The sequence below is a fragment of the Melospiza melodia genome, chromosome 14, assembly GCF_035770615.1.
Source record: "Melospiza melodia melodia isolate bMelMel2 chromosome 14, bMelMel2.pri, whole genome shotgun sequence".
NCBI classification, from domain to species: domain Eukaryota; kingdom Metazoa; phylum Chordata; class Aves; order Passeriformes; family Passerellidae; genus Melospiza; species Melospiza melodia.
In genome coordinates, this window is record NC_086207.1 from 18,583,828 (window position 1) to 18,725,757 (window position 141,930).

The 141,930-nt window shown below is 48.2% G+C and overlaps 4 protein-coding genes across 6 annotated transcripts; 1 reads left to right on the forward strand and 3 right to left on the reverse strand.

Annotated features, from left to right (window-relative positions):
* Positions 1-1,815: 1,815 nt before the first annotated feature.
* On the reverse strand, positions 1,816-11,677 carry ATP6V0E1 (ATPase H+ transporting V0 subunit e1). The gene is made up of 4 exons (XM_063169042.1): positions 11,539-11,677; positions 9,875-9,922; positions 4,859-4,985; positions 1,816-2,315 (listed from the first exon to the last, which is right to left on the reverse strand). The coding sequence occupies exons 1-3, from the start codon at positions 11,640-11,642 to the stop codon at positions 4,892-4,894; spliced, it is 246 nt and encodes an 81-aa protein (XP_063025112.1). The 5' UTR covers positions 11,643-11,677; the 3' UTR covers positions 1,816-2,315; positions 4,859-4,891.
* Positions 11,678-13,056: 1,379 nt separating this feature from the next.
* On the reverse strand, positions 13,057-17,087 carry RPL26L1 (ribosomal protein L26 like 1). Its single transcript, XM_063169043.1, has 4 exons — positions 17,019-17,087; positions 16,034-16,206; positions 15,122-15,262; positions 13,057-13,228 (listed from the first exon to the last, which is right to left on the reverse strand). Exons 2-4 carry the CDS (start codon positions 16,199-16,201, stop codon positions 13,100-13,102), a joined length of 438 nt encoding a protein of 145 aa, XP_063025113.1. The 5' UTR covers positions 16,202-16,206; positions 17,019-17,087; the 3' UTR covers positions 13,057-13,099.
* Positions 17,088-18,589: 1,502 nt separating this feature from the next.
* ERGIC1 (endoplasmic reticulum-golgi intermediate compartment 1) lies at positions 18,590-73,444 on the reverse strand. Of its 2 annotated transcripts, none has more exons than XM_063169045.1 (10): positions 73,349-73,444; positions 51,720-51,781; positions 45,229-45,301; positions 35,916-36,010; positions 35,149-35,273; positions 32,768-32,872; positions 30,264-30,324; positions 29,128-29,228; positions 26,408-26,530; positions 18,590-22,267 (listed from the first exon to the last, which is right to left on the reverse strand). In XM_063169045.1, exons 1-10 carry the CDS (start codon positions 73,366-73,368, stop codon positions 22,160-22,162), a joined length of 873 nt encoding a protein of 290 aa, XP_063025115.1. In that variant the 5' UTR covers positions 73,369-73,444; the 3' UTR covers positions 18,590-22,159. The 2 variants fall into 2 exon arrangements, with proteins under 2 accessions (XP_063025115.1, XP_063025114.1); XM_063169044.1 differs by lacking the exon at positions 73,349-73,444 and adding an exon at positions 65,330-65,499.
* A 31,377-nt stretch (positions 73,445-104,821) lies between these two features.
* Positions 104,822-107,469, forward strand: DUSP1 (dual specificity phosphatase 1). Of its 2 annotated transcripts, XM_063169048.1 has the most exons (4): positions 104,823-105,305; positions 105,420-105,568; positions 105,686-105,905; positions 106,410-107,469. In XM_063169048.1, exons 1-4 carry the CDS (start codon positions 104,936-104,938, stop codon positions 106,778-106,780), a joined length of 1,110 nt encoding a protein of 369 aa, XP_063025118.1. In that variant the 5' UTR covers positions 104,823-104,935; the 3' UTR covers positions 106,781-107,469. The 2 variants fall into 2 exon arrangements, with proteins under 2 accessions (XP_063025117.1, XP_063025118.1); XM_063169047.1 differs by having other exon boundaries at positions 104,822-105,568.
* Positions 107,470-141,930: the final 34,461 nt, after the last annotated feature.

The following is a 141,930-nucleotide window of genomic DNA, read 5'->3' on the forward strand; positions in this document are numbered from 1 at the left end:
CTCTGTACATTGCAGAGTTTATGACTTAAAAGCCTTCACAACTTGACTGTGGAGTAGCTTCCTTAACCCTCCTCATTTTTTACCCAAATATCTTTCAACGCAGGCACAGGTTTTCCATTTCAAGCACAAACTTCTTTCTTTTACACTTGAACATTCTGTGTTCTCTTCTGCTGTCAGACAGCAGAGGGATGTGTGATAAATGCTCTGGTACCTGCATTGTTTGTTCAACATCAGCGGCTGAATCCCTCTGTTCTCATTTCCTGCAGTCATGCAAAAAAATAAAGGAAATTATCCCAAGCAATGTTAATTCCTGGCACACAAGGAGCAGACCATTCCCCAACCACCATGCAACACCCAGCAGAACACACACAAAACATTATTCTTTAGCTTCTTCATCTGCTTCACTTCTTCATCTGCCTTCACCTGGCACCTGCTTCAGAGGAAACGTTAACCACTCTGGAAAAGGGAAATGTCTTTCTGGGAAGCATCTAGGTGAAAATTGCTCTATGGCTTCTTTGTCCTGGCTTAGAATAGCTCTTCCCATTCAATTCAGCACCAGTGAGACACCCATGGGAACTCTTCTCTCTTCTAGAGCAAGTGATAGCTTAGAACCTAAAATAGAAAGCTTGTTAAAGACAGTGGTAACACAATAAACAGCACTGTTTGTCACGGAGTGTTTCTCTTGGGATATTTCTCTTCAGGCTAAATATGACAAGCAGATCAACATATTTCAAAATCTCAAAACTGTCAACGATATCTTGGAGTATTTCTCTCTCTCCTCTCATACAATGTCAACATATTTTATTCTCCACACACTTCAAAAATCAAACAACAACTTTAAGTTTTTATATGATCATTTGGTTTCAATTTTCCTTGTAATTTTTGGTACAGACTGTGTAACATGACAGGGTACAACATCTTGCATGATGAAATACAGCTCTTTGAAGGTGACATGGCAAAAAAAAATCCACTATTGCAGTCCCAACAGCTGCTATGTTTATTTGTAATAATGGGCACGTTCTTCCTTCTTTTGCAATTCACACTGTCCAGTTTTGGATCAGTGCAAGTTACATGTCAGGATCTTGGAATTTCCTGTGTAGTAATGAGCGCTGTCCCACTGAACAGTTAATGGTGCTATCCAAGAGGGAAAAGCAAATGAAATATTAACCATTCCATTATGTCCTTGTGCACAACAATAAAGGGAATAACTGTAATTTATCTGCACATGAGGTAAGGAGGCACCCAGGGAGAAGCATTTATACCCTTGCAAGCTGCTCCTCAGAACCAACTGAGCAGATCCATCCCAGTCCCACGGACTCAGCTGACACTGAGGAGCCTCAGGAACCCCTTGCCCACATTGCCATGGGCTTTCCCAGCTCTGCAATCCACATGCAAGGGTCAGGTCAGTACAAAACAACTGGAATGTTTGCTGTTCAGTTCAGTCCATTTGCTCCTATAATATCCTCCAAATGTGCCAGGGATTAAATCAGCCTCCTGTCAAAATCACAGTGAAGGCTTCATCAAATTAACCACGTTACCTTTGCTACTCTGAGTCCCCCTCAGACAATGGGAAGTTCCTGGAAAAGAGGCTCTCAAGCCAAGCATTCACTTATTCCTGCACTTTTCAGCAATTTTAAATTGCAAGTTTAATCCTATTATAGATCTACCCCAGAGGTCTCAATACAGGCAACAATTCCCCATCTATTCCTGCTATTTAACTTCATTACAATTTATCCACATCATGTAAACATCCTCAGTTCAACTCCAAGTATCCAATTAAACCCACAGACAACAGTTAAACATGGCACGAGAACGTTTTGTATCAAGCAGAGGATTAGTTTTATTTCCAGGCATGAGAAATTTAAGGCCCGATTTCTCAAGAATACAATTAATTTGGAAAAAATAAAAACCACCATCAGCACATGGTACCACTGCTTGTCCTCTCCTCACAGTTTATTGCACACATTTTTGTCCAGTGCAAACAGAACAGGGGTGAACAGCACAATGACAGACAAGCTAAGACCTGCAAATATAAAGAGTTATTACAGATAAAGTGAACAGGAAATGTGATTCCATGACCCGTAAAAAGTAGAAATTTTCATCACATCTGGAGTTAACAGTCAAAAACCGACAGTACCAAAGAGGAGTATAAATTGCATTAGGCACTCTGTTAAATGGAATAGTAGAAAAACCACAAGACTTTGAAGAAGCCACTTGAAGAACGTTAGAAAGGTTAAGGCATTACTGCAGGCTTGGAATCCAACAGCTACAGAAAGGGCACCTTTGGGTCACTGCAGGTTTCATCTCTTCTGCACCTGCAAAGCAAGAGGCACCTTCATTATTCCTTCATGGAGACAGCTTCTAATTGTAGGCCTGGCTGCTAAGCACAGCACTCCACAAATGCACTGGGCAATGGTCAAGAACTGGAGATAATTCATCTGTGGGGATGTTTGCTTGGCAGTTTCATTTCTGAAGTTACTGCAAGCAGTTTTAGTTACATTATAAGCTGGTAGAACAACTCTTTCCCTCCAATGTTTTCATTGCTGTAACAGCACCCAGCGAGCTGGACGAGAGCCCTTCTCCACTTGCACAAAGGCAGTTCCTGCTCTGAGAACACAGGCTGTGAATTCACCAAGCTAAGGAGAAAAGGCACTGTTGGATCACAGTTTGGGAGAGTGCACAGCCTGGATTTACCATGGCTACAGAGCTCTGTGTGCTCCTGCACGCTGCCATCCAAGCCATTAACTTGGGGATGTACCAAGTGAATTGCCAGAAAATCATCCCTTGGATGGGAGGGAGGCTGCCTGAAAACACAGAGCAAACTTGTGGGATTTGGCACAGATCAATCGAGCCAGCACATGCAGAGTTCCTCAGCAGAACACGAGGAGCTCACTGGAGCATTTTCAGGCTGCTCAGTTAAGTAAAATGGGTTTGCTTTAATCATCTTTATTTTTAAGGATCTTTTCCACTTTGGGAGTTAGCACTTCATTTTCTTTGCATTTTCCATACTAATCCACCCAAACCTCAACTGAAAGGAACAGGAGGCAGAAACAAGTATAGTACATCTCTCCTGAATGCTGGAAAAGCACAGCTCAAAATCCAGAAATAACTGGTTGCTACACTGATGGGAATCCATGCAGTGTCAGAGAGATACCCCAGCTCTTATCAGATGGAATCTCACTCCCAGCTCCTGTCTAGGCACAAACTCCACGGGAGCAAGGACAGGACATGGAGCACCTCAGCCCTGCCACAGCACTCAAACAACACTGCAGTGCTGTGACCTGGGATAGCACATTTCAAACAACAAAGAACAGATATTTTAGGATTATTAAATGCTTTTACTTTTCTAAACCTTTCCTTTTCAGAGGCAACAATCTTAATTTTATTCCAAAATCAAGTCAATAAAATCAGATTAAAGGTTAAAGCAAACCCCTTCATGTAACAAAACAGCATGTGCTGTGCAGGGCTGAAATGCTCCATTAATAAGTTTTAAAATGACAGTTCCTCAGAAACTGCAGTCAGCTTCAAACACACAGGTTCCCTCTCTTCCTTGGTACAAATTTAATTCCAGTTCTCTGGAAAATCCTTCACTGGAATGGAGGGGAAGGGCCTGGTTCTGTTAGCAGGAATCCAGAGGTTGTGTCTCACCTCCTGCCTGTCCTTGCTGGTTTCAACACAGACCATGAAATCCAATTTTTCTGTCCAGATAACTCCAATTTCAGATCCCAGGCAACTGAATCATCCTATGGGATTCAGGGATCTTTGTGCCCATTACCAAAACACACTGTTCTCTGTTTTAGCTAACTAATTATATGTTAGCACCCAAGCAGTGAAAATGCTCCTAGGAAATTCTGCTTGACTGACTTGGCTAATTACAGGCCTGGCGTTGAAGCAGGGCCAAGTCTACCTTCAGCTTCTGCCTGGTGCTTCAAAGGAGCTGCAGACACACACGCAGGCCAGTCTGCCAACAGCCCAGCTCACAGGAAACCTTCTCTGAAACTGGGGAGCAAATGTGCAGGACACCTCACAGAAAGGATTTAACAGAGCTGTAACATCAGCTGTCACTGCCTGCTGCACTCAGCTGAGACTGTGTTGTACAAGGACGAACAAAAAATGTGTTTAATTATTCAGTTACCAGCTTAAAAACTATAATCATGGCTGCTTGTTTCCACATTTCCTTCATTTGAACCTTCAACTCCAAATGCTGCCCTCCTGAACAAGCCCAACAGCATCAGGGTACTCTTGTACAACACTTTATTTGTGCTGGCCCTGTCAAAAAGCCCAGGAACTGCAAGAACCACATTCCAGCAGCACTGCCCTGATAGCAAGCACCAGGCCCAGCTGGGATTAAAGCTGCACACAGGCTGTCATTAAAAACAAAATAAACCATCAAGCTGTGAGCTCAGGAGATAAAGAACATTCTAATGGCAGCTCCCATTCCAACTTCCCAGATGAATGAGGGCAATGCTGTGTTGCCTTGGAAATCAGGACAGGTCTTAGATGAAATGGTAGCAGGCTTGAGGAGAGCTTTAACAATTGGTAAAGATTAGGAAATCCACTTATGTTACCCCAGTTCAATTATATCTTTTTTTAGAAGTAATGTTTTGTTCTCCTTACAAACCCCTGAACACAGCACTACATAGCAGCATAGAAAGAAAAATGACTGTCAATAATTCAGTTCAAGCCTTTCATGTATCCAATCAAGAACTAACATCCAAAATGTTTTGTTGCAGCCTACAGAAAGACAGATTCCTCCTACCAAAGAGCTACACTGGGTTGACCACACTGCTCACATTACCATTCCATCTCTCTGAAGCTTTAACACAGCAAGTATATCAACAAATCTGCTCATACTCACCTGTCAATGAGCTGCAGCACAGCACAGACATCCTCAAGGCCAGTGGTATCTGAGGTACCAGATTGTTTCATTGCTTAACTGAGGCCCAAAGAGAGGGTTGAGTTGAGCCAGAATTGCAATCAGCCAACTGCAAGAGAACCCCCCGACCCAACAGAGACAAATCAGCCAAAGGACAGCTTGTGACAATGGAAGGTTGTCCAAACACGAGGACTATCAGCGAAGAAAAGGCTATTTTAGGAAGGTCTAGGTTCAAATAAAAATTCTACTCAAGGTCAAACACAAGGACCAGCCACCAGCAATGAAGTTATGGCACCAAATCTTTCTGCAGCTGAAATAGATTGTCCTGCTCAACTGAGAGCAACACAAAGCCACCTGCTAGCATTGCCCTCACACCTCTCTTTTGACAGAAAAGTGTTTTGAGACACATGAAACTCAGGTATTTGGGGGCTCAGAAGATGAAAACATAAAAGAGACAAGAGCTTTTTTCAGTGCCTTTGAAGCATCCTTTAAACAACAACCTCTGAGAAACATCCTCTCTCTCATTTGCTTCTCAGTGCACAACAACCTGCCCTTGCAGACGTAGTATATTTTTCAGAGGTTTAACAAAAGTGAATTTAAACCTGGCACAGAGGTCAAGAAACAGGGACCTGAAGCAAAAGGGGACAAAAGAACACAAAAAAAGAACCCCACAAAAACAACCCCAATATCACACAAACCCCACATGATCAGCACACAGCCTTGTCACTGGAGCACAGCACAAACTAACACTGCAGAAGCCATGGCCAGAACTGAGAACAAGAGGAATGTAGTTTGTGGAAAATATCCAGGAAAGCTAAACAGAAATAAATATTCCACTCTTAAAAGATATATTTGCTTTGTAAACGTTACAAGAATCAGAAAAAGCAATGGATGCTTCCACAGATTTAAATCTATGTTAAATACTAACTATATAAACACATTTAGTGAACACACTGGCTCATCTGTCTGCTATTTCTAGAATGCTTTGTAAGGAGGAGAAAAAGCAGAGCAGCTTTGTAATGGGAGCTGCCACAAATGTATCAGAGTGCTTAGGCAGTCATGGAAAATTCCACACAAACCTTGATGCTCTGACCAGCAAACCAAGTGCAGGTCGGCTGCCTGCAACAGCCACAGAGGCAAAGATGTGGCTCAGACTTCAGGAAAACACATCAATCCTCCTCAAATTTACCAAGATTTCTGTGCAATGCCCCTTTCAGTTTTGCAGGGGGTAGAACTGCAGCTAAAACAAGGAGCTGAGCCTGCAGCAGCCCATCAGTCGCACAGCCTTGGAGCACGTAGCAGGCTCTACAAAGGAATTAAAACATCAGCAAGACACCACTGAGAGCAGCCAAAAACCTTTAGGCTGACACGTTTCTACTCTGCTGTCCAAAGCAGTGACAACAATGCATTTTGAGACCATGGTGTTATACCCACTTAAGAGAATAGCAAATTAGCTGTTAAAATGATCAGGGGATTTCTTTGTGAGGGTTAATTTTTCAGATCCACCAGACGGATCCAAGGAGCACTGTGCCATCTGCCTCCAGCATCCTGAAGTAACACAAGTGGGAGGAGGGTAGAACACCAAAAGCCTGGTAAAGCACATTATTCCTTTTGTCACCGCGGAGCAGGAGGGAACCCCCTGCACGAATCCCTCACCTCCCGAGCTCAGGCCCAGCAGGGCTGTGAATTAAACGAGCTGCGAGCACATTGAGAAGCTCAGCCTGTGGGAGCAGGCTTGGGGAAAAGCAGCGTGGAGGTTTAAAAGGCATTTCTGTATTTGTTGGGGCCGTGCTGGATACCCGAGCCGGGAGCCGGGGCCATTAGGGCAGCAGCACTCTCCTCCCCCTGCCTGCGAGGGTGAGCAATTCAAAGCAGCTCTCAGGCTGCAACTGCCCGGCGATCAAGGCACGGCATGAAAAAGCTTTTCCCATGCTTTGGTTCAGTGATGCTGCTTTATACAACAATCCAGCAAAGCGGATTCAGAGTAAAACAAACCTCTGTATCCAAGGTACAATGTTCCAGAGCTGCTAAAAGCAGGTATGGCATTCGAGCCACCCACAGGTCCTCAAATTCTACCAGATCCCACTCTGAACAGCTACTGTTAATTATCCAGCTCAGACAAGGAAATTAAAGTCCCTTCTGTTGTAGCAGAGATTTTTTTAAAAGGTCTTCCCACCACAACTGCCATCTGTCTGTGCTCGTGTTACAAATTAAGGTCCTGCTATCTCTGTTTAAATGTCAATTTGGGCATCCATATTTTAATCCTGTTAGAATCAGGAGCAAATAATACAATTTTCCAAGCACCCTGTCCTCTGTTAGGACATGATGACACTGTTCAGGAACTGCTTTGTGCACAGCAAAATAGATTTAGTACCTCAGAATATGGTGTAACCTCTAATTTCTGCAGCAGTAACTCATTGGACTTTGCCTTAGACTTTATGAGGTCCCTGAGAATGGTTTACTCTTCAAAAGGCTGCTGGGTACAGGATCTGTACACAAATCAGATGCAAATATCTTCCACAGAACAACCAAATGAATCCCATGTAATTAACATGGCTATTCAAATTATCACTGCTAAATCTAAATACAGAAGGAACAGCTTTAAGTTGAAATGTATTGACTGCTAATTAATTTCAGTGAAAACCAATTTATTAATCAAGTGGTGTTTAATGAAGACAGGAAATTGTTTTTCCCTACTTTGAACTGGAAAGGTGACTCAAAGAGTATAAAAGCAGATCTAGCAGAGACTGAACTGCAGAGGAACAGAGAACAGCACCAGCCACTGCTCAGGACACACAAATACCTGGGGCAGCAGAAATTATTTTAATCCTAACAGAGCTAATGAAGAAATCTCAGGAACAATTCTTTGGGCTTCTTTCAAGGCTGAATGAAAAATTAATCTCTTTCTTTAACCACCCAAAATTAGGGTCTCAAATGCTTTCAGTGCCTCCTCCCCAAAAGGAAAAGAATGCAAAAACAATAAAGTTCCATATGTTTGAATAAAACAGAGGGAAAAGGTTGCACCAGATCTTTTGAGGTCCTTTCCAAAGAGGGCTCTTCTGCAATTTTATACAGAATAAATGAGCAAATAAAAAATGAAAGACTCTGTGATGAGGCAAGTTCTGTCTTGGAACACGATGAGAAAAATCTGCTTTTTGTTGCATTCTGGCAAGCAGACACCACAAAGGCAATTTCTGTGGTTGGGTACAACTACGGAGGGTTGCAAATATCCTAAGATTTTGCTGCCTTTTTTTTTCTCCCAAAGTATAACTGGAGAAATTTGGCTTTCAGAAAACAAATTAGAGCCCATAAAATTAGCAAAGAACCCCTGGACACACAAGAGCAGTTTATAAAACATGTTAATAACAGTAGGCTTTATAATGGGTCTGTTTAGATAAAATAATCAACTAAACCTACAAGTCACACACCACTGTACACTTGAAGAGTTCACAGAATTTAGCCCAAAGTTAAGAAATTGTACAACAAATACATTTCACATCATTATCTAGAGGATGCTGCAGATGCCACAGCCTCTACTTCAAGGAAAATTCTCCTTCAAACAATACAAACACCAAACCTCAAGGGTTTTACAAGAGTGGGACATAATTTCTGTAGAAAAACCCAAGTGAGAACTTTAAATAAAATCAAAAGAAAGCTCAACCCTTCTCCTAATTAAAATCCACCCAACTTACTGAAACATAAATGAAGCAACACAGTAAAAATCACCAAAAAATTGTCCTTTCTTAGCCAAACACTTGGGACCTGTTATGAGACTGGGCTGCCACAAAGTTCATGTGCAGGGCAAGGAGCCATTCACAGCACTGAGATTCCCAAATTTCAACCCCAAATTCAAGCTGCTTGCATAAATTCTCAAATTTCTACATTCACTCAGCAAAACTTAAATTTAAAAATTTCTGTGCATACAAAACAGAGCCAAGTTTGCTGGACTTTTGCAGTTAAGCAAGAGTGAATTCTTAGGAGTTCACATATCAAACCCTCTGAATAGAAATAAATCTTCTAAAGTGATACTAACCCTGAGTATCACACTATTAACCTAAACCAAACCTGTGTAACTTGTTAACCCAACAGGCCTCTCCTGGAACATGGAACACTGAGATGCATTTCTCTAAATATTCATATTCAATTCCTTTGAATAGCATAAATAATGCATAAATAGTTCAGGAAAGTACAAATACCATTCAGGTTCAAATGGAACTCCAAATAATAATTTTTATAACAAGTTAACCCTTAAGATAAAGCCAGATTTTTACCACTTTACTCTCCATAACAAATTCTTTCAAAATTATTTCTGCACAGCAGTTTTTTACAAGATCAGTCTCCACAGTCTTTAAAAAGGAGAGAAAAACACAAGCAAGCTTTGTCTTGCAGTCTCCAGCTGCAGCTGGCTTAAATCCTGGTTAAAAACATTATATGAGGAGCTCTCAACAAGTCACTTGGTAATTGCTACTAAATCTCCTACAGAAAGGAGGCAGCCTCAAAATACACTGTGCATTTAAAGAGAAATTGTCTTAATATATCAAAGTCTCACTAAAAACCCACCATGCAGCAGCTTTCCCACCCACCCCTCCACCAGATTTTGAGAATATATTCAAGGAATTTAAAAGAAAAGCTGTTCAGTGGGTTTGAGTTAGAATTAAATATAAAGTGGAAAGGGAAAAGGCAAAAAAAGCCTAAGAATCAGGAAAATCTTAGAACTGTCATTATACTTGTGAACAAGTGAGGCAGGGAACTGGAGAGGAGGAACAGCAAGTCCATGCAAGGACAGCTCACAGCCATGTGTCAGGGCAGGAATTCAGGTTTTCTAATTCAGCATTTCCAATGGGAAAATTTCTTCAGCACAGTGAAAGAATTCCAAGAGGTGTCAAAGAACAGGTCCAGATCTCTGTGACACATTCAAAAAGCTTCTAACTGCTCTGAGGCTGTAAAAAAGGAACTTGTGATTACAAGAGGAGTGGGCAGGGCAGTGTTTGTACTTACAATAGGTAGCAGCAGACAGCACAGGTCACCAGCATGGTGTTGATAACTCTGCCAAGAGGAAGGAGAAACGTGATCAGCTGTGGTGTTGTGATTGATCACAACACTCACAGAGAAAACCCCACAAACAAGGGCAAGTTCAACTTTGATCATATGAAAGATGACTCAACGTGAATGTTCTGGCTTCTTCCAGCTGAGTGAACTGCAGAGCTCAGATCTGCAGGACTGACACAGCTCTGCCAAACACTTCACAGCTGGATGGAACAAAATCACTGTGAGCAGCAGCAAAATCTGATGCAGTGTCCATGACATTAGTCTGGATGCACACTTTGTTCATTTGCAGAATTCTACTTAAAGAAAGTTTTAGTGTCAGATTGTCACTTTTAATTTTATATGATGAATGAGGGGTTTATAAACTGAATACAAAATAAAACCTCAAAGCTGAAGTGTAAAATTTTCTTTTCTTGGTGAAACACAGCTGCGTCAGACACCACTGGAAAGGGGAAAAGAAGGAAGAACCAAGCTCTTGAAATTGCAGCTACACACACACAGATGGGTTTGAAATGGGAGGAGAGGAAATGAGATATTCTGCAGCTCATAGAACTCGGTGGCAAAGTGTTTTATTTATTTTTTTTTTTTTTATTTTTAAATTATAAAAAGGCATTCCCATCTATGTGTTTCCTCCCCCAGCTGAGTAACAAAACCTGATGGGAGGTCAGTAACTTCTGTTGGTGAGGCACAGAATTCCCACACTCCCATGCCTGGAAGCCTTTTCTCCAAGGTGTTTCTGAGGACAGGCAGGTTTCCAGCCATGAAACACATATCAGCTTTGGAAGTGAGGCAAGAAATATCAGAGCCTGAGGAATATTGAGGGTTTAGGTAAAGAACTGAGAGAAAAGACAGCTGGTACCTGTGGAGTAGAGGGAGTGTCAGAGAGAGGAAGAGAGATTAAGAAGCCATTATCTCCTAGAGAAAAGAGAAAGACAAAAACTCGTCTGTCTTTTAATCTGAGCAGCCACAACCACTGCAGGAAAAACATCAGCTTAGAGGCCCAGCTGCTGTGCTCAGCTACAAGGGCACCAGCACACATTTCACCCAGAAATCCTCCTTTGCAGCCCTTCCAGTCTCACCCGGTGTGGAACCAGAGGACGGTGGAGTAAGTTAGGAAAGGTCAAGTAAGGAAAGAAAGAGGAAGTTGTTGCTCAAATATCGCCTGACAATGAGGCACCTTGACACAGGACGTTCTGCCTGCAGAGCTTTCACACAATGGTTTGGGTTGGAAAACACCTTAAAGCTCATCTCGTTCCACCCCCTGCCATGGCAGGGACACCTTTCATTACCCCAGGTGGCTCCAAGCCCCAATGTCCAATCTGGGATTCCAGGGATCCAGGGCAGCCCCAGCTGCTCTGGGCACCCTGTGCCAGGGCCTCAGGGGAAACCCAAACCTGCCAGGGGCCCCGGGGGCACCGCCCGGCTCTGGCAGCCCCAGGGGCGGCCGAGCCCGTCCGTGCTGCGCCAGCGCTGCGCCCGCGGGGATGCGGCGGCCTCAGGCCCGGCAACCTCGGGGCGCCTCAGGGCTCCGGGGCCGCCTCCGCCGGGGCCTCCCCCCACAGCCGCGGGGCACGGAAGGAAAGGTGCCCGGTGCCCGCCGCCCCCCGGTCACTCACCCGCGGTTCGGCCCCTTGGGTACGAGCCAGGGCAGGACGCCGCCGACCACCCCCCAGAACACGCTCATGACGATGATGGGCACCGCCAGGCCGCCGTACGCCATGGCCGCGCTCTGAGGGGAGCGGGGGCGGGGCCTCCCGCCAGGCCACGCCCGGCGCCCGCCAATCAGCGCCCGCCACGTCAGCGGGGCCGGCGGGAGCGCGCGGTGAGGGAGCCATGGGGCCGCGGGAGCGCGCGGGGCACGTGAGGGGGGATCGGAGCTGCTCTGGGATCCGCGATGGGATCGGGGCTGTCATGGGATCCGCGATGGGATCGGGATTGTCATTGGACAAGGGTCGCGATGGGATCGGAGCTGCCCTGGGATCGGGGCTGTCATGGGAACGGGGCTGCTCTGGGATCCGCGATGGGATCGGGGCTGTCATGGGATCCGCGATGGGATCGGGATTGTCATTGGACAAGGGTCGCGATGGGATCGGAGCTGCTCTGGGATCGGGGCTGTCATGGGAACGGGGCTGCTCTGGGATCCGCGATGGGATCGGGGCTGTCATTGGACAAGGGTCGCGATGGGATCGGGATCGCGGCGGGATCGGGGCTGCCATTGGACAAGGGTGGCGATGGGATCAGAGCTGCGGTGGGATCGGGACTGCCCTGGGATCCCCATCCCAAACGCGCTGCCGGGTAAGTGGACACGAAGCTCCTGCCGGCTCTGAGCTCCTCAGGCAATTGGGACACGATCCCACAGAGCAGCTCTGTACCTGGAAAGGTCCCGGTAATGAACAAACCTCACGGAATTTCTCACCCAGGCAACGTGAAGAAATTTCGTATTGAGCAGCACAAGCTGGAGGTACAAAACCCCTGAGCCTTCACGAAAGAAACGCACCCCCAGTCCACCCAACACAGCCTCACTGTCAGGCTATGAATGGATTCTGAAACAATTTTCCTCGATTGCCAGCATCCACTGTTGTTCAGGCAGATGAATTTCTGTCCCTCTGCAGCAGCAATTAGAGGGCCATTCACCGAGCCAGTCAATTCACGGAACTGCAGGGATGTTTTCAACAAGCAGCTCTCAATTATGGAGGTACAAAGTGCCAGGAAAAATCTCTCACAGAAAATTCATCCAAAACAGCACCACCAGCAGTGCTGAGACTGCTTCCCCCCATCCCTTCCAAACCTGTCAGCTCTGCCTCATCAGCACTGCTCATAAACCACTTTGTCCTCATTAATATATGACCCAAATTAATTACATATACAGTGCTCAAAATTAATATGTTAATATTAAAAAACCACGGGCACATCTAATGAAGAGACAGAAATACAATGACTGTTGAGATGGATGTTTCAGGATTGCACTGCTCTTTCAGGTTGGTTGAAGGATTTCTAAACTGTTTTTCTTAACAGTAAAAAAGGTACCAAGAGCTTTTAAATTTAGTATATTTTTTACAAAGTCAAAGAGAAGTATGAATATTTAAATGCTGAGCAGGACACATCAATATTTTTAAAAGAAGACACACAATAGGTTGAATTTTAGCAGTTTTTTAATGGTGTCAATCAGGAAGGCAGCTATTCTTGCATCTTCTCGATTGTCTCCTCCTTGTACTTGCCCTTCTCCTTGCCAACCTGGCGGGACTTGGCTTTGCGCTCCAGGATCTTCTTGCGGTCCTTGTCCAGCTTTAGCCTGGTGATCACCACCTGCAGAGGGAACAGCACTTCAGCCTCCCTGCCATCCCAAATCCACCTCAGCCCAGAGCTGATCCCACCAGCACAAAGGCAGCAGTCAAAGCTGGCCCTGGACACTTCCTTCTCCAGACACCTTTTGCCTCATCACCCTCCCAGGGAAGAAATTATCCAACCATTCCTGCTCCTGCCTCCTCAAACTGGCAAAGAAATTGTTGGTGTCACTGAAAGCACAACCTGGAAAATAGAACTAACTAAATCCTAGAAATGCCATATAGGCACATTTTCTCCTTAATTCCTTGTGTAATTTAGGTCTCAAATGTAATTCCCACCTCCTTGCCCAGGAGAGGTTCAAATTGTTCACACTGCAAGTCTGTAATAAAACACTGCTCTGCTCTCTGCATTAATAACCAGAATCTTTATGCAAAGCTTTATTGAGGTCTAGTTCCCAATTAATGAAAATTTTCCCAGAGTGAAGAAGCAGCAGAAAATTCTGTTTCTCTCACTGCTATTCAGCACTGGCTCCACCACAATGTCACCTTGTCACTCAGATGTTGTTGCTGCACACAGGTCGTGATGTTTTGGAATAATTCTGCCCTCTCTCTGCTGAACACACCAACCATTTACAGAAAACCTGTTACAACTGGATTTTTTCCACCAACACTTCCATCTTTGCCCACGTGGCAAGGCTGAAGCAGACTGAATTCATCTGCCTCAAACCAGGTTTTGGCAAGTTCTTGTGTTTAGTTTGAAATATTTCCTGTTATGATCTAAACAGGCTTTGCCTGGGTTTCACCAGCTCTAAATACCTCAGGCTAAAGCCAGGTTCAGAATTATTCAGTTCAAGTTGCCTGCAAGAACAATCACAATTCTGAGCATCTGTTTAAGCCTCTCCAATATGGTCTGAACTCACATCTCTCCTCATGACACGCTAACATTCCCTTGAGGCAACATCTCCATGTGTTGTTCACAGAACGCCACAATGGTTTGGGTGGGAAGGGACCTTAAAGCTCAGCCAGTGCCACCCCTGCCATGGCAGGGACACCTCCCACTGTCCCAGGCTGCTCCAAGCCCTGGCCTTGGGCACTGCCAGGGATCCAGGGGCATCCCCACCCTCACAGGGAAGGATTTTTTCCTGCTGCCCATGGGGATCAGCCCAGGGCACGGGGGGCTCTGGGGCCAGGGCAGCTCCAGCTCTTGGCCACAGCACCCCCAGATCCTCCTCCAGGGCTGCTCCAGCTGTGCATCCCCAGCCTGTGTTTATATCCCAGCCTGCACTGATATTGACCATCGTGCAAGAGGAGAAGCAAAACAAAGTGATAATTTTTATACTAACAAACATTCTGCATCCACAGATTTTGTAACAACTATGCCCAGATTAATATATTCCTGCTAGAAAACATTTCTGTATGTTCTGGAACAAAGACTGAGATTTTTATTCTTATTTTACTGCTAAGAATGGGATGTGCAGCATGTTAAATTTATTAGAACTATATTGACAGTTATTTTTTTTTAAATAGTTGAATTTAAAATACTCACAGTATAAACCTTAATAAAATCACACTGCAGAGCAAGGAGAGTTGTTTGCACGTGAGAATTAGTAGTAAAACTAACATTTAATTTTTTTTTTAGCTGTAGTTTTCCCCTGAATCACAGTGGGGTGAAAGCAAAGCCAAAAAACAAAATGAGAACTAAACAACGATTCAACTTCCACACACAGGCTGGGGATGCACAGATGGAGCAGCCTCCAGGTGCATTCCCCCCACCTGGTACCATGGCCCAGCCACCCCAGAGCAGCCCAGTGCCCGTACCTTGCTGGGGTGGATGCCCATGTGCACGGTGGTCCCGTTGGGATCCCCCCACTTGGCACCAGGTCCCACCCACCCCAGAGCAGCCCAGTGCCCGTACCTTGCTGGGGTGGATGCCCACGTGCACGGTGGTGCCGTTGGCCTTCTCGCGCTGCACGCGCTCGATGTAGATCACGTATTTCTTCCTGTACACCTGCACCACCTTCCCGATCTGCTGGCCCTTGTAGTGTCCCCTCACCACCTGCACACAGCACACACACAGCTCCAGGAGCAGCCCTGGACAGCCAGCCCATCCCACAAAGCAGCTGAGCTGCACAGGATCCCAGCCACAAACTCGTGAGTGACCCCACAATTTCAGCATGACTAACACAGAACGTTTAATGGATCAGGATTGTGCTTCTCCCCCATTTTCTTTGCAGCAAACCCTAATGGGAGAGCTCTGTTGTCACAGACATATTTTATGAAAAATCCTTCTGCTAGGATCTTTTCTCCTGAGAAGCTAACAGAAGCAAAATGTAAACAATGGTTATCTGCTGCTGTGGAATGCAACAGGTGCATCTGTGATTGGTCTCATGTGGTTCTTTCTAATTAATGGCCACTCACAGTCCACCTGTCTCGGACTCTCTGGTCAGTCACAATATTTTATTATCATTCCATTCCTTTCCTTGCTAGCCTTCTGATGAAATCCTTTCTTCTATTCTTTACTGTAGTTTTAATATATCATTTTCTTTTAATATATCATAAAATAAAAAATGAACCTTCTGAAACGTGGAGTCAAGATTCTCATCTCTTCCCTCGTCCTGGGAAACACCGTGGCCCAGCCTGAGGCCGTTCCCTCTCCTCCTGGATGCCTCCCCGGCTGTCCCCTCCTGTCAGGAGCTGTGCAGAGCCACAAGGGCCCCCCTGAGCCTCCTTTGCTCCAGGCTGAGCCCCTTCCCAGCTCCCTCAGTTGCTCCAGCCCCTTCCCAGCTCTGAACCCCCCCGACAAAGCTCAGTGGTGGCAGGGCCGTACCTGGACCTCGTCGTCCTTGCGGATGGGCATGGAGCGCACGTTGTACTTCTGCCGCAGCTCCTTGGACAGGGGCGAGGACATGATTTTCCTGCGGATGTGGGAGGGGGCATTGAAGTGCCGTTTGCGGTTCTTGCTGCGGTCCGAGGTCACAAAGGGGTTGAACTTCATTTTGGCTGCACAAAAAAAACCAAAAAACCCCAGCAGTTAGAGAGATGTTCACAGTATACACACTGCACTTCATCATGCACACCCACAGGGGCTGCCACGGCATAAAAAAGCAATTTCAACTGTTTTTAATCTCACCACGGATCAACAAACCCTGATATCCCGGATTTCGAGTAAATTGAAGCCTGTGCCCTGGGTGATAGTGAGCCTGTGACGGACACACGTGCACATCAGACCGTTCTTCCAAAGCTCCCTGTTCCAGGACACCTGGATCCTGCCCTGCAGTCACACCGCTTATCTTTCATAGACTGGTATAGATTTACACCAATCTATAAAAATGTGTATTTTGGGCTCGCACTGCTCCAGCAGCTCCAGTAACGCTCCTCAGCACAGCGTGCAGGTAACACATCTGCAAACCCATGATAATTCCGGCTTTTCCTAAACTTTAACAGCTGCGCTACAGCTGCGCTACAGTGGTGCCTGTCGGGGCACCACTGATCCGGATAGCAAAGGATAAACTAAATCGAGGATAAATTAAATTAAAGGCTGGTTTTGCTCAACTCCCCAATTTCTGAGTGTACACGTTAGCACTTCCCATGCGAGCTGGGCTGTGTTAAGTCAGTAATGCACCAGGGAAGCGCAGCCTGAGGAGGCCGAGCTTCCCCCGGGGCCCGAGCCCTCCCCGTCCCGCAGCCCCGGGCAGGCTCCCGGCCACCCGAGCCCCTTCCCGCTCCCCGCCGCTGCCCCGCGGAGGCCCCGCCGGCCGGAGATGGCGGCGGATGGCCCCGATGGCCGCGGATGGCGGCTCCCGGTGCCTCACCCGCTGCCGCCGCCGCGCCGCCCGCCCGGAAGAGGAACCAGAGGCGCTTCCGCTGCCGCTTCCGCCTGCGCCGCCGCGGGACGGAGCCGCACCCCCTGGCGGCCGGAGGGCAGCGCTGCAGCGGGGACAGAGCCGGGATAGAGCCGGGATAGACTCGGGACAGAGCTGAGACAGACACGGGATAGGGCCGGAACAGAGCTGGGATAGAGCCGGGATACAGCGGGAAACGAGCCGGGATAGACACGGGATAGAGCCAGGATAGAGCACGGATAGACACTGGATAGAGCGGGAATAGAGCGGGGATAGGCACGGGATAGAGCGGGGATACACTCGGGATAGACACAGGATAGAGCCGGGATAGAGCGGGGATGGATAGAGCCGGGATAGAGCGGGGATAGGGCAGGGATAGACTCGGGATAGAGCAGGGACAGACACGGGACAGAGCGGGGATAGAACCAGTATAGGGCCGGGATAGAGTGGGGATAGAGCTGGGAGAGACTCGGGACAGACCCGGGATAGACTCGGGATACAGCTGGGATAGACACGGGATAGGGCCGGGACAGAGCAGGGACAGAGCCAGGATAGACCCGGAGCACATGACGGTGGGACACCAGTGACACTGACCCCGTGTCCCTCAGCCCAGGGGACACCAGTGACACTGACCCCATGTCCTTCAGCCCAGGGGACACCAGTGACACTGATCCCATGTCCCTCAGCCCAGGGGACACCAGTGACACTGACCCCGTGTCCCTCAGCCCCAGCTCCTGTGTCACTGTCACCTCCATCCCAGCTCACCCGCACAAACCATTCCCCTTTCAGGTACATGTGGCCCTAGTACATATTTTCAGGACATAGATTTATTTATTCTCAATAAAAAATTGGTATAAATTAACCAATTGATTAGCTTGGTTGGGTTTGGGCTGGGTTTTTTATAAAGACAGGCTGGAAAGGTTTGGGACTGAGTTGCAGCAGGCTGGGATTTGGACAAACACCTTCCCCAGAGCCTTTATTTGTCATTTACAGAGTGAGGGGCTTCCAGCAGCACCCATCACTTGTGGAAATGTGAGTTCCAGTCATTGGAACAGGCAGGATCTGTTCCTCCACAAAGATCTTCCCAACATAAAGGGAATTGGTTTCTCAAGACGGTGCAGATACCCTGAGCCCAAACTCACTGTGCTGTAACCCGTTACTGTTCCATCTTTACAAATTGCCTCATTTATTTCTAAATAGTTATGAAGCAAGACTAAGTGGACATTAAAGGAGGGGAGGGGACAAAAATTGGGTTATTTCACACACCAAACCCAGCAAGCCCCAAGCACAGTCCATTCTTCACCTTTCCTTAAAAAAAGGGAGGTTGGGACACTTGGTACTGTACAAAACTGAGCACTGAATGTCCAGACATGACTCAGGGCTGATTACAAAAGAGCCTCGTGCTAACTTTCACCACAGTGACCTGGCCCCCAGTGATTTCATTGTGTGATAACGCTCAGCTCACTGAAATCATAATTAAAAACAAAAGAAAAAAAGTTCCTTTGGATTGATTTTGCAACAGGAGTGCGACAAGAAGCCAATCAAAACACGTAAGAGTTTTATTTTTAATTATGGAACTAAAAAGGCTAATAGTTTATTAACATAAGGTTGCAAATTAAAAAGACAAATGCCAGAACTCCTTAACAGTCTCCACGGTAGAAATGTAGAAGACTTGTGCTTTAAGCATTGCTGTACCAGACACGGCAGGGCTGCTCCTCCTCCCTGCCCCTCTCCCACACTGCAGGGACAAACCCCAGACTGACACCCCCAATCTGCAAATTCACACAGCTCCTGGAAAGCAGAGACATCACAGCCATTCCCAGCCCCAGCAGAGAAGGAACAATAAACGAGGAATATTCAGGAGCTGGCGGCACACGGGGCCACCTGCACTGCAGATCTCATTTTTTACAGCGCACACAAATGCAAGGATTTGAGAGATCAGATCAAACATTCACAGGCTCATCTCTCCTGGGTTTTTGTACCCCATTTCCGTTTTATTTTATTTTTAAAATACTCTTCAGCAGTCCAGATACTGCCTAGAATACACTAATACCTTTCCCTAGTGCTGGAAGTTTTTAACTCCACCATTGCAAAGCATCCTATGCCTCAAGTTCTCACCAAAGGGTGGAGTCTGCAGTTACAGGGAATAATTTAAAGTGGGAGTTTCAAATATTATCTACAGGGATGTCTTTTTTGGAAACCCAAATTCTTCTATGAAAACACTGACTGGAAAGGGCAAAATCAGAGCCCTGCAACTGAGGCCTTCCTTCTGCTCTGACTGGAAATTCTTATGTTTGTAAGGATGCTTAAAAGCACAACTAAGCTCATTTTCTCTTCAGAAAATTCAGAATAAAAGTGAGGCCTCCTGGGTGCAGAGGCAGTGACTGCCTTGCTTTCACACCGGGGGGGATGAGGAGCAGATTCTGCTGTGAACACACGGAGCAGTGCCACGGTGTGACCCTGCAGGACGAGCTCACCACAAACCCCAGCAGCCCCTGAAGCCCAAAGGCTCAGACCTGGTTAAGAACACCCAGGTACAGATGTTCCTCCTGCCAGAACTTCAGGACAATTTGGTTTCCACATTTTGCAAAAAAAACCAAAAACAAAAAAAAAAAAAAAAAAAAAAAAAAACAACAACAACAAAAAAAAGTGATTTATTACCTTATTGCAGGGGATGTTTTGGCAGAGAGAGCAGGCACGCTGAAGTGTGTTACTTCCAATAAAAAAAAAAAAAAAACCCAAACAAACAAATTTCACTGGTCTGGTTTAGAGAACTGGCCTGGACTGCACAGGAGGCAGTTTAAAACAGACAGGGAATGGGGAGAAGGATGGGAATAACGCACCAGGAGACACAAAGAATCTGCAACCACCTTTGTTTGTGACAAAGAAATTGTACCAGAGGAGAAATTCCAGAAAATGAACTGTACTGCAAAGATCTCCCCTTGCCCAGCTCAGGAGAAGGATATACTAATTAAATCTCAGTGTAAGGAAGATGCTAAAATATTAAAAATCTCATTGTTGTAATCCACTGTTCCCAAGCTGTCAGCAAAGACTGACCAAATCCAAAAGGAAAAATGAGGATATTTTAGCTGTGAGTTTCAGCTGGTCACAGTGGATTAGAGGAAATCCTTCAGCCAGCAGGAGAAGCAATTGCCATGGAAAATCCCACATCCAGGGGGTCCCACTCACAGGCACAGGGACACACACACCCCAAGTGAACACAAGCATCTCACCGAAAAAGTTCATTTTTGTAAACGGGGGAAAATAAAAAGTAAAAAAAAATCTACCCATACATGAACGGGTACAGGAAGTTCCACAATCCAGTTTGCACCTAAAGCAAGAGCAATCAGTCCAGAGAAGGACAGGGAAAAATTCCAATGCTGTCTGAAGTGACTGCAGGGCATGGCATGGCAGGGGGAGAGGAGCTGGCTGCTGCTTTTTGGTGGGTGGATAAAACTGGCTGCACCTTCCCTGCTCCAAAGCAAGGAGACAATTTCAACAATCAGGAACTCTTCTGAAATGCATCTGACTCTAACAATAACACTGAATATTCAACAATTCATACCATCACAGCATAAAGTTTGGATATTTTGCCTCCAGGAAAAGGCAATGGATATCATCCAAGAGAAACCCTGCACCCATCTTACAATTTACAGCACTGAGTTCAAGATTCTCATTTTATGATTATTATTGTTCAATCCATCCTGAAAGACTTAAAATTTGAGTATCCTCAGCTCAGACACTCACAAGGCATGCAGAGACTGTCACTACTCAAGGAACTCTGATGAGGCTCTGGAAAATGCACTGGTGGGCATCTGCTGTCGTTTTTGAGACCAAATGACATGCAAGACACCCCTGGCAGGAGTTTTCCCCTCACAGCTCTGTGTTTTGGAGGCCCCAGAAGACAAGGCTTGAAGGAAAGGACAGGGAAGCTCAGGAATCTTTTGAGGGGATCAAACAGAACTCCCAGCAAGGGTCAGCCTGTGGGAATGCTGCCCTGGGTACCTGTGGGAGAGCATCAGGAAAGATGCCTGGCTGAGTCTTAAAGGAAAAGGGAGGCACCTTAAATCCTGCAAAGTCAGAATTCCTGTGTTTGACAGGTGTATTGAATACACACACACAAAGCAAGAGAGGAAGCTGTGCTCATCCACCCAGAGGGCTGCACTGTTTTTCTGAGCACAGAGAATATAAAACCTCTTTTCAAAAAAAAAAAAAAAAAAAAAAAAACAACAACAATAATAAAGCAGAAGCGCACAGAATCCAGACTTTTGGGTTTGAAACAGAAGAAAGAGAAGAAAGAAAAGCTAACGCTGTAAAGACAACTATTCCCTTTCAAAGCAAAGGCCACATAAAACTGTGTTGCTCAGTTTGGTTTTTACTTCATGCCACCTGTAAACACAAGACTGGATATTCAGTTAGTGGGAAGGAATGAAACCACTTTTACATCCAGAGTAAAAGAAATGCCCTCCACTGCTGGGATCACAGATCACCTAGGAAAAGGTAGCTGGGGAAGGCTTCCTGTTCTTTTTTCACTTGGTTAGGAAGGTTGTATCTGAACAACTGAGCTTTCAACAGAAGCACAAAACATTTCTTGGTGTTATTTCTGCCCTCTGTCTCTTAGGTTTGCTGTGGGGACTAACACTTTCCACTCCTCACCAACAGATACATCACCTTTTTGGCACCACGGGTGGAATTTCTTCCTCATGTGTAATTTTGCCCTATACAAAAGTCGATTGTCTGATCATGCAAATCCAACAGAACTCCAAAAAGTGCCACAAGACAGTTCAGCTCTTTGCCATCTACTCCCTAGTTTGTACACTGCCATAGGAACCTCCCAGAGCACAGACTGCCATCTCACTTGGATCTCAAATGGCATTTCAACCTCTCTCTCTGGGGGGAGGGAATCCACACCCTGATTCCACTGATTTTTCCCTCTCAGAGCTCTGAAATGCATGGAGATTTCTTTGATTTGTTGAAGATGTCTTCGCTGACCAGCCCGATTAGAGAAAAACATACTGATTCAATCAAATAGAAAATAAAGACAAAAACAGGTAGTGGTAGATTTGTCAATCTTTGCTCCTGTCCTTGGAGTCGAGGGTAGAGTTTCACTGCTACTGCATTTTGCCCAGCTGGATCTTCTTCCAGGCCTCTGATGCTGTGAAAATGCAGGAGTCCAGGATCCCAGCTACAGTAAATGTTCCTCCAATGATGGCACATATCTGCAATTACAGACAGACAAACGCTTTTGTCAGCAACGAGGGGAACTTTCACACAGCTTGAGCAGGAGGGGTCCTGCTGCTGGGCTGTCTGCTGGAAGCACAGCAAGGAGTGGGTGACAGCTCTGGGGATGGAATTCCATGAGGATCATTCACAAAAACCATTCCCTGCAGTGGAATAAACGAGTGCTGAACTCCTCACAGCCTGACCACCACAAATCCCAGCTCCCACAGCACAAACAGTGTTCCTGTAAGGGCTGAACTCCACCTAACTCAGATTTCTAGAAATTCTGTGTTGCTCACATCTTCCTATACTGTTTTCTGTTATAAACACCACAGTCTTGTAGTCTTTTTTCCATTTCACAAGATAATTTGCAAACAGGCAGAAGGCTCTGAAACAGCACGTGAAGGGCAGTGAGTAACAGAGAAACCCAGCTGCCAGTGACACCACAGCCCTGCCTAACACTTTCCATGACAAGGGCTGCTCACAGCAGCCAGCTTAACTCTTTGTGTGACAGAGTTTTCCACACAAGACGTGGATCTTGGGTCAAATTAAAACACAGAATTACTTCCAAGAACAGAATGATGGAAAAAATTAATCTCCTGATTAGCATTAACAGCTTACTTCACTTCTCAAGTGCTACAAAAACACAGAAATATTCTGTGTATTCTGTCAAACCTGAGTCTTTGTGGAAACAGAATCACAGACATTTAGGCTGAAGAAGACCAACAATACAAAATATTTCCTTGCCACAACGGCTCACTGGTTTGGGATTGCTCTCTCCTTCAGCTCCTAGCTCATAGCAAATCCCCTTTTTCCCAGGCAGGCCCCTGTCAGGAGATAAGCTCCATATCTTGTTCCCCTTCTCAGAACCCCGTTGTTATTCTCAGAACTACCCCATCCTACACAACATAAAAACCAAGTTTTTTTTTTGCTCAGGCACTGGCACTGCCCAGGGAGGGTTGGATCCCCATCCCTGGAGGTGGCACTGAGTGCTGTGGGCTGGGGACAAGGTGGGGATTGGGCACAGCTGAGACTTGATGGCCATGGAAGTCTTTTCCAACTGAAATAATTTCATGATAAACGTTATAAAAGTGCAACACAGCAGGCCCAGGAGGGAACTGGTGCCACACTACACACAGCCTGCCACGTCTCTGCTCCCACACAGCTCCCCATGGGCAAAGTCAGAGACAAAAACCAACGCAGGAGCAGCAGCAGCAGCGCTGAGGGGAAGGAACAAACAGCTCATCAAGGGTGAGCAAAGGCACTGAGAGCTACAGCTCCTTGCCATGTGCATTTATTACCCAGATTTGAACATACAGTGAGCTCAGTGAAACAAGGAGCTGCAGAAATGGGGCTTTTGCAGGGCACTCAGCATTCCAGCAGATCCAGGCTGCTAAAACCAGAGCACCAGCCCGAGGCAAAGTCAGGGTTTTTAGGGGACAATCCAGCTCCCAGTGCTGTACCCCCTCCCTGCTGTGCCTCAGGTGTGGCACAGGGCAATGCCCACCATGGAGCTGGGTTATTTCATCAGAGCAGCTCAGCTGACAGGAGACGGCACAGCACAAACACAAACCCCGTCCAATGCGCAGATCCTGCATCACAGGCAGGAAAATCTGACTTCAGTGCAGCAGCACAAGGGGCTGGGGAATAGAAAAAAAATAAATAAAAATAAATTCATCTGCAGAGCTCTGTAGTGCTGAGTGGGGATGAGTCACACACACCTGGCACTGGGGCCTCCTGCACACACAGCTCTGAGAACTGGTGACGAAAAAAGGGCTTGGAGGGCTTGTGAGCAGCGCTGGGCTCCAGGTCAGCACGGGAGCTGCAGCAAATGTTCCTGCATCAGCACAGCTCTGACACGTACAGGCAGGGATCAGGAACTTCTCTGGGTTTAATGGGATGAGTTATTGGCAGGGATCTGCCCCCAGCTCCATGAGGTCTGTGGGGTCAGGCCCAGCCATGAAAGGGTGAAGGGAAGGATGTGAGGTGTTCACAGGGGTTCTTGGATGAGGAAGAGATGAGGATCTGACTCCGTGTTTCAGAAGGCTGATTTATTATTTTATGATATGTATTACATTAAAACTATACTAAAAGAATAGAAGAAAAGGTTTCATCAGAAGGCTAGCTAAGCTAAGAATAGAATCAGAAAGAATGATAACAAAAGCTTCTGTCCCAGACAGAGTCTGAGCCAGCTGACTGTGATTGGCCATTAATTACAAACAACCACATGAGACCAATCACAGACGCACCTGTTGCATTCCACAGCAGCAGATAATCAATGTTTGCATTTTGTCCCTGAGGCCTCTCAGCTTCTCAGGAGGAAAAATCCTAAGAAAAGGATTTTTCATAAAAGATGTCTGTGACAGAAGGAGACACAGAAGGGGAATAATCCCAGCAGCGAGAGCTCTCTGGACATGAGGAATGCACCCTGAGCCCCTTCCTGCACCCTGAACAGAAGGGATCCCAGCAGAGGGGGATGCAGGCTAAAGGAAAACACCAGTGGATGCACAGGAGGAGGCAGGGCTGCCAGCAAGGTGACACAAAGGCAATGTCAGACACATGACTGTGCTCCTCAGGCTTATCCTCAGGAGCAAGATACCATTCAAAAAAGATGCTTTTTATAGGCATACAATGGCAGATCAGCAGTGAATCAATGCTGACAATCAAATTAAAGAATAATCCCAGCTATCAAATCATTTCCCATGAAAACACCTCCACACCCTCACCCCCAACATGATGTGTAAGAAACTTCTGGGAGCACAATTTTAGGGAAAGAAGCAGAGGCAGAATGAGATGCCAAGTCATGAAATGCTGATGTTTGACCTTTTTTAGGATTATTTTTTGAAGCCAAGTGGATGTGCTAAGAAGAGAAAGTCTTTCACCATGACATTTAGGTTTTACTTCAAGCCCCCTTATCTGGTTATTTGTGTATTCCATTCACTGTCTAAAGTTCAGTGAAGGGAACTTGCTGTTTATCAAAAGTTGCAAAATCAAAATCTTGAAGTGCAACTCCACCACACTGTTTATGTGAATTCCAATTAAAACAGTCAAACAGTTTAAAAATCAGAATTTGAGGTCTTCACTGCAGCCAATTTATCAAGTGCTTCACATTCCACCATGCCTCACTGGCACAGCTCACTGCAGCTCCAATTTTAAGCCAACTCCCTGAAGACACTTTTTTTTTTTTTAAGTTCTGGAGGATCTTTAAATAGCTCTTTGCCTAATGAGCAGTTTGGCCAGCACAGCTTTGTTCTGGATGCTGAGATCAGGACTGCAGGATGCTCTCTGGACACATCCAAATGTAACTTGTCAGGAAAACACCTCTGGAATTTGATAATGCAGCTCTTTTCCACTTCTGCTCAGGAGTAAGTACCTGGAACTGGCACTCCTTATTAAGCCAAGCAGCAGCACTGAATAAAACTTAGTGTAAAAAAAAAATAAAAATCAATGTCTTGTAGGAGAGGAGAGAAGTGGCTGCTGATAAAATCTTCAGTGCCAGTTTTCTTCCTATTTACTGCAAAAATCACCCAAATACCAGCAGATAGCAAGGACAGGCAGCTCTGTGTCATCTAACAGTTGTCCTTCCCTCACTGGAACAAAGGAAAACCCTCTGGAGAGACCACGGTGACTTTGGGAGGAAAAGGGTGGGGGTGCCCAGAGCAGCTGTGGCTGCCCCTGGATCCCTCAAAGTGTCCCAGGCCACGTTGGACAGGGCTTGGAGCAGCCTGGGACAGAGGAAGGTGTCCCTGCCATGGCAGGGGGTGGGATGGCATGAGGTTTAAGGTTCTTTGAATTCAAACCACTCTAGATTCTCTGCACCTTTGATCTCATCATTACTGAGCAGTTTATTGCAGTTTTCAGCTTTACTTCCAAGCTTCTGACATGCTGCAAGAGAGCCCATGCTGCCTGGACAGAGCCTGGCCCTTCTGGAATGGGTTAATTTCCCTTCTTTTTGTGCCCAGCTATTAGACCAGAGCCCTGGACTGACCTCCCAGTCCAGCAGCACCCAGTGATGTGCTGCTGTATCCCCACATCACAACACCCTGAGGCAGAAACTCAATTCCTGTGGGCCAGAGAGGCTCAGGAGGGCCAGGAAAGGCCGGCAGAGGAAGGGAGAAGGAGAGGCTGGGGTGACTCACCGATGTGATAAACCTGTACAGAGGCTGTCTCCTCTCTGTGTACTTCACTGTGATGGGGCTCAGGTCGTAGCGGAACCAGATGGCCGGGATGATGCGGCCCGTGTGGCTGTAGGCCACGTATTCCTGGGGAAAAACAGGGCAAAAAAAAGGGGAAAATGGCACAAAATGTGAGTAAACCCATTCCAGAGAGTGTCTGTCAGAAAACTGCCCCCGTGGGTTTGGCCTTCACCCCAGTGTTTTATAGCAGTGACCAGATGGAAAGAAGCAAACAGTGAATTCCTGTGTGAGTGCTCACCTCCCATCCTTATCAGAAAGGAAAACAATCTCCTTCCAGGCTGATAATGAAAGAGCTGAGGGGACAGAGTGATGGTGATTACTCTCACCTTTATTGAGAGTTACAGGACTAAAGAGAAAGGCTGTCACTGATTCTCCATCCTAAATCTACTCTATTTCAATACAAACAGCCTGGTTGCAGGTGAAGTTTTAGTTCTGTATGTCTACATTTTGTACATAAATCATTCACCAAACAGATGGAATTTAGTTTGTAAGACCTGAAAACCCCTCCTTGTCCTTGCATTGCTCTGTCAGGCCCCCTCCCCAATGGGAATGCTTTGCCCTCTTAGTATCAATCATGTGGAACCAGGTTCAGGGCACATTTAAAACTCCTGCTGAAAGCCAGGATGAAACTGTACACAGAAAAATATTAGCAAAGGTTCAAAAAATATTGGCAAAGGTTCAAAAAATATCCCAGGCTGGTTTGGGAGAGACACCTTCCACATTTCCAGTGCCACTCTCCTTTAATCCATTTGTTTCCTAACAAGTCCAGTCACAGCCACAGGACAGCACCCAGCAGGACACACTGCCCAGTACCAGCACTAAATTGGTAACTAAAGCCACATCTTCCTGAGATAATATTTTGCCTGTGCTGTCAGTGGAGATAGGAATCAGTTTTCAGACATTCACAGGGTGAAGGAAAATCCCAGGAAAGCAGGCTGGGACCCAGAGTCCAAGGAGAGCCCAGGGTGGCACAGATTGCTCTTCCCTCCCTCAGCCCTGGGACAAGCTGCCAGCTCACATCTCCTCTCCTGTGCAATTCTCCTTCACAAACAGGCAAAGACAGCCTCAAGTACTACAGAAAAACAAAAAAAAAAAAAAAAAAAAAGAGCAAGCAACAGGATTCTTGTGAGCATGACACACACAAAAAAAAAATTAATTTTGCTCCCTGTGTGCTGGTGAGGCAGTATTTATCTTTAATCATCTTAAATAAATCCCAAATTCCCCTATTTTTAAGTGGTTTGTCCCATGATGACAGGAGAAGCAGAAGTCCCCAGTCATGACATTTTCAGGCTTTCACTGGAGTTCTGCAGCTCACTTTGGGACTGTGGGAAGGGAGGAAACAGTGGAGACAGAATCTGTACCCATCAGATTCTCCTCAGAGCAGCCACTCTGTGCCAGACTCTTCCAGGGGCTCCCCATTTCCCTTTCCCAGTGCTCAGTGTGGAGTGAAGGATGGAAGCACCACGAGCAGAAAGCACAGCTGTGCTTCTCAGCACCGCAGTTTTGACAGAACTGACCTCATTTTTTCCCTCCTGTCCCCTTCTCCCCACCAGCCCTCCTGCCCTAATGAGTCAGACTTGGCTCAACGCCCCAGTTTGCAGCCAAGCTCACAGAAGTGTCAAAAGCTCCTGCTATTTTCCAAATTACTCTCAGAACTCCTGTCACAGGAGTCTTATCAGAACAGCAGTTGTGACATTAAGCAGAACAAATACACTGTAATCTGAACAGAGGGAGATGTCCAAATCCCTGGGACACACCACACAAGCAAGCCCAAAAGTCACCAGTCAGGAACATTAACTGAGAACTAGTCCAGGAGAGTGTGTGCCTAATTATCACTTAGGGCAAACTAGAAGTAATTAGACATTACAAACAGATTTTGGACTTTCATTTAGCATCTGAATGGCAAATAATTTACAACTGGAAGATGTTTTCTATTGTAAAAAGTAAACAGGGTCCTTTTTTTCCTTAAAACAATTCAATACATTGAATTATTAAAATGCTGGATGTGGACTCATGCTCTGGGCTGGGTGGTAAGTGGGAATTGGTCACTGGAAGGATTTGGTGATCTTGGATCTTTTCTAAACTAAAGGATTCTGTGATAATTCACTATCATAATGCAGGGACTGTGAAATACTCAACCAGCACGTATTTGCTGCTTCAGTTCAGCGACTTAATATCTGAAATAAACATTTGTAAAAAGCTAAGAACTCTGCTGATTTTTTTTTGTCTCACCCATCCATCACAACTGAGACTGTTTAGTTGCTAAAACCAGGTGTGAATGATGTTTTATGTGCTCAGCTAGATTGAAGTTTCCATTCAGATACACCTTGCCAGGCACAACAGGAGACTATAAACACCCCCCCACACACACAATTTACAGAAATCCTCATCAGCCAAACTGACAGGTGAGCACGCCAGGAGGAAGAACAGGAATGAAGGCACCACCAGCACCTGCTCTGACAAACCCTCCCCAGCCTGGCCAAGCGCAGCAGCAGGAAAAGCCCCGCCGTGAGCAGCTTCAGTTCCTCCTTCCCCCAGCAGAGGCTACTGCTCACCTACAAACGCACAGGGCACGGGGAGAGCAGCAGGGCAGGCTCGGTGCTGAGCATCCCCCGGGTGCAGAGAGGAGCCCCTGGGTGCAGAGGCTGCTGCTGCTGCTTTACCTTGTTGGCCACCGTGTACTGGTAGGAGTATCGCTGCTTGCCGCCCATGTCCTCGTACACCGTGGGCACGATCTTCAGGATGTAGTCGTGAGAGGCGAGGGCTGTGCTCAGGGGAGGAAGGGAAGGACATGTCAGCACCGAGAGAAAGGAGCCAGCCCACAGAACAAGTCACAAAATAGGGGGACTCCCTCCTCCTCATCTCGGGGACAAAGCTTCACATGCCACGTTTGTGCCCTTTGCTCAGAGCTCTGCTTGGGTGACACCAGGAGCCGCCCACACCTTCTGTAGGACCACAACCCACCCAAGGTTTGGGTTACTCCAACCCTCCTAACTGCCTGCCACTATAAATGGTAACACTTTCATCACCACACAAACAGCCTGGTTAAAGCAGGAACTGGCTGAGGTTAGGGCTGCAGCCCACTGAGATAATTTTGACTAAAAACCCTGAGGTATATCACAACCTGTGTACTGCCATTTCTTTCTTGCTTTCACATCCTCCTTCTCCCACACCACAACCGCTTAACTTTTTTTTTTTTTTCATTATTTAAATGGCTCATTCTCATTTTCGTGTCTTCTAAAACAGTTCTGAAACAGAATTCTAAATGACATCTCTGAAGGATCCTCTAGCCAAGTGTAACACGATGACATTTGGCTCCTGGAGGTAAAAAAAACCCAAACCACAACTGTATAGCTTCAGGAACAGCCATAGAAATTTTGTTCCAAGGAATGGACAGGACTGATGTCCTGGAGGAGCCTGAACATTTGAGAGACAACTCTCCACACTGAACTGTAGCATGCATTGAATTTTCCTTTTTGTGCTGAAAATGTCCCTCTTGCCATGCACAGAGCAGAAATTTCAAGGCAATTTGCAACACAAGTACAAGGCAAAGTTCTGGTGGAAGTAACAGCAGCAGAGGGACACTATAGGAACAGGATATGGATAAAAAACTCCATAAGGACTGCAAAGGACCTTTTGGGCTAAGCACTGGAGGAAATGGAAATGTCAGCCAGCAATGTCTGGATGATTTTGGCTGAAGAGGCAAATGAAATAAACTGGATACAGCAGTGTTGCATGAATGGCCTGCCTTCCCTCCTGCAGAGGGTGGCTGAGAGCTGCAGTGCCCAGGAATACCCACGGTTTGAGCTCAGCTTGTCTGCTCCCTCCAAGGCATTGAATGCTCCATGGACGTTGTGGACCTGGAAAGCAAAAGGGAGGATGAAGAAACTCTGCTCCGACTTGATACTCCTGACCTTTGCTTCCCTACCCTGTAACCAGCCTGATTCAACCCTTCCAAAAAACAAAGCCTCAACCCAGTGAAAGATGACCCCAAATATTTTTCAGTGACCATCATCACAGTGGTTGGCTCCAAGTGAAAAAGCTGATTTCACAACATCTTACAAGATGAAACTCCAAAACCACTCCAAAGCTAAAGGAATTGCAGTTGGAAGAGGCCAGTTGTGAAATTTTCACCGTGAGCTATTTCCTAAGAGCTTTGCAGAGGTAACTGTGAAATTAATTTTATCAGGCTGAAAGGGAAAGAGATGGGAGTCACAGTGGGGTTAAAACTCAGCAGTTTTCTCCTCTAAAGGTGGCTGGTGTCAGGGCAGCTGGGTCTGTCCAACTCATCAGCCTTGGACATGGCTGATGGAAGGACACATCCCAACACTGACATCCTTCAGCTTTTCCTGCAGCTGGTTTCAGACCTGGAGTGGGCTACAGTATTGTGTTCCATTCTTGATACAGCTAACAAGTCTCTTACTGAATATCTGCACCAGAGACTTTAAGGTCCACTTCAAAATTTTGGTGGATTTTCCCCTCAAGACCAAAATTCAAACCAATGAGTTCCTACCTCCAGCCATCAGGTAACCCAGTAAAGAGAGAGATGTGGAAATAGGAGATGATGCATTTTAAATCATAATTTCTACTGAGTTCTACATTTTGGTGTTGAATAATACTGGCTTTAACCTTGTCAGGAGAGTTGTCCACCCCTGACAGTAAAAAGGCATCACCTCCTGCTCTCCTCATCTCTCTCCTTCCTGGGTTACCTGACATGCAGGAACTCACTGCATGAGTTTTAATTCTGCAGGTTTTTATTCTGATCTCATCTAAATGAGGATGAAAAATCTGCAGGAAGTCTGCCACTATTGTGCACAAAGTACTGGTGAAGACTCAAAGCTCATTCAATGCCACATGATATTTAAATCTCTGCTTCAGAGAGACTGGTTTTACAGGAGAACACAGCCTGTCCCCTCAGTGGATCACTGTGGCAGAGTCAGTGATCTCACAAAGAACAAACTCCCAGCACATGACACAAGTGAATGAGGAGCTCCTCACCCTCTGTAAGGAATATAAGCTTTTATTACATCAAAGCAGGTGGAGACAACCTGAAATATTCAAAGGTGCACCGAGGCAGACTGAAAGCTCCCCACACTTGCTGAGTCGTGGTAGCACCAGTTTGGTGAAGATATCCTTCTTTAATTTGTGCTGCTGAGCTGCTGCTTGCCTGCAGCACCTCAGACCACGAGCACTCATCCTCAGCTCTGAAAATACTCAACTTGCCCCAGCCAGGAGCCAGCTCCACGTTTGCCAGACGGGTTTCTCACCACAAGAACTGAAGGCACTTGCTGCTTGTCTCTCCAGGCTCCTCCTCCATGCTGATTCACACTCCAGCTGCTCCATGATAAAACAATGGGAATGCTCCCTCAGAGCACCCATTTCCCACGCAGGGTGCACAGCTCCCCATCACCACTCACCCCCTATTTTTCATAATCTCAGTGTGCTTCACAGACATTAAGCCAAGCTTATTTATACGCTAATATTTCCTGGTTCCCACACAAGATCATTCCTAAAAGGAGCCGGGAGCAGAACCAGAAGACTACAAAGCAACGCTTAGACTTGTTAGCATGAAAAAGGGCTTTGGAAGTGGGTGTACAAGGAGCAGACTAATGAGACGTCTGTGCTGAGGAAAGAAGATTACAGAGAGGCTAAGGGTAAGCAATGTTTAGGGTGAGTCTCAAGCTGGGTGTGCACATGTGGAACTCCCACCTGTGAGGGCAGCTCCTTGGAAGTAGGCTAGTGCTGTAATCTGTCCTTATTGAGAAATCAGGTAATATTACATAACTTGCAGCACCTGGTGAAATTCTATCCACTGGGCAAGTGCATGCATTCAGCTTCTTCCCAGCAGGGAATTGGCAGTGCTAAGTCTAACTTGTGTTTCACAGAGCAAATCTGACTAATAGGTGTCTGCTATACGAGCAGAGTGAAGTGAATGAAAAAGAGCTTGACTGCTGCTGTGGTGAGCACAGTAGCCAGCACACATCTTCCCTGAGCGCATCACTGCTGCTCCACAAAGGCAGAAAGGTTTGTTTGCTGTGCTCATGCTAAAACCAGGATTTTGCTGAGCCACAAGCCCTCATTTCTAACTCCCTCCACTGAGTTTTCCAGAAGCACTCTGAGTTTCAGAAGAACACAGCACAGTCGATCTGTGACTGCACACTGCTCCTGCCCCAGCTGGTGGCAGCTGTGAACTCCTCCAGCCTTGAGTTGCAGGGACACCCAGGCCTTCCATAAAACCAAAGTGTCTAACATTAAACCACTCTCACTGCATTCCCCTGGAGCCAGGGAAGTCTCAGGACTCACCTGCAGCTTGTCCCCAAATGAGAGCTTGTGGATGACGTGAGTCATGTCGGGGTTCTGCGGCTGCGCCGTCGCGCTGTGCGTCGACACGTGGAAGTTACCAGGCACCTAAAATTAGCCACGACAGGGAAGACAGGATTTCACATTTTACCCCTCAAGGCGTTGCCAGGCTCTGTGCTGTGACATGGGAATGCCTGGATCCATCCAGGAAGATGGAAGAATCTGTGATACCTTCCTGCAGCTGACCAACACCGCTGCACCCAAATCCTGCACCCCAGAGTCTGGCACCCCACACTGCTGATGGTCCTGACCAGGGGATGAGGAGTGGGTCACTCCCACCTCCAGGGATCCCCAGCACTTAAGGCTACGTCTTTCATCCCTATTAAAATAAAATTCCCGTCTCTCTTGCTCAATGTCTTACTCCCACATCTGGCATTTGCAAAGGGGCCCACTGCTGCAGAGCAGCCCAGGGAGCTGGGGATGTATTTCTCTTCTGGTACCAGTCATGAGCAACTTTACCTCTGAGATTGTGTGCAGGAATGAGTTTTATACAAGGAGAAAATCCACCACCAAACCCACGTGGGCATTCCATACAAACTAACCTAGATCTTCCCCTTGGCAGAAGCCAGCAAGGCCCCTTCCTTTAAATTTTTTTAATGGAGGGAAATACAAAGAACTGAAAAGCACAAGTTTCACCTAAAGGCTCAGTTCCAAGACAGAAAATGAGCCCTGGGGTCTCTCTGATGGCACCACTCTGCATGCACTCACTTTTCAGGTCACTAACCCTGAAGTCCTTCAGCAGATTCAGCTCAATCACTGACATGGAGGATGCAAGAATATTTTCCTATTGAGAAAAGGTTGTGAAATGCAGCAACCTGAGGAGCAATGTGGCACAGCCCAGGGCAGGAGTGGGAGGGTGGTTATACAACTGCTGCCCAGCTGCTCTCTGCACACACACCTCACCAGCAGGGCCATGGGAGGCCACATGCCCTTCCATGTGCTTTCAGGAAAGCTGATTTAATGACCTGAGGAACAGCAGTGCTCTCCTGGGAGCACTTTCAGGTGTGGGCACCAGCAGTGTCATAAACAAGCTGAGCAAACAGGGCATCAGGCCCTGCAGCAAGCAGCACAAACCATCATCTCACTGTCACCCTGTCCTCCCTCAGCAGCTGGGACAGCAACACCCAAATGCAAGCCTTGGTCAGTTCCCAGGGCTGGCCAGGTCCCACTGCAGCTCCCATTCCTGCCAAGGCACTGCAGACTGCCAGGTCACACACAGGAGATTTGGGCTTCCAGAGCCACAAGCCCTGGGACAGCTCCCCTCCCCTCCCAGGCACTAAATGAGACACAAATGAGCAGTGCAGGAAGCTCCTCAGTGCCACATTCTGCCCCCTTGGTGAGCAGGACACACCACACCCAGCACACAAACCCCCAGCTACCTCAGCTCTGTGCTCTGGCAATTGGCTGGGCAAGAACTTTCCAGAAGCCCTTTCCCAGTTTGGTGGACTACCAGCAGCCAGCCATCCTGGTGGCTTGGAGATGAGGAAAAAGTCCTCTTTTCAAATCCCCAATCCTTTCCATGCCACAGAATCAGCAAGAGGTGCTGTCTGTTATTTTTAGATGTGCTCTAACACGACCTGGGAGGAAAAGAGGGAAGGAGGATTGATTTTGTAGCCTGTGGTACACCAAGAGGAGTGAATAAAGGGTGTGCCCTTCTTAGGACATCTCTGGGTCCCACCAGTGCCTCCCCCACCCCAGCAAGTCATCTCCAGCATTACATAGCAAGATTATTCAATCTTGAACACACCCATCCCAAAGAGGAGCCTCCTCCAGGCCTGGATTTTCATTCCTTGAGCCAGAAGCAGAGCATCCCCAGCAAGCATGCGTGGGGCCACGTGCTGTATTCCAAACATCCCTGCAGGAGCCTGGCACCCTCCAGAATGCCAGGGAACATTCCTGCCATTCTGCAGCTCTCAGAACAAAGCAGAGCTGGCATGCAGCCACTGCCAGAGACCTCTCCACACTGAGTCAGGGTTTGGAGGTGCAGAAGTCGTGAGTAGTGAACACAGGAGCCCTTTGGCATCTGTGGGGTTTTCACACATCCCCTGGACATGGGGCTGCTGCACAGAGCTGCTCAGCACTTCTGTCTCCATTACCTGCACTGGAGAGTGAAGCAAACCCCTGATCTAACACATTCCCCGTGGGTCTGGCCATGCTGCCTCCTCTCCCCACACTGACTTAAATTTCTGACAGAGTCATAAACACACACAACACGGCAGGAGAGACAGATTTCCAAATTTTCATTTTCACAAATGGATCCTGCCATCATTTCTCCAGCCAGCACACGCTCACCCCCTGTCACTGTCACTGTCAGTGCCACTCACCTTGTTGATGCTGAAATGGCCCTCAAACCTGCAGCCATCCCCATTATTGAGAGGGATCTTCATCGAGTTGTCAATGTGACCCACTTCATGCCTTCCCATTTCATCCTGGATGTCCAGTCCAACCACTGCAGGGGTGGGAGTGAAAAGACAATTTTTAAGAAAAATCAAACAAAATAACTAACAAGAAGGTTGCATAGGAAAAGCATGTATTGCTTTTACTTGAAAAAAATCCACACCTTTTTTCCTGACATTTGACTAAACTGAGGTGATAATGTTCTTTGTCAAAAATTGTTATACCAGAAAAGCTTTGCAACCAAACTTTTCACACTGCCTATCTGACACAGATACACCTCCCATGTCCTGCCAGCTGCCTGCACTCCCCATCACACAAACAGAACAACTTCAGGCAGACAAGGCAGGTGACCTGGGAAGAGCCAACAACCAGCTGGTGCATTCACAGCTCCAAATGGAGCTTGGGAGGTTTCTTGCTCCCAGACACAAAAAGGTTGCTATTAAACAATAAATAAAATAAAAAAAAAAGAAAGGAAATGAGATTCAGAAAGAAGCCAGTGAAGGAGATCAGCCACTAACACATGGTCCAAGAAAACAGGTGCCCTGGCCTGGAACAGAAAGCAATGGGGTGTTGGCAGAGGCTGCAGCTACTTATTTCCATCCTGTTACAGAGGAAGGGCCACTGTACCAGCCTGGGCCCATTTCAAGTATTACTCAAAGCACAAAGAAAAGCTGCTAAGTGAAGGGGTACTCACATTCACAGTGCAGGTTTGGCAGACTGATGTTCAGGTTCACTTCTATTTTCCCTCCGCTGTCTTTGTCTGGGTCATCCACGTAGAGCTCATTAACTCTGGAGGGCAGAAACACAGGGGGGGCTCAGGCTCAGGGCTGCTTCCCACAGGGAAAACCCAAAATCTGGCATGGGGAGGGGGGAAAGGAGGCTGGAAAGAGGAGGTTTGATTGTGTGATGGCTACAGCAGAGTTACAGAAAGAAGGGAAAGCTCTCCAGGATGGAATGGGGGCAAACCATGGCTCAACTGGATTTCTTGGCAAGCGCACGAGGCTTTAAACAAATTCTGCACTCATAAAAAACCAAAACTTCTGTTCTATGCTCCCTGTACCCTTCTCCACCCTGAGGTTTCAGAGGTGCTACAAAACAAGAGCTAATGCTGAAGAGATGGCAGGTTATTGATCCACCCCTCCCTCCCTGGGCTGCTGCTCCTTTCAGGCAGGAGGGAAGCATGTGTTTTTCCATTTGTGCCACAAATAGTTCCAGAGAAAGGCTGCTCTCAGCTACCCCCAGGAAAGCTTATTTGTGTCACTAATTGCCTTTTGTTATTGCCACCCAGCTGACAGAGCAGCAGCAGGAGAAGGAAGGCAGCAGGACATATTTGTATTCTTCCCCTTAATATCACATTTCAGGCTATGAATGGTAACCAAAAGTGGCGACTAAAATTGAAGAGAAGGGGATTTGAGCCAGGAACAGATGGGAAGAAACATCCTGGACAGCAGGATCTCACACACTACAGCAGCCTCCCAAAGAGTAATGTTGTCTCATAGCACCCACAGGGCTGGCACGCATCTCGCAGGAGACAAAACACAGATAGAGAGGCAGAGGAATGCAGGAGTATAAATATTTATTGTTGGCACACACCATCCATCCGACACGTAAAAATAAACCAAAACAAGCCCAGTGCTGCATTTGCTGAATGGTCCTGGAGAATCCACTCTGGGGAGACACCCCATTGAACTGAGACGATGGTGACATTACCTAGAAGCTCTTTTCCCCGTTCAACAAGTAAGATTTGACACTTTATCTTCCAGCTGGGCAGATTATAAAGCTATGGGAGCTTAGATTCAGGCAAATTACATCAAATAAAACGAGTAAGTGCTCTGCAGCATTTTTATTTTACATTCAAAGTGCACTAAACTCTTTGACAAGGCCCACTGGAGAGTCCACATGCTAAGAGTCAAAGCAGAGCAAGGCAGCTACAGGACAGATTCAGATTTTGCTCTGGTGATACATCTCTGGGCCACGATGAACTGTTTGCCCTGTGGATGCAGAAGAAACAAACCTTCACACTGAGAAACACACATGCTGCCAGGGTTTTTGGAGGCAATTACTCACAGGTCAGTGGGGTTTACAGACACTCATTTAAAACCAGCACAGCATTTGTCTTCGGCTTCACAGCCCTACCTTTCTCTGGTTTTAATTGGCTTGACAAGTTGCTTGCAATCATTACTCAACCTATTTTTCAAGTGATTAATAAAAATGACACAGAGGGAGGGGAAAGATTGCTCATCAGTGACCTAGTTAGCAGCTTTTTGGCTGAGCCCTCTCCTCCTGGGTGGAATGCATTCTCTCCTCTACGTGTTCATTACTGCCAGATTGGGCAGATTGGATTAAGTCATGTATCCAAATAGGGCCTGGGGAGGAGCAGCCCCAGCCAGGATGGGCACTAATCCCCCAGAGCAAGGCACCTCTCAGTGCTGCCATCCATTTCCCAGCTCCAGCCCCTGTCAGAACCCCTGGCTCCTTCTCTGAGATGCCCAGGGATGCCCAGCAGTGCCACCTCGGTGCTCCTGGCTAAAGGAGCATCCACAGCAGGGCTGGCAGAGCACAGCCAGGTGCAGCAGCTCAGCCCAACATCCCAGCTCTCTGGAGAAAAGCCCTAGCACAGTAAGAGTTTGTATTTGCTGATTTCTAACCCTGAACCCTGAATCCTGCAGCTCTGACAGCGAAGGCACAGGAGCCGCTCGGTGATGAGTGAGTGAGAAGGGAATTTCTGATTTCGGTGGCAGAAATCAGAGCATGAACTGAGCACGGGGAGCTCTGACATAGGCAGGCAAGTGCTGAGCTCACCTGGCTGCTGGCTGATCACTGAGGCACAGGGAAATAGGGCAGCCTGTGCAGGTCACACAGCCCATGAGCTGCAGAAGGAAACTGGTTTCCTGTCCCACAGCCCGGTCACTGGACCAGTGGCTCCCAGCCTGTCCCTTGGGCAAGGCTCACCGCCACTTCCTCCTCCTCCTCCTCTTCACCCAGTAGCCCTCTGCCCCTCTGCAACTCATGTTCCAAATTTCACAACCCAATCTATCACTGCATAGACACCAGGAGCTCATAGAGTGATCCTTCCTTTCCTTCCCCTCATTTCAGCCACAGCCTCACCTTCCATGGAGCACCCATCCAGCTGGATCCTGTTCTCCCTCCCTGCCTCCTCATGGCATGATCAGCTCCTGCTGAGGGCCCAAACTGATAAATCCAGCTTCAAAGTGTATCCTTTGTGTGTCACTGATATTCCCTCTCACCACCAAGGGTGCAAGGAACCAAGGGGGTGATGACAACACACCACAGGCTGCACTCGCTGGGGCAAACCTCACAAAAATGTTGTTTTCAACAAATTGGCCATTTCTCTCCTCAACTATTTGGAGTATTGGAATTCTGGAAATCTCACAGGTAATGCAAATTTCCATGGTCAAGGCTATTCCTGGCAGTGAACCACTGGCACCCAGCTTTGGGGGGGCAAAGGGCTGGCACTCACATGTCCCTTGCCATCCTCCTAACCAGGGCCAGGAAGCCAAATTGCACACAGCCTTCCTACTATTCAATCACTCTCCTGGGATGTCAGGAAAAGCACTATTTACCCTCTTTAGCCACTCTCCCTGAAGGACTAACATCTCTGGTGGAAGAAAAGAAGTTGACTCTAATTTATAGCTGGAATACAAAGTGTCCCAGGAGGAACAGTGCCTTAACAGTAAATCTGGGATGATCACAAAGGAAATAACCCGAGGCCAGGCAGAGAGAGGCAGTGATATTGGTGACCCCAAAGGCAGGGTGTACCTTCTCCAAACATGGAGGAGTTGGTGTTTTCCTGGCTGCTACTAAGGAACGTTTGAATAAAAGCAGCAGAATGAAGGAGGGTGAGGGTGCAAAGCTCTGAAAGTACAACAAGGTGAGAGCTGGACCTCCCACCCCCACAGAGCCTCCCACCAGTGACCCGAGGAACAGCAGGGAAGTTTCTCCATGATCCACACACCAGGAATCTGCTTCACTTCTAGAAAGAGCCACTTGGAAATATTTCACATTCCTGAGTGATGCTGCTTACCCTGTCTGCTTACAAACTTCCAGCGTTCCACGCAAAAAGCTGCAGGGACCCTTTGGCCAGATCATGCCAATGGCACGTGAGGGCCAAGGCAAGGGGGCCACAGAGGGCAGAACATGGCTCCAGGGTTTTATCCAAAGAAAGCCAGACCTGTTCCCTGTGCTTTAGGTCTCAGATTTATGACACAACAGCTTCGTTTCCCCAGAAACAAAACTTCCACGGTGATTTCTTTCCACCCGGCAGCTCTGGCCACTAACTGCAGCACTTCAACAGCTGGAGAGGCTTTGGATCTGAGGGTGGGCACTGCATTCACCTTCCAGAGCTTCACACACTGCATGGGTGCTCTCTAAACACGTCTGCCTTGCTCTGTGTCCTCCTTGTCCCAAGGCCCTGCTTCAGGTTTGAGCCTTTTTTCTCCCCCTTTCACGGCAAACAATCAGCCAGCCTCCTCCTCAGCCATCAGCCACAGAGAAAATACAGCCACCTCCTCCAGAAAGCTGCACTTTACCTCATCCTGAAACTGCCAGGAGGCACCTTCTGATCTCCAGGACCCCATGCCTAAGAGGGAAAATAATTATTCTTTCCTGAGGAAGCTCAAAGCTTCTCAAAGGACTTTCTCAGGCGAGCCCTCTTGGCTCCACTTGCCCTTTCAGCTCTAACAAACACCTTCCAGAAACACAACCCTCCAATGCTGAGATTCCTGCATCACCACATTTTCAGTGGTGCCAGAGCAGAGAGCATTAGACAAATCTTCTTTTCCATTTGTGTGAAGAAACAACAACAAGAAGCAGGTCAGCAAACTCTCTCCTGCGTCATGTGTCTGCTGCTCTGCCATTTGTCATCTCCTGCATCCCAAGCAGCTCCTCAGTGTGAAGGTGCCTGTCCCAGATCAGCTGTGGAGCACAGCAAACACGCTGCCCTACAAAGGAAGGGATTACAGCTCTCCAGGAGACAGGAAGAAGGAGAAGGCTTGGAAAGACGTCAATGTAGACTTGAGTCAGGAATTGCAGGTGACATCACGCCACGACCTTCCGCTTCCTGCAAGCCCACACAGGGCACAGCAACCCTGCACAAAGCTCCAACACCTCCTCTTAGGTAATCCCCACCTTGCCTCACAAACATCAATTAAGCTTCTTACCTGCCTGCCTCTCTCAGGGCTGCTGAGGATTACATCCTTCTGCAGAAAAGTCTCTGCTCTCAAGGTCAGTGCGTGGCAGGAGCAGGATTACAGCTCCAGTCTCCTTTGCCTACAAAGCTCTGCTGGGCTGCTTGGCTCCAGCATTTCATCTGCCTCAAATGGATAAGCCAGCAGGGCCAGAGGTGCATCTCCAGCTCAGTGGCAGGACACAGGAACTGTGGCATCTCTGTGCACCCAGATTAGGGTTTGCAGCAGAAGGAACCCTTGCTGCAGCTGGATCACACTCTGCTGCTTGGTGCCATTTCCACGGGCTGAGAGCCACAAAACACACCCCACACACTCTGGAGAACCTCTGAAGACAGGTCTGGTGACAATCCTGCTGCTCTGCAGCATCAGTCCTGGCCATGCAGATGAATCCAGTGTGGTCAAGGAACACTGCTCCCTGAAACTCCTCGAGTTCTGCTTCCTCCCACTCTCCTGACAGCCTTCTTGGGGTTATCCTACTTCAGGCCAGGAATTGGGCTTTGATCACTCTGGTGGGTCCCTTCCATGATTCATGGTTTATGCCTTAATGAAAAGGCAGTAATTTTACTGCAGATATTCTGCTTAAGTAATTAATTGCCTTGCAGGGGGCTCAGCTTTCCAATTAGCAAACTTGTCACTTCAGATAGGTTTTTGTCTGTTATTACATTAAAAAAACAAAAGGCAAACACTGCCAGGAACAGTCTATTGCTTCCTACAGTGTGCTGTGGCAGATGAATTAGTGTTGAGCAGAAACATTCATACCACAAGCACCACATTCATACCCTCCTACCCCATCCCCTGGCTGCCAATGCAAGGCAGACTAGATTAGTTAATTACATCTTTAATCCTTAATGATGGAATACTTGGAAAACTATTATTGATCTTACAGGACATAATTCATGACCTAATTAGGGTGATAAAACAGTGAGATTATCATCTTGCCAGCTATTAACGTCTAGCACTGATCTGAGTTAATTAGAAAAGAGAGGGGTGATTTCTATGCTTCTGATTTGCAACACAGCAGCAGAGGAATGAGGAGGCTGCTAAAGGCAGAACAAGCCATTTCTAGCCCTCAGAGTACTCTCAACTCAACTAACTGTTGGTTTTTCCCAGGAAAAACAAGACACATTTAACCCTTCAGCTTAATTTCTTCAGCCATTTGAGTCATTGGCTCAGTGGGACAAGAGTGTTTGATGCTGTTCATCTTTCAGAGGTTCAAATGTGGAGCACAGACCTCCTTTTCTTGATCTTCTACAGATATGAGGAGATCCATCAATGTTCTTGGTATGGAATCACTGAGGTTGGAAAAGCCCTCCAAGATCATTGAGCCCAACCTGTGACCATCCCCACCCTGTCACCCAGCCCAGAGCACTGAGTGCCACATCCAGGTGTTCCCTGGACACCTCCAGGGATGGGGACATTCCAATGCCTGAAGTTTGCACTTAGTCTTCAGTCACTCTTCGTCTGGACTAAAAAAAAAAACCTAAAAATCAAGAGGATCCTTGACTTTCAGAGTTAAACTCACCCTCCCCTTAATGGCAATGATGGGTTGTGACTGAGAAAAGAAAAAAGCTCTTTTCCTTCACCAGCCCTTCACTGTGCTTTTCCTGGGAAGGATGCAGCCCCACCTAAGTGCCAAGCTTGGATTTCCTTCATGGCTGCTCACAGGCCTGTTGGGGTCACAGGATAAATCTGGAAGATGAGCAACTTGGGAGTTCTCTACCCTCCTCAGGGCTGGTCTCCCCAGGAAACCCGTCAGCAGCAGAAGAGGACGTGCCTTTGGAGTGTGTTACCTCTTCCATGAGCTTCCTGCAGTGTCTTGCTTTGACTTCCTAACTGGAGCCAGATCCTGAGCACAGCCCCAGCACTCATTAGAAATGCCCACACGAGTTATGACACAGCTGCCGTCCTCCCCACACAGGTAATGTTTGGGTTTAGGGCTATGACTGTGATCCTCGAGATGAGGGTGTCATTTCTTGGCTCTCTGCCACCCAGACAAGCCTTCAGCAGCTGAGACTGTAAATGCCACCACAACGGGCTGGTCAAGGAAAAACAGCTTTGAAGTTGGGCAAGAGCGGCCAAACCGAGATTTCGAGTAACGCCAGGCACTGCTGCACTCCTGAGAGCCTGCAGGAAAGTGCAGCACTGAGCAGGAGCAGCCTGGCAGTGTTTGGGGTCACCGTGGTGCACAGCAGATTCTTCTTTTCTCATGTTGCAGCACGAGCTGAACAAACCACACCAACCTCTTGCTTGAGGTGCAGCCACGGAGGGAATCGCAGTGCTGAGGGTGAGACAGGGAATCCTGTGGGCACCTCTGCCCTGCAGGAGCTGTTCCTGCACACACCCCACACACAATAACTGTGGAACAGGCTCTGAGTGCTCAGCAGGGCACCTGCCACGTCTCTGGTGTAAAACACCGGGCCAAGGGCTCACCTTGTCATCAGAATTGTGCAGCTCTCCCCACCCAGCTTGGCTCTCTCAAGTGCTTTGAGGGAAATATGACACAAAAGGAGAAAGAGTGATGCAGTCTCACAGCACAGCTGGCAGTGACAGAGCAGGAAAGTTCATCCCATGTAACTGCACACCTGTAATCTTCCAGGTCCTGGCTGGCATTGGGAAACTTCAGTCTGGGTGAGGTATCTGTTGTAGGAGACTCTCAATATTAAAAAAAACACCTTGAAGCTTGCAATAAAAGTTGATGAGAGCTGAACAGTTTGCACATAAGTAATCTTCCATATATGTGTAAGTATTTGGATCATGGGAAAACAAGGCTCAGGAACCTTTTTGAGACAGTATTTCCCCTGCTATTTGCTATTACCCAGTTTAATGGCAGCACAGAGCTCTCACAAGTTCCACACCACGCAGAGCTCCCAATTCTTATTCCCAGTGATGAGGCTCTGCTGCCTCACAACTCACTGCCAGTAATACCTGACTGAGAGGGAACCACAAGAGGCTCACAACAACTTGTACTGGGTTTCTCAGAAGAGAAACCAATGAGTAAGAAATGGAAAATAAAAGTTTACTCCTGCTTTCGAAGTCTCTGAACTGGGAAGGACTCGAAGTGACTTTCTGAAGCATTTCCGCTGTTCTGGGAGAGCCTTTTCACAACTGCTGGGGGTGAATGTTCCCAGCAAGAGTCTGGTGACTTGTAAATCACCAGGAGGAGGTTTCCCCACTCTTTTGTGTGAGCTTTTGTGCTGGACAGCCCATGACGAATCAGGTTCCTGCAGTCATTTGTCCCAGACACTTGTGTGACATCCCCTCTCCAACTTTACTGCTTTATTGCCTGCAAACACCTCCAGCCCACACAGCTCCTGCTGGGAAAGGCACTTCACCATCTCTCTGAGGTTTTAATGAGGAACTTGTCAGCTGAGCGTGCTTACAGCACTTCCCAATATTTCTGTGGAAAATGCATCATCTTCTTAAGGAAAAAGCAAGGAGATTCCTCAGAGTTATGTAATTGTGCTGTTCAAAAAGGAATTTCTAGTCAGGACACTGCCACTACATAAAGATGTGCTCTCCAGTAACTGGGTCAAAACTAGGTAAATATTACTAATTCCTCCTGTAAAGCATTAACTGGAAGAAAAAAGAAAACCAGGCAGGAGAATGGGATCTATGAGGAGAGAAAGAAAAAGCAGTGCTTTACTTGAAGCAGTCTGTCTGGCTTTTCTGTGTTTTGTAAAACAAGAAGCCCAAGGAAACTCAGCTCTGTGAAGTGGCTGATAAGGTGACCCCGGATTACACAAGCAAACACACGGAACTGAAGTCAAAGAAACTGTGAGCAAGCAAGAAATGTGAGATACCATCTCTGAAGTAAACGTGCAACAGGCACAAAAAACGATCTCGAGCTTGATTACACTCCTGCCTTCAGTTAAACATTAGTCAACCTCAACATTATTCCTGAAATCATACTCTTGATCCAAGTCAGAGCTGCACAAAAACAATGCAAGAGCCTCTCTTGGTTATCACAATGGCCAATCTGAGCAAGGTTTCAGAGCCTTTTAGCTCAGCACTGACATCTGTGGCTATCAGGACCATCATGTGAGCCTGACAGAGGTTCCACCCCTCCCAACTATCCAGGAACTGCGCCTCACACTCAGGGAGCTCACTGCCACATCAGCAGGGTGATGGAGAAGGTTTCCTAGAGCCCAAAACAAAGGTAGATGTGTTAAGAGTTACTAAAACTTTACTTTGAGGCAGGAAGGACATGAGAACAGGAGAGGAAAAATAAAATTCTGATTAACTCGGTGTTAATAAGTACTTCATACTTGTTCAATGAATGATTTTTAAAAGTAGAAATTATTTCCATTTTTCTCACAGCTGACACCACCTGGGGCAACTTGTCCTCAGACACAAAGCCTGTGAATAAGTTTCCTAGTAAGGCTTAACAAAAGAAGAAAAAATTCACACATTAATAAAACTACTTGCATGAATCAGAGATTTAGCTCTGACATAATAAAAAAAAGCAATTATTGATATTAAATTAATAATTCTTATTTGATGCAATCCATTTCTCCATGCAGCTAATTATGCAATCCAGCATGCAGCTAATAAAGGATCCTCTATCAAAAATAGTTCAGAACCAAGTTTGCCTATTAATTTTAGCAAATTAAAAAGCTGAATGATTGTCTGAGAATTTGGACTCAACCTAAAGGAATCCCAAGCCCATTAGGCAACTAAATGACCTAGTGAAATGACAGGAATATTTCTGTCAGATAACAGTAAAGCTGTAAAGATTCACACGCACACAAACAGGGGAAAACATGACTTTTACAAACAGGGGAAAATATGACTTTTACTTACATTTCAGTGGCTATGAATCCCGTGAGCTCAGACAGGAAGAGAAACAATATGAAGAGACAGCAGCAGACAGAGACTGGAACAGAGGCGAGGAGAGGAAAAGGTTAGTTTTGTATGTGTAACAAAGACAAAAACTGTTCTCACACAGCCATATCACTGCCCCTATGGATATGCCACCCATACACAACTGAGAATTAACAATTTTTAGACTCCATGACCAAGAGGAGCCCACCAGAGCAGTGACTTCAATGCCAGGCCAATATCCAAACATCCTGAGGAACCATTAAAAATTCAATATTTTATGAATGCATAAATATCAAACTTATTTCTTTCCCACTGAGCAAACACCAAAAGATTCTGCACACAAGAAAAAAAACTAAAAGCTCTCAAATTCACATAAAATCGTGACCACTGCATTCCCAACCTTGGGACTTAAAGGCATGTCTTAATTCTGCTCACAGGCAAGATTATCTAGAAAAGCCTCATCTTAATGTCTTTGCCTCTTGCAGTGAAAACATCAGCATCCCTTGGCTTAATAATTAATGACCCAGAACAGGGATATCTTCCACTTTTGGGCCACTTTTTCTGTCATGATTTCCATCTCCCCACAGCTCCTGCATTCTCCTTTTCCAGCACACAATGCTGGTGTGCCAGCACTCTCTCTTCTTGACAACATCTCTTCTTTAGAGCCTTGGCTCCTAATTTTATCACTATTAAAACCTCCAGAAGGCAAAAAGAAACCAGCACCTCCTTGCTTTGAAAGCACACAGTCTCCTCACACTATTTTGGGGACGAGGGGACGTTTTGGCTCTCAGTCAGGTTCCAAAGCTCTGTGTTCCAAAGGCACCTCAGAGCTGGACAGCAGAGAAATGGCAATACTGGAATTGTGCAGCCAGTGCCTGACTTCTCTCATTTCTCCATTTGCTGACTCTGCAGAGAGGGAAAATCCCCACTGAAGGAATTGTGAGGTAGCCAGACAACAATTCTGAGGAATTCCAACCCGGAATTGCATGGAGGGAACCCGAAGTTGCTGGAATTTTATTGTTTGCTCTTCACCGGGAAATTATTCCAACCCCTGAGCAGGGACACTGGAGCAGCAGTGACAGTGACCCACACAGGAGGGGCTGGAAGGAAGCAGAGCTGTAAATCCCATGGATCAGGGATGACTGGAGCAGGCAAGGATGTGCCAGCCCAAGGGGACAGGGCTGCAGTGTGTCCCTGTGTTAAATACAATACCAAATTCACCAGGAATCACTCACAGAAAGGCAAAGCAGGAACTGAGTGACAGCCAGAGCACAACCCCAGCACAACCCCTCCATCCCAGCACAGCCCTCTGTGAAATGACCACTAATCAGGGTTGAGAAATACATTTTTTTAAAAAAAGCCACGTTCCTCAACTTTATTCTACATGACCTGCACAGCCTGACTGCCCATTCCTTTGGGAAGCTCAAGTAAAAACAGGCTGGGAACAATTTTATCACTCCCTTGGTAAAGAATGTGAGAGGCAAGGGAAGGAAAGAGGTGCTGAGGGCAAGTACTGAGACAGAGCCTTGAGTGACCTAAAGCCTCGTGCCTCATTCTTCCAGCTCTGAGGAAAGAGAAATGCGTTGCTTCCCCTTCCTCATCAGGGTAATTTCAACTGTGGATTCATTTATTGACCCACTCTAAAGTGCAAGGGATTAACAGATGCCAAAAAATCCCAGAATAATGAGGTTGGAAGAGAGCTCTAAGATCATCCAGTCCAACCTGTGCCCCAACACCTCAACCAGACCATAGCACCCAGAGCCATGTCCAGTCTTTTTTAACACATCCAGAGATGGTGATTCCACCACCTCCCTGGGAAGAGCATTGCAGTGCTTTATTATTCACTAGTTAGGATGAGGAAAGAGAGGAAAAAAAAAAACCCAAATACCAGCAGGAAAACAGGAAGCAAGAAGGGATATAAATCCTGAAGAGAAACCTCAGATGGGCACACAGCTGCTCCCACCAGGACACAGAAGGTCACCAGGGCTGTGACCCAGCTGAGCCCTGGCACGGGGCACCAGGAGAAAGCTCTGCTTAAAGCACAGCAGCAAATTCTTGTCAGAACATCCACACCTACATAAGAGCCCAAAAAAAGAAACCAAGGCAGCACATGAGTGGATCCAGTGTTTGTAGTGCTGATCACTGACAGAGACACACGAGATCTCTGATCTCTGGCAGTTGCAGGGAGAGCGTTTGACGCAGACAACCCTTTTTTCTTTAATTGCTTCCCATATTCCTTGCTGCTTGTTATAATCCCATAAAGGCTTTCCACAGCATCAGCCAGACCTCTCTGCTCTCAAGCATTTCTAGGAAAGCCTGCTACTACTAACTCTCTTAACTAAATTCTCTCCCACAGCTTCCTCTCTCCTCCAATTTTTAAACTTCCTTCTCTGCCACTTATATAATCAAAATACCTTCTTCTTTTCCAGTACTTACTCCCTCAAGTCCATTTTCAGTTCAGCTCTTGCAGTGAAGGTTCGTGACAATACTTACCAAGCACAGCACAGTAAAATTCCACTAACTTATATCTAATAAACCCTGCAAGAATGCCCTCAAGTGCCTGGCAGGGACTGACTTTCAAAGCTCCTCCATGCTTTTCCCAGTCCTCAAACAACAGAGTCAGTTTTGAAGCTGTAAAAGAGAATGCTGAAGGTGGGCATGAGAGGGGGATATAAAATCATGAGCAGCCTGAAGGAGGTGAGTGGGGAACAATCACTCACTGTCTCTTCCAGTATGGGAACTACATGGAAAGGGGAGGTCAAAAACAAGGGAAGGTTTTCCTTTACACAACTAAATTCTGAGGATTCTTGACCACAGATGCTGAAATAAAACCTGTTAGATTACAAAAAGGAATCACACATGCCCTGAGGAAGAAATCCACCGAGGGATACTAAACACAAAGGAACCAACTCCAGTTTAGGAAGCTCAGGAGCCAACTGAGCAAAGCCTGGTGCAGTGTTTAACCTGCCCCTCCTGCTCTTTCTCAGGCATCTGCTGCAGCACCCTCTGGGAAACAGGACACTGCACTGCTAAACTCTTCTATACACACACATTTCCAGGGCAGGGGGAGCTTTTGGCATGAGGCTCATGTGCCAGCACTATCAGTTACTCTCTCCAGAGGCAGCATTTCCTCAGCTGCACAACAGGAGCTCCTCTCTCAGCTGGAGCTGCAGGCACAGACGTTCCCAGCACAGGAATTTATGCACGGGGTGCTTCAGCTGCTTCTTCCACAGTGAAGGCTTTTACCTGCTTCCATGCAAATGTGCAGTCCTACCACCCACATTTGACAAGCGTATTATATTTGGAAAAGTAGATTAAAGGCTGGGATCAGACAGAATCAAACAATTCATGCATAAAGCTTCGTTAGCTGCAAGAGCACGGCGACGTTCCCACAGAGCTCCAACAACATCTGAGACAGGTTTTCTAAAGCTCTAATATGATAACATGATCAATATATCAAAGGTTGCTGGTGTAGACACAGTGCTAATCTGCAATCCCAAAAGGATGGGAAACTCTGCCAAGGTTTGTATTCCTGCACTAACCTTTCTGTACTTATCCCTTCCACTCCAAACCCCGGCTGCGTACATTCCTGGCCCTGCCTCCCCATCCCAGGAGAAATGAGAGAAAGGCAAAGTGTTTAACACATCACACAGACTGAGAACATGGAGCCATGTCTATATTAAGGCATAAAATTAATAGTATTTATTATTCAGTGGAGCAAACTGTTATGAAGCACAAGGAACGGGTCCTGTTACAGGCGCCATGTGAATCATAACTCGGATATTTCCTGATGTGTATTTAAAACTCCAGCCCCCAAACAGCACAGAGTATTTCTGGATAACGTTTCCATGTGTGCATACAACATGTGCATGCAAACTATGCATCCACAGCGATGGCTGGGCAGCAGGAGGGTGCCAGCAGCTGCAGGCTCCTCTCCAGAGCCCCAGAGCTCCTGCCCAGCCAGATGCCAACTGTCAGGCAGCCAGGAGTGCTGCTGCTGCCGCCTCTCTACCCAAACATGGCCAGGTTGTCACCACGTCTGTCACACAGGCACCACAGACATGCTACACACGGTGGGAGCACCTGGAAAAACTGGTGGAAGAGGGACAGCAGCACGACAGGGATGCTGCTGCCTGAAAAATGGACTTTTATTGAGGGAAAGGAATGAGTGACTTCTACACACCTCCCAGAGAAGCCCACAGCAGTGGCCATGCTGTTCTGGACAAACCTCACTCCAAGTAAATTCTTGGTTCCTTCATTCCTAAAAAACTTGTTTGTAGCTGAGTGGCTGCCACACAGATCTGAAGTATCTTGTATAAAGCATTCACTGCAAATCTGGGAATTAAAAATCCATACCTAAGAAAGTCTCAATAATTCCAGTTGGCTTCTGAGCTTGCTCATGTTTGAGACCACCTGCTCTTCTCCCTCAAAATCCCCCAACACTTCCTCTCCCTTAGCTGCTCCTTCCCTTCAGCCCTGGCCCCTTCAGCCTGGTGAGGAGCAGAGCTGTTCTTTTCCATCTCTTTTCTTCTGTAATCTGAGCTGTGCCTTCTTCCCTAATAAACCTCAACCTTTGTTTTTGAAAATAGACCTTTATACAATCCAAAAGTGACTGCTGAAACCCTGCAGTAAGTCCATTCCTATCCCAGAAAAACTTCAGCAACAGAAGAGATATTGAACTAAGGTTTTAGCAGAAATCATATGGAAAAGGCCTGAATTAATAGTTGGATGTCATGGACTCCTTTATATCTGCTCTGTAAAACTTGGAGGATTTAAAGAAAGCCAAAATAAAGTTGCAGTCATAGAAATTCCACGTGATTACTAAAGCCTAAAAGCTTTTTTGAGAGGCAGAGCCTTCCCCTGCACTCAAGCTCCCAGTGTTAACTGACACAAGCTGACTTCCCTAAAGCAATTTTTCACCAGGTCATGCAACCTTCCCAGGCTCCCAACTGGCCTGGCAATGGGCTGGTCTCACCCATGGCCTCCTACAACACCTGACATTAGTGGCTTTCAAATTACAAGCCACAGGCTTGGTCAGACAGAAAAAAGCCCTTTAGAAAAGCTGCTCACAAGATCCTCTCAGGCAAAGGCACCAGTTTGTTGGCTGCCTGTGTGGTTCAGAAGCTTCTATCAGGCTGCCTAAAAACACTGTGAGAAAAAGAAGGAGAACCAGTTAGAGAAGAAAATCAAAGCCTGAGAAGCTGTAAATAACAATAGAGAGAAATAAGTCAGCTAATAATTGTAAGTAAGAGTCACAACCTTGAAGCCTTCCCACAACAGACTTATCACTTGAGCTGTTTACTGCAGATCTGAAAGCCTAAACTCTGGTGGCCTTTGATGGTTTTTTTTGCTTCTAAAATACTCTTTTGCAGGTGATTCATAACAAGACAAATTCTCAAAGGGAGCCCAGTGGCAGTGTGGGAACTCTGAGTTTCCAAAACAGCAGAGAAGGCAGGATCACTCACAAGTTCAAAGTGTTCCTTCAAAACACCAAATCTCATCCGCCCCTGAATTCCCAAACAGTTTGAGTCAAGCTCTTTGTTCCCAACTTCAGCAAACCCACATGGGAGTTGGGATACAAGGAATTCAGTGGCCAGGAGAGCTCAGGGGACAAGGACTCTGAGAGTAAATATTTAGGGAAATGTGTTATCTTCACAGAAGCACGGGATAGCTGAAGCTGGCAGGAACTCTCTGGAGCCCATCCCACCCAACTCCCCTGCTCTGAGCAGGTTGCTCAGGGCCAGCTCTGGTTGTTTGGAGCATCCCCAAGGACAGAGCCTCCACACCAACCTGTTCTTCAGCCATGCTCACAGGCAGGAGTTTCTCCAGCTCACAGAGGGCTTTCCTTTGTGTCCTGATTCACTGGCACTGACTCAGTCCTGCATGCTGTCACCAAGGGATGTGACATCACTCACGTCAGCAATGACACACAAGACTACTGACCCATCTCCCAGCACGGCCGAGTGGGGCACAGCTCCCTGATCAGAGGAAGTCCCTGCTCAGAGGGGCAGGAAAGCTGCATGAGCAGGGGAATGACAGGCCTGGCAGGATCAGCCTGATCAATGTTTACCAAGCCCTCTGCCCAGCCAGCTCGCTGCACATCACTGTGTGAAATGGCATTAGTCAGCCTCCAGCCTCCCTCAGGAGCAGGAAGGAAGGAAAAGGGGCCCAAGGCAAGAGATGTGTATCAGCCAGAGTCTGTGGATTGATCCATGGCAGTGAGAGTGGATCCCTATCAGTGGTTGGAGCTGGAGGCTCTTTGGGGCCCCTTCCAACCCCAACCATGCTTCAGTTCTGAATTCACACAAACCATTCCACTGTTTGATGGGCAGAACAAGCTGCCTCAGCAACAAAGGACACCCTTTCCAACGCTTACCATCCCTTTAAAAGAATTCCTGCAGACAGAGAGGCCAAACAATCTTTAATTTTAGACCAGGGCTATGCAAGGACATCAAAAAGAAGTTACTTACTAATGGCCCCTGTGTAGGTTGGCTGTGTAAGGTCTTTTGGCACCTTCCTGTAGATGTCAAACCTGAAAGAGGAAAAGCACCAGCCATAAAACAGGTGGAACATTTCAATACATTTCATGCCCTCACAAGGACGAACGATGCTGAAGTTTTTTCCATCCAGCCTTCCAACAACATTTTTTCAGTAGGCAGGAGGATATGGGAAGGAAAAACAAAACAAAAAAAACCTCTTTTCTTTTGTACAATTATGTAACTGTGCTCTGCCTTGGCTCCCATTTCCAAAGCATTTCCCTCCCCCTCCCTGCTGTGGATCTGTGCAATCTGAACTGTGAGAGCAGCCAGGCAAGAAGTCATGCTGGACAAGTTTATAGACCACTGTAAAAAGGAAAGGATACTCTACAGACTCCTGAATAAAAAACCCCAGTAAAATACAACCTGTATTACCCTTGCAAAGTCAAAAATAGATAACCCCTAAGTCAGAAATGCAGGTGTTGAGACCAAAAAACATCCCTTGGACATTGGATACAACAACAGAAATTAACCCAACAGGTTTGTTCCTCCCCCAGCTAAGTCCAGTTTAATATCAGATGGCTGTTTTGATTCAGTCATAGTTTTTAATATCCATAGGGCTCAGCTTGGCTATTTTAAACTGCCCATGGTTAAACTCTCCCTGCCCTCATGTGTTAGCTGTGTTATTTCCTACCACCTTGTGCTCCTGCACGCCCAACCGCAATGCAGCTCTGACATCAGCGTTTCCATCACTCAATAAAAATTAATTAATGCATTAAAAACACCCACCCACCCACCCTAAAGAAGGAAGTGACCGCTTCTCCCTAAAAATAGACTTTTTTGGATATGCCACAAGTGGGTGAGAGCTGATGCTTTTTCCAGCCCTGGAGAGGGCTTCCAAATTCCCAGTCTGCACTGCACCAAGATGAAACTGCCCTGTGTTTATTCAGGAGCTCCTACCACATCAAATGTTTTACTGGGAGTTTAAAAACTAGATAACTGTTCTTTTCTTTATCTTCATCTGCTGAGGTAACTCTGAAGAACTGCACGAACAAAACAGCATTTGCCTTGCAGGAGGTCAGAAGGACCCTGTGCTTCACTCAGGAGCTGAAGCTGGAGGAAGGAAGGGAAGAGAGGAATGGAGAGCAGGTAGGAAGATATTTCAGGTGCCCAGCTGGAGTCCTGAATAAGCTGTGCCATCACTTAACACCCCAACAACCCTCTGTGAGACACCTGAGAGCACAGGAGCTGTGTTTTCATCACCCTTCTCCCTGCTGAACCTAAACAGAGCAGCAATATTCCCCAAGCAAACAATCCATGTATGGTTTTCCAGCTGCCCTGAGAACATCTGGAAAGTGCAGTTTGCATTCTTTCCACATCCACCGAAGCATCAGGATGGTGAAAGAGCCCAAAGTAGCTGATGACATCATGGTCTCACAGGCAGAGGAAGCTGTTGCTCTCTCCCAGCCCATTAAATGCTGAAAGCTGGCGTCGTCTGGCCAAAGTCACAATAATAGATCAACAAGGCTAAAAAAGCTGAGAGAGAAACAGAGGGAGACAGAGCACGTGAACACCAGGAGCTGCTGAGTGTGAGCCAACGCTCAGAAATAGGAAACAGCTCCAGGCTGGATTCAGTAAAAACAGCAGCGTGTGGATACTATAAAAGGAAGTTTGTTCTCACCATCAGAAATATTTACTAGTATTGAAATGATGGCCCATCACAGCTTTACAAGAAAAAAATAATCCAGCTTTTTAAACAGCTCACTGGAAAGCTGATGTCATATGAGGCAGAGCTCTCTTCTCTGAGATTGTCATTTCATCACATAAGCAACACCCAACACCACAAATTAACTTTTCCATGGCCTAAGTAAGCTTGGATTAGGCAGAGACACCACAAAAAGTGCTTGATAAAGGTTTTATAGATGAAAGCAGAAGCTTGAAGGATGACATCCAGAACCTGACCCAAGGAGAAGGGAAGGGAAGGACAGAAGGTGGATTAAAGCTTGCACAACGATGCTGAAATGATCACAACAATCAAAAAAGACAAGTTTGGGATAAGAGGCAAACACTGCCAGTTAGATTTTGCTCACTGATGTGTGACACCAGTAAATCCGAATGATCACCAGCCCAAAGGAAAAAGGACTGGCTATGTGTAATCTCCTGGCAGAACGATCAATTGCTTGGAAAAGACACATTCTGAGCTAGGAGGGTTCACAGTCTGGCACAGAACAGCACTCCTCAGGGTTCCAGGCACCTTCTCATCTGATACTGGCCACAATTTATACAATTTCCTCAGTCTGATCCCTGTTAGTGGAAACTGCAATGGGGTTATGCACTCGGAGAAGGGCAAGGGAAAGCCCAAATGGCATAAAAGTTTCAGAATGATGGAGATGGCATGGCCAGGACAAAGAGCCACCTTCTTCACTCTATTTAAACCCCAGGTTAGAAGATCTGAAATGTAAAGGATTCAATGACAGCTTGAAAAGTCTGTTTGTGAGATACCAGAGAGATCAAATGCAACGACAGAAGCCCAAAGGGGCTGCATTAATTACATGTATTATAAAAATAAGTAAATCAAGCAAACATCGCAAACAAATCTGTGAAGTTGACAAGAGTTATTGTAACAGGAGACCCGAAACCCCAAGAAATGAGAGATTTGTGGCAGCTCCTATCAGACCTAAGGGTTAAAAATCTGCCTGCACTAGAAAAACCCTTCTCCTTTTGCCACTGGCTCCTTGCCTACCTCCCAGAACTGAAAGCAATCCCAGGAGAGCACTTACACTGTGCTGGGAAGAGAAAAGAATGAGGATTAGACAGCAGAGATGATTTGTAATGCACAGGGAGGAGCTGTGTGCATGGCAGAGGGGAACAGGTTTTACCTGCCCTCAGGTCAGACGTTCCTGCAAGCACCTGCAGTAAAAATTCCAACAAGCCTCCAGGTTCCCGAGGCATTGGTCACTTGGAGGAGTATTTGTAGCCTGGGAACAGAGAGGAACCTTGTGCTGTGTTGCAAGAGCTGCCTCCCTGCTGCAGCCCAAGCAGTGGGAGGTGTGAGCAGTGCTGCAGGGAGCCTGGGTGTGCAGAGGGGCTGTGGTGGTGTTCACAGGGGTCTCAGGTTGAGGGAAGAGATGAGGATCTGGCTCCATGTTTCAGAAAGCTGATTTATTATTTTATTATATATATTACATTAAACTATACCAAAAGAATAGAAGAAAGGATTTCATCAGAAGGCTGGCTAAGAATAGTGAAAGAAAGAATGATAACAAAGGTTTGTGTGCTCGGGCTCTGTCTGAGCCAGCTGGCTGTGATTGGCCATTAACTACAAACATCCAACATGGATCAATCCCAGATGCACCTGTTGCATTCCACAGCAGCAGATAATCAGTGTTTACATTTTATTCCTGAGGCCTCTCAGCTTCTCAGGAGGAAAAATCCCAAGGAAGGGATTTTTCATACAAGATGTCTGTGACAAGGGGCTGCACCTGCCAGCTCACAGGGCACCCTGTGCCACCCATGGCAGAGCCTGGGAGTCATCTTTCATGACCAGGAGGAACCAGGGTGTAGATTTACAACTGCTCACTGAACTCCCTTAACCTGCAGCTCGTGCTGCTTTAGGAAGGGAGGCATCACTTCACACCCCCACGGCAGGCACATGTGCATTTTCCACTGTACCTTGTTTATATTTAGCTTTTGGCAAGTTTCTTCCTCCCCTCACAAAGGCGAGACTTGTAAGGAGAAGTTGTATCTCTGAGCTGATCAATTAACATCGGTTCAGAGTGGAAACAACAAACTTGCTGCTAGGAAAGTTCTTCCTCCAGGTCATCCCTGTTCTCATAAAGGGAAGGCTGGGCCTTGCAATTCCAGAATTTGAAGCTAAAGATAGAATTAGGCTGTCATCAGTACAACAAAGGAATTTCCTGACACATCTAGAGTGTCTTTTCTTTCAATGGAGAGCAGGGTTGCAAACAAAGAAATAAAAAAAGCCCATTTGGCAATGTCAGAGGTTTGCAGGAACCAACATCCATAACTAACATCAAATAACTAACTAATAACTAACTAACTAATAACTAACACCAACTAACTAACTAATAACTAACTAACTAATAACTAACATCAAATAACTAACTAATAGCTAACATCGGCTACAATGGTTTTTTATCAATCCAAGAGTTGAAAGGACACAGCAAAAAAACTTTCTCACCTTCCTCATGGGAATGTCAACAAACTGGTAAAGCAGCCTCACAGAGATGAGCAGGGTCATTCCTAAGGAGGTTCAAACAGAGAATTCACAAATCTTGGTGGGATTAAGGCAGGTGTGGAGCAGAACTGCAGCTCTCTGATGGACAGGAGTGCCACATTCCTCTTGGAAAGAGTGAGGTGAGATTGAGGTGGTGACCTCAAAGGAGCCAAACAAAAGGGTGGCACATTTCAAGTGCCAGCAAGTGCCAGAAGGATTTCAAAAGCTGAACCTACACTAATATTAACAGAAGTATATCATAGAATGACACAATGGTTTGGGCTGGAAGGGAGCTTAAACAGCATCTCATCCAAACCCTGCCATGGGCAGGACACCTCCCACTATCCCAGCTGCCAACCCGGCCTTGGGCACTTCCAGGGATCCAGGGGCAGCCAAAAAGATTTCCAAGAGCAGCTGAAAGAATTCTGCTGGCCCTTAATGGAGCTTGTCTTAGAATCATGGAATGGTTTGGGTTGGAAGGGAGCTTAAACCTTATCCAGTGCCACCCCAGCCATGGCAGGGACACGTTCCACTGTCCCAGGTGGCTCCCAGCCCTGTCCAGCCTGGCCTTGGGCACTGCCAGGGATCCAGGGGCAGCCACAGCTGTTCTGGGCACCTGTGCCAGGGCCTGCCCACCCTCACAGTAAATTTTTTTTCCTAATATCCAATCTAACCCTTCTATCTGGCAATTTGAAGCCATTCCCCACTGTCCTGTCATTCCAGGCTCTTGTAAAGTCTCTCTCCATCTTCTTTGTAGCTTTTCTAGGCACTGTGAGGCCACAGTTGTGTTACCCCAAAGCTCCTCCCGTCCAGGTGAACAATCCCAGCTCTCCCAGCCTTGTCTCCCATCCTGGTGCCTCCTCTGGATCTCTCCATCAGCGCCAGGTCCTGGCTGGGCTGGGGCAGCTCTGCAGGTGGGGTCTCACCTGAGCTGTCACTGTCAGGGCTGGGTGAGGGGCAGGGAGGGCACAGCACCCAAACAATGCAGTTTTTTTCTAGATTTGATGCTTCAGCTGCCTCCCCAGAGCAGAGGATGAGCTCACTCCCTCAGCAGGAGCTGCCTGCCAGCACTTTATGTACACTTGAACAGTTTCAAGTTTGGACCCGAAACATTTCAGGAAATGAAGTAATAAATACATTATTTCACTGAAGATTTCCACACCTCCAAACAGAAGAATCCTCTCTGACATCTCTGGAATCTGAGAAGAGCTTTTTCAACAACTCTGTAAGGCGCTGTTAAGTTTTTCATGAACAAGAAGCAAAGAATGTGACGCAATTAAAAAACCCCAAGAACTTTTAAGGAGAACTAAACTAGACAATGGCTAAATTCAAATGTCCTGTAGCAAAGGGAAACTGATACCCAAAGGGGCTCGTATCAGAGAAGGAAAAACATTAATTCCTCCTTCAGTTTCCAGCATTTGCCCATCTCTCCCTGGCACAAAGACAGGATGAATGCACAGGCCATGGCACCTAGGCTGAATTCCTCCCAAAATCACTGATGTGGAGTCCCTGCAAAGACCCAGCAGAAGCTCTGAAGTGAGCAGAGCAGAATGTTCTCATGTACCATTCTCAAAGGTCTGGTTTCACTGATTTACCTGGGGGGTCAGGGAAAGGCTGTTTGGGAGCTCTTGGGGTGTATTTTGGATTCCAGTTAATCAAGCAGAACTGTAACACATTCCCATGTGGCACTTGGTCACAAAACAGAATTTGGGCACTGTACATCCGCAGCAAAAAGATTCATTTTTGTCCCTTCTCAGAAATTAATGCTCACAGGCATGGGAAAATTGGTTTTGTTCTTCAGGCAGATTATGTTTTTCCCCAGGAGAACCAAATATTTAAACATCAATCTTCTTTTTGAACCATACTGGCTCTATTGTAGGTACTTCAGCACGTCCTGACAGTCAGAGGCTGTGAGCATTCACTACAACAAATTACATTTTTCATGTCAAAGATGATTAAGAAAAACTAAAAACCCAACCAGTATCATGGCTGACATTCCACTTTTAGCAGGTCGGTGGTGGTGTAAATACACCATTGTCATCTTGGCTCAGCAGAAAGGGTCCATGGCTGTGATTCACCCACAAGAATGTGGGTGTTGAAACAACACTTGGTTCTCCACCTCCCATGCTCACCAGCTTGGAGAAGTGACATCTATTTTTCAGCAGATACCACATTTGGAGCTGAGGTCACTAATTCCTGGTGACATTACTCACTCTCAGTAACGAGTCCAGTGTGGAGTGAACAACCACCTTAATTTCATTACACATCAGCAGCTCTGAGATCTCTTTGAACAAATGAGGCAGCCTGGTGCTGCTGAACCAATTTGTTTCACTGACAAAAAACCTGAAGTGACTTGCATGGACAACACATTTTCCAGCAGACACAGAATTCACTATGAAGTTAATCAAACACCTGGCAATTCTACAGCAGAAGTGACTGAACTACACAAAGGGGGAATTATCAAATACAGAGAGAAAAAGTCAACTTTGAGGGTGTGGAGGATCCCTCACTGGGGATATTCCAGAACTGTCTGGATGTAAAAGGTTGGACCAGTGACCCACTGCGGTCCCCTCCAACCTGACCCATCCGGGTGACTCTGAAACAAGGGGTTTGGGGTCAGCAGAAATGCCATCCCTGGTTGTTTCCCTCTTGGTAAGAAACATGACTTCCCTGAGAAAGAGATGGGCTGCGGGCTGAAAAAGAGAGAAGCAAGACAACAATAACACATAGACATGGAGTGGAAATAAAGAATAATACACCTTTCCAGGCTGAGATGGTTCCTGATCAACAAAAACCCTCACTCAAGGGCTCCAGTTGAAAAGAGCACAAAGAAATAACAACTCCTCTCCTCAGCCCTTCAGTGGGAGGCTGATTTGGGCAGAGCCACTCAGATTTCTGTGGAGATGCCTCTTCTCACACAGAATTTATGTATCTGCAGTACAATTAATTCACTCCCAAGGCAGGAGGCAGGAATGAGTCTGTCTTTTCACAGCCCCTTTGAAACCATGGCTGTCACAGCAAAACCACTCTCCTTTTTTTGCTCTAAACCTTGCACAGCAGCTACTACTGCATCTTCAGGCAATTTTCTCTGCTCTCTAAAGTGAAAGAAGGCTAAGTTGGCCTTTGAGAAGCTATTTCATGCCAGAACTGTTTCCTTGCCACTGCACAGGGAATACAAGTGGGGTTAAAGCAGTTACCAGACCTTGTTTACCCTTTGCTTGTTTGCTGCCCCTCCCCATTGATCAGCAAGGAGCTGCAAACTGCAGATAAAGCCCAGTGAAATATTGCTGCTGGTTTCTCCCATTTGTCAAGTCCTCCTTGCAAAGGGGACCAGAGCATGGCTGCAAACCTCAAATCTCAAGAAGGCATGAGGTCACTGTTTCTCCACACACACCAATTCCTGACTAAACAAAGAGCTTGCCTGTTCCTGACAAAGTCCACTCATTACATACTCACCAGTAAACCCAGTTACAACGTGGAAGAGAGAATTTCTGCTGTTACACGCTGTACTTGTCATGTTCAAGAAATGACACACAGGCAGCCCATGAAGACATTAAGTTTTAAAAACTCAGTCTTGAAAAAAAAAAAAAAAAAAAAAAAAGGTGCTTTTTATCAAAAGAAGATAAAGTACTCTATTTGTTACATTTTTTTTTTTCTTCAGGTGGACAGGAAAACTGCTGCACTGTGCATTTCTGGGAACATTCATTCAAAACAACAATCCCAGATGGCTTTTGGTGAAAAAAAAACACCAAAAAAATTACAGCACTGTGGAAGATTCAGAGAGAGCAAGGCAGGTACCAAACTCAGCCCGGGACAGTCTAGCCTATGCCAGCTTACATTTGGTTTTTGATAAGAGTCACTTTGAGGCAGGTCTGTCTGATAACAGGCTTGAAAACATCCACTGCCTTCTCTTCGAGAGCATCTGTCATTCAAACATTCTAAACAAATTCATTTTTAGGCCACATCCCTCAGGATTACACAAGCCTCTCTAATTACTTCATGTAGATATCAGTGAATCCAGCCAACTCCAATTTCTATTTAAGTGCCTTTAAGGAGTCCAATCATCCTCAACTCTGAGGATTAATCTGCCCTGGAGACAAGGACATAACCTTGGGATTTGTCACTTGAAACACTTCTGTTCTTCCTTTTACCATTTCCTATCTGCCTCCTTGAACCTTGTTGTTGTTTTACTGAGCAGAGAGCAGACATGGATGGTTCCACCCCCTTTATCTGGGTTCCCCACAGACCTGGTGCAGAGACAACCAGCTCTTCCCACAAGATTTGTATATCTGGGTCTATTTTGAAGTTTGATTTCACGACAGAAGAGCTGCAGGGGCAATTCAGGAAACCAAGGCAGGTGTGAAGCAAGAAGAGAATGAGAAACCTCAGCCCCACTTGAGGAAACACGTCTGAGTGCACATGAAATGAGCTGGAACAATGGTTCTGGAGAGTCTCCCCCATCCCACCACACAGCTTTGTTCCCTCAGATTCCTGCTGCTCCCACCTCTGGAAGACCCTTTCCTAGAGACAGCACAAGAGTTTATGGACTATGATTCATTCAGTAGCTGCTACTATTAAGGCTCTTAGCAGAGACAGCAATTACAGCTGAGAATCCACTTTGCATAAAACACTTCATCATTTTGAAGGAGGACATGGGAGGCAGAGAGAAACTCAGTCATGGTAAATATAACTTGGATTAAGTCCATCTGACATTCAAAGATGACTGTGCACAAACAGCCTCCATGTTCTCTCTCCAGGAATGCTTCAGAGGAGGCTGGTGTTACAAAGGGGATGTCAGAGTTTAACCACCCTGTCTCAGCACCTTTCCTTCTCTTCTTCCCCAAATCAATGAACCTTGGAGGCAGAAGGGGAGGAAAAAACCCAGGCCATGTTGGTTATTTTCCATGTGAATTCATGGTACCAAAAGGAAGCTCTGCCTGCTGTCAGAGCAGGATCATTCAGGCTGGAGACACGAATGGAAACGCCCTGGCTTTAATCCCCAGTGGTATTTCTAGAGAAACCTTCCCAGCAGAGGCATGCTGCTGAGTGACAAGGAGCATTTCTAGCTGTGTGCTCTGCTGACTTCTCAGCAGCTTCTCTGCTCATCTCAGCAAAGCCTTAAAATTTGGAAGTGCCCAAGAGGAAACCTGGCTCCCTCCAGCTTGGGCACAGTAGAGTCTGTGACCAGCCCCTGGAACACCCAGGGATGGCATTCCCCATCCTCTCCCCAGCATCCAACATGTAAATATGAAATAAACCAGATTTTAAGGCTGTAGCTTCTAGATAGGAATGGACACTTGGAGCTCCTGGGACCAGAGGAGGCTGCGGAGCTGAGCAAGGGCCTGGAGCATCTCGGTGCCAAGGGAAGGCTGAGGGAGCTGGGGCTGTTCAGCCTGGAGAGGAGCAGGAGCCCTCAGCCCTGGGGTCCCTGTGTCCCCCAGTCTGTCCCCGTGTCCCCCTGTCTGTCCATCCCTGTGTGCAGAGGTCAGAGCAGGCCCATCTCTCCCATGCCCAGCCATGGCCCCAGAGCACCAGGCAGGGCCTGAGCCCAGCCCAGTCTGTCCCTGTCTGTCTGTCCCTGTGTCTCCCTGTCTGTCCATCCCTGTGTGCAGAGGTCAGAGCAGGGGGAGCCCCGGGCAGGGCTGATCCCAGCAATTCCCCCCACAGGAGGCAGAGCTGCTGCCCTGGGCAGGGCCCAGAGGGGCTCTGGGGGCTCCTGGCAGAGCAGGCTGGGCCCTGCTGTCCCTGAGCTCGGGGATGGAGCAGGAGGTGGCACCAGGGACCCTCTGCTGTGCCCTGAGCTCGGGGATGGAGCAGGAGGTGGCACCAGGGACACTCTGCTGTGCCCTGAGCTCGGGGATGGAGCAGGAGGTGGCACCAGGGACCCTCTGCTGTGCCCTGAGCTCGGGGATGGAGCAGGGAGGTGGCACCAGGGACACTCTGCTGTGCCCTGAGCTCGGGGATGGAGCAGGAGGTGGCACCAGGGACCCTCTGCTGTGCCCTGAGCTCGGGGATGGCCCTGCTGGAGCAGGAGGTGCCACCAGGGACCCTCTGTGGTCCCTCCAGCCTGAGCCATCCAGTGGAACTGCCGCCCCCAGACCTGATCTCTTGAGACAAAAAAAAACCCAAAATAGATGGGGCTAGAAGAAAATAAGAGAAACTAAGATGGCATAGATCATACTCCGGGGTTACTTAAAAAATAGATTTTAAATTAAAATTGAATATCTTAGCTAAGAGTTTCCAAGCTGTTTAACAGGCAGCAACTGCTCCTCTGTTTCCTTGGGTCACTGCTCCCAAACAATGACTTTGGGACAATCCATCCCTGCTTTGCCAACAAAGCTGCTGAGCATCAGGAGCCCAAGAACACCAGCTGAAGAGCACAAGCCATCAGGTCGCTTTTAAACTCTTCAGAGGCCATCTAGCTCTAAAAAAACCAAGCAGGCTTAGGCACAGTCTCACTGCACCAAAGGCAGCAGGTACTTCTATCAGAACACACTTTTCTGGCTTCATTCCCTCCTACAAAGCACATCAGACACTCGTGGTAAGATCTTGAAAAGCAAAGCTGTTACTACTGTAAAAAGGATAAATCTAAAGCCACCAATTTAGCTTTCAACATGACAGCTCAAGCTGAGGGGAAATACAGAGGTAGAACAAACAGCACAGCTGTGTCAGGTTTGCACACAAGGCGCTCTTTTGATTAGCAAAATACCATTTACTTAAAAAATAAAATCCCAGACGCCTGTCTGAAGTAGCTGGGGGGAGTTTTACTGCTCGCAGTTGTTGAAACCATCCCTAGAACTCCTGTGCCCAGGACCAGAGATAAAAAGATTAACCTCTTTACTTGTTAAATTGATTTTATTCACCAGTGTAACAGCTGGGGTGTTCAGAGATAGTCTGAAAGATCACTCACCCCATTCCCAAGGACAGAATATGTGAAATAAAACAGCAAAGATGGCCCTGGAGAACAGCTGGGGTCTGGGGCACAGAGAAGGCAGGAGCAGGACACAACTCTGCTTAGTAACCCTGCCAGGAGCTGGGCATCACCGGGAGAGGAGAGGAATAAAAAGAAGCCTGGCAAGGGACAAACACTGCTCAGCAATGCCCTGGGCTGGATTATGTTCCCCAGGTGCTTGAGAGCTGCTACAGGAAAAAAAAGTCAGATGTGACCAGAATTTTGGAGCAAGTCTGTGAGCTAGGAAAGGATGGGCTTTAATTGGGGAAGCATCAAGAAAAGCCTGTCCTTTTAAAGCAAAGCCTCTCTTATTTGACACAAAAAAAGGGGTGAGTTCCAACACCCTCTGCATTTTTAGTTCCTGTGCTCCTTGCTGTACCTGTGCTGGGCAAAAATCTCCAATTTTGCTCCACAAACCTAGCAAAGAAAGAAGAATTTCTACACATAGTAAATTCATTCTAAAACAGGTGAAGAAGTGGAGCTGCCTTATTCTTACACCTTACTCTACAAGTGTATAGAAAGCATTAATTTTTCTATTTTCATTGAGAAATACTAGCTCAAGATTTAATTCTGAAATCCTTTCTCTAGCTGTTTTCCTTCCCACCTAAAGTCTGACAAGTCTACAAGAACACTTAGCTCCTACAACCCAGCACAGACAATAAAATCAATCACTCTTCTCCCAGTCCAACCAAGTAGGTGAAATGTGTTTAAATGAATGGGAAAACAATGGCAGGAAGTCAGCAGCAGGGGCAGAAAATAGGAACTACTGACTTTTGAGCACTTCATTCTGCTAATTCTTTGTTTAGATGACATTTCTATGTTTCCTGTCTGCTGGCAGATGAGAACATGACGTGCAGGGAGCAGCTCAGGACAGCTCTGGCAGAGGCAGGCTGTGATCCCAGGATGAGCAATGGGAGCCAACAGACCTGAGTTTGTTCTGCTCACTGTGTAATTCCTGTTCCACTCAATTAAACCTTTCTTCTTCAGCTCGTTCACTCTGCACAGCAGCACCTGGCAACATCTGCCCACCTCTCCTCCAGCACGTGGCAATCTACAGATGGAAAAATGAAAATATCTGAAGCTAAACTAGCAGAGCTCCAAGTCCTACCTGAAGGAATGGTTGTGGGGATTTTTAGGTTGAATATTAGGAAAAGAGGATCGTGGGGCTTTGTCCAGAGGGCCGTGGGGCTCTGACCAAGGGTGCCAGAGCCCCAGGAGAGTTTGGACAGCACTGCCAGGGATGCACAGGATGGGATTGTTGGGGTGTCTGTGCAGGGCCAGGAGCTGGGTCAATGATCCTTGTGGGTCCCTTCCAGCTCAGAATATTTATGTTCTCTGATTCTTTGCAGGAAAGCAGCAGGAAGGTGGCTTTAGGAACACAAACTGGATGTGCTCTGCAAGAGCCCAGCTTGGTTCAGCACCAGGGCTGTGCCTGGAGAGCAGTTTGTGAGCAGTGCTGGTGGTTTTGGGAATTGGGACACAAACTCTGAAGCGTGTGCTAAGTAAGATAAGTGATCCTGCTAATCGCAGTTTCACACAGAAAATAAACACCAAATACACAACACCAAAGCCAGGCCCCGAGTGTGAGCTGGAGATGCAAATACAGATTCAAAGCCCGACCAAGAAGCCGATACTTGTAAATACCAAGAAGTTATTAACACATTTTATAAGATTACACCTCCGTAACAGCAGATAAATTACACAGCTCATTAAGCAATGGGCCAGTCCTCATTTACACACAATGGGACAATAACACACACACACTGCAGAACCTGGGCTTTACTGGACAAACTCTCAAGGCTTCAGAATTACAGTGGAACTGGTTAATCCTCAATTACTTTGAGCAAGCTCTGATATGAGAAGGACCAGACAGGGAGGTGGAGGGGCTGATGGAGTTTTAAACCAGTTTATCTGGACTGCAGGCAGGTGAAGACTGCAATTTTTCAAATGCTGTATGACTGACTTCTCACTCCCAACATCACAGCAGTTTTCAAAGCAAACAGGATTTTTTTCTGACCTGCTGGCTTCTCCACACTTACAAACCCAGGAGTGAAATGCAGGAATACATTTCCTTGCCAGCCAGCTCCTCCCTCTTAATTCCAGTTCCAAGAACATAATGAAACCAACAGAGGAAGTGTCTGAAACAAGGAGGAGTACTGAGAACAAGAAAACAAGGCTAGGCCAGCAGGACTGTCATTAATTATATAATCCAGCCTTTGGGTAAGTGGACATTTAGGGAAAGGGGCTGAGAGAACCTTGGAGGCACCAGCCTGAGCACATTATGTCATCTGGCCTGCTGGTTACTTAGCAGGTACAGGATCTGCACAGGGACAGAAAAACAAACCCATTTATTTCTAGGACAAAACCCTTGCAGTCCTCACAGCAGCTGCTGAAAAAAGGCACAAAAATTCATACATTCTGCTCTCACTTAGCTGGATTCGAGTTCTCCTTTTTCCTCCCTTCTGCCCGCTCTGTGGTTCTATTATGCTGCCCTGCAGAACACCTTTTGTCAACCACGTGCCAAGTTTCGTGGTTTTATTCTTCCAGTGCATATCAAGGAGTTCTCTCAGGAGTATACTCAGCAATTGTATTGCTGCAATATGCCAAAACTGCAGCTATTTTAGGTGACACTGAAGGATGGAAGACAGGAAGCAGTACATCACTTTTCTTTTTCCTGCAAAATAAAATGTAAGGCTCAAACACATTCCAAAGGCAATTAGGAGGAGGAGGAAAGTATAATCTCAAATACTCAAAGGTGGAGTCTTGCCAGCAAGCATTTTATTTCCTTTTAGGCAGCGAAGCAGGTGTCAAAATGAAGGATGGAAGAGAAATTTATTTTTAATAAAGTGAGCAAATTACACTTTGCTTCATCAAAACAGGAGAAAAGTGTCACGAAGAAAAAATGCTCAAGCAAGGGGACTGGTATTTAAAGGGATCCAGCCCTTTGCTGGACTGTAAGAGCCATTGTAGTCCTGAGTGGGAGCAGCATTTTCTGGAGAACAGAGAGAATGGGGAAGAGCATTAAACATGTATGGCTGCTCCCCGAGCCAAGCGGATTGTTCAGATACTTGAATGCCACAAACTGAATGGAACCTTCCTGGTACAGAGCCTTCAACTCAGAGATTCTGGTTCCTGCAGCTCCCCAGCACTTCCACCCTTCGTGATCCCCTTGGTGCTGAACATTTCTCCTTTTCCCAGTGGGACATCTGTCAGTTCAAGGGTCCTCAACCTCTTGCCACATTCCCTTCCCACAAACAGACAAAAGTCCTGATCTGCTGCAGACACTGAACAAAGTTCACATCTGGACAGTGATTTCCAAGAATTTACCTGCACACAACCAGAGAGCTTTGGAAAAAAAGAGCTGTACCATAGTCTTTGCCACAGCTTCCAGGAATCACAAAACACCAAGGCTCTGCTGCTGCCTTGCACTGCTCAAAGCCTTGAAACAAGATCTGGGAAGAACTATTTGACCATCGGAAATGTGCAGGTTTTATTTGGGGAAGCTCCTTTCTGGTTTAAGTCCCAGCTGTGCTTGCTCAGCACAAAAATCAGAGATTGGTACAAAAGAGCATGAACAAATATAACATCTGGGGAACCAAGAAAAAAAAAAGGGGAGAGAGGGATAGGTGAAGAAAACAACTCCATATTCAACAGGCTTCCCTCAAGAGCATACAGGCCAATCCACACCTACTGCAGAGAGAGATTTCTCCATATCAGTAAGAGAAACTCCTGTCCCATATAAGGGATTAAAATATATTGTACTCTTCCAGAATATCAGTAATTCTGCAGTGACGAGCTCAGGGTCTCCTATTCAGATTCCAATCCAAGAAGACAAGAATTTCTGTACAAGCTTCTACATCTCAGTCCTTGTTTTTATTTGCATCCAAGTGTGTTACCTACAAGCAAGTACAACTCTGCTGCATTGCCTGCCTTCCAAGTCTAGTCCCTGGTTTAATACAATTTCCAGGAAATATCTGTATGGATGCTTATTAAAAAAACAACTGATACAGACTCAAGAGCTGCTAGTCTGCAGGTTTACCACTGGTTTTCGGTCCAGATATAACCTGTTATAATGCAGCAGCCACATTCAGATTTCACATTTCATTTAGAATGACACAGAATCCAAGCAAGGCTCAAAAACTTCACCTTTATCAGAAAACAAGGTCACATTTACATTCCTGATGTTTTAGGGGGCACACAGTGGTCTGCAGAAAGGAGACAGTCTGGAAGCCAAGTGATCTGCTTTAGGATATAATTGTCAAATAAAGACTAAGGAATCATGACCTGAAATCCTGTTAGATGTAATACAGGCCTGCACATTTTAACACAGCATTTTGAAGGCTCCTCTATTACATGCCAATCTTTCTGGCTTCTCTGAATTAAACTAAACACATCTCATTTGGAAACATCCTTCAAAAAACCCAAACAGAAAAGCAAACATCCGAACACACACAATTCAGTGAGTTGCATTGGCCAACTTACATCTTGTGTGTGCCTGCTATGATTATTACTGAAATACTCGGACATTTCAGTAAAAAGAAAATTTACTACTAAAATACTCAGGCATTTCAGCATAAGGAAAATTTTGTAGATTGTGGCAAGGCTGTGGTTAATTTTTTGGCAGACCAAGTTTTCCATTTCGAGAGCAGCTGGCTCTGTACAGGAATACCTAGACATCACTTCAGGGCTTGTGCTTGGACAGAAGACAAGAAAAACAGATGATTCCCCCCTCCTTCCTTCATTGCAAGACTATTCTTTCCTCACCACCTCCACCATTTGAACTACATGCCTTAAAAATACACCAGCACACTTCAAAATACAAGCTGAACAAGGTGCCCAGTTCCCAGCCCAGGCTGGTGGCATTGCTTCAGCTCTGTTTACAGTGTGATTCAGTCATTTTCACAGCAATGAACTATGATGGCATGAAGGAAGCATCTGTGTCACCAAGGACTGAACAAAGGAGGACAGTTAAAGTTCAGAAGGAACAATGCAAAACTTTCCTACAGAGCCAGACTTTAATATTTCCCTACTTACTCAGGAAAAAAAATCTCCACTCTGATGATATTTTGAGAGAAATGATGCACTAGGGACACTTAGAAAGAAATATTTACATACATGCAGACCATGTATAATCAGTTATTTGTGGCACAAACATCAATAGACTCTGTCTGTACAGCTCTGCCTGCCCATCTGACTGCTGTGACTGCAGAATAATTTCTCAGGTGCCCTCAAAGGGCTATTGTTGAGCCAAAGTTAGTCATGGCACTGCTTGGCACCCAAATCCACGTTGGTCATTACGTAAGGTGGCAGCAATACCACTTGGCAGGGTTGTTTACCAGTGCCATTGCACAATGTGAACTGGAACAGGCTCCAGACGTGGCTGCAGGTGGGGATGGAAGTGCAGCCACTGCTGAAATGAGCTCAGTTTGTCAGAGCACGCTGCCAACAATGCCAAGGTCATGGGGCTGGACTCAATGATCCTTCCAACAGACAATATTCTGCCATTCTGTAATTCTGTAAACCTGGAACCACCCAAACCAGAGCTGTGCTACAGTCCCTAGACACTGATTTAGGAACTGATGGCCACCAGCTCGATCTCATAGAGAAATTAATATTTTGGACAAAATCATTGCAATCTTACTGCTCTTAGCACAGGGAGTATGTTTGGGTTTAAGTTAGACCTAAGAGTTGTGGTGGGGAATGGACAGACTGATGCTCAGACTTGTGGCCTGGCACAGTTGTGAAATCAATTCCTGCCCAGATTAATGAGCACAAACCAGGGCGTTCTGGGTGATTTTCAGTCTACAGAGAAAAATCTTTTCCAAATTAAGCATCCCTCAGACACCTCCTCATTTACTTGTTAAGGCAAATAACTTGATTTTAGTCTTCAGGTTTCAGAAAAGAAGGAACAAAACAGTCTTTCATGGTCCCCTCATTTTTCTTTTGGTCAGGAATCGATTTCACAGCTGTGCCTGCTCACAAGTGGGAGCATCAGTTTGCCATTAACCATCACAACCCTTAGGTCTAATTTAAAACCAAACAAACTCTCTTTGCTGAGAGCAGGAAGGTTGGAGTGTGCCAGCTTTGGTTAAGACTGAACAATTTGATTTAAAAGAAAACCTTCAGGAACTAAAGCAAAGACCTGCCTGTGTCCCAAAACAATAAAAATGATCCATAGGTCTGAATCAGCACACCCACACTGAAATACCATTTATCACAGACATGCCAAAGAACAGCTGACAGTGGGAGCCTGTCATACTGTGCAGATGGAATAAAAGTTTTTGCCTTCTACTCTAGATCAGCATTTAAATCTAAATCCTTTCTAAGCCTGGCTCCTTTCCCATGACCTCCAAAATCCGGGTATAGCACGTTGTTACTTTATACAGGTTAACACATTGTGGAAAAAAAAACCAACCAAGCCCCAAAACCAAACAAGGAACAAAAAAAACATCACAGTGATTAACTGTGGGAAATAAATTCTGAATCTCTCAGTTAAAAATAAAAGCAAGGATTTACAGACATTTGCTACTCTGTGCAAAACACCTGGCCAGGGCACAACTGTGAATTACCCAGGATTAGAACAAAAACTTGATTTCAGAGTGGTCTATTTAAGTTTTTCTCAGTGTAACCAACTAAAGTGCCAAGATGGTTCAGAAGTTTCAGTATTTCACAAACCCATCAGTAACCCTTCCGTGCAGACAGGCAGGTGCAAGGAAAAGCCACCAGCATAAAGAGAATTTGCAGCAATGCTGCTCCCCACCATGTCCTCCTCCGCTGCAGGGGAGCCGCTTCATTCTCACATCTGTAATTCTCATTTTTATTTGTGTCATTCCCAACACCTGAGCAGTCTGAAGTCTCAGCACCAGCTCAGCCTCCTGCTAACAGGATCACACAACGTGTGGGATCCCTCCTGGCTGTCTCTCAATCACCACTCAAGATGACCCAGGCTTAGAGTTTAATCTAATTATGATCTGACCAATCCTCAGAGGCTGCAAGTGTGCAGGGGACACCAGATCTTAAGGGCTCCAAGGGGAAATACCCTTTCAGCTCCAGTGAGAGAACTCAAAATCCCCCTTCCAACGCATCCAAAGCTGCTTTGCTGACACAAGTTCTAAAAACCAGGAGATGAGCAAGAAGGGAAAAATCTGTCTCTGTCTTTCAGCCAAATGGGTGTTAAAAAATAGGAAAAGAACCAGGCCTTCTGGAAATACAAACTGATTTAGTAGTTCTGGAGGAGGGCTGGGTTCTTGTGACATGCACTGAACAGACCTGTACTGAAGGCTCCAGTCTGGAAGCTGAAAATTTGGTTCTGTACCAACATCACAACAGGACTGGGGGGATTAGTCTGAATTAAATGCTTGGAAAAATGAAAAGCATTAGGTAAATACTGAGTACTATTAAAACCCTGAAGATACTTGACACAGAATAATTATTATTCATGCAAGATTACTGTGAAAATATTGGTTTATTTATGAATTAAATAAAGTTTGTATTAGGTAAGGGAACCAGTGATAAGCCAAGAAAACAGAAATCCTACAGAAAAAAAAATGTACAAAAAAGTACAAGTACCAAACCAAGCTACTTCCATATCGGACTGACTGATGGAGAAAACTCCCAAAAAAGAATTTTGGTTCTTCAATCTAGCTAAGTTTAAGACAGGGCAAAGAGATTTAGTCCCATGGAAGTAAATTATATCTTTGACTTTTAGTTGGTGAAGATCAGGGACATTTCTGGTCCTGGGCTGTTTTAATTACTTGTCATTTCTGTCTCATCATCTCCAGAAGAGGTTTGGGCAACCTATTCCTCCTAGAGCTTTTGTGGAAACAGCTCAAAGCCTGAAACTGCAGCTGCTCAACAATTGCCCTTTCTACACCTGGTATCAACATCCTGCCACCTTAAAATACCAAAAATAAAGCTCTAAGAAAGGGGAGGATGCAAAACCAACAAAACCTTGCCCTCCCAAATGTCCTTGGCAGAGCAGCTGAGGCCAGAATTCCTTCAGATGCAACGTGAAATGTGTGGCCCCCAGAAGAACACAAAACCTTTCCACATGGAATTCTGGACTCCAGAAGATATGCAGGGGCATTTCTGAAAGTTTCTCAGCAATCCAAACCCCTGGCCACACACAGGCATGTAAAAGGCAGGGTACCAAAGTGTACCTGCCAAAACATCCTGCTGAAATTGCTGTGAGAAAAACCTTGAAATTTACACGGTGAAAATGTCATTTTCATTCAGAAACTTACTCAAGGTGGTCCTTGAAATTTACACGGTGAAAATGTCATTTTCATTTAGAAACTTACTCAAGGTGGTGACCTTATTTCTCCAAGAGCCTTGTATTGCACATTCTAGAGTTGTCAGGAAGTACCTGTGTGGTTTTTTTTACGTGTGCATCATATTTTACCTACAACAGTAAAATTTTCCAGCCTCAGCAGATTTTGTTCCACTGCCTGCACTATGAAAAAAACCCACAACAGCTAAAAAGGGCTCTAACCTTTGCAAGCCTTTTGGTCCTGAACTCTGTTCATGCTTCTAAAACAGGAAAGTGGTTTGCTGCACGTGACAATAGCTCTTCTGTACTTTGGATAGGAAATTCCTGTTATCAATGGCAGCTTTTGAAAAATTCATCCTTGCAGAAAAGCTGAAGTTCAGTGAGCTTATGTTATTTGAGGAAGAGCTTTGAAGTGTCTATTTCTAATCCTCCACTCTGAATGACAAAGGAGTTATTTGCAATTGTGAATCTTTAAAATGCAGATCTGAACTGATGTCTCTGTTTTTGTAACTCATTAACACAAACCCTGCAATTCAGCTTTTACTGAACATCTTTTTTCCATTCCAAAGTGAAGCACTAGTGCTGTCTCTTAAGATGATTGTGCTCTTGGTGAGCCAGTGTTTCCATTCTGAGACCCAACAGAAATTACATTTTCAAAGACATCAGAAATAACATTTTCTTTATCTACTATTACAAAGTGACAGCCACAGCCCAGGGTCTCTTATTGTTCATGTATTTTACAACTCTGAAAATGGACGGCAATAGGATTCGCAGCTGGCAGAATGTCTCCAAAGAAGAGTTTTTCTATCAAATTTTACACAAAAGCAGAAAGAAACGAGGCTCTGGGCCCCGGATCCCACATGATCCAGCAGATGCTGTTTCCAGCTTCAGCAAGTTTTCATTCAGAAGCAACTGCCTCCATGTTCAACAATGCCCCATGGATCACACAAGATCCTGTTAGCCTGTATAAATGAGAGGCCTGGTTTAGAATTACAGTAAAAATATAATAAAACACTGCACTATCATCATTTCCCATCTCACAGGGGTGCACATGTAGGGGTCATGATGATCCTACATGGAAAGGACTGTAGTTAACTGCATATTCCCAAAAATGTATCTATTTTTTATTGTACTATAAACGTTGTAGTAAAATCTGTATTAGAAAACTCATCAGTGCATCCTCCCCTTGACATCTCTGAACTTGGAAAGATGCAAATTGTTGGTTCAAGAACAGCTCAAAAAAGAAAATGAACCTGCAGTTGCTATTTTGGCTCCAGTGAAGTCAGAGAGGTCTTTTTCACTTCTGCTTTGGTACCTGACACTGCCTCAAATGGCCATGGGGATGAAGGAGCCACACAGAAAGGCCAAATCCTACAACTTGCACCTGCTCAAAATGGCAAAACCAGCGGTGGAGATGTCGATGTTGGTCCCCAGCCAACAGATACGTGGCACAGCTTTGGCACATGGAGCCAGCTGCAAAGAGTGACCCCTTCATATGCTCTGGGAGCTCCAGCCTAAGCAGTGAACCCCTAAAGCCACTGTGGGAGCCCCACTGGGATCTCCTAAAGCTACTGTGGGAACCCCACCATGAGAAATGACCCTCTGAAGCCGCAGAAGGTGGGAACTCCAGTGTAAGGAATGATGCCCTAAAGCCGCAGAAGGTGGGAACCCCACTGTAAGGAATTACGCCCTACAGCTGCCATGGGAGCCACACCATGACCTTCTAAAGGTGCTGCCATGGGAGCCCCGTCACAAACAATGACCCCTCTCACAAAAAGCGAGACCCCAGACACCTGCGGGAGGAGCAGCAGCCCAGCACCTCCATCCCAACACCCGCATCCATCACCCCGCGGGTTCCTGCTGCTCCCTTCGTCCTGCCCAGGCAACCCACACTGCACACACCCCCTTCGGCTGGATGGAACCGCACGATGGAGCTGGGCACAGCCTCCCTGCTCACAGTCCGTCCGTCCATCCATCCATCCATCCATCCATCCATCCATCCATCCATCCATCCATCCATCCATCCATCCATCCATCCATCCATCATCCATCCATCCATCCATCCGCCCATCCCACGCGCACCCGCGGGCGGGGAGCGGCGCGGGGCGGCGGCGGGCGCTGCCGCGGGGCGGGCGGGCTCTGTCGCGACTCTGGGCGACACTCACCTCCTGAAGTCAAAGGGCATGGTGGTGGCGGTGGTGGCGGGCGGGCTGCGGGCGCCCCCGGCCCCGGCTGTGGCCTCGCTGCCGGCGGCTGCAGGGCCAGGAAGTGACGGCCCCGGCCCCGGCCCCGGCGCCGCGCAGCCCCAGCCCATTGGGCGGCCGGGCCGGCCGGGGCTTCCGCCGCCGGGTTACGGAGCGGCCCCGCCGCGCTGGGGATCCGGGATCCGGGATCCGGGCTGAGGGAAGCGGGATGAAGGATGTACGGGGTGAGGGATGCGGGCGGCCCGGGGCTCCCGCGGTTTGCCGGGTCCGCTCGGCGCTCGCCGTGCTCCGCTCAGCGCCGCGGCTCTCGTGGCGCTGGCAGCACGGAATTACGGAGTTATTTCGGTTGGAAAAGAGCTCTGGGATCATCGAGTGCCGGCTGTGCCTCATCCCCACCTTGTCCCCAGCCCAGAGCACCCAGTGCCACCTCCAGCCCTTCTTGGGCACCTCCAGGGATGGGCTCTCCAACCCTCCCTGGGCAGTTCCAGTGCCTGAGCCCCCTTTCCATGGGGAAATTCCTGCTGTGCCCACCCTGAGCCTGCCCTGAGCCCCTTTCCATGGGGAAATTCCTGCTGTGCCCACCCTGAGCCTGCCCTGGCCCAGCCTGAGGCCGTTCCCTCTCATCCTGGATGCCCACCTGGCTGTCCCCTCCTGTCAGGAGCTGTGCAGAGCCACAAGGGCCCCCCTGAGCCTCCTTTTCTCCAGGCTGAGCCCCTTCCCAGCTCCCTCAGCCCCTTCTGGGGCTCCAGACCACAGTGTGGAGGTGTTTCAGGCTTTGTCCAGCATCTTACGCACTCTCAGCATCACGGGAATAGCAGAGTGTGTCCGGGGCTGCACCACAGGCTGTGTCTGCAGACACGGAAGGTCTCACACCTCCAAGTGCCCACAAAAGAAGGAAGAGCATCTACTCCTCCATCCCTGGGAACCTTTGCAGTTTATCTTAGATATTAGGAAGAAATTGTTTCCTGCGAGGGTGTCAGGCCCTGGCACAGGGTGCCCAGAGCAGCTGTGGCCGCCCCTGGATCCCTGGCGGTGCCCAAGGCCAGGCTGGATGGATTTGGAGCACCCTGGGACAGTGGAAGGTGTCCCTGCCCATGGCAGGGATGAAACTGGATGAGCTTCAAGCTCCCTTCCAACCCAAACTATTCCATGAGTCTGTAATAAGCACCATTAAGGGCTTGCACAGCTCTTTCACCTGCTCTTGGAAGTCTCTTTTATGTGCAATTTTACTGGAGACAAGGGATTAGAGTTAGAAAAAGCTCCCCATTCATTAGATGAGGCATTTCCCCAGTCTTTCCATTTTGCCTGCATGCCTTTTTCTGGCTGCACCCCTGGCAGGTTCAGTGCAGTGCATGAGGCCAATCCTGTCGTGCTCCATGCACCATCCCTGAGCCATAATTCTGTCACCAGCTGACAGCACCCTCAGGGACACTTTGTGCAGGTAGTGTCACTGCTGCTGTGTTCAGAATCACTGTCACTCTCAGTCAGTGCAGGTTACACTGCTCTGCAGGAACAAAATGCAACTGTCCTTGCCTTTAAGTCTAAAAGCAGGGCAAGAGAAAAGAGTGAAATGACAGCAGTCTGAGTATGCAGTATACTGCATTTCTAATTGATTCTGTACCTTTCTTCCTCCTCCTCCTGCTGTCATCATTTCTTTACTTAGAAATGCACATCTTTCCATTTTTTCCCCTTCACACAGAAACTAGGCCCATACCTGGTTAAAAAAAAATAACAAAGAGAAATTCAAATTGAAACAAGCAGGGGAAAACTACTGAATAGTCAGAGCTGTTAATCAATACCATTTCCATTCAAAGAAAGAGATAATAATTCATGCTGGGAATATAAAAAACTGAACTGGAGGAATCCCAAGTATGAGATAACACAGCATTATCCCCCAGAAACCCCCGGGGAATAGATAAAAATACCTAATTGGTTTTTTGGGGTTTTTTTGATCTCAGACACCCAAATTATCCGACTGTATTGTGTGAGCAGATTCAGCAGATTGCTGACAGATCAGCCACGAAATCCTGCTGCCCTTCACACTGCGCTCCAGAACTGAGCAGCCCAGTGAAATTAATGAGACAATTCTCATCTCTCATGAGGTCAGGCCATTGCACAGGCGTAGCCAGGGGGGACGATCGTTGTGGAAAAAAACCAAAACAAACAGTGCCTGCCGAGGTGCTTACACAACCCAGGGCTCCTGGCAAGGCCCCCACATCATTAGCTGTTATTAACTGTCTTGTGCAGAGGCATCAGCTCTCTCAGGAGCCAAGAGAGTGCTGAAGGCTTTACGAAAGCTCTTCACTTGTTCAGTACATAAATCTGGAGGTGGCCTTGAAGAGTTCTCGTCCTGCAGGCTCGACTCTCAAGAGCACAGCCCAGTCAGAGCGCGCCTTGTGGGGATTTGATTTTATTTTCCACTAAAAGGTCAAACTGGAGAGAGCCATGGGCTCAGAGCAGCTTTGCAGCTGGGCCCAGCTCGCTCACATCCTTGCCAAGGGAAGAAGAAGTTAATGCCCTGAGATAAGACCCTCGTCACAATATTGTTTAATTACATAAGGCCTCCATCGAGCTGGAGATAAGAGCAGGAATTTGTCCCCAGTCCAGCTGGGTGGGGCAGCTGAGCTCACGGTGTGTGATAGAATGGGAGCCAAAAGCAAGGGGTTCATCTGAGGCGCTTGTCCCACCATTGGAGCTGCAATGAGCGAACTGATACTGACAACTGATGGAAAAGTTCACTTTCTTTTTCGTGGGAGCAATAAACCAACCTTTTTCTGACCACAGCAGACTTAAAACTATCATTTCCCTTCAAATTGCATTGAGAAAGTTCATTGAGCCAAACTGCTACTCTGAAACCAGTACACCAGTATTTTCGGACTCTTTAACAACCAAGAAACCAAAGCAGGAGGATTAATTGACTCACCTAAGACTCCAGAGTAAGATCAGCTTCAGTTCTAAATTAGCAAACAAATCCCTTCAGTCCTAAATCATGTTCATAATTCTTCTTGCAAAAAAGAGCATTTTCCTCATTCCAGATCACTTTGTTACAGATAAATCAGATCATGGATGAGTCTATCTGAGTTCCTGACTAATGTCTCACAACAACAAAACTGGTACCTCCTTCCTATGAAAATATAGTGGCCAAAAAGTGCTTTATTTGAATCATCTTCTTGGTTTTTTATTTAATAAATTTGTTTTTGCAGGTAAAATGATTCATGTCCAGGTTTCTGTGATATTTTTCATCTCCAGTTGATATGCTATTTTTAAGTTTTGACTTCACATTAATAAAGTTAATTTACAGACTTTATATTAATCCTTGATAATTCAGCCTTGAAGAGGCTGAGGGGAGGTCTTCTGGAACTTCCTCCCGAGGGGCAGCTCTGATCTCTGTGACAGGGAGAGGAACAGCACCCAGGCAAGGGCTGGGGCTGGGCCAGGGCAGGTCAGGCTGGGTTTTGGGAAAGGTTCTGCCCCAGAGGGTGCTGGTGCTGCCCAGGCTCCCCAGGGATGGGCACAGCCCCAAGGCTGCCAAAACTCCAAGAAAGCTTGGACACCACTCCAGGAATCCCAGAGTGGGATTTTGGGGGGCTGGGCAGGGACAGGAGCTGGATTTGGATCATCCCTTCCAACTCAGCACATTCCACGATTCTCTCAATTTTACTAATCCAAATTTTGTACTCTTGAAGTTTTCTCTTTCCCAGGAAAGTACAACCTCAATCCTCACCTGCTCACCATGGTTTGGGCTGATCTAACATCCTGTACTACTCATGTATACAATTTCCTTTTTCAATCTGTTTGTGATTCCTTACACAGGCCTGAGTTTCAGCCTCTGGCTCCTGCCACAGCCCTTGCACTGGGAGCTTGGTGTGGGTCATGAGCAGCACTGTTTGCCAAAGGTAAAGCTGGGTACACACACTCATCCTTTCGGGTCAGCTGGGCTTCGTTCATCGATGGGGAATGCGCTGTGACTCTTAGCAAGGTGCAGTGCTTATTCACTTATTCCCCTTCTGCCACTGAGGTGTGTAAAAACACAACCAAAAGCTTCCCCGTGGCTTTTTCTGGGGATGTTGTGAGGCAGGGCCCACCCCAGGCCATTTCCCTGGGTGATGTGATTTTATTCAGCTGGCAGGGGTGGGCTGGGAATGGAGTGAGCGCATTGCTCTGCAGGGCGTGTGCCCCCGATTATGTGTTGTGTTCTGCAGGGTGTGGCCTGCAACCCTGAGCACAACTGCCGTTCAGGAAAAGGAAAAAACATTGCAGAGAATGAAGAGAAAAAATGTTATAAAGCGTTTTCAAAATATAAATACCAGCGTTTGAGGAAATCTTGCTGCAGGAACAGGATGCGCGTGGAGGTGAAGAATTCAAATACAAGTGCTGTGCTAAGTATAATCAGTAATGAAAGCTCAGCCCTTCCTCTTAGGATTTGGATAAGCTACGTGTTGGCAGTACTTCCCAAATTCCAGGGAACAAAAAGCAAGCTTTGAATGTTGTCTTAAAGTCTTGTTGCAGTGTAGTTTGTTTATCATTACCACATGTAATGCTGTCCATCTATTTTTGCGAGATTGGACTTCAAATACACAATCAAATAAATTAATACGTACTGAATTTACTGTGTAAGTCCCTTCTTTATTGAATAGCTACACTCTTTCCTTAAGAAGACAACAATCTATGTTCTTCCTGCTCAATAGGCAGAAGAAATAATCTGATTATTTTTCAGTCCCAGGGATGGGCACAGCTGATGTGTATGAGTGTGGGGAAGGGGGTCTGTGCAGCCACATGGCCTCTCCCTTGTCCTGTGACAGTGGGCAAATGCTCAGAGGAATCCGCCACTCTTAAAGCCCTAGAAAATTTACCCTGCTTTTAATACATACTGCCTATTCTCAAGCCTGTTTCCTGGCACGTTTTGGGTGCCAGGAATTTACTATGGGAAAGTTACAGCGAGCAGAACATTTTTTGTATTTTTGTATTTTATTTCTTTTTCCACTGTGGAAATGAATGCCACAGGGAAGTTGCAGCCCCTGTCCCAGGCTTACCTCATGCTTTGTACAGCACCCCTGCGGTGGTGAGTGTTCCTTGTGGTTCAGGAGACTGCAAACACCTGAGCAAAGGTCATGGCCAAAGGGAGATGCAAGTTAACAGTTAACTAGGGTGAAATCCTGGGCAGAGGACTTTGAACACTAAGAGGGCTGGATCTCAAGGAGATTTGGGATTAGCAGCAGAGGAAAGTTGAGGATTACACCTGATTGTCTCTGTTCTGTAGTGGGTTAAATGTCTCAAATTCCCTGTACACTGGAGAGGAATAGTTCAGGACCAGGCCTTGAAGGACTCAAGTGCCCTTAGCCTGTACACTGATGGTGAGATCCAACATCAGCCAGTGGGAAATACTCAGGAGAAGGGGACCTCTGAATACATCACTGTGAAACTCATATAGGCCACAAAGTGTTTGCTTCTGGGCTTAGAGAACACATTTGGCACCCACATCTAAATTAGTCTTGTCAGGGAAAATAAGCCTGGGAGATGAGCCACCCCTCTGCTTTAAATAGTCACTGAGCGCTGGAGAGGCCTTCCCTGGAGGACAGGTCTGGACATTTGACACAGAGTGTGTGAGAAATTTGAGGGCATGAAGGGAGAAAAGTGTGAAGGCCGAGCCACTGTGTAACCAGAAGTGCAGAATTTCTGGTGTTGAATTCGGGCTTTTACCTCGGAAACAGTGACTGTGCTTGGGCACTGGAGGAGGGGTCCCTGACTCACTGATGTTAAATATCTACAATCACTCCTGAGACTTCCCTAATGCTGCCTCCATCCTGCCTGGGAAATTGGGTCCTGCAGGTCTTCCTGACAAAATGCCCAGCTGATTTCTGGAGCAGGAGGGAAGGAGCAGCCGAGGGAAGGGAGCCCACCCAGAGCAGGGGGGCAGGACAAGGCGCCAGACCCTGCGGCGCCCGGGCAGCGTTCCCCAGGAGCTGCTGGGCACTTCCAGCATCTGACGTGGCTGAGCAGGGCAGGCAGAGCTTTCCTGGGCTGCTCTCAGCAGCACAGGCGCCAGCAGTCTGCACGAGCTGCACTTTGGTGCCTGAGTGCTGTTTTGGATGTCTCCCAGAGCTGCTGCAGTGGGCACTCAGGCTCAGCAGGGTGGGGATGCTGTGCCACAGTGACCTCTCTGAATGGGGGCTTCTTCCCAGGTGGGAGCTGTGCAAGGCAGATCAGGCACCCAGCTGCAGGGTCAGGTGTCTGTGGAGCTCTGCTGTGGTCAGCAATACATGGAAACCAACTTTTTACAGCAGGTGTCACAGACATATTTTATGAAAAATCCTTTCCTTAGGATTTTTCCTCCTGAGAAGCTGAGAGGCCTCAGAAACAAAATGTAAACATTGATTATCTGCTGCTGTGGAATGCAACAGGTGCATCTGTGATTGGTCTCATGTGGTTTTTTAATTAATAGCCAATTACAGTCCAGCTGTCTCGGACTCTCTTGTCAGTCACAAGATTTTATTATCATTCCTTTCTATTCCTTGCAAGCCTTCTGATGAAATCTTCGATTCTTTTAGTATAGTTTTAGTATATAATTTTCTTTTAATATAATATATATAATAAAATAATAAATAATAAAATAATAAATCACCTTCTGGGACATGGAGTCAAGTTTCTCATCCCTTCCCCCATCCTGGGACCCCTGTGAACACCACCACCACAAAAGGAGTATGGGAGGATTCAGCAGCACTAGGCCATCACAAAGGCCCTCAGGCAGTAAAGCACGCAAACAACAGCTTGACAAGGAGGAATTTCTCAAACAAGGCTCTGGAAGTTTCCTTGGAAGATTTGCCAACTCCTGCTGTGGGCAGCCAGTCCTGCTGCTGCAGCTTATTGGGATCTCTCCCATCTCTGACCCTCTGGAGCCAGCCCTGTGCGTGAGATGTTGAATTGCACTTCCCTGCCTTGCTTTTGGCATGTCCTCTGTGCTGCCTTATCAGCCTTCTCAGTGATTTCCTCTAGATATTGTCTAGCTGAGTAAGCCCAATGGGACATTGCAGACAAGAAATACATACCTGTATTTTTTTCATCTTTTTCGTAGTAAGGATATGGATTTTTAATTGCTGCCTCTGCTGCAAATGAGACTTGTGTTTTCCTTGTTCTCACTCGGTCTCTTGGCACTGCTGTGGTGGCCAGTGGATTGGGGAGGTTTTGTCAGTGCTAAAGAATCTCTTGCAGAAATCAGGGTGTGGCCAAAGAAAAATTATTTCATAAAGATGTTTTATTAACCCTTTAATGAATTAAGGCAGAAATCATTATCTCTGGCCTTGTTTCATCTGCGGGGACACCTTCCACTGTCCCAGACTGCTCCCAGCCCTGTCCAGCCTGGCCCTGGGCACTGCCAGGGATGCAGGGGCAGCCACAGCTGCTCTGGGCACCCTGTGCCAGGGCCTCACCACCCTCACAGGGAACAATTCCTTCCCAAAATCCCATCTAAGCCTGCTCTCTGTCAGTTTGAGGCCATTTCCCCTTGCCCTCTCACAACAGGCCCTTGTAAACAGTGTCTGGGCTCGGATTTGGAGTGGGGTTGGTTTTGGTGGCCAGTTCCAGATCCTTTGTGACCCAACCCATCCTTGGTGCCAGCTCCAGCAATCACCACTTGGCCAAACAGACTCTGAGCTGTCTCAAGGTGCTGGCTTGAGATGGGAGTGAGGAGATGCTGTAAGACACAGAGCATCCAAGGGAGCATGTAAAGATATGAATAAATGGAGAAAGAAACTGCTGGAGCAGGGAGTGCCCAACAGAAGGGAGCTGGGAACAAACAGACCACACACATGTAGGCAGGCCTGTGCAGGAACCTGAGGAGGATAAATCCAGCTTAAGGCAGAAGCTAAGAGGAGATGTCCTTGGGGGAGCTGAATGGTCAGAAATGAAGTGAAAGGTTCCTTTCCAATGACAGCGTGCAAAATCAGAAATCATACACCAAAGCAATGAATAAACCCTTCCAGAAAACTCCTCCAGCCTTCAGAGGAAGGCAGGCCCAGCAGTCTCCAGACTTCTCCCTCACCAAAGAACACTCCTTTCACCCTGTCTCTGCTGAGGCCGCTTCATGGCTTCTTCTCAGAGGAGAAAGAACAAAATCCTGTCCTCCTCACGCTGTGATGATAAGCCTGCAGTGGAGTTAGGCAGGATTTATTTTAATTGGACTTTTTTGCCTTTTTCCTGGCACTTTAAAGTTTATGAACGGAAAGGATCAGTCTGACTCAGAGACTGGGCTACTTCCAAACATTCATCTTAGCTGCCATATGCTAATGCACCTTGGCTCCCTGCATCCCATGCTGTAAATATGTCTGTACCCTTCATCTCTGGTGTCAGAGGCCACTGAGGGGAACATGTCAGACTTGGGCAGTTTGTGATTGCCTGGCATGCAATCTGCAGGCACTGGATGAGGTTCTGGGAGGAAGACGGTCTAGAAAACATCCCCATCATGTTCTCTTGAAGTTCCTGTTTTATTATTCTGCAATATGGGTTGCCAAAGTTATGATGCCCAGGGAAATTCTTTGGCCTCTGCTGACTCTGAAATCTGTACACAGATTTTGGTTATCCCAGTTATGAGCTCTAGGCAATAAACCTGGGAATATTTGGTACAATATTTAGCCCCTTCTGTTTCGGTTGGCTTCATTGTATGGGTATAACAAACATGTAAAAATGACTGTCCTGCTCATCATGACTTTTCCAGCACTGAAACATTAGTCTCTCATCCTTTGTGCTTCACTTTCTTCCATTCTTCATCCCAAATGTTTCCATTCTACTGATTTCAAATTTCATTCACTGTTTGAGGGCGTAAACTGAAAGTGTTTGGTATTTCCCTGCCCCTTCCTCATCTTCTTACTCACTCACTCTCTTCCCTGAAATCATTGTGGGAACAACCCTATTAAAAAAAAAATAAAAAAAGAAAACTTTCCAATTCTACTTATTTCAGTGGAATTTCCCTGATGTCCTTTTTCCAGATCAGTGGATGTTTTTTGCTGGTGACAATGGTGTGAACAGTGTCAGGAAGAAGAAAACTTCATTACAGAGGCAGTTCATCAAAAATTTCATTTCATAGGCTAACATTAGCCTAATGAAACTGATTTTCCTGGATTCTCCCTCAAGCCCATGTACAGGAGGGGGAAGTCAGAGCAGTAACCTCATTCCATGGAGGACATGGGCTGTCCACAGAGATTAACTCCTAAAACTTAAAAGTTTAAAGAGATTGAAACCGACTCTTGTTCAAGGGAGTCGCAGCAGACCAATACCCAACCCCAATGTTGAGGACTTGCTCCTGACATGGAGAAGGATGTTCTCAGTTGGGTCACCACTGGTTTATGGTGCAGGACAACATCCCTCAGCCCTCTTCCGATCTTCTAAGCAGTCCCTGGCCTTGGTTGATGGATGGGAAATGAGGTAAAGCACGATTTAATTCACACAAGACCTTTCTCCAGGAGGCCAGAGATCTGATGGACACTTGGTGGACACCAAGCTACAGCCAGCAAAGCCTTGCAGATGAGATGTAGGAGATGAAGTAGGAGAAGCTCAGCTTTCCCACACTGCAGGGAAATTTCCTGGGCGCGTTTTACATTTTGCTATTTCCTCACTTGCAGGCTGTGCAAGAACCTGGACGTTGGGGACACGGCAGTGACGGAGGACGCAGCTGTCCCCTCGCCACCAGGAGCCTCGTCACAGTGACAAGGCAGAGATGAGTCATGGCTGGAGCTGCTTTATGTAAATGAGGAACCTCTGGTGTTCCCCTGGTGCCCGTGGGGCCACAAAAAGTTCAAGAAGTGACGCTGTGTTCCCATGTCCCCGCTGAGGCGGGGCAGGGAAATGGGGTAAGGTGGCTGGGCTTGCCCCAGAGAGGGCAAAAATTGGTCAAAACTGGTGGGAAGCTGAAAGTGAACCCCTGGAAGGGGAGGTTCCTTCCCATCAGCCTGGAGAGCATTTTATGTTGCCTTTTGCTGTTAATTGCAAAAGTGATTGATGGTAAATGGTGGAGGGGAGCAAGAGAAGGGGGAAGTAAAGAATTTCGGCAGAGTTCTCTCGCTGTGAAATCAGCCAGTTTTTGGTAAGATTGATGGGCCATCTGTGACACAGCTGAGAGGCCTGTTTGGGAATAAATAAAGAAAGGTCCTGCTGCTGAGTGGCACGGTGCTGCAGCCCCTGTCCTGTGCCTTGTGTGGGCAGCACATCCCAGGCAGGAGCACCGAGAGGGAGGAGTGGAGCCTGAAAAAGCAGCGCAGCGGAATCGTGTCTGTGCAAAGGCACAGATAATGTTATTTCGGGTGGGGGACCAAACTCTCTGACTCACCCCCACAAAAATCACGTTGAAGTGTTCTGAAGACAGTGGGATTAATCTGGTGCAGAACAAATCTGAGGGAGATGCCAGCCTCCCAAAGGCTGCGTGGCTCTGAGGGGCTGTGATTCATGTGGACACTGCGCTGCTGCAGAGGACTGCAGGCAGCCAAGAGGGGTGAACAAGCTGACAGGCCTGAAAGGCTTTCTCTTGCATTAGATATGTTGTTTCAAATCAGAAGGAAGATTTAATTGACTCCAGCGGGAGTTTTGCTTGAGGTAGGACTTAGGAGCTGAAGTGAGAGATGAAAAATAAAATGTACCTTGCTAGTGCAGTGAAAACAGAAGTGACTCCCTTCATTTACTCTACAAGAGATGCAAAGAACTTCCTTTAAATCATTTCAGAACCCATATCACTGTTTTTGTCAGTATTCAACACGTTTCCTCTTACATATGATTGTTTCTTTGTCTGTAGATGTTATCTGTCACACTCTACAAAAGTTTTCTTATCCCTTACAGTCATCCAAATTTGATAATGCTCAGTACATTTAATTACTTTTTATTCATTTATTTCCCCTTAATTGATTCAGCCACCTACCCAATTTAACCCTACCCTTGTTAGCAGTGCAGCCACAGCACCTACGTGTGCTTTGGCTTCCAGAGAGGTCTGCAGTAAATTTCCCAGGCAGGTGATGGACTGATGCAACTCTCATTTCTCACTGAATTTAAAGGTCAGTCTTATAATGCTGAGAGGTCCTCCATGAGCTGAGTCCTCCGTGTGTTTTTGCTCTTTTCATTACCTGTTCCCCACTCTGGCCCACAGTGTAATGGCTGATAATTGAGCTCTTTTCAATGGTGTGGCTCCTGCTCCATTGAAGGCAGGAGTTTTTTCTCAGCAGAAAGCTGACTCATAAGGATGCTGCCTTCTATCCTTAGGAAAAGTGAGTCACTAATGGATTTTTCATTATACATTCAAGTACCATGGGCTGAAATTTTGTTCTACCAGTCTCGTCTTGAGGTAGTGTTTGGAAGCCTTTTAGATTTGGTATTTTAGTTATGTCTCAGTGAGGCTCTTGAGATACAAAAGATGCTGTGCAAGGAGCTGGTTTGTATTATATCTGTGAGTATTCCCATTAACCTCAGCAGTGCCATGGTTTCACTCTGTGTGCTGTGTCCTTCCTTGGCTAAAATCCCATAAAACCCTTTTACACCTGCACCAACAAGTTCAGCATCTGTTTTCAACAGACATAAAGAGCTGAGAGTTGGTTTTCAAAGCTGTACAAAAGCTGAGAAAGCTGAGGCATAACTGAAATAATATGAATCCCCCTGCCTCTATTGAATTAATAGAAATAGTCCATTTGTTCAGGCAGTAATAATTTGGTTTTCCTTCAGACAAGCAGTGAAGATTTACCATTCACCACTTCACAATGGCCCACAACAGAAAGTTAAATATTACTGTTTCTATTTTATTAATAAGGGAATTAAATTTAGGGGAGATCAAGTTGTGATAGGGAGGCAATAGGGATAGGGATTATTGTGGATGGAACCCAGGAGTCCTGTATGGTTTTTTTCCCAAATGAAACAATATTTTTCATCAGATTTTGCTGTATTTACAGTGAGTGCAGTTTAACTCTGAACCATGTCCATGTGAAGGAGATCTGAGAGAATCTGTGTAGATTTGCAGCTCACCAGCTTTTGCCTGTCCACGCTGCATTCTGTTGAACTCCCTTTGCAGAGGGTTTGATGGGGGAAGTCTGACTGTCCCTGCTGCTGACTGCAGCTGTTATTTAAAGCTGTGTGATGAGGATGCAAAGGGATGCTGTTGGGTGGTTCTTTGTTCTTCGCTGCACAGAAGTGGCTGGGCTGCAATGACAAGTTTGTAAATCACAGGTAGTTCCGTTCTCACACCACCCAATAACCTCACAATCTCTCTGTCAGCTTCCTGAGGGCCTTGGGAAGCTATAATCTGCGATAAAAATGGGAGTTGGGCTGGTACATGCATATCAAAGCTGAAAAGTTGGGGCTGGCTGACCTTTTCATTCTGAGCAAATGCACTCATTTCCTTTGCGTCGCTTCGCTGTTTCCTCCTGGAGCTTGGCATCATAGGAAATCCTCCAGGATTGTTCTCCTTAATCACTGGCTCCATTGTGCCGGCTCCTGTTCCCTTCAGGAGCAGTTTTCCTTGTGGAGCATCCCTCTCTGTGCTCTCAGGGCCCCACAAACTCATTTCAGCTTCTGAAATTCTGGCTGAGTGCACGCCAGGGGCAGCAGGTGCTAAATTCAGTGAGGTGTCAGAGTAAAGAAACAGCCCTCTGATTTTCAGTTCAGAAAAAAAAAAAACAACCAACCCCTCACTGGATTTTACAGTGACATTTCCCAGTGCTTGTGATTAGGCTCAGATGAATAATGAAAATGAGTGGCTCGTAAATTTAGATTTCGCTTCATTTCCATACGTGGGGGGATGTCATTTGTTGTCATGTCACTGCTAATATTTGCATAGTCATCTGGCAATTATAAAGCAGGCATATGAATCTTTAGGACAAATAACTTCTCCAGAAATATATTCTGGAATGCCTGGTAATTATGACTAGCACATCATTTTTCATTTTGTTTTTTTATTCCTCTTTGTCATCCAGTCAAGAAATTCCACACTCTGGCTGTACAGCCCAAACTGCAGATGGAGCAGCATTTGTATACACACTTCTTTCTCAAAATTAGGCCAGTATTCAGAAATAAAGACATACTGGCAGTCACCTAAAACTGTTTGGGAAATAAAAATAAAGCTGAAGTTGCCAACAAAGCTTATTTGTGTTGGTAACCTTGGCTTTGTAAAGCACAGCATACACGAAAACAGTGGCAGGTCAGTTCTCAGGAAGAGCTGAAGCTTCACCAAGTCTTATCTTCTGTTTCCTGTTGCAGCACGGAGCTGTTGACATCATGTTCCTGCACATGCAATGTGCAGAGAGCTCGGGGCTCAGCGTTCTGTTTTGGCACAAACACAGCAACTCCTGCTCGTTGCTACTGGTTTTGTGCTGTCCTGCTTTCCTCCCCTGGAGCTGCTGTCTGAGGGGAGCCAGGCAGCCTCTGCAGGCGTTTGTCTCAGCACTGCCAGTGTTTTGCTCCCTCAAATGCAGCTGGCAATAAAAGCCAGCAGCATTCAGGGGGCTTTGGGCATGTGTGACCCATTCCTTGGGCACAGTGTTCCATGGAAGGGCTTGTGTGGCAGCATGGTTGGTAAACACAGCATGAAGCCCAGGACAGCCCTTCATGCATTTCCACTGGAGTCAAATCCCCAGGGAAATGAGGTTAGGGATGGTGATGCTGCTGATGATAATAGCAAATAATGCACGCTGCTCTCGGATCCTGGCTGCCTATCAAGACAGACTTCCTGATGAGGAGATGCATCTGTCTGTCTCCAGTCCCTTCCAGGTACCTGCAAGGCACCATTTTTTGCAATTACAAAGGGCTGCAGATGAGAACATGCCCCACAAGAAGCAATCCAGCAGCATTTGTCCCAGACTTCTGTCTCTCATTTCCATAATCGTTCTCATCTCAACTCCTCAGACATTAGCAAGCCAAATCTCAGAACAGCTCTGGCAAGTGCTGGCGCTGGTGACAGTGGCAGCCCAGGAACCTCCAGGATTTTCCTTTTCTGCTCCTGTTGTGCTTTGGTTGCATGAGGATGAGCCAAGGGAAGAAATGGGGGTCAGTGAGTGGATCTGTTTGCTTCCAGTGGGCACTGGGACTCTGCCAGAGCACTGTGCCAAGGTTTTCTTTGTGAATTTGCAGAAATCACCTGTCCCAGCTGTGCAGCTCTGTGCCAAGTGCTGAATGGGACAGGAGCACATCCATGGTGACGCTGGTGCCTTTCCTGTTGTGGCAGTGCCACGTAGGAAAGAGGAAGGGCAGCCCCGTGGGGAGCACTGGATTGATTGCAGAAGGTCTGGGCTCACCCAGAACACTCTCCCTCCAGTCCCTCAGCTGCCACTGGCTCTGCTCTTCCCAGGACAATGGGACCTGCTGGGGTCCCCTTCCTCCTGGGTGCTGCACAGGCCAGTCTAGAGAACAAACCCCATCCCAGAGCCTTTCTAAGAGATCAAACCCCATCCCAGAGCCTTTCTAAGGGAACAAACCCCATCCCAGAGCCTTTGTAAAGGAACAAACCCCATCCCAGCGCCTTTCTAAGGGAACAAACCCCATCCCAGAGCCTTTCTAAGGGAACAAACCCCATCCCAGCGCCTTTCTAAGGGAACAAACCCCATCCCAGAGCCTTTCTAAGAGATCAAACCCCATCCCAGTTCCTTTATAAGGGAACAAACCCCATCCCAGTTCCTTTCTAAGACAACAAACCCCATCCCAGAGCCTTTGTAAAGGAACAAACCCCATCCCAGTTCCTTTGTAAGCAAACAAACCCCATCCTAGTTCCTTTCTAAGACAACAAACCCCATCCCAGTGCACTTCTAACAGAACAAACCCCATCCCAGTGCCTTTCTAAGAGGTCAAACCCCATCCCAGTTCCTTTGTAAGGGAACAAACCCCATCCCAGTGCCCTGGCTTGTCCACAGGATCCCCTCCTCTGCCACTGCAGGCAGCACCATCTGGAATTCCAGTCAATGATTAAGCAAGATAAACAGGATTTGGCAGCAGCAGGACAGGTCTCCCCCCACACTCGGACTTTGTGTGAGAGCAGAGTCCAGCACCTCTCAGGGCACACAGGCAGCACTCTAAAACATCTCTTCTGCCAAAGTCCAAAGGGAAGTTGGTATTTGCCATGATCTGGGATCACAATAACCTTCTGAACCCTCCTATCTAATCCTGTGCTCACCCCAGGTTGGGCTCAATGTTTGTTTTGGTTATTCTTGACATGTTTGATAAGGAGGAACCAAATGCTGCCTGGCCCATCCTCTCCCTCTTGGGCTGCTTTATTGCTGCTGATTCTCATCATTTTATCATCTTTGGTCCCATGACATGCAGCCACTCAGTCACATCTACCATTCCATATGACCTATTTAAAGTATGGGCAGAGGAAAATAACCTTTGTTCAAGGTATTTGCTCTTGATTCTTCTTTCACAAGCTGCTGATTACCAGTGTTGTAAAATGAGATGATTTTTCATGTCATTATTGCTAGAACGTGACTCTAGATTCATTCTCATGAATTATTTTGTCCCAGATCCTCTAAGAAATGAGCAGGATTTGTCCCTTTGGTCTCTTCTAGGAAGGTTTCTCAAGCACACAGAGCACAAGCAGAGCAACAATGAAGCCTGGAGATCCTTCTCAAAGGAAAGCTGAAATTTTAGAGGAGCTTTGCTCCCCATTTCCTGTTGACAGCCCCTGAAAACATGGATGATCTCATCCCTAGGCTGCACTGAGCTGTCAGACAGAAACAGAAGGTTATCTCCTGGAAAGTGACAGTGGAGGTGGCAGCTCCCAGGCCAGGAGGGGCTCAGGCTGTGAGGGCTGTGAGGGTGGTCCCTGTGGTGCCTTCAGGATATTTGACAGAGCAAGGGGGAAGGAGAGATCCTGGCACCTCCAAGGAAGCCCCAGTGGGAAATTTCATGGCAGATAGAGCAGCTTTAGGACTCCACTGGGTACATCTGTCACTCCACCTCCCTTCCTGCAGCTCTGGGGCTGGAATTGCCTTGTTGTCGCAGACATCTTTTATAGAAAACTCTTTCCTTAGGATTTTTTCCCCTGAGAAGCTGGGAGGCCTCAGGAACAAAATGCAAACATTGATTATCTGCTGCTGTGGAATGCAACAGGTGCATCTGGGATTGGCCCATCTTGGTTGTTTCTAATTAATGGCCAATCACAGCTGGCTCGGACAGAGAGCTGAGCCACAAACCTTTGTTATCATTCTTTGCTATTCTATTCTTAGCTGGCCTTCTGATGAAATCCTCTCCTCTATTCTTTTGGTATAGTTTTAATGTAATATATATAATAAAATAATCAATCAAGCCTTCTGAAACATGGAGTCAGATCCTCCTCTCTTCCCTCATCCTCAGACCCCTGTGAACACTGTCACACCACGTAAACTCTCAGACATCACTTGTGCCAGAGGATTTTCTTCCTCAGCCTTTGAAAACAAAGTTAAATATAACCATTGTTCTCCTCCAGACAGAGAAACTGAGGCACAGAGGATCTGAAGGAAGGTTGGGCAGCACGTCACAGGCAGTAAATCCCAGGTGTCCTGATTTCCTCTCACCCAGATGAATCCTAAAACTCACTATCTCCTGTAATAAAGCTTAGCTCAGAGACTTATTCTGAAATGTAATTAATATGCAAAGTGCTTTGATCCCCTCTGATGAAAGATTCCGTGTAATTCGCTATCATTTTTTTAAATTAATACCTCTAACTGTTCTGCAGCAGCAAAACGAAATATGGATAATTTCTTTGCTATTTTTGGGGAAAGGACTGAGTCTTTTACTCCAGGAGTTTTAGGTTACAGTCATTTTCAAGAGGAGGGCTGGGAGGTTGCTGCTGCTGTCGAAACACTTAAAAAAGCGAGGATTAACAAACATACAGTGTGTTCTGGGATCCTGGCTCTGGAGGGGTGAGCTCCCCCCCTGAGGATGACTAACAGCAGGATGTGGGACATAATTTGCATGTTCTCTGCCTCTGCTGCAATCATCTGTGTATTGGATACTTGAATTATACATTACACAGAAGGTCGCCCACTTGCCAAGCTGACAGCCCTGCTGAGCAGAGCACAGCCCTGGACAGGGGGCTGATGTTATTTCAAGAAATGCTCAGTGCTGGGCTCAAAAAAAAAAAAAAAAAAAAAAAAAAAGTAAAAAAGAATAGTTCAGTGTATGAGAGTGGAATTTGTCACTGAATACTTCAGGGATTGTTTGCTCATTCTGACCACGCTCCTAGCGCTGACTTTCACCTGTTTTGCATCTGCTTCTGTTCTTGTCCTGAGGTGAGTTTGGTGCTGCTGGGAGGTGACAGAAGCCATCCCTGCACACCCCAGTGCTCCTCTCCCAGGAGATGCAGCCCAGGCAGGGGCACATTCCCCTGTTCTGCCTGCTGAGGCTCTGGCGTTTCACAGAAATCTGGCATTTCACAAAAATCTGGCATTTCACAGAAATCCCAGCCTGGAAGGGACCACAGAGGGTCACTGGGGCCACCTCCCTGCTCCAGCACGGCCGTCCCAGGGCACAGGATTGCGTCCAGAAAATTCTGGAATATCCTCAGTGAGGGAGGCTCCATCCCCTCTCTGCTCTCTGGTCAGGGCTGGGCAGGAGAAAATTCTTCCTCGTGTTCAGGTGTATCAATTTCTACCCATTGCTTTTTGTTCCTGTTTTCCAAAGGAGACAAGAGATTCTCTGCTCTCCTTGCTTGAACTGTTCTTCACTGGCAGAAAGACACCAGGGGTGTTTTTTCCACTGCCCTGCTCAGAAAAAAGCCCAAACCCCAAAAACTCTAATAAACACCCACAAAGTCATTTTTGTACATCTCATGCCCTGGAGGACAGACCTCACAGCATCTCCCACTGCAGCCAGGCTCTCTGAGAAATCATCCTTCACAAACTGAATCCCATGAGAGAAGCAGTGATCGCACTTTTCCCCTTCAAAATGTTATTTTTTCTGGCAGTACTGACCGCAAGAAAACAAACTGAGAAAAGGAAGTGATTCAAAGCTAAGTGACAGAGTGCACTCATCTATCATCTGATCACTTCTGCTGCTGCTCACACTACCTTGCTGTACCCAGGCTCAAAATTTAAGTCTGTGTCATCCCAAATTCCATTTCCCAAGCAAAAATAGTGGATTTAGTAACAGGTTCCATTAGGCCCTGTGCCTTTCTTCTGCTTTGGAACTGGACAACCCATGGCAGTGGGAACCATTTCATCAAAGGCATTCTTCCAAAACCTGTTTATTCAATTTGGGTCTATCAGAAAGATGTGAACAATTTCCTTTGGTATTTCCACTGCGAGCTCAAATCTTTTAGTTAAGAATTGTTCATTAGCCCACATTCCCATTTCCCCTTCCCTTCTTTTCCTTTCCCTTCCTTTCCCATGGTTTCAAAATCTGAATGGAAGCTGCAGAAGCCCATTGAGAAGCTCTGACCATTCCCTGTGGAATATTTCCCTCTCTCCTGCTCTGCTGGCTGGCAGTCAGAGCTTCCAACACCAAATGTGTTGTGATGGGTAATGCAAGATAAGCAACGCTTATCTCACTGGAGTCCCCAGTGCCTGCAGGACAGAGGATTTCTGGGGAGAAACGTGGCCTCACAAACCATGTCAGCAGAAATCAGAACCTCTCGTCTCCCCCTGGAGCTGCAGTCCTGCTCTCCTCCTCACTGAGCCTGATGTAACTCAAGTTTTTCCCATTGATTCTGACCAACTCTTTCCAAACAGGTTCCCAAGAAAACCATGAGGACTCCCAGCCTGCCCCAGGTGCAGTGCTTGGCATGGAATGTGCTGTTGCCAGTGGCCCCAAAATTGACTCCATCCAATGCTCCACTGGATTCCAGGGAAGCTGCACACGTTCACTCCAGGCCAGAGCCTGGCCCAGAGCAGAAATCCAGATATTTTGTTACTTTATAAACAAAAGTCATCGTTTTTCGGCGTAATGTGCCATCCTCCTGTTTCTAAGTAAAAGCTACATCACCAAAGCCTCAGGGGGAAGGGCTGTGTGAGTAATGGCAATGGCAGAGTCTGCATCCCAGCCACCGTGCCAAACAATATTCCAAGAAAACACTTCTAAGTTACAGCAGTTGCGTAAGGGTGATTATTATTTTTGAAGCAAAGAAAACCAAGTCCTGTTTCTAAAAAAGCAAACACATATTTTTAGCCTTGCTGGTCTCTTGATCTCAGCCTAATGAGAACCATCTGCACTGGGCCTGGCTGACGTTCCTGGTAAATAACCTTTCACTGCAACATTCCAGATGTTTCAGAGGCTCCTCTGTGGAGCAGCGTTTGTCTCCCTGCCTGTCTGTCTCCCTTTCTGCCTTTGCTCTCCATGTTTGCTTCAGGAATATACATTCCTTTAGTCAAAAGTTTTTTTGTTAAAAATAGCTGCCCAGGATTTTTTGGCTAATCTTCCTTAGGGTTCTTGCTCACCGGCAGAGAATGAAAGTTTTTGTTCCTCGGTGTAAGTGTTGAAAGATAAAATTGGAGATTTGAGAAAGAAGCTACAAGATTGAGACTAAAAAACAAACCAGAAATCAGCTGGAGATGGGTTTCTACCTCATCTAGATCCCTCTGAGGATTGCAGCTGTTGAACAGCCACATTTCTTTTGGTATTGAGAAATTCAAATGCGACAAACGTTTACGGAATACACAAATGTACTTTTCTCTGAACAAGATATCTCACTAGAAAACCTTTGCAAGTCATTATGTAAAGGAGTCCTGTGGTTTGCTTTGCTGCCTCTGCTGTGATATATCCTGGTACTGGCAAAGAAAACATCCCCAGACACGTGGGTCACTTTATGTCCCAGCCAAGCTAGGCTGAGCCAGCCTGGAGGAAAATAAAGGGATTTAAACCCATCCTCTGACCTTTCTGTTATCTCCACCTGGAGCCTGCCTGAAATCTGATGTGTTACAGCTTCATTAACGCTGTCACTTGGGCTGGGGTTCGGGGAGATAAGAGGAGCTCGGGTGTCAAACCTCCTGCTCAGTGTGGGAGCTGCTGTCTGTGTCATCCACTCACTGAGTGCTGCTCAGGAGCAGTGAACCCTTCCTCAGGAGGGATTAATTACCCTGCAGACTCACCCTGTACCCTCCACAGCAGAATCACCCTGTACCCTCCACAGCAGAATCACCCTGCACCCTCCACAGCAGAATCACCCTGCATCTCCACAGCAGAATCACCCTGTACCCTCCACAGCAGAATCACCCTGCACTCTCCACAGCAGAATCACCCTGCACCTTCCACAGCAGAATCACCCTGCATCCCCACAGCAGAATCACAGAATCACCCTGCATCTCCACAGCAGGATCACCCTGCACCTCCACAGCAGAATCACAGAATCACCCTGCACCTTCCACAGCAGAATCACCCTGCACCTTCCACAGCAGAATCACCCTGCACCTTCCACAGCAGAATCACCCTGCACCCTCCACAGCAGAATCACCCTGCACTCTCCACAGCAGAATCACCCTGCACCTTCCACAGCAGAATCACCCTGCATCTCCACAGCAGAATCACAGAATCACCCTGCACTCTCCACAGCAGAATCACCCTGCATCTCCACAGCAGAATCACCCTGCACCTTCCACAGCAGAATCACCCTGCACTCTCCACAGCAGAATCACCCTGCACCTTCCACAGCAGAATCACCCTGCATCTTCCACAGCAGAATCACCCTGCACTCTCCACAGCAGAATCACCCTGCACTCTCCACAGCAGGATCACCCTGCATCTTCCACAGCAGAATCACCCTGCACCTTCCACAGCAGAATCACCCTGCACTCTCCACAGCAGGATCACCCTGCACCTTCCACAGCAGAATCACCCTGCACCTCCACAGCAGAATCACCCTGCACCTTCCACTACAGAATCACCCTGCATCTCCACAGCAGAATCACCCTGCATCTCCACAGCAGAATCACCCTGCATCTCCACAGCAGGATCACCCTGCACCTCCACAGCAGAATCACCCTGCACCTCCACAGCAGAATCACCCTGCACCTTCCACTACAGAATCACCCTGCATCTCCACAGCAGAATCACCCTGCACTCTCCACAGCAGAATCACCCTGCATCTTCACAGCAGAATCACCCTGCACTCTCCACAGCAGAATCACCCTGCATCTACACAGCAGAATCACCCTGCACCCTCCACAGCAGAATCACCCTGCACTCTCCACAGCAGAATCACCCTGCACCTTCCACAGCAGAATCACCCTGCATCTCCACAGCAGAATCACAGAATCACCCTGCACTCTCCACAGCAGAATCACCCTGCATCTCCACAGCAGAATCACCCTGCACCTTCCACAGCAGAATCACCCTGCACTCTCCACAGCAGAATCACCCTGCACCTTCCACAGCAGAATCACCCTGCATCTTCCACAGCAGAATCACCCTGCACTCTCCACAGCAGAATCACCCTGCACTCTCCACAGCAGGATCACCCTGCATCTTCCACAGCAGAATCACCCTGCACCTTCCACAGCAGAATCACCCTGCACTCTCCACAGCAGGATCACCCTGCACCTTCCACAGCAGAATCACCCTGTACTCTCCACAGCAGAATCACCCTGCAATCCCCACAGCAGAATCACAGAATCACCCTGTACCCTCCACAGCAGAATCACCCTGCACTCTCCACAGCAGGATCACCCTGCATCTTCCACAGCAGAATCACCCTGCACCTTCCACAGCAGAATCACCCTGCACTCTCCACAGCAGGATCACCCTGCACCTTCCACAGCAGAATCACCCTGCACCTCCACAGCAGAATCACCCTGCACCTTCCACTACAGAATCACCCTGCATCTCCACAGCAGAATCACCCTGCATCTCCACAGCAGAATCACCCTGCATCTCCACAGCAGGATCACCCTGCACCTCCACAGCAGAATCACCCTGCACCTCCACAGCAGAATCACCCTGCACCTTCCACTACAGAATCACCCTGCATCTCCACAGCAGAATCACCCTGCACTCTCCACAGCAGAATCACCCTGCATCTTCACAGCAGAATCACCCTGCACTCTCCACAGCAGAATCACCCTGCATCTACACAGCAGAATCACCCTGCACCCTCCACAGCAGAATCACCCTCACCCTCCACAGCAGAATCACCCTGCACCCTCCACAGCAGAATCACCCTGCACCCTCCACCCTGCACTCTCCACTGGCTCATTCCTTCACTGTGAAAACTCCGTGTCGCTGCCCCAGTGTAAAAGCTGTGGAAGGACAGGACAATCTGTGTGGTTTTTCCTGAAGGGTTTGGGGCTGTGAGGCTCCTCAGGGCTCTGCTGTGAGCGGGGCATTGTGATGGCAATGGCAGCACACTCTGATTTTCCGAGTTCTGTGGGCTGGGACACGCAGCAGGGCCGAGCGCGGGGTTTAGCGAGCGCTCCTTTGTTCTTCTCTCGCCTGTTATCACATTTGTTTCATAACAAAGGTTTCCTGAGCTTGGGGGTTTTGTGTTTGTTAATACTGGTAATATGATTTAAATATTCTGATGATTCATTTTCACTCCAGAGAGCTGAATCAGCCATGTAGAACATAACTTGCTTCTCCCAAACCGTTACCTTTTTCATCCTTTCTCGTCATTTCTATAAGGGGATGATTCATGCTGCTCTTGTATTTACCATCTGAGAATGTGCCCCACTCCTTCAGCTATTTTCACTTCTTGTTCCTCTTTTTTCAAGAAAAATAAAATGAAGAAGAAACAAAAGTGACTGCTGATCCATGAGGCACATCCCACTGGTGGACATGGCACGTGAGACAAACCTGAACTGGACAGACAGAAAAAAAAGAGGGGAAAATGCCTTGAATTATTAAATTGATCAGAGGCCAAATGGAGAAGTTCAGCCCCTGGCTTACATTTTACACATTTTTGAAATCCTGTGTGTCCAAGTCAGGGGTTGTGTTCAAATAAATGTGCTCAAACACATCCAGAATAAGGATTTTTTTTTCCTTTGGCATGTTGAACAGAATTCCGTGATTTTATTCAGTTATTCAATTCAAATTTGTTTATTCTTCAGCCTGGTTATGGTTGTGACAACCCATTAACTGGGGGATGGCAGTGTTAATTATTGATTGACCTGATTACACTAGAGCATTCTCAGAGATGGCTGTAAGATATTTAAAAAACATAAGGAAACAACTGTGCCAAGCCTTGGGAAAACACTTGGACTCTCATCCTCAATTTCCACGTGAGACACTGTGCTTCTCAGTGGTGAGATCAGTTTTAAATTCAGAGAGAATCTCCAGCCTTCCCTCTGTAAATGCCAGCCTCACCAGAACCAGGGTCCCCCTCCAGGTGAGGCTGGGACCATCCAGGGCAGGTTAGAACCATCCCGGTGAGTTTAGGACCATCCAGATAAAGCTGAGATAATCCAAGTGAGGTTAGGACCATCTAGGTGGTTCTGGGATGATCCAGGCGAGTTTAGGACTATCCAGGTAAAGCTGGGATGATCCAGGTGAGTTTAGGATCATCCAGGTGATTCTGGGATGATCCAGGTGGGGCTGGAACCATTGTGGGGCTCTCTGGCTGCTCATGCCCTCCAGGAGATGCCTCACCCAAAGGAAAGTCTCCCCCAGTTTTAAACCATTTCCATTTTAGGGCTCCCCTCATCCTTTTCTGGGTGGCTTTTCTGGGATTTTAATGGGAATGGAGTTCTTTACAGCACAGCAGCTGTCAGAATCCCTCTCTCAGCAGTGTGTTCATGTGAGCATCCCTTGGGCTGGGCCTCTCTCTAAACACAGCTCTGGATTTTGAGCGGTGGCCAAGGTGAAATCACAGCTGGAGAGAGGCTCTAAGAGCCACAGGGCATCTGTCCACACACGCGGCCACCCTCAGGAGAAACATCCCATGTTTGGGCAAATCCATGTGAGCCAGTGCTGCTGTGTGACCTCACTCCTCACCCATCCCCAGCAAGAAACATTCTGTGCAGCCCTTCAGAGGACAGCACGAACCTGGGCTCACCTGGAGCTCTCACAGCAAGGCCATGACATCGGCTCAGCCCTGCGTTTTATCAAGTGAGATACGAGGGAGGGTCAGGAGTGGCCGTGAGGAGGCAATTCAGGGACAAAGGGAGGGATCAGCAGGTCCCTGTGCTGCACCTCAGCCCTGTCCCCCTGGAGGGGCAGGGAGTGACTCAGCCTGCCCCGTGTGTGTGTGTGTGCTCCTGCAAACAGCACCGGGGGCCAGAGCCCGGCTTTTTCCACAGCCTCGAGGCTTTCATGTCCCAAACAGCCCAGTGTTCTTCTCCCCTGTGAGTAATGCTGTGTTTTCACTGACCGCCGTTGCACACTCACCACCTCCCTCCATCACATGAGGGAACCGTGTCATTTTGCAAACATTGTCACAAACTGCGGGGCACAGGATGAATAAGCAGCTCTGCCTTTACTGACACCGGGGGGTTTCTGAGCAGTTATGGCTTAAACACCACAGCTGGTTATAAACACCTTGGAAGCTGGGGCTAACAAAGCACGGAAAGGTTGGAAGATTAAAAAGGCACAGAAAAAGGAACAAGAGTAACAAAGCTGGAGCATGTGCAGTGTAATATCCACTGGAATTTCTTTGTGCCTTGCTTTCCCTACGAGTTTCTTTACTTTTTGTCGTGCTCTCGTGGAGGGTCACTCTTGGGTCCCCACACTGAGTTACTCCATAGTCCAGGAATGCAGGAATTGTGGTTTTGTTTTTTTTTTTATTACAGAAACATCACATTATTTTTTTAAAAGGCAAAGTTTAAAAGGCAAAATTTCCAGTTGCCTTTGCTGTTACATCATCCATTTCTGTCCCCTTTTAATGCCATTAGATGTGGGACAAATTTAGACCTGAAAGGTGGCAGGAGTGGCAGAGATGAGCAATGAAAATACAGCGGGAGGATCTCCCCTGATTCCTGCACTTAGCACAGACTGCAGGAGGAGACAGAAATTATTTTTCCATCATTTCTTCAGCTTTCAGCCCTAAAAGTCCTGTATTATCCCGAGCTGGCTTTATCCGCCTAAAGCTATTTGTGAGCTGGGAGAAGTTGTTTTGTGTGCACATGAAACTCTTTCTCACAGCAGCTGCTCGCACTGGCTTTACAGACCCTTCCCTGGTGGAAGCTTCCACCAGTGGAGAACAGGTTTGTGGTGGCTCCAGGACAGGGAAAAGATGCCAATCTCCAGCTCTACCCTTTCCAGTTCTGTTCTGGGTTAATGGGCAGAGCCATCCCAGGCTCAGCATCAGCCTCCCCTGTGCCACGTGCGTTTATGAAGCCTTCACCTCGCTGGAAAGATAAGGAGAACAGAAGATATGGCAGTGCCTCTTATCTCAGTCTTTATGAGGATGGATGGTTCTGGGAATCTGAAGCTCTTTCAGAGTCACTGCGCCCACAAAACGCTGACATCACCTGACGGGCAATAAACGCGAGGCTCATGTTCTGGGGAGGAGAACACGCCTCTCCTGCTCCTTGCTGTGAGCTACGTCATTTGTTTTCTATTCAAATTCAGCCTCCTCCCACGGAAACCTCCTTGCCTTGCCCTGCCAGCCATCGGGAGATGTTACTGAGAAAATACCCGTCCCAGCAATAGGAAGAATAATTTCCCATAAGTGTGTTTTATTGTGTATCTAATGCCTTTCATCTTGAAGTATGAGAACTTTACAAATACAGCGATTTTATTGAATAAATACCCTTATGCCTAGTGCAAGGCATGATTCATAGCAGATTAATAGAGGCAATTAAATGGAAGATTAAATTGCCTAAACCATTTGCCCCACTAAGCTGATCCCAGAGCTGTGAAGTGTATCAGTGCCACTAATTCCCAGAGATTTTCCTTTGCAGGCAGGTATTTAAGGATTTTGAATATCAAATCCAGGTATCCCAGGCTGGCTCTGTAATGCCTGTAATCATGTTAAAACCAGCTCTGAGCAACTTGCCCCAGGCAGCTCTGTGAGTCACTGAGGAGAAAGCAGAACCTCTGCCTTGTGGAGCTGCTCCAGCAGAGTGGAGCCTCGCAGAATGGGGATGGGGCACTGTCCATGCTGAAAATCCTGGATTTCAGGCTGTGACAAGGGTTTGGTGGCTGCTGTGACAGAGGAACACACAGGGATGGGGCACTGTCCATGCTGAAAATCCTGAGTTTAGGCTATGACAAGGGTTTGGTGAGTGCTGGGACAGGGAACACACAGGGATGGGGCACTGTCCATGCTGAAAATCCTGTATTCAGGCTGTGACAAGGGTTTGGTGAGTGCTGTGACAGAGGAACACACAGGGATGGGGCACTGTCCAACTGCAAATCCTGGGTTTCAGGCTGTGACAAGGGTTTGGTGGCTGCTGTGACCAAGGAACACATGGGGATGGGGCACTGCCCCACTGCAAATCCCGGGTTTCAGGCTGTGACAAGTGTTGGTGGCTGCTGGGACAGGGGAACACACAGGCCCAGAGTCTCAGGTGCTGGCTGCTGGCAGAGCTGCTGGCCGAGCCCAGCTGCAGCTGTGGGATTCTCAGCTTTTGGGGTGTTTGGGGCTCTGCCTGCAGCACCAGCAGCTCGTGGTGAGGAGCCCAGAGTGCAGGCAGTGCCCACTGGGGCTCTCCCTGTGCAGGACTGGCACCCACAGCCCCTGGGAGCAGCCAGCAGAGCAGGGAGCTGAGATTTCCCCAGGCAGGGCTGGGAGAAAGGGCTTTTCCATATTCCCCAACATCCATCGGGGTCCAGATGTGTCCCCAGTTGAAATATCCAAGCTCTGACACCAACTCTTTTCACTCATGGCCCACAGAAATAAATGTGAGACCTCCACCCAGAGCTGCTTTAATGCTGTTAGGACTTACCCTCCTGCCCCCCTATTCCCCCTTCTCACCAGCTCTGAGAAGAAGGATTTTAGACAGTCTAAGCTCGGCCAAAGGGTTAAATCTTGGGATCTAAATGCATAAAAAACAATGTTTTCATTGCAGTGTGAGTCATCAGTAATTCTATATTGTTTGTGTTCTCTTTATGGTGACCTTTCATCTCTGAATCCTTTTTTTGTTTCCCTTTCTTTTTCTTTCTTTCTCTCCATCTGTCCTTCCCTCCTCCCTTGCTCGCTTGCTTCCTTCTTTTTATTTCTCTCTCTCCCTATGTAGCTTTCCTTTCTTTTTCCTTCTGTTTCTTATGAATCTGTGCCTCTGTAAAATCTGTCCAAATATTTACAAAAGGAAATGCTGGGTTGTGAAACTGAATTCAGAGAAAATGTTACACATGCTGAAGAAATGCATCCAGCAGGGTTTCCAAATGTTCCCACATGCATTTTTGTGCAGTGTCTCAAGTGCTGGGGCTCGATCCTTCGTACCTTTATTCAGGCAAAACTCACACTGGAAAGGCAGCGAGGTCCAGGCTGGGGTCTGTTCCAGAGGTGCTGTAATTCTGGACTGGTTCCATTTGATTCTGGCCATGGGTGACTGGTTAAAAAGCCTGAATAACCAGCGGGGCTGGGTGAGGGCTTTGTGCAATGGGCCCGTGCCAGGCCAGGGGTTGTGTCACTTGTCACCGGGCTGGCACAAACTGGCATCGCTGTCAGGCACAGCCAAGCTCTCTGCAAGCTCTGAAATCTCCAAAAATCATCAACCAGGCTGCACTGGGACACCCCTGGTCCCTGGAGGAGCCAGGACAGAAAAAGCCACACTCAGCTGTGCCATCATCCATGAAGTCATTTTCCCAAGAAGCCCTTGATGCTCTCATGTCCTCATGTCCTCGGACATGTTCTGGCAGAGGAGCAGGGATCTGTTTAAGCCCCGGGACAATGGCAGCGGGTCCCATCTGCTCTCAGAAAGCGTCACCTCCCACCCCCACGCTCCCAGCTCGTGTTTCTATTCTCGCCCTCACAAAGGCAGCGTGGCCCCAGCGCTGACAGGGATTGTTTGGGAGGAAGGGGTTAATTTTGTATTTCCTGGCTTTTGTTAGGGCAGGAAAATGAACCCTTTAGCAGCTCATTCAGGGCGGTGTGAGCTTCTAAAAGGCACTCCAGACCTGGTTTGTATTCTGCTTTCTTGCATTCTCAGGGCAGGTTTATTTAAGAGAAGAAAACAAAAATAAAGCAAGGAAATAGCCAGCCCAGGATTGCAAGTGATTAAGTACACACTGCCACATGTGATGAATTTTTTTCTTCCTGATTTACACCGGGCATAAACAAGACCAGATTCCAAAGCCTCGCAGTTACATAAGTGCATCGAAAAGCAATTATCATTGTTGTGGAGATAAATTCCCTTTGTGCAAAGGCCTCCGTGGGGTGTCATCCCTGCCCTGGCTCACATTCAATATTTGTGTGCTGCTGGTTAACATCACGATGAGAAAAGTGGATGTCATTGAGAGCGCATTGTCCCTTGGCTGGGCAGGTGGCAAGCCTGGAAATTTCTTTAAAGTCGGGAAAAATTGAAGATGCCAGACCTGGGGGAAAAAAAAAATCGGTGTTTTTTAGATTTGTGTGACACTGAGAAGGGTTTTGGACAAGGACAGAAAAGCCTGTCAGTGGCACAGGGATACCTGTGAGCCAGGCATGGGGTGGAATAGATGCTCTTTATTCTCTCCCAGCCCAAACCATGCTGGGATTTCATTATTCTAAGGATGTCCCCAGTTCCTAATCCCACAGGGGTTCTCTATTGTGGCTGGACACACTCTTTGCCTCTCCCGTGCTCCTGCCAGGAGATGCCTTAAATTGTTCCCACATCACACTCCAAAGGAGAAAATGAAGCAATTCCTGGGTACAGTTGGGATTTCATTATTCTGAGGATTTCCCCAGTTCCTAATCTTCACTGTGGCTGGAGAGGCACTTTGCCTTGCCCGTGCCCCTGCCAGGAGATGCCTTAATTGCTCCCACATCACACTTCAAAGGAGAAAATGCAGCAATTCCTGGGTACAGACCCACAGAAAGCTTGTTTCTGAGGTCCATTTCCTCCAGAAAAGATGATGAGCACAGCCCTGTCTTGTGGCCATCTGCTGTGCTGGCTTGTGCTGCAAGGAGTTGGCAAGGAATCCATCATGGACCATTCCTGCTGTTCCTCTCCTCAGAAGTCTGGGCAGGCTGGTGTGGGACAGTGATGTGCAAGGTCACCAGAGCTCGGTGTCACAGTGATGTCACATCTTTGGAGGTGCACAGCTGGGGCTGCTGCCACCAGGGGTGATGTCCCTGTGGTGGGACACGTGTCACCTGCCCAGCTGAGGGGTCCTGAGGGGTCCCTGGGACATTGGGGGCTGCTGTGATGGAGAGGAGTAATTTCCCAGCACCCAAGTGTGTGAGTGTTCCTCCCACAATCTGCTCCCAGCCCGCTGCTGAAAGAACAACAATAAATAAATGGAATGAAAAGTGCAATCCTGTGTTTATTTTAAAGGAACGTGTTGAAATAACAGATTCACTTTGAGGCTGCAGTTCTGGCAGGAAAAGCCAGTGCTCAGCAGAGCAGAGACAATCCTGTGGGTGAGCCAGAGCTGGCACTCACCCACCCCTGCCCTTCTCCATCCCCATCCTCCTGGACCCCTTTGGGATCCTGGAAAAGCCTGGAGATCTCAGCTGGGCACAGAGGTGCTCAAAGCCTGGGGGACATTGGGGGACAGAAAATGTGAGGAGGGATGGGGGGAGACAGAAAATGTGAGGAAGTGATGGAGGGAGACAGAAAATGTGAGGAGGGATGGAGGGAGACAGAAAATGTGAGGAGGGATGGGTGGGAGACACAAAATGTGAGGAGGGATGGAGGGAGACAGAAAATGTGAGGAGGGATGGGTGGGAGACACAAAATGTGAGGAGGGATGGAGGGAGGCAGAAAATGTGAGGAGGGATGGGGGGAGACAGAAAATGTGAGGAGGGATTAGGGGGAGCCTGGAGGGGCAGGAGGGGGAGAGGAGCCCTGGGTGGGTGCAGAGGTCTTCTCCAAAAGGAGCAGCTGGAAGGGGGAAGTGAAAACACAAAACTGCAGAGTGGGGTGAGGAAGGAACAGCTGGGCAGAGCCGGGGAGGAGGAATTGCTGGGGGAAAGGGCTGGGGTGGGACGGGGTGATGGGCAGAGAGGGCTGGGGACACCCCAAGGGGACACCTGGAGGGGACACCTGGAGGGGACACACAGAACAGAGCAGGGGAAGTGGCAGCAGCGCTGACTGGAAGCCCTGAGTAAGAAACACCCGTGGCTCGGTGCAAGCCAGTCATCCACGGAAAAAGAAAGAAAACTTTTGGGAAGTGCTGATGCACCGAAAAGGGGGGAAATAAAGAGAGCTCCCACCAGTGTCCTGCCGGTTACTGGGCAGCCCCCACCCCTGGGGGGTTCTCAGTGGGGAAAAATGAACTTTGTATGGGTCTGCTGTGGGGTTTTTTTCCATATCAATGAAACATGACGGGAACGACTCTGAAATATGTGTTTACTTTATAAATATATACACAAATATATGTGTACACATATATATTTATGCGTGGGTTTGTCTGTACATGTAGCTATGCCTATGCATGAATACAAATATATGGATGTGTATGCTCATTCCTTTTTACATATATTTTAGGAGAATAATCACACCCTCATCCAAAGCTCGACATCCCCACGCTGCTGCTGCTGCTGCTTGCCTTGAATTCTGTGGGAAAGGAGGGAGCAGCCAGTGCTGCAGCAGAATATTGCCCCCCTCCTCTGATATATATATATATTTTTTTTTTATACACCCCCATACAGATACATATTCACACTTATACACACACACATAGATACAGGTGTATATATAGACATATTTATAAATATATACAGAAATATATACACATATTTATAAATATATAGCCACACATACACACATAGATACGTAGACTTAGGCACACATACATACAAACACCTATACATACATACATACATATATATAAAAATAGACATAGATATGTGAATGTATGTATATGTATATACATGTAGAAATGTATATACATGTATATATATGTATATATACTTATATTTTTATATATATTATATTTATGTATATTTATTTATTTTATATGTTTATACACATGCATATATACATATATTAATATATATTATATATTGGTATATTTGTTGATTTTATACCTTTATAAATTTTATATTCTTATATACTTATATATATTTATACATATATTTTAAAATAATTAATATATATTATATTTCAGTATATTTTTATTTTATATCTTTATAAAATTTTACATTGTTATATATTTAGATATAAATTTACATATATATTTTAATATATTTTATATCAGTTTATATCGGGGGGGTGTGTGTAGTACGGCCGTGTGTGCACACGCGTGTTCAGGTGTGTTCAGGTGTACAATGGGGTTCACACACAGCCCTGTGCGCGCCCCCGCGCCCGCGCGCTCCCGGCGGCCCAGCGGAGGATGACGTCACGCCGGCGGGGCCGGGCGCGCCCGCGCTGGCGCGCGGCCAGGTTGACGTCACCCATGCCGGCGGCACGCCCCGCCCCCTCGGGCACCACGTGACGCGGCCCCATTGAGAAAACGCCGCTCCCGCCGGCGCGGCCCCGATATAAGCGCGGGAGCGGCCGAGCGCGACCGGGACACCGGGACACGCGGGGACAGCGGCAGCTCCGCCACACCGCCCTGCCCTTCCACCCAACCATCCAACAATCCATCCCGCCATCCCGCCCGGCCATGGTGAACCTGCGGGTGTGCGCGCTGGAGTGCGAGGCGCTGCGGGCGCTGCTGCAGGAGCGCGGCGCGCAGTGCCTCGTCCTCGACTGCCGCTCCTTCTTCTCCTTCAACGCCGCGCACATCCGCGGCTCCTGCAACGTCCGCCTGAGCACCATCGTGCGGCGCCGCGCCAAGGGCGCCCTGGCTCTGGAGCACGTCCTGCCCAACGAGGAGCTCCGCGGCCGCCTGCGCCAGGGGCTCTTCCACACCGTGGTGCTGCTGGACGAGCGCAGCGCCGACCTGGAAATGCCCAAGCGCGACAGCACCATGCTGCTGGCGCTCGGCACCCTCTGCAGGGAGGCCCGCGGCGCCCGCATCTGCTTCCTCAAGGGTGAGTGGCGCCGCGGGCGCCGGAGGGGCCGGGCGGGCCGGGCCGGGCGGCCCCGCCGTGCCCCCGAACGTGCGGCGCTCACCCCGCGCCCCTCTCCCCGCTCTGCCCCCGCAGGAGGCTACGAAGCGTTCGCGTCCGCCTGCTCCGAGCTGTGCACCAAGCCCGCCGCCCCCGCCGGGCTCAGCCTGCCCCTGAGCGCCAGCCCCGCGCCCGGCAGCGCCGACTCGGGCTGCAGCTCCTGCGGGACCCCGCTCTACGACCAGGTGAGCGCCGGGATGGGACGGGACGGGAGCGGAGGGAGCCGGGACGGGGACGGAGCGGAGCGGGCGCTGCCGCCCAGCACCGGCCGGGGCTGAGCGCTGCTGTTCCTCTGTTGGCAGGGCGGGCCCGTGGAAATCCTGCCGTTCCTGTACTTGGGGAGCGCCTATCACGCCTCCCGCAAGGACATGCTGGACGCTTTGGGCATCACGGCGCTGATCAATGTCTCGGCCAACTGCCCCAACCACTTCGAGGGGCACTACCAGTATAAAAGTATCCCCGTGGAGGACAACCACAAGGCGGATATCAGCTCCTGGTTCAACGAGGCGATCGATTTCATCGGTAAATGAGCTCTAGCTTGCATTCCGCGCTGTTTCTGGGTTAATGTCCCCTGGGAAGTAATTTTTGGCATGTTTTTTCCCGCGGTAAAATCTCCGCTTGAGATTGGGGGATAACATTCCACTGGGAAGATAAACTCGGGGAACATTTCCATTAGTTTAATTCTATTCACAGGCATAATCTTAGCTCCTTAAAGCTGTTTGAAATCTTGATTCAAGAGGCGCTGGTCTTGCAGAAAAGAGTGAATTTAAGCGGATCAGTATTAAAGTAATCTTGCAAGACTGCTAAAGCGACCTGGAGGAGCTATTAGTATAATTGGAATTGGAGCCCAGAGTGAAAATAGCTGCTTTCCTCGGGACAAAGACTCCCTTTGTCTCAAAAGCTCCGGGTGCACCTATTAGGCTAAGGAAGGGATGGATTAAAGAAATGTAAAACAGCAGCCTGTGCTTTTCCCACCTCTGGAAGCAGCGAGACTTGTTTGCTAACTGCGTGCTTTGATTCTTTCAGACTCGGTGAAGAGCGAGGGAGGAAGGGTCTTTGTGCACTGCCAGGCTGGCATTTCCCGCTCAGCCACCATCTGCCTTGCTTATCTCATGAGGACCAACAGAGTCAAACTGGACGAAGCCTTCGAGTTTGTCAAGCAGAGGAGAAGCATCATCTCCCCGAATTTCAGCTTCATGGGGCAGCTGCTGCAGTTCGAGTCGCAGGTGCTGGCCCCCAACTGCTCAGCAGAGGCCGGGAGCCCTGCCATGTCAGTGCTGGACAGAGGGGCCTCCACCACCACCGTCTTCAACTTCCCCGTCTCCATCCCGGTCCACACCACGTCCAGTGCTCTAAACTACCTTCAGAGCCCCATCACTACTTCCCCGAGCTGCTGAAGAAGCAGCTGAAGAACGTGGCCAGGACTCAGACTTGCTGTCTCAAGTGCAATAAGGACAGGGACAGTGTCACTCGTGTTTTGTGGGGAGCTCTTGGTGCACCCCAGAACGGTGTCCATGGAGAGGAGCTCGCCCAGTGCCAGAGAAACCAGGTGTTTCTGACTTCTCAACAAATGTCTGGATGTCTGCACAGAGATCAAAGGACCGTGGCTCTTCCTGAGCTGTCCCTCCTTGTCTTCTGTCTGTCCCAAGCCTGCTCCATGTTTAGTAGCATGCTCACCAGTATTCCCATTCCTGGACACTTTGAGCAACACTGATGCTGTCCCCTTTTATATGACAGTCCTATTTATTTATTTTTACATTAGTGCATTGTTGTTGGGTTTTTTTGTTCTTTTTTTTTTTTTTTTTTGCCTTCACAAACGTAAAGTTTCAGTTCTAGAGAAACCAAATACCTCAGTATTTTTTGGTACAATAATCCTGTGTGTGTATATCTGTCAGCTCTTCTTGTTTCCCAAGCACTGACATGAAAGCACCAGGCGAGTGCTTTTTTTTTGAGTTGCCAAGGGTTGTATGTTTGCTGATTTATTTATGATGTGAAATAATATATTTCTTCTTATGAAGACATAGTTTTGTTACATGATTATAACTTTTTTTATACCAAACGGAATAAATTATGATATTTCTATTCATCTGGATTATATAGTCTTTAAAATACTGCATTTCACAATCCCAAAACTCACGTGAACCTCCAGGGTCAAGAGCTGTAATTTTCAACTCTTCTGGCCTCGGGTCTTGACTGAGAAAAATGGGTTTAAGCACCATAATTGACTAGAAACTACTGCAGGTTCTTAACCTGAGCTTTTCTTTGTCCCCATGTAATTGTGTGCAGTGGCAGGGAGCCAGGGCTGGCTTCTCAGCTGGGAGTGGATGTGGCTGCCCTGGTGGCTGTAACAGAACCAGCTGAGACTTGGGCACTGGGCTACACTGAATTCAAAATAGTCCTTCTCCTAAGAAGGAGGAATAGGCTTCCTTATTCCTTGTTTACTTCTAATGCTTGAAAGGTTAAGTCTAAAAATTAACCTGTTAGTAACAGATCTCTAAGGCTTGGCACAAACTCACAGAGTGTTTGCTTTTTCTGTCCCACCTCCTTAAATCCTTTTTGCAACTCAAATTGCCCCTGATGCCTGGAGTGAGGTATTTAGCTGGCTGGGCTATCTCTGTAAACAAACCAGGGTATGACAAGGGATCAGGTAACCAGCAACTCACCCATTTTATTACCCAGACCCAAATAAATTCTTTCCTGCTGGAGATTATCACTAGAGTGACTTGGATCTGGTGTCTCTGTTGAGGCAATGAGGAGAGTGGATGAAGCACAGCCCAAGCCAGGCAGGGGAGCTCCAGCAGCATCTCTGGGCAGGAGCAGGATGATGGGCAGCAAAGGGATCCTGGCGCAGATCTGCGCCTCTCATGGGCTCTGTGGGGCAGCACAGCATCCCTGCTGTGACATCCCCTCCCCAGGGAAGCTGTGGGGTGCAGCTGGAAGCTTGATTTTCTGGGCAGGGTGGTGCTGGTAACGGGGAGAGGGATGCTGAGGGAGCAGCAGGGTTCTGGGGTCCCATACTCACTCCAGAAGGGAGCCGACAGTTCCTGCATATCTGATATTCAGAGTCAAATCCAACTTTTGGCCCATCAAAAATGGTTTTGCTGGGGCACACGCCAGGTTGTGAGTGTAAAATCAAGGGATTTAAGCAGCTGTGATCTTGATTGTACAGGGGAAGGTTTTTGTGAGCACAAAGCAGCTGTGCTCTCATCACACAGCAAGATGAGCAAAGCACCCCAAACTCCTGCTGCTATCCTGCGAGTTACCTGGGGTGTTAATGGTGCTGAAATGCAGGCCTGCTCCCCTGGGGGAAGGTGCCCTTGGAGGACGGGATGAGGCTCTGCTGCCTCTGAAGCTCTTCCATGTGAGCTGCCCCTCCAAGCAGGAGCTCTGTCGTCAGCACCGCGCGTCAGCCCTCGCCGACTTTCAACCTGACACCGAGGGAGGGGAAAATGGAGCAGCTAAAAGAGGAGACATCCCTGGGCACTGAGAAGTGAACTTAGAAAACTCACATTTTCCTGAACCTCAAAGTGAATGTCCTCCCCAAAACCTGTGCTGTAAATCCTGCAAAACCCCTTTGTCTGTGGAAAATCCCTTGGCACCTCGAACCTGCCACTGCTGTCCTGGTTAAATATGCAAGGCTGCCTCTGAATACGTGAGCCTTCTTACACCTGCAGTAAAGGGTGGAACAAACTTTCACCTTCAAAGCGAAGCAGAGCTTGTTCAGTGGAAAAATACAACCTTGGCAGCCCTGGCCATGCAACTGATAAAAAAAAAAATCCTGCCTGTTAATCGCAATTCAAACAGAAATCCGCTCCCTGACAGCCGCGGGAGCTTGTTTATGTGTTTCTTGGAACAATAAAACTCATTACCTGGCAGCAGATCAGCTTTTGGAACCTAAGCAGGCACCTGACAGAGGGGTGCAAAAGAGAGCTGCTTCAGCACAAAGCTGCTGCGAGCCCTGCCAGGCACCAGCGGCACCTCCAGCTCTCACACTCGATGCCCTTTGCCAGGGCTTTATCGGGATCCTCCTGCTGTCCCCTGTAATCCGACTCTGACGCTGCCCAGTCTCAGGCTCCTGTGGGTTTTAGTGGATGGGATTGAGCTTTTTGTGGATGGGATCACACCCAGATCCCAAACTGCTCCTGGTGTGAAGGGGAGAGGGATCAGAGTGGGACTTTGGGCAGACGTCACCTTGGGATCAGCTGGGGAGGGATGGGGAAGGAGCAGGATGTGGGTCAGACTCGCAGGGCCACAAGGATGTGTGATGCCATTACGATGAAAAAAAAGAACATTACATCCAGAGGAGGAGGATGCCGTGGTGGCACAGCCAGCCTGAACTTTGTGAAAGAATCTTTATTTCCCACCCCTTATTTATTCTCCCAGCTCTGCTGCTTTGTTTGATTGGAATATTAAAGGCGCACAGTTCACCTCGGTTTAGGGCTTTAAATTCCCATTTTTCTGCCTCCAACGTGAGCTGGCTGCGTCCCCCCCTGTGCCAGCAGGACTCAGCTGAGACCATCCCGTGGTATCCAATCCCCCATCCTGGCTCACAGCAGGCGTGTGTGGAGCTTTCAGTTTGTATAAATCTGTAGCTCTCCGGTTGCAATACATCCCCATGGAAACCACGAGGAGTTTCCCCTGGCTGAGGACGGCACTAACATCACTTCCTGTTGCTGACAAACCAATTTGTCACGTAGCGATAAAAAGGCATGTTTTGTGTTTGCAGGAACTGGCTCTGGGGCTTTGTTCCTCCCAAGCCAGAGGCTGCTCACCCGCCCCGAAGGCAAACAATGCCCATTGTGCCCTGCAGAGCAGCCACGGGGACACATTTGGAGCCCTCCGTGTCCCCAAAATGCCACCAAAACGCCCCAAGCTGAACACAAGTCATGGCAGCGCTTAGCGCAGCAGCCACAGATGTGTCCTCACAGCCCAGGGGTGTCCCTGGCCAGCCCACATGGGGACACAGCACAGGGACCCTGTGTGCTGCCCCCAGCAAGATGCAACGCTCAGGGCGCACAGCCTGCCCAGTTATCACATGGCAAACAGAGCCAGGGCTCAGATTAGACGTGTCTTGGGTAATTCCCTCGTCTCAAAGCTGCTGCCTGGTGTCATCAGCACTGGAGAGGTGCAGGGTGTACTCAGGCTTAGGGACTATCCTGAATTAGTCACCCCAGGATCAGACTCGCAGGGCCACAAGGATGTGTGATGCCGTTGCGTTGAAAGAAAAGAACATTACATGGAGATCACATGCAGGCAAATCTTACTGGCCTGGTTATCACCTGGGTTTTTTCCTCTGCCTGGCTCCAGGGTAGCAGAAAGGGCACTGAGAGCTGTCTGGAGGTGATGTTTAAGTGCAGCCCATTCCCCAGCTCCACAGTCACAGCGGGATGGGGAAGGAGAAAAGGTCGTGGTGTGTGACTGTCACAGTGTGGTGAGAAATCACAACACCTCAAAGCCCATCTAAACCTCTTCCTTTTCCTTTTGCTGGGCCAGCAGCAGTGTCTGTGACAGACTCTCAGTGCCCAGGGAGACCCTGCCCAGGGCTTTGGCTTCCCCAAATCTGCTCCCATCCAAGGCTGGTGGGGGCTTGGGAAAACAGTTAAAACACAAACTCAAATCCACTGGTGCTGACAGAACAAATTAATGAGATTTGTGCTGTCTGTGGCTCCTCACACCCTCTGTTTACTGCAGGGCACAGCTGATGGCAATCCAGGAGGGCACAGCCCAGGTCGGCCCTGTTAGCACCCATCAAGGGTGGGAAAGGCTAAATGGGACCAAGGTATGAAAGGAGAGACTGGGGAGAAGCAGAATTTCCTGGCATTGCTGTGAGGCTGTGGCCCTGAGCACAACCTCCAAGGGATGAGCCCAGGTACCCGGGGGGAAGCAGCTGAGTTGCTCTGCTGCTGGGCTGGGTGAAGAATTCCTGGTTTTGGGAGCTGTTTCCCACTCGGGCAGTGCAGTTGTACAAACCTGTGCCTGTCTGGAGAGCAGTGCCAAGGCCCTACCTGGACCTGACACTGTCAGTCTGGCACAGAGCTCGCTGGCTCTGTTATTGTGAGAAAAACAGCCAAAACCAGGGCAGAAATCAGCATTATTTTTTGCCTTTCTATGCTGTGAGCAGCCTGTCCTCCAGGTGTGGGGTTGATTTTTTTCCCCTTTCCACGGGAGTTTTCACTCTCAGGGTTCTGTGGGTGCCCTGTGTGGCTGCTGTGCCCCCTGGCAGTGCCAGGCTGGCTGTGCTGGCCCACCAGCAGGGGCTGAGGGTGGCTGAGGCTGTGCTGGGGCTTTCCTGAGCCAGCTTCTCAAGCTGCAGCATTTGCATGCGTTTCCTGCTGACTCGCCCTGGGCTTCCCCTCGCAGCCCTGGCGCGCAGGGGAGGGGGTGAGATCAGAGATCCGACACTGTGGGCAGCTCCCAGCTCCCTCCTGGCAGGGCTCAGCTCCAGGGGGATGCTCGGGGGTGAGGTGCTGTGCTTTGGGGGCTGGAGGTGTTGTGGGAGCCGGCAGAGAGGGTGCTCATGGATGTATTTGATGTTTGGGAGGGATGCTCGTGGATGTGTTGTGTTTATGGGAGGGGGTGAAGCACCCCGGGCATCAGGGACCCCGTTAGATCCCAGCCAGGTTTGGTTGGTGCCCAGAATGGGTGAGTCAAGGCTGTGGGAACAGTGATTTCATCAGAGATCCGACACTGTGGGCAGCTCCCAGCTCCCTCCCGGCAGGGCTGAGCTCCAGGGGGATGCTCGGGGGTGAGCTGCTGTGCTTTGGGGGCTGGAGGGGTTCTGGGAGCCGGCAGAGAGGGTGCTCAAGGGTGTATTTGGTGTATGGGAGGGTCTTGCGTTTTGTGTTGCTGAAATGGCTCCCAAGATACTAAAAAAATCTCTTTTTCCAAGCCCCACAACTGAAGAAGTTGAGATTCATTGGTTCTGCTTTTCAACGTTGTTTATTTTCTCTTATCTGTTCCATTCTTTCTCTGACCTGCTGAGATCTGTCCAGCAGGTTGGTTTGAGGCACACTGACCACCCTTGGGGTGGTGTTGTTTTATACTAACAACTACCTGTACTGTATTTATAATAATTCTCCAATACCTATCACCTATGTTAGACAGTCTGTCTCTACTCCAATCCAAAAGTGCCACCACTACAGCAGAAGATGAAGGACAGGACAAGGCCAGAGTCCTCCATCTTGCCTCTTGAACCCCCATTCTAAAACCCCAAAATTCTACTTTTTCATCCTGTGACAAATTAACTATCATTCTACTCAAACCCTTGTGGCTTGTATATCTTCACACAAAGTTGGGAATTGTTTCCATGAGCTAAAATCCAAGGCACAGGTGGTTCTGACTCCATGCCAAGGTCTCTGAGCTCCGTGCCAGGGTCTGGAGTCCTCCAGGGCAGCCAGAGGAATGTGCTGGGCTCCCACAGGAGGGGATGCTCATGGATGTATTTGGTGTAAGGGAGGGAGTGAAGCGTCAGGAACCCCGTTAGAGCCCACCCAGCTTTGGTTGGTGCTCAGACTGGGTGAGTCAAGGCTGTGGGATCAGTAATTTCATCAGCCCCTTTCATTCCAGCCTCCTCATTGTTCACACTGTGTCAGGGCCAGCACCAGGGCCACGGAAAATGATTTATTTCTCATCAAAGGGTTCTGTGTGACACCAGCCCCTATCATATCAATACCTTCTCATCCCTAAACTATAGGCCGTGTTTAAAAATAAACTCCCAGAGGACTCTGATATGACGTAGTTATCTTCTAACTCAGTAAGCAGTTGGCTCTATATTAACAGGTTTTTACTACACCATGTATTTTTTTGAATTACAGTCTGTCTCAGAAGCCAAATCTAACTCCCACCTGTACTTCAATAATAAACTGCAGTGTCATTTTTAGACTTCTAATTTCTGTGATAATTTAATTTTATTTGAAAAGAGGTTTTTTATGTTCTCCAGCAGTTGTGGTGGAGCTGGCTAATGATGGCTTTTTTCAGGTCTTTTACACACTGGGAAGAAATGTTTTATTTTCAGTGTATTCTCAAAATCCTTGTCAAAATATAATCTATGGTAAAATTTTCACACATCGGTATCTTGTTCTTTCAAATCTTGTTAAGGTTTTGTTAATTGGCAGCTGGGTCATAGCACCATGTGGTTTTAATGGCAGGTTTTTCTAATTTAGGAAAGCTATAAACTGCACATGTGCATTAACTCTGCAGTCGTTCCTGATACTCTGTAATACTTGCGGGCCAGCTGGTAACTTCTGTCCTTTCTTGTTTTCTGCAATGAAATATTGATGATTGCAGAGATGTATTTCAGGGATTTTTGGAAGATAATTTAAAAATTACATTGTTTGCTGTCCCAAAGGCATGTCAAGGCTTCTCTCTGTGACAGGAGCCAGGGAAGGGCTGGGGCTGTACCAGGGGAGGTCAGGCCGGATTTTGGGAAAGGTTCTGATTCCTCCAAGGGTGCTGGCACTGCCCAGGCTCCCCAGGATGGGCACAGCCTGAGGCTGCCAGAGCTCCAGGAGGGTTTGGACACCCAGGCTGGGATTTTGGGGCTGTGCAGGTTCAGGAGCTGGGCTGGATGATCCTGTGGGTCCCTTCCAGCTCAGGATATTCAGTGATTGTAAAAATCCATCCTGCATGTAAACTACAGGGCAGAAAGATGAGATCTCTGTGATTTGACCCAGCACTCATTCCCATTAGAGGCACTGCTGATGTAAACAAGAGGCATCAACTCGGTGGCTGGTGGGTCTTTCTATTTCAATCACGTCGGTGCTGGTTTCAGTGTTACATTACAGGATGTTTTCTTGGTCTTTGTTGTTAAAACAAAGCCCGGAGTGCCCCACGTGTCAGCCGCGATAGCATCAGCTGTGACCTCGGGCTGTGCCGGGCACATGTGGCGTTTGCTGGGTGCTTCAGATCACAGAGATCCCCCCTTTCTGCCCCGTAGTTTATAGGCAGGATGGATTCTTATAATCACCGAATATCCTGAGCTGGAAGGATCATCCAGCCCAGCTCCTGAACCTGCACAGGCCCAAAATCCCACCTTGGGCACCTCTGGAGTGGTGGAGCTCTGGCAGCCTCTGGCTTTGGTGGGTGCTGCTGGGCTGGGTGCCAGCCTGGAGGGGAAATTTAGCTCAGTTATACAGAAGAAATTGTTCCCTGTGAGGGTGTGATGCCCTGGCACAGGGTGCCCAGAGCAGCTGTGGCTGTCCCTGGATCCCTGGCAGTGCCCAAGGCCAGGCTGGATGGAGCTCCGAGCACCCTGGGATCGTGGAAGGTGTCCCTGCCATGGCAGGAGGGAAATGAGATTATTTTTAAGGTCCCTTCCACCCCAGGCCATTCTATGGCCCTGTAACCATGTCTGAGATGGCCACTTCTCTCACTCTGTGTGGGTCACACCTGGCACCTGAGGGCAGGAGATGACCACTCAAAACACCTTTAAATGACCTTGGGACCACCTTTAGATGACCTTTGGGGACACCTTGAATCCCCACTGATGGCTGAGAATGAGGAACCCGAGCTCTCAGGGCTTTCCAAGGTGCATGAATGCATCTGCGGCACCCCCTGGGATCAGCACAGGGGGAGAGGAGCAGCCCGTCTGCCCCAGATTGCATCTCCTGGCGGCTGCGGCTTGGCTGGAGCCTCTGCTGCGTCACCGGGACGCTCAGAGCCCGAGGGTTTCTGTTCGGGCTGCCCGGGAGCCGTGCGGAGCCGGCTGAGCAGCGGCACCGAACAATGGTTCGGCAATAGCTCCCACCCTTTCCTTCTGACGGGGAGAACAGAAGGGAACAAAGCTGGTCGCAAGGAGAAGGAAAAAAAAAAAAAAAAAAAAGAAGAAAAAAATAAAAATCCTTTCGGTCTTTCTTTCGCACTTCCGACTCCATTAGGAGATTTTCCTCGCGGACATCGCAGCCCCCAGATTTCAGCACCTTTCTCTCGTTTCTCTCCATCCTTTAAACTCCTTTCTGCAGGCGCCAGCGGGCACGGATGTTTAAAGCTCCTTTTGTCCCTCTGTTTACAGCTTCCCTTGCAGGCTTTCGGGGCTGGCTGACGTCAGGATGCTCCTTTTGGGCTGCTCTGTGCTTTTATCTGCTGTTAATGCCTTCCCCGAGCCGCAGGAATGCCTGGGCAGGGAGAGGGGTCCCTGCCCACCCTGCTGTCCCCGCCAGGCAATTGGCTCGCTGGGCAGCACCATGGTCATTTATGGCCTTGCGAGGGGAGGACATGCCCCCTGGCACCCTGTCCGTCTGTCCTGGCAGCTGGCACGGCCCTGCCTGGCACCGCCAGCTGCTATTTTTAAGGCGCCCGGGCTGCATCCCAAGTATAGCGAGCTCTATTTCTGGTGCAAAATGATCTTCCTGGGTGGGGGGCGGGGGGATTTTTATTTTTGGATGAAACTCATGGGTTTGGAGGCAGGGGGAGAGGGAGAAACAGCTGGGCACAGCTGGAGGAGAGGCAGGAAAAGAAGCAGGGAGGGCTGGTGGCCCTGGAGGTCTGGTCCAGAGGGAGAGCTCTGCTCTCCTCGCCAGTGGTTTGCTCATGGGTCAGGAATCACAAAGGCCTGGCCTTGCTTTGCAGCTGGGGTTTGTTCAGGACGCTGGAGAGCTTTGCATTTGTTTGAAATGGGCTGCTGGGCAAGTTTGAGATTCCAGAACATTTAACGAGGCTGTGAGGGATGAAGAGGATGCTAAATGCAGAGCCATAAACGCCCGGGCTGCTTTGGCCAATTTTGGGCCAGTTCCTCACTCCAGGTCTCAGGAGGAGCAGAATGCCATTTGTCCACCAGGGCTTAAAGAAATCCCCGAAAAGAATCAATGTAGTGATCCCAAGAGACCCCAAACAGCCCTGCAAGATGCTTTAGAGAGGGGATGTGACATTCCTGGGGTGGCAAAGGACAGCTCTGCTCCTGCCTCTGGGTGCTGGAGCAGATGGAACAGGCTGTGCACTGTAGGAAGTTGTTCCCCAGGAGGAAAGGGATGTGCTGGGCTATGGGTTAGTGTCACAGACATCTTTTATGGGAAATCCTTTCCTTAGGATTTTTCCTCCTGAGAAACTGAGAGGCTTCAAGAACGAAGTGTAAACAATGGTTATCTGCTGCTGTGGAATGCAACAGGTGCATCTGTGATTGGCCCATCTTGGTTGTTTCTAATTAATGGCCAATCACAGCCCCGCTGGCTTGGACAGAGAGCTGAGTCACAAACCTTTGTTATCATTCTTTGCTAACCTTTGCTAACCTTTGCTATTCTATTCTTAGCTAACCTTCTGATGAAATCCTCTCTTCTATTCTTTTAGTATAGTTTTAATGTAATATATATCATAAAATAATAAATCAGCCTTCTGAAACATGGAGTCAGATCCTCATCTCCTCCCTCATCCTCAGACCCCTGTGAACACCACCACAAGTTGGGGTCCTCGCGGCTGTGGGTTCTGCCATGCAGCATCTGAAACTGAAGGTCTGGAGTGTTTCCTGTTGTGACACACAGGTGGGCTGCTGGTGACACAAAGGCTTCTGAGAAGGTAGAAAAGGATGTGAAAGGGTTTTCTTTGAGGCTTAAGAAGAACTTGCCATTCTTAACTTTTTCAGTGCCTTCTAAGAACCCACGCTGCAATGACAAGTGACACAGAAATGTGACATTAATCGCGGTGCTAATCCAAGTCCTGCTCCTAAACCTGCTGCTCTCTTCCTCCACCCACCTGTGCACCAGGAAAGGCTTTTCTTCAGCCATAAATTGAAAGTGGAAATAGTTGGTATTTCCAAAGCTGACAGCTTTTTCTTTGTGATGTTCTTCTGGAGGAATATTCAGTGGTTCTGAGGCTGGATGAAATGTTTCTGGTTTGTGTTCTCACCTGAAGCCAGGCACTCATGTCCAGCTGGGTTCCTTCAGAGAGAGAGCTCTGTTTCTAAGGGCTGTTTTCTGGGAGGTCTCCATTCCCAACAAACTGCTCCGTGCAGATGGATTTCTCCCCTCCCACAGCAATCTGGGACACTTTTCCATGGGCAGGTGCTGCACGTGGGGCCTCAGAGACTTTGTTCTCATGGAATGGGAGGCACAGCAATGCAGGGCAGGAGCAGCTGGTGCAGGTGAAGCTGCAGAGCCGTGTTTGATGTTGGTGGATGAAGGATCCAGGCACTGGAGAGCCTGAAATCTGTCACAGTGCTTGCCCAGGGTACTCAGCACCTCTGGCTGCCTTGTTGCTGCCTTTCCCCTTTCTCTGCCTGAGCCAGTTTCCGTCCAGGCCCTCAGTTAACCCTTGGAGAAGAAGTTCCAACTGCCCATTGTTTTGCCCTTCCCACCATGACATAAGTGCAGATAAAATATCATCACATCACAAGTGGCACCAGTTGCTCTAGGCTGTTCCAGCCTGGCTTTCTACCAAATCTCCAGTCCTGGACATCTCAATTTCCTCCCCTGCAGCCAGGGTCTCTGAGAGGCAGCTAGAGAGATGAGAAATGGCTTTGCAAGGGGTGTGGTGGCAGCTGAGCTGCCCCTGGTCCGGGCCAAAGGCTGGGGCTGTGTCTGCAGAGGGGCTGAGCTGTCTGTCCATGTCCTGGTGGCTGCTGTGGTTTGTTTATCCTCTCCCTGGGCTGTAGGAAGTGCTGTTCCCTCCGGCTGCAGGCTCAGAAAGGTGCTGGAGTTCTCTGGTTATAGAAAGCCCTGGTCCAGCTGCTGTGCTGGGCACTCTGTGGGGGCAGAGCCTGGCTGGGCAGAGTGGACGCCATGGGGCAGCCAGCCCCTCTGCAAGGATGGGCGGAAGAGCCACCCAGGTGTTTTGGGTTTCTCCTCTCACATAAAGGTGGAGGAGATGCTCCCCAACAGCCAAGGCCACTTTTGGAGGTGTTGGCTGTGCTGGGAACACTTTACATGACCCTTGGGGGGCTTTACAAGATCTCTGGGAGCAGTGTAAGCACCCCTGGGCTCTCTTTAGCTCAGCATAGCTCTGGGGAGCAGCAGGATGCCTGGAGCCATTTCCTTTTCCTTCCCATTCTTCCCAGGAAGGGGCTGTGTTTGTGGGACTGAGCACCCAGATCCCTGCAGCACAGGGGCTGTGTTTGTGGGGCTCTGTGTTTAGGGGACTGTGTTTTGGGGCTGAGCACACAGATCCTTGCAGCACCTGGGCCGTGTTTTGTGGGGCTGTGTTTGTGGGGCTGAGCACAGATCCCTGCAGCACAGAGGCTGTGTTTGTGTTTCGGGGCTGAGCACTCAGGATTGCCATACCACAGGGGCTGTGTTTGTGGGGCTATGTTTGTGTTTTGGGGCTGAGCACACAGATCCTTGCAGCACATGGGCCGTGTTTTGTGGGGCCATGTTTGTGGGGCTGAGCACAGATCCCTGCAGCACAGAGGGTGTGTTTGTGTTTGTGGGGCTGTGTTTGTGTTTTGGGGCTGTGTTTGTGTTTTGGGGCTGTGTTTGTGTTTGGGGGCTGTGTCCATGGGGCTGAGCACACAGATCCCTGCAGCACAGAGGCTGTGTTTGTGTTTTGGGGCTGTGTTTGTGTTTCGGGGCTGTGTCTGTGGGGCTGAGCACACAGATCCCTGCAGCACAGGGGCCGTGTTTTGTGGGGCTGTGTTTTGGGGCTGTGTTTGTGTTTTGGGGCTGAGCACAGGGGCTGCCTGGGCCCTGCTGCCCAGCAGTGACGGGGTTGGTGCTGCAGGAAGGAACAGCGAGTTCCTGAGGGGACATTCCTGCCATAGCTCTGCGGGGCCCTGTCCCCTCCCCGCTCCCTCTCCAGAGGCTCTTATTGAAAACCATTTCCAGGGCACCTTTCCAGGCCCCTATTCCTTGTCACACGCCAGGGGCGGAGGCAAACCCCCCTCCCTGCCCCAGCCTGCTCCAGAGCCTTCTCCCAGCAGCTGGACTTTTCCAGAACAGAGCCCCAGGCTTCCTGAAGGCTCCTGGAAAGCAGGAGGGATGCACAGGCTGGTCTTGAACACGGGTTCCCCACGAGTAAAACCATCCATGTCCTTGTGCCTTCACCCCTCTTGTTGCTCCTTAATTGCTGATTAAGTTCTAATGAATATCCAGAGATTGCTTTTATAGAAATGACTTAAAAGTCTGTCGCTCACTGAATTTTGCTTCGTTTTCAGTCCGCAAATATTCTCAATTTGCAGCATTGTTCATTTACTTCTCAAGAACTCAGATTATTTTTTTGGCCAGCAGTTCTTCAGCAGCTGTAGGAGAGTCAGAGAGGGGACAGGGTGCTCATCCTGGGGCAGCTCTGGCTCTGCCAGCTCACTGCAGCACCGGGGGGATGCGGCTGATCTCTGCATCTGGCTGTTTCTGCCCTAGATAGGCACAGCCCTGAGCTGTCTGAGGGATTTTTCCCTGCACAACACACACCAGGTCCCTCAGAAATGCAGCGCTTGAGGCTGAAACTGAAAGTTCGGAGAGAATTAGTCACTGCTGCACCCTGGTAACGCTGGCAAAAACCAGCCTCAAACACCAGCAGGGTTTTGCAATCCAGCAGCAGCAGCCCTGAGCCTCTCCTGACACACAGGGAGCTGCAGGGGGAGCCCCCAGCCCCTTCCTCCTGCCCCAGGCACCCCACAGTGCTGGCAGTGGGGTGAGGAGGGTCTGGGGGCACAGCCCAGCACCCTGCTCTATGTCAGTCCCCACCAGTTTGGGGCTTTGTGGGGTGTGTCTGCCTTGGGGAGCAGCAAATACAGCCCTGAGCGCCTTGGGGGACAGGGTTGGGGTCCCCACAGGTCACCAGAGCCATGGGGATGCTCTCCAGTCTCAGACAATTCCAGAATTATTTAGGCTGGAAAAGAGCTTCAAGCCAAGCTATGCCTCATCCCCACCTTGTCCCCAGCCCACAGCACTGAGTGCCACCCCCAGGGATGGGGATCCAACCCTCCCTGGGCAGTTCCAGTGTCTGAGTCCCCTTTCCGTGGGGAAATTCCTGCTGTGCCCACCCTGAGCCTGCCCTGAGCCCCCTTTCCATGGGGAAATTCCTGCTGTGCCCACCCTGAGCCTGCCCTGAGCTCCCTTTCCATGGGGAAATTCCTGCTGTGCCCACCCTGAGCCTGCCCTAACCCATTCCCTCTCCTCCTGTCCCTGTCCCTGGGAGCAGAGACCAAACCCCCACCTTGCTGCACTCACCTTATCCCAACCTCAGCTTGGACAATCCAAAAATCCACTTGGGACCTTTCTGAGCTGAACTCCAGCTGTTTGGGTGTCATTTTTTGGCCACAGCCTTCCCTGAATGAAAAGTTTGAAATCTCACTTTGAAATCTCTCTGTTGGGCTCTCTGGGGGTGTGGGCAGGGGGCTGTGGGGCAGGGCTGGCCCCACGCTGTCCCTGCAGGGCTCTGGGGCTGCTTTGGCTCCTTCCAGACCCGCAGGGTTCACGTCAGCGCTGGCACTGGGAGCTGTGCTGTGCTTCACCACCACAAACATAGCAACGGCACAGAGCGGGGGAAATTCACACAAAATCAACATGAAACAAACCCAAACGGGTTTGTCAGGCTTGCCTGGGCTGCACTGCACAGAGAATAAAAAAAGCAAAGCTTCCAGGAAATGGATGAGGGCCTGTGAAAGGGTTATTCTGGATGCTCTGAAAAATCCCAGCTCTTTCATCAGAGAGCGTTTGAGGCAGAGCTGCTCTGGGCTGGCCCTGGAACCGGCTGTGCAGGCAGGGCAGGAGCCTCACTCACTGCTGCCCTGCCAGCCCTGACCTGTTCTGTGCACCTGGGCACAGCCTGGAGCCTTGGCACAGCTCTGCTGTCCCCCACACCTTCACAGGACTGAGCCACAGAATGGTTTGGGGTGAAGGGACCTTAGAGATCACCTCATTCCCACCCCTCTGCCACAGACAGGGACGTCTTGACCAGACCAGGTGGCTCAGGTCTCCAGCCAACCTGGCCTTGAAGGGGTTTTAAGTCCTGGAATTCACTTCAGGAGAAGGGGAAAAGCTGTAGGGAGCTGCAGGGAAATGGAAACCCCCATGTGTGTCACATCTGTGTCTCTAGTGGGTCCAACTGGGTGTCTGTGCCTGGGATCCTGATCAAACCCTGGCCTGAGGGAGCTCAGGAGGGGACTCTGACCCACATCTATGAGAGAAGGACCAGTCCTTGTGTGAATGGACACAGCCCTGCCTGGGCAGGGCATTGCCTGGCACCTCCTGCCAGCCCAGTGGTACCAGAGCATGGAAACTGGGATCAGAATTGTGGGACACATCCCTGGCTTGGCCCCGGGGAGCTGCCCACCCTCTGTACAACTTGTGGGAGGAACCTGAGCAGAGTTTTGGGGGGCAGAGAACAACGGGAGGGGGAGAGGGGCTGCAGTGGGCCGGGATCCCTCACCCTGCATGCTCTGCTGTGGGTGGAACAGCGTGCCCAGGGAGGGAGGGAGGTGAGGGCAGCCCTGGTCAGTCCAGCCGACAGCTCCAGGCCTGGCCATGCGGCAGGACTGAGGTTATTGTCTCATAATTAGTAATAGAAAAAAACCCAGGCAGTGCTTTAGGAACTGAGCTCTCCTGCCCCTCCTGGCCATACATTCTGGGGCTTTCTGGGTGCTGCAGACACAGCTGGGTGCTCCTGAGCTTGCAGAGCCTCCCCTGGGACTGTGGCTCTCCTATTTTGAAGCAGTGCAAAGCAGGAGGATGGATCAGCCTTCCCTCTGTGCCTCCTCCCACATACCTTGGTCGTGCTGCCTCCAGCCCTTCCCCTTCCCACACCCAGGCAGCTCTTGGCAGGTTGTGTGTAGCCCACAGTGCTGATTTTATTTGCTGCTTGGTCTTTTTTCTGCACTTTTCTGGCATTTTCTGGGTAAAGCAAGGCCCTGTCCTCAGCCCTGGGGGAGGTTTGTCCCAGCTGTGCTGTTTCTGTGTCACTTTTGTCACCGAAGGGCTCTTGGAGCTGTGTGTTCCCAGCACTCTGGGAAACAGCTTGGACATCTCAAGGCTTCCAGAGTGAAATCCTGGATGCAGAGAGAGCCAGGGAGGAGCAAAGCAGGTTGTGACTCACTAGCCTGTACCTCCAGAGTGGGCTGGGACCTTCACTGACCATCTGGAGCCTGCTAGAGAAGGAAAAATCCAACCCAGGTGGCCCTTTTCAATCAAAAAATCCAACCCAGGTGGCTCTTTTCAACCAGAATTCTGCCACCTGGGGGGCTGTGCCATGTGAGGGGGTGTCTGGGGGTGCCAGGAAGGTGGTGCTGAGCGAGCAGGGCTGTGCCTGGCGTGTCAGCGAGCACAATGTCACTCGGTGTCACTCGTGTCACCCCAGAGACGTTGCGTCAGCGGTGGTGAGCTCAGGATTATTCACACCAAAGTCACATCTGCTGCACAACCTGCTGGGCCTTATCAAGGAGCTGAGTGTCCAGCACCTCCACACAAAAGGCAGAGAGGGCTGAGTCACGGAGCAACCTGTTAAAAATCACCCAGGAGTCGATGGAGGAGAGGGAGGGATGGAAATGGGAAGGAGTCAGGCTCAGGTTGCTTGAGTAACCCTGCCAGGCCCCAGGCACCAAATGTCAGAGCTTTTATCAGCCTCCACTCGCTCTGAAATATTCCTTAGCACATTTTCCATCATTTGTTTCCATTTGAAACGAGAGTCCACTGAATCCTGTGATTTCTGGGAGTGATGCAGTGACTCATGCTAGGCCAAAGCAGAAGCTGCCCTCTGACACCTCACACATCTGGATTTCCAGCCCATTTCAAACTGGTGCTGACTCTTAGCCCTGAAACCTGCAGCACCACCCACTCTCCGTGGCACTGAGGGATGGATTTTGTGTAATAAACAACATTTTCTTGCTGCAATGAGAAAATAGCACACCTGGACTTTCAGTCTGGTAGAAAAGTAGTTGAGAGCCTCCTTAAGTGTGATTTAACTTGTGTTTATGAGTCACAATCAGAGAGATTCATCTTGTCCAGCTTTGCTGTCACATTAGCCAGAAGTTTTTTGATTTTTTTTTTAAGTTTCCATCTCATATGACAACCTCTAAAATAGCTGTGGCAAAATGAGTAAATAAATAGCTGCCAGGAGTTTAAATAAAGCTACCTTGCTCATTGTGTTCTCTGGAAGGATCTGTTTTCCTTCACAGAAATCTTTTTCCAGGCTGAATTTAAGGGACTGGGACACTGATGTGTGAGTTCCTGGGTGTTGTGGGGAGCTGCCAGATAGGTTTTTTGTGGATGAGGGAATTGGATGAATGGTCCAAGGAGTGTCTCAGCTGTGGACAGGAGTGCTCAGAACCCTCAGGGCAGTGTCTGTGCATCTCTGCATCCACTTCACACAGAATTCCCAGGCCAGAACGAGCAGGTCCAGCCTTGAAGGAGCTCGAGGGTGAAAAGGGACATGGAAACATCACCCGTGGTGCTCAGCCCAATAAATCCTGGAGCTGTGCTTGGGAGGTGCTGGGTACCACTTCATTAACAGCGTCTGTAATTAGAGCTCCGTGTGTCTGTGTCTGTGTGTCTGTGTGTCTGTGTCCGTGTGTCCGTGTCCCTATGGCTGTGTCCCCGTGTCCATGCCCTCTGCTGGGCTGGGCCATGCCTGCGATCACTCCAGAGCTCTCTGGGGACAAATCTCTGGGAGCAGGGTGGGAACTGCCAGTGACCTCATTGCGTGTGGCACTGCACGTGTGTGGGTTTGCCTTTTCTCTCTGTTTTCCGTGCCCTTATGGGGTGACATTTAGGTGTGTGTGGTGTCTGACAGGTCTGCTGTGCCCTCCCTGCCCTCTCCTGTCCTGGGAAGGAAGGCTGTTCTCAGGAGGCAGCAGGTGAGGGATGTGCGCAGCATCCCCTCTCCCTCAGCGATCGCTCCAGAAATCTCCAATATCCAAACCTTCCCTGGAGTTTCTTCATCTCACAAAACACTTCAATGGCATCAAAGCATTCAGCTTGGTCTGGGAAGGGGCCTGGACAAGCTCAGGGAAGGATTTCTGTGGTGGAGTTCACAGGGGTCCCAGGAGCAGGGAAGAGACGAGGATCTGACTCCATGTTTCAGAAGGCTGATTTATTATTTTATGATATATATTATATTAAAACTATACTAAAAGAATAGAAGAAAGGATTTCATCACAAGGCTTGCAAGAAATAGAAAAAGGAATGATAATAAAATCTCGTGACTGACTGGACACTCTGAGACAGCTGGGCTGTGATTGGTCATTAATTAAAAACAACCCCAAGAGACCAATCCCAGATGCACCTGTTGCATTCCACAGCAGCAGATAATCAATGTTTGCATTTTGTTCCTGAGACCTCACAGCTTCTCAGGAGAAAAATCCTAGCAAAGGGATTTCTCAGAGAATATCATGGCTACAGATGTCACCCTTTTTGGCTGCTGCTGGCTGCCTTGGCGTCGTTTTTGTGCAGCCAGAGCATCGTGATCCCCTCTGGGGATGAACTGGGAGGACCAGCAGGGGTGGGGGCGTGTGTGGAACCACCAGAACTCACCACAAGCCCCTTCCCATCAGCTAAACCCAGAGAAAATCTTCTCTTGTTTGAAGAGAAGTGGACCAGTATTGTATTTGTGGGGTTTTTAAACAAAGGAAGGAATGATGAACTTGATTCCATGGTTTTAGAAGGCTAAATTTTAATAATTCCTTAAATATTTTAATAATTTTAATATTTTTTAATTTTATAATTGTAATAATTTAAAACTTTATAATTTAATAATTGACAATTTTAATAATTTTAAATTTTTAAATGATTTTTAATAATTTTTAGAAGGCTAATCTTTAATATAATATAGTATTTTAAGATAGCATATCATAATAAAGAATACTCTATTACACTATACTAAAGAATACAAAAAAAACCATTAAAAAAAAGTTAAAATACTTACAAAAATTTTATAATATTTACAAAATACTTACTAAAAGTTAAAAAAATATAATAAATTTAGTGACACTCTCTCTCCAGAGTCCGACACAGCTTGGCCTCAGCTGACCAATAAGTTAAAGCAACTTACAACAAGAACTAATAAAACAATCACCTGTTAAATCAACAATCTCCAACCACATTATAAAGCAGTAAAACACAAGAAAAAAGAAATAAAATAATATTGTTTTCTTTTTTCTCTGAAGCTTCTCAGCTTCCCCCCCCCAAAAAAAAAAATAAAAAAAAAAAATCTAGGCAGAAGAATTTTTCCAAAAAGTCTGACAGTAACAGACCAGGATGGTTTTTGGCGAGAACGGAGCCTTGTAAATGCGGAGCCCGGGCTGTTCGTGGGCAGGAGCTCCCCTCTAGCGGGGAATTTCAGCATCGGCACTGCCGGGACAGAGCGGCTGCAACAGCTGGAAAAGAACCTGGGAGGGGGCGTGGATGCCGTGCGTGAAAAACGCCAATCACTGGTTTGTAAAATTTTAAAAGTTTAATAGTAATAAAATGGTTATAAAAATAGTAATGCTATTAGAGAAATAATAATTTGGACAATTTGGATTAGGACAATATAAGACAATAGAAACAAAGAGTTACAGACGCCCTGGTAACTTTTCTGGGCAGCACAAGCCTGAAAAAGGACCCAGGTTAACAGAGGATTAACCCTTAAAAACAATAACCTGTTGAATATTCATACACCTCATCCATGATGCATAAACTCCATTCAAGCACAGGATTCTGTCTGGGCAGTGCCAGCTTCTTCCTCTGATTCCTGATGGCCCCTTTGAGCCTGAGCAAGGCAGGAAGAAATTAGTTTCATCTGATAGTGGGGCAATAAATTATTCTTCTCTCAAAGATTCAGGTGTCCTGTGGCTGCTATCTCACTGTGAGTCCTTTCTTTAGAAAAAGTATCTTATCTAGCACAGTTTCTATTTTAACATTTTGTAATAACCTAAAACTATATTTAACACACTGCTTAAGAGAATTAATACAGCATCACATTCTAACACAACACATATAATATTCATTTAATATTTACAAAAAACCAATCATAAAATTCACATTTTTCACGCATGGGACAGAGAGAAAGAAACAGCAAGTGCTTCTCACAGCAGCTTGTGAGAATTTTTAGGGAGTTGTAAGGATGTGATAACTTGTGAAGTATAAACAATCTGCAGGTGGTGTTTTTGTACTACTTCTTTCTCTTCTTCTCAAAGACAGTGTGTGAGGAAGATGATTTTGTTAGTTAGCCAATCCAATAGAATCTATCATATCACTCTATAAAAACCAGGCTCTGGTGGCACTCAGTGCTCTGGGCTGGGGACAAGGTGGGGAGGGGGCACAGCTGGGACTCGATTGTGGTATTTGCAGGAGTCCTGCAAAAATATGATATGATATGATACGATATGATATGATATATAATGTTATATGCTATATTATAATGTAATATATATAGTATCATATCATATCATATCGTATCATATCATATATCATATCATATCATATCATATCATAGGTATACTAAAGAATACTAAACTATACTACAGAATAGAGAAAGGATTCCTCAGAAGGCTTAACAAGAATGAATAATAAAACTCATGACTGACTCCCCAGAGTCTCACACAGCTGCTGATGATTGGTCATTAAGTAAAAACAATTCACATGAAACAAATCAAGCATGCACCTGTTGGTAAACAATCTCCAGCCACATTCCAAAGCAGCGAAACAGGGAGAAGTAAATGAGATAATATTGTTTTTTATTCTGAGGCTTCTCATCTTCCCAGGAAAAGAAATCCTGGGAAGGATTCCTGGAATCCTGGCGATGGGATTTTTTCAGAAAATATGACAGTGACAGTCGATGATCTTGGAGGTCTGCTCCCACCTCAGTGATTCTGTGCTTCTGTGAAAAATTCAAAACAGAGGCATTGATTGTGTCTCTGCAGAGCCAAAGGGGGTCCATAATTTATTACGTTGTCTCTAATGAGAACAGTGATGATGCAATTGAGCTGCCCAGTCCTTACAACTGTGTTTTCAGAGCATTAATTTCCTTTACAATATTTGCCTGTTTAATTCCCTCAGCATCTCGAGGGGAGAGTTCATTGTTGTTATCTGCTTTTTACAGAGAAAGAAAATGCTGGAAAAGTGGGGGAAGAACATTGCCTGGCAAAGTCATCCACGGTCAGGATTCAAGTGATGCTGGAGGGAGCCTGACTTGAATGAGCTGTGCTGATCTGTCACACCACTCAGCTGTTCTTCACAGAAACAACAAAGTTTTGTTATTTTGCAATGGCCCTTAATGGAGCTGTGCACTGAAAACTGTGAGGTGACTAAAATGGAACTCTGCTCTTGAGTAGCATTGTCAGAGTGGAGGGGGAGGCACTCAGAGCATCCAAATTTTGGGTGAGATCACAGAATCACGGGTGGTTTGGGTTGGGATGGGCTTTAAAACCTTCCAGTTGCAGATCCTTGCCCTGGGCAGGGCCATACCCTGAAGGTGTGGGATACAAACCCAGTCTGAGCACTGGGAAATGTGGGAGGCTTGTATCAGGACAGCCTCTAAGCCACTATGATGATTATTCCTCCTCTTCCCTGAGGACTGGGCTGATAAAACTATAAAAACACCTGATTGTTATTGCTCTTACTGCATTTATCAGAGTTTTGGGAAGGAAAATACATTTGTTTTTGAGGATCGCATTGACAGAAGTAAAAATATCACTGTGTTACCAAGGGCTTGATCCTTGCTGCTCCCCACTGCTCCATGCAGGGTGTCTCCTGCCCCTTTTGGCAGCACAAGTGGACAGGGATTGTTGAGGGCATCTCCACAAGCCCCTGCACAGCACCTGCTGAGCCCAGATGTGCCCTGGGCAGTCTCTGCCTCTGCTCTCACGTGTGTGTTCCATGTGTTGGGTTATTCCAGGGCCTGCAGAGCAAGGCAGAGGAATGCAAACCAGCATCTTTCTCCCCATTTCTTCTGGGAAAGCTGCCCCATGCAGCTGTGCCAGCCACCTCACAGTGCAAACCCCCTGTCCTACAGCTGAGGGGGGAGTTGAAGGGAATTAAACCTCTCTTTGCTGGAGGGTTTGGTCCCAGGCCAATAACACATGTTGAGGGTTAGTCCTGCCTGACAGATTCTTGGTGGTCTTGGCACGGAGTGAGTGGGTGAAGCTCAGCTCTCAGCAGAGACAGATGTTTGTGATTTAAAAAAATCATTACTGTGGTCATTGCCAGCCAGATTGCCTGGAATAAAAAAGCCTTTCTTCAGGTCAGGATCGATGCATTTTGGCTCAAAATCTCCTTGGGAAATTCATGCCTTCTGGGATATTTCAGCCATGGAAAAAACATTATGAAAATTTAACCTGATTGGGCTTTTGTCCAAAGCATGACCCTGACACAGGGAGAGTCCAGGATAATGCAGGGGCTGTTTTGGGGTATGTGATGTCTGATAATCCTTTCCCTGCTCAAGACACTATCCAACAATTCAGGCCAGGTTTAAACACCAGCCATCCAGCCCTCCCTGGGTGCTGTTATCCTTCTTTTATGGGGGGAAGCTGCAGGGAGATATGAAAGATATTTGCCAAAAGCCCAAGAAAACAAACCCTGCCAGAACATCATCTCTGAACCTCTGTGCTGTGCCAGCAGCTGGGGCAGAGCCTCCTGAGAGTCCTGTCCCAGAGGGACCAGTGCGATTTGAATGGGAAGGTGCCACACAACTCCCCTGGGTGCCCTCTTGGGGTTTTATGTCTGTGGCTCTGTGACATGATGTGACCTGCCTGGGCTCCTCCTCCTCTTGGGGACAGCCTGGTGGCTGCTGGAGCGCTGGTGGGAGAAGATGGAGATAAAAGGAGGCTGCTCTGATCGGTTGGGAAGTTCTTGACAGGAGGGCAAGGCTGTGATCGTGGCCCAGCTGCAGGAAAAGGGCAGGGTTTGTACAGTGGGGTTGGTGCAGTGTGGTTTGTGCAGGGTTTGTGCAGTGTGGTTTGTGCAGTGTGGTTTGTGCAGTGGCGTTTGGGGAGTGGGGTTTGGGGAGTGGGATTTGTGCAGAATGGTTTGTACAGCAGGGTTTGTGCAGTGGGGTTTCTGAAGGGTTTTTGCAGCAGGGTTTATACGGCGTGGTTTGTGCAGGGTTTGTGCAGTGGGGTTTGTACAGAAGGGTTTGTGCAGCGGGGTTTGTGCAGGGATTTTGCAGTATGGTTTATACAATGGGGTTTGTACAATATGGTTTGTGCAGAAGGATTTGTACAGCATGGTTTGTGCAGGGTTTGTGCAGCAGGGTTTGTACAGTATGGTTTATGCAGGATTTGTACAGTGGGGTTTGTGCAGGGTTTGTGCAGTATGGTTTGTACAGTGGGGTTTGTACAGTGGGGTTTGTGCAGGGTTTGTGCAGTATGGTTTGTACAGTGGGGTTTGTACAGTGGGGTTTGTACAGTATGGTTTATGCAGGATTTGTACAGCGTGGTTTATGCAGGATTTGTACAGTGGGGTTTGTACAGTGGGGTTTGTGCAGTATGGTTTGTGCAGAAGGGTTTATACAGTGGGGTTTGTGCAGGGTTTGTGCAGTATGGTTTGTGCAGAAGGGTTTGTACAGTGGGGTTTATACAGTGGGGTTTGTACAGTGGGGTTTGTACAGTGGGGTTTGTGCAGGGTTTGTGCAGTATGGTTTGTGCAGAAGAGTTTGTACAGTGGGGTTTGTGCAGGGTTTGTGCAGTATGGTTTGTGCAGAAGGGTTTATACAGTGGGGTTTGTACAGTGGGGTTTGTTCAGTTCCTGGCCCAGGGCCCTGGCCTGGCAGCAGCAGCTCTGCACGTGCTGTCTCTGCACTCAGGTTCCCACTGCACCTGCTCAGGTGGAAGTGACTTCCCTGTCATTAGAGGGCTGGGAAAGCTGCTCCGTGTGCTACTCGCCCTCCTCAGGAATGTCTGAGTGTGTTCTGGGAACAAACAGAGCCAGATGTCTCCTCCCTTTGCCTTAGAGAAAGGCTCTGATTTCTGCAGCACCTGCTGCAGCTCCTGTCTGCCACCAGTCCCAGCCTGCTCAGCGTCCACTGGGAACACCCAGCACTTCTGCCTTGTGCTGCTGTTATTATCCATTGAATCATGGAATATCCTGAGCTCACACCGGATCATCCAACCCAGCTCCAGACCCCCCAAAATCCCACCCTGGGATCCCTGGAGTGGTGTCCAAACACTCCTAGAGCCTGGCAGCCTCAGGCTATGCCCATCCCTGGAGAGCCTGGGCAGTGCCAGCACCCTCTGGGGAAGAACCTTTCCCAAAATCCACCCTGAGCCTGCCCTGGTACAGCTCCAGCCCTTCCCTGGGTCCTGTCACTGTTCACAGAAATTGGAGCCCCTGATGAGGTCTCCCATCAGTCTCCTCCAGGCTGCACTGGATTGGGATTCTTGTTTCAGGGTTAGTACCACAAACCCGAGCCACACTAAGCCCCCAAACCTGACGATGAGGGACAATAAATCTCCACATGTGAGGACAGCACAGCTCAGGAGGCTGCTGTGAAGGGCGCTCAAGTATGAGGCTTGTCACAGTGCCCGCACCTGAGGGAGGAGATAAAAACTCCATTAGCAGCCAGATAAGGAACATCCTCATGTCACTGTCACCCCCTGCTCACAACATCCCTTCTCCAGCCCTGGTGTGTGCTGTGGGCACTGGGGAGGCAGCAGCGCTCCTGCAAAAGCTTCGTGGTTCCTTTATTGCTGGACTCAGCCCTTTCCCAGGCTCTGAGCAGGAGCACACTCGTCTGCACATCATGTTCCCATTATTTTGTCCATGGTTTTCAGGGCAGGATGTGTCTTCATCTCTATTTCAGCAATTCAGAGCTGCTGGCACACAGAAATGATGTTCTGGATGCAGCTGTGGAGGAGGAAACCGGCACCAGGACAAATGGTGGCCTCCCCACTGTCATTTTCCTTCTTTCTGTTATTCCCAGGGGTGGCTGGGCTGCTGTGACAGTGGAAACACTCAGGAATTTCCCTTCTAATTTGCTCTTTTACTTCCTTCGAAGTCCACATCGGTCCCGTGCCAAATAGAAGAGTAAACGAGATAATGGGGAACAGAAGGCAGCAGGACTCCTCCCGGCTGGAAATCTCCCAGCTCCGTGGCACGAGAGGACCACACGCTGCTTGGGACTGGGAACAAATCCTCACCACCCTGTCCTGTGGCATCCTCCTGACCTTCCCTGGGCACAGCTGTGCCCCGGGACAGGTGACAGCAAGGGCTCTGCTGGGAACAGGTGACAGGAAAGGCTCTGCTGTGCTGCGGGACTGTGCTTTAAAGCCTTTCGGAAAGGAAACAATTCTGCCTTGTCAGGGAGTGTGGGGAGACCCCTGGCTTAATTCCTCCGTTCCCGGTGCTCAGGATGAGCAAGAGGGATGGCAAACTTTGGGATTGCCCCGGGGCGGGATGGCCGCGGCGGGGACACCTCCTCCTGCGGCTGGACGGGTGCGGGCTGAGCCGAGCCGTGCCGGGCTCGTTCGGGCCGGGTCGGGTGGGCTCATCCCGAACCGTGCCGGGCTCGTTCGGGTCAGATTGGCTCATCCCGAGCCGTGCCGGGCTCGTTCGGGTCAGATTGGCTCATCCCGAACCGTGCCGGGCTCGTTCGGGCCGGGTCGGGCGGGCTCATCCCGAGCCATGCCAGGCTCATTCGGGCCGGGCTGGCTCATCCCGGACCGTGCCGTTCCGAGCCTATGAGCGCCTCTCCCGGTGCCGGTCCGCTCCGCCCGTGTCCCGCCCGCGGCCGCGGTTGGCGGTGCCGGCGCGGGGCGGGGCGGGGCGGCAGCTTCGAATCGCGGCAGAGCCGGAGCTGCCCGAGCGCGTCCTGCACCCGCACGGCCCCGCTCGGCCCCGCACGGCCCCGCACGGCCCCGCTCCGTCCGCCCATGGGCAACGCTGAGTCCGTCCCGCGCGGCGCCGCCGCTCCCGGTAAGTGCCGTGCGGTGCGGTTCGGTGCGGTGCGGTCGGGTCCGGTCGGTCCGGTTCTGTCGGTCTCGCTCCCCCCCGGCTCCCCCAGCGCTGGACACAAACCCAGGCGGGGCCTGCCCGCCGTGTCCCTTTGGGTGGGGAGGATGCGACAGCGCTGTCGCCACGCGGAGGTGACAGGTGTGACATGCCAGCGCTCGGACCGCGCTCAGCGCAGTGCCGCAGCTCTGAGCGCGCCGCTCACCTGTGCCGGTATCACCCAGGTACCTCCGAGAGCCTCTGGGGGCTTTTTGTCCCCCTGCCAAAGCGGGCTGAGGCCGCGGATGTACTTTCATCCCTCGCAGCTGCTGCCCGCGCTGCAGCCGTGCCAAACCCGCCCGCCGTAATTCAAAGTCCTGCGCTCCAAAATCTGCTGCCAATCCCAGCTCCGGGGCTGCGGGAACAGAGCTGGCAAAGCAAACGGCTCGGCGCTGGCCGCGCTGCCGGGTGTCAGGTTCTTGTTGCCTTTTATGCGTCTTTTTTTTCGTGTCCAAGAAGTCCAACAGCCGCCAGCCTGGTTGGCTGGATTTGAAGGGAGCTGATAACTGAGCTCAGCCAACCGGCACAAGATGCCAGAGCTCCGGAATACAAATAATCCTGGGTGGGAATAAGGAAAGCATTGAGTAACGTGCGGGCTGACACGGAGCAGCATCGTGGTTACTGGTGTTGCTGTAGAGCAGTGAGGTTCTGCAAGCCTCAACTTGTTTCTTGTTAACCTCTCCTTGGCCTGGGGCCTTTGGGATTTGCAAAAACTGCAGAACAGTTGTTTTGTTTTGAATTTTTTTTTTATTTTGGATATGCGTGACCTGCTGCAGTTTCAGTTTTCAATAAAACGTTGTCGTTCTTCCCACTTGGTTCTGAACATCAGAAACGTGATCAATTCATTTAGGCATTTCCAGCATGGTCTGATTTAATGACTTCTTTCACAAAGTCCTTTGGTTTGTTTTCTTTTCCTCTGGGGGAACCCAAAATATTTTGCTGCTGGCAGGATGAGGGTGTTGTCATTTACTCAGTGTGTGAATTCAGCAGCGTGATGTGCACTGCTGGATGCTCCTGCCTGAGCCTCCTACAGGTGTGTGAGGTATGGAGGGGAGGGAAAAGTCCCTCTGGAGCTGTGCCAGGAACCTTTGGAGCAGGAGGTTGCATTGCCCTGAGTGCTGAGATCACTGGCAGAAATCCAGAGCGGGTTCCCAGTAATGCTGCAGCGGGAGAAAAAGGAATGTGGGTCACTGCAAAGGCAGGCTGGGGTGTCTGCACCCGTACCAAATCCTTCTCCATGCAGGAACTGGGCAGAAAATAGGAAAAAAACCCCAAAACCAAAAGAACAAACCAAACCAAATAACTCCTGATGCTTGTTACCTACCTCAGGTGTGTGCAGCACCACTGCCGTCAGAGCTGCGTCCCTCAAGGTGGGGTCTCTGCTGTGCTGTGGGGTGTTACTGAACCCCAAGGGATTAACCCCTGGCTGTTCCTAAAAAATGAGTGCTTTGGATGCTTTTTAAACCCTGCTGTGGTGGGTTATCCTCTTGTTTCTTGTATTTCTCTTTCCTGAGAGCTGCTTCTGCTGTGTTTTGTTTTGGGGTGGCCAGCCCCCATCAGATTTACATGTTTGCTGTGTAATGCAAGATTATTTCTAACTGATGAATTACTCTGCTCCCTGATGGTGGTTTTTGTTTTGAAATCCAAACATCCACTCTCTTATTATTAAGCCAGTTCTGCAAAACTGAGTTGGAGATAACATTTTGGGAGTTAATGAACTGTTGGGTAAGTCAGACCTCAATAATACTTTGTGTCAACAGCTGCTGCTGCTCCCGTTTGCTTAACAGGGAAGGTAAATAAATGCATTGGATGGTGCTTCTAATATTGGACAGGAGAACTTGAACCAAGATGGAATTAATTGTCAAGGGCTAAGAGAAAGATCATCAGTGTTTGGGTGGAAAGCAGGAATGTGGGATTGTAAAATCGGTAAATCCTTAAAGCTGGAGCTGTCACTGAGGCACGAGGGTTATTAATTTAGGTTTTTTTAATTATTGACCTGTACATCTGTTATAAGAGAGGTTCTGCAGCCTGGTGAGCTGTGCAGGTCCCCATGTCCCCAGGCTCTGGCCCAGGTGGGCAGTGGGGCTCCAGGATGGACACTGTCACTGGAGGGCAGCCGAGGATAAAAAGTCAGCACTGCTGCTCTGTAACTCACTGGGAAATAAATAAATAAATTAAAAAAAGCTGAACAAATGCCAGGAAAAGGACACTGTGAAGTTGGTTTCTTAAGGGATCAGGAGAAAAGCAAATAACCATGCAGCAGCTGGTCCCAGGAGAGCAGAGCTCGGAGGGGAACACAGCTGAGGGTGACTGCTCACTCCAGGAGCAACGTGCGTCCTTCTGAACCATCAGGAGCTCTCTCAGTGGGGGAGAAACTCTGAATTATTTGCACCTTGTGCAGCTCAACAAGGTCAAAAGTTGCGGAGAGGTTTCTTTGCATAATGCAAGTGGAGTTATGCATGTATTACATAACCATTCCCTGAGTGAACTCTGTTAATGGTCTTGGAGTGTAAAACCAAATTGCAGTGCTGGGAGTGTTCCAAGTGAGCACAGAGCACACACACAGGGCTGTGCTGGGTTCCTTCCTGGTGGGTCTGACCTTGTTCAGTGCTTGGTTTTCTCCCAAAGTGTCATTCTGGGCTTCCAGATTTCTCCCTCTGTAGGAAGTTTTCCTGGGCTGGAGGAGCAAGAGGAGTTCGCTCCCGTGTGGTTTTATTTTCCCTTTGCTCTGAAGGGCAGCGGGAAGGATGAAGGATCCCAACTCTGGGCTTAGATGGCGCCAGAGCCTCAGAAAAGGCTCTCCCACAGCTCTGGCACCTCTCACCGCTGCTCACCTGAGCACGGGTGTGAGCCCAGCCCATCCCTCACCCATGGGGAGGGAGCTCACTCTGCCGTGGGCATTTAAGCGTGAGGTTTGGCTGGGATCTTCATTCCTGCAGCTGGGAAATTCTCAACTCACGTTTTGTCTTCACTGCTGTGCTTCTTGCCCTGAATCACCGTGCCCAGCTGCCAAAAACTTCCACAGCACAGTGCAGAATTCCTGCAGGGATGGTGCTGGCATTGTCCCTTCTGCATGGCTTGGATGGTGCTGGCATTGTCCCTCCTGCCTGGATTCTCACCCAGGGGCTCCAGGCAGGCTCTGGGGACAGCAGCACGTTCCTCTCAAGGTTTGCTCAGAGGCACTTTGGTGCCACAGGGCACAGGCTGTTCTCTCCTTACCAAATCCCTGCTGCAGTTCTGCACTCCCCAAAGTGCTGCAGGCTGAGCTCTGCTCACCTGGGGATTTAAATTATTGTCCCAGCTGGATTTTTAATGATAAATGAATGGCATTGATGTGGATTTATCATGAAGGTGATAAGAGAGTACATGTTGTGGTTCCTTCTCAATGCAGGGTGTGGAGTCATCCCCGAAGTTTGGCTGTGGGGGATTCCCTGCAGCCTCATCTGCTGCAATCTCAGGATGGTTTGGGTTGGAAGGGACCTTAAATCTCATCCTGTTCCATCTGCCCTGCCATGGACAGGGACCTGCCACTAGACCAGGATGCTCAGGAAAAGCTGATGCTTAGCAGTGATGTCTTTTTTGCAGGTCTGGATGAATTTTGGTTTGCTGGAGGCACATTGCTCTGGGACAAACACAAGGTTTTCCCTGTGACACAAACCTGACCAGGGGCTGTGCTGAGGAGGGGACACACAGTGATTACAGCCCTGAGGGGAGATGGGAATGTCTTGTGAGCTCCCATTAGGTGCCCCCTAACACCCCCATTCAGGGCTCTTCACTAGGGCCAGGCATTTTATCAACTCTGGGGCTGCTGCACATACCTAAAAAAGAACATTCACAAGCCCTGAGCAGAAAGAGCTCCAGTTTTCATGTCTGGCACTCAAACCACACAGTTATAAATGCTGCTCCTGCCTCAAACTGGAACATAAATGTTTATAACTCCTGTTGCTCTCCTGTCAGTTTGCCCATTAATTTAGTGTCGAGACACCTTTTAATTTCTGACCTCATCTGGGTACCAGCTCACAGTCTGCTGAGGTTGCTGACTTTTTCCCCATCAAGGACAGAAGCTTTGCTTTTAGAATTCTGCCCTCCATTTGCAGAGGTGAGGTTTCTCACACATCTCCCATCCTGGCTGGGTCACTCCTGTGGGTCTGAGAGCCCCTCAGGGAATGGTTCCTGGGATACAGCTACAAATCCTGCAGTGGAGGGCGAGGGTAGACAGGAATGAGAAACTTGAGGTCATAAAATGATCCAAAAATTCACCCAGCCCTCCATTGTCTCTATTTCTGGATCCCTGATAAAACTAAAACTCGGTTCTAAATAATGTGCAATATTTCAGCAAGGAAAAGCAAGACAAAGGGGCTATTTAAAGCCACCTTCTCTGCAGGGCTTGGCTGGCTGGCTCTGCCTCTTTTGTGTCATTGTGTCAGTGCAAAACACAGACGAGAGGCTGGGGAAATACAATGTGCACTCCAATTTAGAACACATGCAAAGGTCAGCCCTGGTGCACGCTCAGCTTTGGGGAGGAGGAGGAGGTTTGGGCTGAGCAGGTTAACTTGGATTTCTGTAAAGCAATGAGGGGTATCATAAACATGCAGTTATAGAGCAGAATAACCTGTCTGGCCCATGCCTGGCTGCTCCCTTTGCTCTGAAATTGAGGCATTATCTTCCCTTGGTGGCTCTGTTCTGTGTTGCTGCTTGAATCCTGGGTTCTTTTACCCTTCAGTGTCCTTGGCTGGATAAGGAGGCAGGGAGTATCTGTGTGAAACCTTTGGAGAGCCATAAATATAAATATGAGGTGTCACAATGTGTGCCCAGCTTGAAATCAGCCACAGAACCCCTCAGGGGCTGCTCACCTGGCATGTGTTTGTTCTGGCAATGGGGAATAACATAAAATAAAATAAAATAAAAGCACTTGCTAAACTGAGGGGAACTGCTTGTTGCAGGCTGTTTGGGAGGACAGGCAATTGAGGGATGGCCCAGGAGGAAAGGAGAGCACAGGGAATGTGCTGGAGGTGGCAGCAGGTGACACCAGCAGGGCTGTGCTGCGCTGGTGGGACATGGGGAACCTGGACCTGCACGTGCTGGGGAGGGTCTGCTGCAGCCCGGGAATTGAGCAGGATTTTGGGATCCTGAAGGGGTCCACACAAAGGAAAAACTGTAGAGATTTACTGGGGAGATGGGGCAGGGTAGTTTTTTGTCGTTGCTCTTGTTTTGGAGGGGGATACAGATACACTTTCCAAAGGCTGAAGTGTGTGTGGGTATTTAAGAAGTTTCAAGCCACTCTCAGTGCTTTGGAGAGCAACTCTGCTGTGCCCCTCAAGGATGGAGGGTTTGACCAGCAAAGCCAAGAAGGCAGAGCATGGCAGGGAGGGTTATGGAGGCATTGGGGTCCGTGGGGTCTGGGTGTAGGGCCCTGCTCCCAGCACTGGGCATGGGAGTGCTGCCCACAAAGTCCCGTTGGCTGCTGTAAATGTTGCATTTTCAGGGCACAGCCCTCACCCAAATGTCACATTATTTAACCTGGCAAGGGCTTGAGAGACCCCCCAGTTGTGGGGCTGTCCCACAGTCTTGGTTGTGTGAAGGGGAAACTGAGGCCTGAGAGCATCCAGGTTGTCTGGAGTTTGCAGCACCTGCAGGGGAGGGGGATTCTCTTCTGCTTCCCCCAAATCTTGAGGCAGTTCAGGATCCTGGCTGAGATCCCTGCTGTCATCTCTGAACTGTGCTGCCTCCCCAGTGCCTGTGGGCATAAAAACATCACATCCATTTGAAAGCCTCCTTTCTGCCTCCTTTCTGCAGGGTTGTGATGGATTTTTGGCCTGTTCAAGTAATCTTCTGCGAGGATTTATCTATTTTTCGTGTGTCAAAGATAATTTTTGGGTTTTTTTCAGAGCTTCTTCATGCTGAATTAATTTGTTCTCTGTCAAACCTGTTTTGTTTTCCGCTGGAGCCCTGTGAGTGGGAGAACCCACCTCCCAGAGATGTGTGTGCATCTCTTCTCCTGCGTGGGGCACTCCCGTGCCAATAAATCCAAACCTGCAAACCTGGGAAGGATCCCAACCCTCCCTCTGTGCCTCAGCTGCACCCAGGGGTGGCTCTGGGTGTCCCATGGGGTGCAGCCCAGCTCAGGCATTCCCACGGGATGGGGTTCCATCCTTTTGAGCCATTGACAACTTCATTCCCTTCATTTGGCCAGGAAAAAACACTTTAATTTGGGGAGATATGGAGCCTTCTCCTCCTCCTCTTCCTCTCCTGTCCGCTTGTGCCTTGCAGGCAGGAGCTGAAGGTGGTGGCATGCTGCAGGGACAGATTTGTTCTCTCTTTATCCAAAGTGGGATGATGTGGTTTGTTTTATGAACAGTGCTGGAAACTGGGAAAACAGGTTACTCAGAGCCTGAGAGCTGCTGCTAATTTATGATATTTTTTTTTTCCCTCTACCTTTAAATTGCTGAAGGTTAATGGGGCTGAGACGAACAACCCTGTTAAATGCCACAGGGTAACAATAACCCCAGCATTTCCTGCTGTGGGCTGGGAGCAGGGGAGCTTGGAATGGCCTGGATTGTCACAGCTGGGGGCTGAGCTGGACCTCTGTTATGGCCAGAGCATCCAGGAGTGATTTTAGGATGCTTCAGGGCTCCTGCTGACAGCAGGGATGCTAAATCCAGGTTTACTTGACATCCCTACCTGCCTGTGCACACACCACACCTGGGGCAGGGTCAGAGCAGGATCTGTGCCATGGGGCTGCTGAAGGTTTTGGTGTCAGGAGGAACAGCTGGGCACTGGAGAAGGCTGGAGAGGCTGAGCAGGAGGGAGGATCTCCCACTCCTCTCATTCCCCTCACGCTGAGGTGGAGAAACAAACCTGGGACACGTGCCCTGTGAGGCTTTGCCCCTTCCCAGCTCAGTGTTTGGAGGTTCTGGGTGCTCCTTGCTGGGTCTGGGTGTGGGGAGCAGGGTTTGGGAGAGGCTGTGCAGAATCAGAAAAACAAGAAGCAGTTGTTTGTTCTCTCTATTTCTGTAGCTAACCTTTTGCTTCTCGAAGCAATAAAAAAAAACCAACCCTCTTCAAAAAATATTGCAGGGTGTTTCTTTGTGTGCTTTGACTAAGCTGTTCCTCATAAACCAGTGGCTTTTGCGTAAACACAGGCATGGCAGCACAATTATCTGCTTTTCTGCAGCTGTCAGGTACCTTTGCTCCCCCAGCAGAGTGTGAATGGGGGAGTGAGGCTGGGAGAGGCACAGCAGCAGAACTGGGGTGCCCTCCTGTGCAGGGCATCCCTCCCTGCTCCTGCTCTGCCAGGGGGACCCTGAGCCTGTTTGTCCCTGGGTGCCACCAGGTCTGACCAGGGCTGGGCATTAAACCAGCCAAGGAACTTGGGAGCATGAGGCAGGGGCTGAAAACCGACCCTGGGCTGCATCTCTGGGCAAGGGCCGTTCTCAGGACTATAAATGTGCCTCTGGAGATGGGTGTCGTGGGCTCTGATGTGAACTTTTAATTGCTTGCCAGTGCTGGAGTCCCAGCAGAGCTGGAGGTGGCAGCAGCAGCTGTTTGGTTGCTAATTGCTGTGTCTGCTCCCTCGTGGCCTCCAGTCAAAGCTGGCATGCTAAATCCAGGATCTGCTCAGAGAAGGGAGACCTCCATTCCACCCCTTTGGGCTTCAATGATTTATTTTTCTTTTTTTTTTTTTTTCCCAGCTGAAATGAACAAAAATTCTGTGTCCCGTGACAGCCCTGATAAGCTGGAGGCTCCAGACATGCCCCAGCACAGACTGCCCATTACAGCCTTTGTTTATTTAAAAATAAAAAGCCCAACCTCTCTATCTTGATGATGGAAAAAAAATAAATTCCATAAACGTGCCAGCGGTGTAATTGGTGCCAGTGGAAACCAAAAATGACCCTTTGCCTTCCTCTCCACCCACCTTTTTCACAGTCAAGTGGTTGGGAGGGAGCTTTCCTTCAGCCCTGCTGGTGCTGCAGGAATCCTTTCCCATGGATTTCCCCAGACCTTACCAGTCTCAGATGCTCCAGGGCATGGTGGGAAGGCTGTGGTGAAATTCCAGGTGGGATAATGCATCCCTGCCTCTCAAACTGTGACCAGATCCTTTGGAGAGCAATCCTAAGGGCAGCAGCAAAGTGCCCTGGGAGTGCTTATGGAAATCTGCTTCTCAGCATCTTTGCTAAGGAGGGATCATCCCCTAATTGGGCAGCCTGGCAGTTCTATCTCCTAGAACCTTCTCCTGGCCTTCAGACCTGCTGGGACAGAGGATCCCTGGGGGTCTTTCCTGTCCTTCTGGGGGTGGTGGCACCTCCAGCTCAGCTCCTGGGCCGTGGCAGGGCAGGGTCACCTTTGCCTTGGCTTGTGGCTCTGCTGACCCTCCTGGTGGAGATGTGGCCACAGCTCAGGATTTCCTGGCCCTCTCTGGGCTCAGCTGCTTGCAGGGGACTCGTGTTGAGCCCTCAGTGTCCCCCAAATCAAGGTGAAAGGCACCAGGTTGGGCTGAGCCCTTGAGGGTTTTGTGGGCGCCCTGCAGTGATGGCTCAGCGAGGGATGGATTCCATGGGAGGGTTGTTGCCACACAATGAGCTTTTGTGCAATTATGTGGTGTCTTTTAAATCATTTCCTCCAACAAATCTGTCCACACCCAAACCAAAATAAACATTCTGAAAGGCTGCAAAGATAAACACACAATGCTTGCCCTTAAATGCAGCTTTTCCTCCCTCTCCTCACAGACACCTGCTCCTTGTCCTGGGAAGGAGGAGCATCCAGGAATGCTGAGTTAGGATTACCCAGCTAAAACTTTGGCAGATGCTAACTTTCCAAACTTTCCAAACCTTCATTTCAGACTCATTGTCTTTTTTAGTCAATAACTTTCTCAGAAAAGAAAAAGAGTCCCAGGTTTCACTGTCACCTCCTTGCTCTGCCTTTTTAAGGTCACTGCTTTCTTTCCATCACTTTGAGGCCCTGCACTGTTCCCATCCATGGGCTCCCCAGCCTCATTCCACATCTCTGAGCTGATTTCCATTTGTTCTCACCCATTTCTGGGCTCACACAGAGTGTGGGTGCTGCCCATGCTGGTGGGTGAACCAAGGTGTCACCTGAGCAGGAGCCACCACCACCCTCAGCTGCTCCTCTGCACTTTTCTCAGCTTTGCTTTGGGAATAATTTATATAAAAGAGGGAATTTAACCCCTGCTCACTCAGCCTGGTTGATAAACTGCGACCTCCCTGGGAATTTGGTGTTCTGGGGTGAGGAAACTGCTCCGGATCAAATCCTTGGGTTATTTCTCCTTCCTGAGTCCTTTGCTGCTTTTCCATTTCCTGTGCCTCTGTTGTGTCCTCAGCAGCCCCTTGGTAAGGGCCTCAGAAAATTGGGCACGAAATCCTCTGTTGTCACCTTCTGTTGGCACTCTGGCATCTCCTTCATCCACCCATCCCTTCCCCAGTGAGACTTGTTCTCTGCTGGGAGCCCCAGATGGGAAAGTGCTCTGGTTTTAATTAGCATCTTAATTAGTTTATCAGCCATTGGCACCACTGTCATTCCTGGGTGCACTTTTCAGCAGAGCTCTTGTTCTTGCTATCCTTCAGTGCTTATTTTTTTTCAGTTATCACAAAGTATCATTTTCCTGCTTCAGGGAGATATTCCTCTGGAATTGTGTTTGTTAGCTGAGCTGGGTAATACACGTTTTCTTTTGCCTCCCCAATAACCAAATCACTTCAGTTCTTCTTCTTCTGCCC

Excerpts from the sequence above, each read along its gene's own strand:
- RPL26L1 (XM_063169043.1), bottom strand. The coding sequence starts at position 16,201 with ATGAAGTTCAACCCCTTTGTGACCTCGGACCGCAGCAAGAACCGCAAA. Across the intron at positions 15,263-16,033 it reads GCAAGGACGACGAGGTCCAG|GTGGTGAGGGGACACTACAA; the intron begins GTACGGCCCTGC and ends TGCTGTGTGCAG. Across the intron at positions 13,229-15,121 it reads TGGGCATCCACCCCAGCAAG|GTGGTGATCACCAGGCTAAA; the intron begins GTACGGGCACTG and ends TTCCCTCTGCAG.
- DUSP1 (XM_063169047.1), top strand. The coding sequence starts at position 104,936 with ATGGTGAACCTGCGGGTGTGCGCGCTGGAGTGCGAGGCGCTGCGGGCG. Across the intron at positions 105,569-105,685 it reads GGACCCCGCTCTACGACCAG|GGCGGGCCCGTGGAAATCCT; the intron begins GTGAGCGCCGGG and ends CTCTGTTGGCAG. Across the intron at positions 105,906-106,409 it reads CGAGGCGATCGATTTCATCG|ACTCGGTGAAGAGCGAGGGA; the intron begins GTAAATGAGCTC and ends TGATTCTTTCAG.
- ERGIC1 (XM_063169044.1), bottom strand. The coding sequence starts at position 65,466 with ATGCACTGGAAGAATAAAACCACGAAACTTGGCACGTGGTTGACAAAA. Across the intron at positions 51,782-65,329 it reads CAGCTAAGTGAGAGCAGAAT|GTTTGACATCTACAGGAAGG; the intron begins GTATGAATTTTT and ends TTCCTCTTTCAG. Across the intron at positions 30,325-32,767 it reads CATTTGGGGACAAGCTGCAG|GTCCACAACGTCCATGGAGC; the intron begins GTGAGTCCTGAG and ends TTTGCTTTCCAG.
- ATP6V0E1 (XM_063169042.1), bottom strand. The coding sequence starts at position 11,642 with ATGGCGTACGGCGGCCTGGCGGTGCCCATCATCGTCATGAGCGTGTTC. Across the intron at positions 9,923-11,538 it reads CCCAAGGGGCCGAACCGCGG|AGTTATCAACACCATGCTGG; the intron begins GTGAGTGACCGG and ends TCCTCTTGGCAG. Across the intron at positions 4,986-9,874 it reads GCTGTCTGCTGCTACCTATT|TTGGCTGATTGCAATTCTGG; the intron begins GTAAGTACAAAC and ends GTTCTCTTGCAG.